The sequence below is a fragment of the Ambystoma mexicanum genome, chromosome 4q, assembly GCF_040938575.1.
Source record: "Ambystoma mexicanum isolate Mex_15411 chromosome 4q, UKY_AmexF1_1, whole genome shotgun sequence".
NCBI lineage: Eukaryota > Metazoa > Chordata > Amphibia > Caudata > Ambystomatidae > Ambystoma > Ambystoma mexicanum.
In genome coordinates this window covers 433,892,355-434,026,703 of record NC_090928.1, presented here as the reverse complement: position 1 = coordinate 434,026,703, position 134,349 = coordinate 433,892,355, and the positions used below count along the sequence as shown (strand labels likewise).

At 38.7% G+C, this 134,349-nt stretch overlaps 28 non-coding genes across 28 annotated transcripts; all 28 read right to left on the bottom strand.

Moving 5' to 3' along the window:
• Positions 1-46,763: 46,763 nt before the first annotated feature.
• TRNAC-GCA (transfer RNA cysteine (anticodon GCA)) lies at positions 46,764-46,836 on the bottom strand. Its single transcript has one exon. It is a non-coding gene; the product is annotated as a tRNA-Cys (tRNA).
• Positions 46,837-52,467: 5,631 nt separating this feature from the next.
• Positions 52,468-52,540, bottom strand: TRNAS-GCU (transfer RNA serine (anticodon GCU)). The gene has a single exon. It is a non-coding gene; the product is annotated as a tRNA-Ser (tRNA).
• Positions 52,541-64,791: 12,251 nt separating this feature from the next.
• TRNAC-GCA (transfer RNA cysteine (anticodon GCA)) lies at positions 64,792-64,863 on the bottom strand. The gene has a single exon. It is a non-coding gene; the product is annotated as a tRNA-Cys (tRNA).
• An 872-nt stretch (positions 64,864-65,735) lies between these two features.
• Positions 65,736-65,807, bottom strand: TRNAC-ACA (transfer RNA cysteine (anticodon ACA)). Its single transcript has one exon. It is a non-coding gene; the product is annotated as a tRNA-Cys (tRNA).
• An 873-nt stretch (positions 65,808-66,680) lies between these two features.
• TRNAC-ACA (transfer RNA cysteine (anticodon ACA)) lies at positions 66,681-66,752 on the bottom strand. The gene has a single exon. It is a non-coding gene; the product is annotated as a tRNA-Cys (tRNA).
• Positions 66,753-68,586: 1,834 nt separating this feature from the next.
• Positions 68,587-68,658, bottom strand: TRNAC-GCA (transfer RNA cysteine (anticodon GCA)). The gene has a single exon. It is a non-coding gene; the product is annotated as a tRNA-Cys (tRNA).
• Positions 68,659-69,541: 883 nt separating this feature from the next.
• Positions 69,542-69,613, bottom strand: TRNAC-GCA (transfer RNA cysteine (anticodon GCA)). The gene has a single exon. It is a non-coding gene; the product is annotated as a tRNA-Cys (tRNA).
• Positions 69,614-71,446: 1,833 nt separating this feature from the next.
• Positions 71,447-71,518, bottom strand: TRNAC-GCA (transfer RNA cysteine (anticodon GCA)). The gene has a single exon. It is a non-coding gene; the product is annotated as a tRNA-Cys (tRNA).
• Positions 71,519-72,391: 873 nt separating this feature from the next.
• Positions 72,392-72,463, bottom strand: TRNAC-ACA (transfer RNA cysteine (anticodon ACA)). Its single transcript has one exon. It is a non-coding gene; the product is annotated as a tRNA-Cys (tRNA).
• Positions 72,464-74,297: 1,834 nt separating this feature from the next.
• Positions 74,298-74,369, bottom strand: TRNAC-GCA (transfer RNA cysteine (anticodon GCA)). The gene has a single exon. It is a non-coding gene; the product is annotated as a tRNA-Cys (tRNA).
• Positions 74,370-75,252: 883 nt separating this feature from the next.
• Positions 75,253-75,324, bottom strand: TRNAC-GCA (transfer RNA cysteine (anticodon GCA)). Its single transcript has one exon. It is a non-coding gene; the product is annotated as a tRNA-Cys (tRNA).
• An 879-nt stretch (positions 75,325-76,203) lies between these two features.
• On the bottom strand, positions 76,204-76,275 carry TRNAC-GCA (transfer RNA cysteine (anticodon GCA)). The gene has a single exon. It is a non-coding gene; the product is annotated as a tRNA-Cys (tRNA).
• An 873-nt stretch (positions 76,276-77,148) lies between these two features.
• On the bottom strand, positions 77,149-77,220 carry TRNAC-ACA (transfer RNA cysteine (anticodon ACA)). The gene has a single exon. It is a non-coding gene; the product is annotated as a tRNA-Cys (tRNA).
• Positions 77,221-79,054: 1,834 nt separating this feature from the next.
• Positions 79,055-79,126, bottom strand: TRNAC-GCA (transfer RNA cysteine (anticodon GCA)). Its single transcript has one exon. It is a non-coding gene; the product is annotated as a tRNA-Cys (tRNA).
• Positions 79,127-80,009: 883 nt separating this feature from the next.
• TRNAC-GCA (transfer RNA cysteine (anticodon GCA)) lies at positions 80,010-80,081 on the bottom strand. The gene has a single exon. It is a non-coding gene; the product is annotated as a tRNA-Cys (tRNA).
• Positions 80,082-81,914: 1,833 nt separating this feature from the next.
• Positions 81,915-81,986, bottom strand: TRNAC-GCA (transfer RNA cysteine (anticodon GCA)). Its single transcript has one exon. It is a non-coding gene; the product is annotated as a tRNA-Cys (tRNA).
• Positions 81,987-82,859: 873 nt separating this feature from the next.
• TRNAC-ACA (transfer RNA cysteine (anticodon ACA)) lies at positions 82,860-82,931 on the bottom strand. Its single transcript has one exon. It is a non-coding gene; the product is annotated as a tRNA-Cys (tRNA).
• Positions 82,932-86,658: 3,727 nt separating this feature from the next.
• TRNAC-GCA (transfer RNA cysteine (anticodon GCA)) lies at positions 86,659-86,730 on the bottom strand. The gene has a single exon. It is a non-coding gene; the product is annotated as a tRNA-Cys (tRNA).
• Positions 86,731-87,602: 872 nt separating this feature from the next.
• TRNAC-ACA (transfer RNA cysteine (anticodon ACA)) lies at positions 87,603-87,674 on the bottom strand. Its single transcript has one exon. It is a non-coding gene; the product is annotated as a tRNA-Cys (tRNA).
• Positions 87,675-88,547: 873 nt separating this feature from the next.
• On the bottom strand, positions 88,548-88,619 carry TRNAC-ACA (transfer RNA cysteine (anticodon ACA)). The gene has a single exon. It is a non-coding gene; the product is annotated as a tRNA-Cys (tRNA).
• A 7,549-nt stretch (positions 88,620-96,168) lies between these two features.
• Positions 96,169-96,240, bottom strand: TRNAC-GCA (transfer RNA cysteine (anticodon GCA)). Its single transcript has one exon. It is a non-coding gene; the product is annotated as a tRNA-Cys (tRNA).
• An 877-nt stretch (positions 96,241-97,117) lies between these two features.
• Positions 97,118-97,189, bottom strand: TRNAC-GCA (transfer RNA cysteine (anticodon GCA)). Its single transcript has one exon. It is a non-coding gene; the product is annotated as a tRNA-Cys (tRNA).
• A 2,789-nt stretch (positions 97,190-99,978) lies between these two features.
• TRNAC-GCA (transfer RNA cysteine (anticodon GCA)) lies at positions 99,979-100,050 on the bottom strand. The gene has a single exon. It is a non-coding gene; the product is annotated as a tRNA-Cys (tRNA).
• Positions 100,051-100,928: 878 nt separating this feature from the next.
• TRNAC-GCA (transfer RNA cysteine (anticodon GCA)) lies at positions 100,929-101,000 on the bottom strand. The gene has a single exon. It is a non-coding gene; the product is annotated as a tRNA-Cys (tRNA).
• A 2,797-nt stretch (positions 101,001-103,797) lies between these two features.
• Positions 103,798-103,869, bottom strand: TRNAC-ACA (transfer RNA cysteine (anticodon ACA)). The gene has a single exon. It is a non-coding gene; the product is annotated as a tRNA-Cys (tRNA).
• Positions 103,870-107,610: 3,741 nt separating this feature from the next.
• On the bottom strand, positions 107,611-107,682 carry TRNAC-GCA (transfer RNA cysteine (anticodon GCA)). Its single transcript has one exon. It is a non-coding gene; the product is annotated as a tRNA-Cys (tRNA).
• Positions 107,683-109,515: 1,833 nt separating this feature from the next.
• On the bottom strand, positions 109,516-109,587 carry TRNAC-ACA (transfer RNA cysteine (anticodon ACA)). Its single transcript has one exon. It is a non-coding gene; the product is annotated as a tRNA-Cys (tRNA).
• Positions 109,588-112,371: 2,784 nt separating this feature from the next.
• On the bottom strand, positions 112,372-112,443 carry TRNAC-GCA (transfer RNA cysteine (anticodon GCA)). The gene has a single exon. It is a non-coding gene; the product is annotated as a tRNA-Cys (tRNA).
• Positions 112,444-134,349: the final 21,906 nt, after the last annotated feature.

Sequence of the window (134,349 nt, the reverse complement as noted above, 5' to 3'; positions counted from 1 at the left end):
CAGTAATATGTACAAAGTGGAAACAACATGCAATCACGATCAAAGCAATGCATTTTCAGCCACCAAACCCTCCTTATAAGTATATGGGGTGTGAAGGATGTCCTTTATTTGCCTTGGTAAAATGAAGTGAGGTTTCCATTGCAAGAATTCATACATTTCGTATCACATGTAGATCTTGGAACATGGAAAAAAAACTTTTGTCAAATGCACAAATTCTGCAAAACGTAACTGCTTCTCTACTGCAGTTTGTTTATTTTGTGCTAAGAGCATAGTTAAACCCAATTGTTCATTGTTTTCTATATGAAATGATGATATATCTTATTGTTTCTTACAGTGCATTGGGTTGAAATTTTTTTTAACATGATCTATTGAAGAGGGTATATGGTTATGAAACAGGTACTTCTTGAACTGCACTCCTACGCTCTACCACTGACATAAACCCTTGAATGCTAAAAACTGCCCTTTTTTAAAAAGTGATAGAGTGGGTGACTGAATGGAACTTGTAGAACTAATGACATCAGTGCACTTCTGGTCAGCTGTACAAATTAATACATTTCATTAAGGGCATATTATTGGTTTCCACCACAGTTTTATAACATTCATATGAGCTTCCAATGGACTATTTCAAACTGATAATATCACCAGTAGAACTTGGGTGAATGTAATACACAACTTGTATCATACAAAGAAATCTGAAACAGCTTAATGGTGTTTACCCTATGTTTCAGGAGATGATCAGGAGTATTTCAAAAGTAGAAATGTGTCGCTCATTACATAAAATGCTAAGATTGTAAATGTTTTCTTCAGGTAAAACAGTTGGACAATGGGGCACCCAGATTTAAACTAGGGACCTCTTGATCTGCAGTCAAATGCTCTACCACTGAGCTATACCCCCCTTTCTGAAATGTTCACCTTTATTTATTCAGTAATATGTATACAGTGGAAGCAACATGCAATCACCATCAAAGCAATGCATTTTCAGCCACCAAACCCTCCTTATAAGTATCAGGGTACAAAAGATTTCCTTTATCTGCCTTGGTAAAATACAGTGAGGTTTCCATTGCAAGAATTCTTACATTTCGTATCACATGTAGATCTTGGAACATGGAAAAAACATCTTTTGTCAAATGCACAAATTCTGCAAAATGTAACTGCTTCTCTACTGCAGTTTGTTTATTTTGTGCTAAGAGCATAGTTAAACCCAATTGTTCATTGTTTTGTATATGAAATGATGATATATCCTATTGTTTCTAACAGTGCATTGGGATGAAAAACATTTTAACATGATCTATTGAAGAGGGTATATGGTTATGAAACAGGGACTTCTTGAACTGCACTCCTATGCTCTACCATTGACATAAACCCTTGAATGTTGAAAACTGCCCTTTTTTAAAAAGGTGATAGAGTGGGTGACTGTATGGAACTTGTAGAACTAATGACATCAGTGCACTTTCTGGTCAGCTGTACAAATTAATACATTTCATTAAGGGCATATTATTGGTTTCCACCACAGTTTTATAACATTCATATCAGCTTCCAATGGACTATTTCAAACTGATAATATCACCAGTAGAACTTGGGTGAATGTAAAACACAGCTTGTATCATGTGAAGAAATCCTAAACAGCTTAATGGTGTTTACCCTATGTTTCAGGAGGTGATCAGGAGTATTTCAAATGTATAAATGTTTTGCTCATTACATAAAATGCTAAGATTGTAAATGTTTTCTTCAATTTATCTAATTAAAAAAATATTTCTACAGGTAAAACAAGTGGGCCCCCAGATTTGAACTAGGGACCTCTTTATTGAAAGTCAAATGCTCTATCATTGAGCTATACCCCCATTCTAAAATGTTTACCTTTATTAATTCAGTAGTATGTACAAAGTGCAAGCAATATGCAATCACCATCAAAGCAGTGCATTTTCAGCCACCAAACCCTCCTTATAAGTATATGGGGTGCGAAAGATGTCCTTTATCTGCCTTGGTAAAATAAAGTGAGGTTTCCATTGCAAGAATTCATACATTTCGTATCACATGTAGATCTTGGAACATGGATAAAAAAACGTTTGTCAAATGCATAAATTCTGCAAAACGTAACTGCTTCTCTACTGCAGTTTGTTGATTTGGTGCTAAGATCATAGTTAAACCCAATTGTTTTTTTGTTTTTTTATATGAAATGATGATATATCCTATTGTTTCTTACAGTGCATTGGGTTGAAAAACATTTTAACAGGATCTATTGAAGATTGTATGTGGTTATGAAACAGCGACTTCTTGAACTGAACTCCTACGCTCTACCACTGAGTTAAACCCTTGAATGCTGAAAACTGACCTTTTTTAAAAAGGTGATAGAGTGGGTGACTGTGTGGAACTTGTAGAACTAATGACATCAGTGAACTTCTGGTCAGCTGTACAAATTAATACATTTCATTAAGGGCATATTATTGGGTTCCACCACAGTTTTATAACATTCATATGAGCTTCCAATGGACTATTTCAAACTGATAATATCACCAGTAGAACTTGGGTGAATGTAAAACACAGCTTGTATCATATGAGGAAATCCTAAACAGCTTAATGGTGTTTATCCTATGTTTCAGGAGATGATCAGGCTTATTTCAAATGTAGAAATGTTTTGCTCATTACATAAAATGCTAAGATTGTAAATGTTTTCTTCAATTTATTTAATTAAAAAAATATTTCTACAGGTAAAACAATTGGACAAGGGGGCACCTAGATTTGAACTAAGGACCTCTTGATCTGCAGTCAAATGCACTACCACTGAGCTATACCCCCAGTTCTGAAATGTTCACCTTTATTTATTCAGTAATATGTACAAAGTGCAAGCAACATGCAATCACCATCAAAGCAATGAATTTTCAGCCACCAAACCCTGCTTATAAGTAGAAGGGGTACAAAAGATGTCCTTCATCTGCCTTGGTAAAATACAGTGAGGTTTCCATTGCAAAAATTCATACATTTCTTATCATATGTAGATCTTGGAACATGGAAAAAAACTTTTGTCAAATGCACAAATTCTGCAAAACGTAACTGCTTCTCTACTGCATTTTGTTGATTTTGTGCTAAGAGCATAGTTAAACCCAATTGTTAATTGTTTTCTATATGAAATGATGATATATTGGATTGTTTCTTACAGTTCATTGGGTTAAAAAATACATTTTAACAGGATCTATTGATGAGGGTATATGGTTATGAAACAGGGACTTCTTGAACTGCACTCCTACGCTCTACCACTGACATAAACCCTTGAATGCTGAAAACTGACCTTTTTTAAAAAGGTGATAGAGTGGGTGACTGTATGGAACTTGTAGAACTAATGACATCAGTTCACTTCTGGTCAGCTGTACAAATTGATACATTTCATTAAGGGCATATTATTGGTTTCCACCACAGTTTTATAACATTCATATGAGCTTCCAATGGACTATTTCAAACTGATAATATCACCAGTAGAACTTGGGTAAATGTAAAACACAGCTTGTATCATACGAAGAAATCATAAACAGCATAATGGTGTTTACCCTATCTTTCAGGAGATGATCAGGAGTATTTCAAATGTAGAAATGTGTTGCTCATTACATAAAATGCTAAGATTGTAAATGTTTTCTTCAATTTATTTAATTAAAAAAATATTTCTACAGGTAAAACAGGTGGACAAGGGGTCACCCAGATTTGAATTAGGGACCTCTTGAGCTGAAGTTAAATGCTCTACCACTGAGCTATACCCCCAGATCTTAAATGTTCACCTGTTTTTATTCAGTAATATGTACAAAGTGGAAATAAGATGCAATCACCATGAAAACAATGCATTTTCAGTCACCAAACCCTCCTTATAAGTATAAGGGGTACACAAGATGTCCTTTATCTGCCTTGGTAAAATACAGTGAGGTTTCCATTGCAAGATTTCATACATTTCGTATCACATGTAGATCTTGGAACATGGAAAAAAAATCTTTTGTCAAATGCACACATTCTGCAAAATGTAACTACTTCTCTACTGCAGTTTGTTGATTTTGTGCTAAGAGCATAGTTAAACCCAATAGTTCATTGTTTTGTATATGAAATGATGATATATCCTATTGTTTCTTACAGTGCATTGGGTTGAAAAACATTTAACATGATCTATTGAAGAGGGTATATGGTTATGAAACAGGGACTTCTTGAACTGCACTCCTACGCTCTACCATTGACATAAACCCTTGAATGTTGAAAACTGCCCTTTTTTAAAAAGGTGATAGAGTGGGTGACTGTATGGAACTTGTAGAACTAATGACATCAGTGCACTTTCTTGTCAGCTGTACAAATTAATACATTTCATTAAGGGCTGTAAGGATATTTGGCGTGTTACAGCACAGAGTACAGCACTACTGCACAGGTAGCATTTTTTTTGATGCAGCACCACCACATGGGTGTGGTGCATTGCTATATGTGTTGCCAGAGTAACATGGACATATAAGTAAAGACAGGCTATTCAGTCAAAGACAATTTTTACATATAAGATGCAAATCTATTTTTACAGTTAAAAGCACACATGTGCACATTCAAAATGCACACTATTTTTCACCTGAAATGCCTGTGTTGCAAGAGACACATTTGAAAATTAATAACTAACCTTATTAATAACTAACCTGACTAATAAAACTTCATTTAACATAACCCATTAATAAAAATGTCTCTCCACTGCAGAATTAGGCCTACTCTGAAAGTGATCTTTTAAACGCACATTCATTTATTTTTCTCTGCTGCTCTGTCCACATAACTACAGGAAGCAAAGAGCTCGAAGGAACAAGAAATCAGTTTGTTACAATTGCCACTGTAGAAGTGAGCCATTGTGTAGTGAGGGAGGAGATGACATGATTGATTCTGATTGGAGCCGCGTCATAGCAAGTATCATGCTAGAGGCTGTGATTAGAACTTTGCTGGAGAAGCTTGAGGAGAGGGGGAGAACAATCGAGATCTGGCAGAGCTGGGAGAAGGATCTTTTACTGGCTGGGGCATTCCTGCTGCAAAAGCTGAGAGTTCCAGGCAATAACCCCGGTTTGAGAACGGCAGACGCTTGTTCTCACTGGGGTTGATTTTCAAGATGAGTGATGAAAACAACTATTTGCAAAATGAAGCAAACAGACTCCTTAAAAAGTGTAAGGACTTAGAACAGCAAATGTGCATTCCCAAGTCCCAGGAGAGGCGGCAGGGTACCACATTCAATGGAGTGGAGGTGAATTCAGTTCTGCCCAACGAGCTAGTGCTCCAGTGACTGGGCCAGTGACTGAACTTGGTTGCTGCGCCCTTGGGGGATTTGATACTCCCATTGGGGGCAGCCACCAATCTCATACACCTGAAAACAGGATTGAATCACAAAGTAGTGCAATTCCATGCATTGCAACAAGTAGCCCCATAAAAATAATGAAATCCAAAAAAGCCCTGATCAAACCATTTAAAAAGGGAGGTGAATGCTGCATTGAGGATCATTTAGAAGAGGTGCATGACATTTTTAAAGCACTCCAGATACCTAAGGAACAGTACAGACAATATTTTCATTTAACTTTAGATGCCCCGACGGCCAGCATCATAAGGGAATTAAATGAACAGCAGAATATGACCTGGGTGGAGTTTGAAAAAGAAATTAGGCGTCATTTTTCTCCTTTTCAGTCATTGCAGGAGGCAAAGAAAGTCGCTTACACAATCACTGCTGGACCTAATACATCCCCTCGCCAATTTTTACAAGACTTAAAAAGAGCATTTTCTCGCTTTGATGTATCTTTTGACCCAAATTCCAATGAGTTTAAAACTGCATACTTCTATGGGCTACAGAAAGACATCATATCCCAATTGGTCCGTGAATTTGACCGTGACAAGTCCCTTGAATGGATTGTACATCAAAGCACAAAACTATATGAGGTACTCTATTGTCAGGGTAGAGAAAGTGATAAAATGAAAGATACTAGACCTAAATCCAAAGAACCCTCAGCCACAGTAATGGAAATCAGGTCAGCCAAAATGTCCCTTGAGTCTGCTCAAAGCCAAGGTAAAAATAATGTGACACCTGAACAAAGGGGTAATCAACAAAGATCGCCATTTCCTGTACCAATGTTCCAATCACATGATCCTAGTAATAGGGAGAGCTAGATCAGCCCTAGTTATTTAAGGGACAGACCCCGGGTAGGATATCGGCCTGATATGGCAGGTATGAACAATAACCAGAGACAAAATCAAGATCAAAGAAATGATGGTCCCTACCAGTCATTGGGGACACAGAGCAGATTTGATCCCAACACCATGATATATGGTAATCAGGATAGACCCCGATATGTGGATCGATTTACTGATAATGGAAATCAACATAGGGGCCAGTACGCACAATCTGAGAGACAGGACATGAGGCAAAACATGAACTACAATCCACGTCAGTACAATGATTCCCCACCAGGGGACTATAATCAAAGGATGGGTGCACCCCGCTCCCCTCCACAAATGAATCAAGAGTTCAGAAACCATCCCAACCGACATCAATCACCTGAGAGGTATCAGAATAGATCCAATCAGGGGGAAAACAACCAATATCGACCTAGGCCACAGAAAGAGGATTCTAGAGAGATGGAAAGGTTCCAGTGCCTTGAGGCCCAAGTGAAAATGTTAGCTGAGCAAATAGGAAAGCTCTATACAGCGCAAAAACAACCTTCCAAAGAGGGGGCTGATGGCCATAGCAATGACCGGGGGGCTTCCGAAAAGTGACTAAGTACTCATGATAACTGCAGTGCCAAAATGACAGATTGCTCTGATATAATTTTGCTTAACGACTCTGAGATGCCTAATGAATTAAAAATGAAAGTGCCAGTAAATGAACATGTGACAGAAAGTGCAAATACTTCTAAAAAAGAGGTACGGTTTAACCTGGAGCTAAATAAAACAGTAAAGATTTGCACAAATGAAAAAGAAACATTAGGAATTCCAAAAGAACAAAGGGACAGATTTAAGAAAAATGACTCATGCATGGGGAATACCAGTGAACAGGGAGTAAGTGGGGATGCTATAGCTCCTTCCCTGGGCAAGCAAAACAATGACCAAACACAGGCAGAAAAAGGGTATACTCAAATGGAGGGTACAAGTCAATCACCTGAAGAATTCTTTGAGCCACATATTTTTGAAGAGGCTGAAAGGGCTGGTATCACACTAAATGATCACAAATGCACAGAATTAAAAAATGACAAATTGCTGAATGATGTTGTTACACATGTTCAGTTGGAAGGTTGTAGTGTGGTCTCTGATGTTACCCAGATGGATGGGCGAACAGTGGCCACACTCCAAAAAACCTCTGATCATGGAGAAATGAATAAAGTCTCTCGCGCAGAAATGGGTAAAAAGGAGGGAAACATGTCTTTCCATTTACCAATGTGCTTAGCCAAAAGTGAAAAAGGCCTGAGAAAGGTGAGCCCTGAAATCAGTAAGAATTCACACTTCTTATGTATATTAGAGGAAGTTGAGCACAAATATTATGCACCCATCACTGTAGAAGAAAAATGCCACACCTTTGCTATGATTGACACTGGCACACAGGCCACAATTATGTCCAAGGAGCTGGTAAAGAGTATCAATGAAGGGAGATCCCCACAGAGTCAGATCACAGTGAAGGAAAATCAAGGTCCAGTGCATAACTTTAATGGGGAGGAGGTGCCCATCATAGGTGTAACTGAGGTTGACATAAAAATAGGAAAGCTCAGAATGAAACAAGAGGTATTGATCACATCTATTTGTGAAATTCCATTTCTGATGGGGACAGGTTGCTTGAAAAGATTGTCTCCTCTCATAGATGGGGTGAATGGAGTGCTGTGGTCCTTAACCAAAAAACCATTGAGGCCTAAGAAACTAAAATCACAAAACAGCAACATAAATGAATGTCACACCGTTGCCAAAACAAATGATGCTGTGGAGGTATATCTCCAGAATAGTTGCATACCTAGTGTCACTGTTATATTAATGTGTCAAGACAAAATGCAGAGCGACAATGAAAAACTACCTGTACAAATATACTTGGACCCAAGGAAAAATTGGCAGACTGCCATAGATGAGCACACATTACGTTTTTATTTAAAAGAGAAAACATGCAAACAGAATATTGTTCCTAAAACAGATTCAGAAAAACACATTACCACTCTGGCAGAAATACACATGGAAGATGAGTAACCATGGGTTCATGTTGGTATAAATGACTATTTTAAGACAATAAAAGGCACTTTAGCGCTTGGACATGAAAGGAGTTTCATTAATGAGAAATTGTTGCAAAAAATAATGGAGAGGGAAGAAATCCCGAAATTTAGGATTAAAAACCAATATGTTTCTGGGTTGGACAGTCCAGACTTTAAAAACCGAATTGCAGGCAGATGCATGCTTAAAATTAGCATTGGGCAGAAAACAATTTACCATAATGTATGGATAGTGAGTGGAGCACAAAATGAATTTTACATGGGCAATGACATCATGCACAGAATGTGTATGGTGTTAGATTTCCTTAATCAAAAAAATGGTCACGCCTAGGTGGTCCGGCACCTGAATTTGAAGACAAAAGAAGGGCTTATCATTGTGCACAACTGGTTTCTTATGCAATCGAATTACAAATGAGGAAAGATACTATTATTCCTGCATTTACAAAACAGTTTGCAATAACACTGAAATGCAAAAATGGAGAGCAGATGAAAGACTCTGATGCATTTGTATGCCTGAATGAATCCATAAAACAGCAAGGCCTGGATTATGAATACATTACATTGGTAGATATTGGTGAAGGATCTGTAAAAATTATGGTAAATAATAAAGGTTGTCAGGATATTCATTTAGAGAAAAACTCCCCATTAGGAATGGCCATACAAAAATCACATTATACGGCAGATTTAAATAACATGGTGATTGGAAATATCCCTGAAAAGTATGTAGATGCCAAGGGTGAGTTGCCAGAACACCTGGACTCTCAGCCCAAAGGAATATTTAAAATTCATTCTGTGTATCCTTATGATTCAAATGAGACAGTGTGCTGCCATCAAGAGGATTGCATAATATTAATTTAAATGAAAATGAAACAGAAAATCAGCCCATTGAAGTGGAAGCTGATATGCCAAAATATTTAAAAGTGGCAGCTTTACAAAAAGACACAGCCACACAGTTAGAGGAAAGCGCCGAGATTCCCTTACCAGAAGATTTTCCAGAATTTTCCAAAATGGTAGAAGAGCAGATCTCCTTAGCAGATGCGTGTGACAGCAATGAGGATAGCGACAATCTGAGGGAGATATTTATGGAGTTTAAGGATGTATTTGCAAAAGATGCTTATGATTGTGGTTTAACTGATATACATGTGGCCACACTACCAGAAGGGTGTAGCAGAAGCCCAGTGTTTGTACGCCAGTATAGACTACCGCTGGCATGTTTAGAATCATTGGCAGAGATTATTAAAAATTTGGAATCGCGGGGAATCATCAGGCCCATTCATAGCACATCCAATACACCTATTTTAGGTGTGTTAAAGCCAAATGGTCAATGGCGGCTATGTGCAGACTTGAGAGAGTTAAATAAAAGAGTACCAGTATCTAGATGGCCACTGCCATTCCTTGATCAGGGCCTAGCTCAGGTACATGGTTCAAAAGTATTTACCACATAAGATCTCACCTCTGGATATTGGTGCGTGCCATTGGCAGAGGAGATACAACATTTATTTTCCTTTACATTTGACAGGACTCAATACGCCTGGCTTAGAGCTCTGTTCGGGTACATCAATAGTGGGAGTGAATTTGGCATATTTTTGAGAAATGCCATGCCAGATGCAGCGGAAAGAGGAACAATAGTTTACGTGGACGATGTCCTGATAAAAAATGAAAGCCTGAAAAGCCATTTTGATGAAATAAGACATGTGCTTGGCTAATTGCAGAAAGCAGGCGCCAAAGTATCTTTGCAAAAAGCACAATGGTGCAAGAAAAAAGTGAACTTTCTAGGGCATGAAGTGACTGAACATGGGCTAAATCCACAAATGAAGAAAATAGAGGCCATACAAAGATTAAAAGATCCTAAAAATGTGAAAGGAGTAAAAGGTTTATTAGGGATGACAGGCTATAACAGAAAGTTCATTGAAAATTATGCAGAAATCACTCAACCATTGACTAAACTGCTTAAACTGAATACTCCCTGTAAATGGGAAAAAGAGCAGTCTGATGCAGTGGCTAAATTAAAGTAATGTCTTGTAAAGGCACCATGTTTGGCATATCCCATAAAGTACAGGGATTTCTTTATATAAATAGGTTTTTCTGAACATTGTATGTCAGCAGTGTTATCACAAAAACACGATTTGAATCACAAAACCATTGCCTATGCAAGTAAGGCATTGTCCCAAGTTGAAATGAAATTTAATGAATGTGAAAAGGCCCTATTAACCACTGTGTGGGCGCTACAACATTTCCGCCCCATTGTTCAGGGAGAAAAGGTGATTATTGAAACAAATCATCAACCTTTGCAATTTTTAGAGAGTAAAAGAATTAGATCAGGTAATCTAGCGCAGTCCAGATTCACTTCATGGACGCTGGCATTACAAGGTTTTCCTGTAGAAGTGAGATATGGACAAAATAAAAAGAACCCAATTGCTCAAGGGTTAGCTGACTTACATGACTGCGCAGCTGAACAAATACCAAATGAAATGGAAGTGGAAACTAGTTTGCAGGAATTTGAACAATCACCACACAAAGCTTTTGATGAAAAAACATGCAAGGATTTGCCAACTGTATATGTGGATGGTTGTGCTTTTCACATTGAAAATGACCGTAATAAACAATTAGTGGCAGGAATAGGAAATGTCTGGTTGAAATGTGAAGGCGTCCCCAGTATAGGGATGAGGATTGGAGATAGGAGCAGTCAGGTGGCGGAATTGGCATCCATTTATAAAGCAATTACTACTGCAGTTGATAAAAAGTTCAGTGAAATTGTCCTGGTGACTGATTCTGACTATGCACGGAATAGCTTTGTGGAGTATTTGCCTGGTTGGAAAGCAAGAGGCATGGTTACATACAACAAAAAGTCACTTAAACATGGAAAAATGATACAAGCCATAGACAAATTGGTGTCAGAGAATAATTTAACAATATACTGGAGAAAAATTCGTGGGCATTTAAAAACACCAGGAGAGGATAAGGAGGGAAATGATAAGGCAGACCACCTGGCTAAGATTGGGGCTGTGATGGGAGAATTGCTACCTATTGATTATTTAATGGGTGGAATAAAAATTGATGCAGTAACACGTTTTAAAGCACCAAAGGAGGTAGATCAACCAGTGGTACAGTGGAGTCATGACACGCCAGACCAAGATTTGATTGAGGCACAAAAGAATGATCGAATTTTGGGAATCTATTATAATCATTTGATAGATCCTGAACAAAATCCTTTAACAGAAAATGATTGTATGGGAAAAGAAGAGTTGAGGGTGCTATTAAAGAACAAAACACGAATCAGATTACAGGATGGACTCATGATTAGAGAGTCCATAACAGGACAAATACAGTGGGTGGTACCCCTTTCATTCAGAGGGCTAATGCTACACCATGCACATGATGCCATAACTGCAGGCCATAGAGGTTCACAAAAAACATTGGAAATACTGAAAGATTATGCTTACTGGCCACATATGTCCCAAGATGTGGAATTATATACTAGAGGATGTCTAGTATGCGCCCAATTTAAAGCTGCTTCACCAATGCATAGAGTCCCATTAATGAAAAGAGGCCTAACTCTTCCATGGTCAGATTTGCAAATAGACTATGTAGGGCCTTTAAAAAGGTCGAGCAGAGGAAACCGTTATATTTTAAGTGTGGTATGTTTGATGTCAAAGTGGATTGAATGCATTCCTGCACCAGATTGTAGTGCGCAAACAGCAGCCACATTGCTGGTGAACCATGTGTTCTCAAGGTTTGGGTTGCCACAAAGAATTGAGTCAGACAGAGGAAGTCATTTCACAAGTATTCTAACGAGTAAGGTATGGCAAATACTGGGTGTGAAAAGAAAACTACATATTGCATATCGGGCGGTCTCTTCAGGTGGAGTTGAACGAAGCAATAGGTCTGTTGTGGATATTTTAAAGAAATTCATGGCAGAAGCAGGTTCCAGCTGGGATTCACGTTTACCGTTGGTTTTGATGGCAATCAGATCAACTCCTGTCAAAGCAACAGGTGTTAGCCCCCATGAGGTCTTGACAGGTAGGAAAATGGTGTTACCACAACACCTACTATACAGAAAACATGAGCAAACACTTGTGAGTGCATCCACAGTTCATGAATATATTGATGAAATGAGGAGGCATTTGAAACATGCATTTGCTTTTGTGCAGAGAAATCTGGAAAGAGCTGCTGACAGTGCAAAGTCTTATTATGATAAAAATACATCAGTAAAGGAATACAGTGTAGGGGATCAGGTGTACAAGTTTCATTTTGGAAAAAGTAAACAGAAAAATTCTAAATTTCTAGCAGCCTGGCAGGGGCCATTTCGAATTATAGATAAGGTCTCTCCTGTGGTTTATAAAATTTTGAAAAATGAAGGTGAAACGGCGATAGAGCAGTTTGTCCATGTAAATCAGATCAAACCATGCCATCCCAGACACGAGATCAGGCGGCTTGAGCATGTAGAAACAGAAAGCCCTGGGGCTACTACCCACTGATGCACACAATACAACATGAAGTCCCTTGAACACAAAAAGAGAAAATAAATGGATATGAAGTGGGAGAATGGAAAAACAGGCTCCCGTCCTTCCCCTCTCGCGCCTGGCCTAAAGGATCACGGCCCAGGCACCCGCCACGAGAAGAGTTTGCCCATCTACCAGACGACCAAATACCCTGGTACAGGAACATACGGATGTGTCCATCTGCCTGCCCAGCAGCACGCCCTGCCCATGCCGACACCTGCGGCACTGATCAACTAGATTAAAACCTACACGTCGTTAGAGATGCCATGACGACCTAGCCAACGGTCAGCACACCTGTGCAAATATACACAATGGACACTCCCGCACCAATCTACACGAAGAATACACTCAGTGCTATGACGTAAGCGACAGACATACTCACGGACGTGCATCTTTATTATTTTTCACATAGGCTCTCAAAATGCAGAAACGCAAGACGCATCATGAACTCATCTAAAAAGCTTGCTTACGCTTCTCCTAAACCCAGGTGCCATAATGAGAAATATAACGAAGACACGATACTGGTTATAAGACAATATGATACTATAACCTAAAGCGCCTGTGCACCAAACGGTTCCACCTATACACCAGGCCTAAGTAGGCCGCAAGCAAGAGCTTCCATGGACGTTAAAAGAACAAGAGTCAGGTTGCTGATCCTGCAGAATGAGCCCGGTGAAAGCAGACAGCCAAGGTCGCAATGTTGCAAACCCACATTCCGAAAGCATACCATCAAGGGCACGATGTTGCAACCTCGCACGCCGCACACCAACGTTAAAGTCACACCTGCAAATTAAACCAGGCACACAGTGGAAAAACAATATTAATTGTGCAGAAGTCTGCCTCAAACACGGTCCCACCTCACGTGACCAAGCTGAACTTGACAGGATGCCAAACCCAGGAGAAAGAAGGCGTCTGGATCCTTCGGTACAAGACACAGGCAGACACACTTAAAAGGCTCAATGGACATCTGCGACAGTGGGAGTAGTCGGCCTTCTCGCTCATGAATAAGTCCTCACATTGTCTGCACGTACTCATAGTGAAACATTGTTGCAAATGACAGGTACACCGAGAGCTGGGAACAGCGATGGTCCCATGCTGGGAAGCTCGCGGGCGCACCAATCAGAACATGGGGCTCTTATCACTGACGCCATTAACATTGACCAATCATCAGGAGTCTTCATGTAACAATTCTCATGTATCTAATTGTAGGGACAACCCAGTATATCACCTGACTAACCCTTGTCCACTAATATTGTTCTCTATACGTATGCTATACTAACCCTACCACTCGAGCAACCAATTAAGAGTGGCGATAGGTTTTTTGCTAACTTTCTAAGGTGACGCAAGTAGCGCGTCATACTAAGGTAAAAAGGGCCTGCGAGCCCCACGATTGTGTGTGTGTCAGGACGGACGCGTACGATCCTTGACCCATCCCTGCCGTTTTTGTTTAATAAACAGCAGAGTCACTTTGCTTCTTGTGTGTGTCTCATACTCTATCTCATCTGGGATATACGGGAGGAGATGGGGCCTCCCTGCCCGGAGGTCTGCGGACGGCCCGGCCGACCCCGGCAGAATTTCCCCCCGACAAGTTGGAGGCACTGCTGAGATCTGTTTAAGATCCGCCTTTTTATTTTTTTACTTTTTCCAGGCACTCCAGTTGCGAGGAGGCGCGGCGGCGCGGCCCCCTCTGCCGTCGCCCCCTTCTGAGGACTACAGGACCATCGCAGAGCTGCGAGAAGACCGGACAGCGCAATCCGGATATTGGCCCTCGGGAGCCGGTTGAGAAGTATCCCGCCCGCGGTTGGCAAGTGTCCAGACGTGGTCCAGACGAGGGGAGGTGACGAGCCGCTTGGAGGGGTGCACGCAGTCGAGCGGCCCCGCATCAAGAGAACTTGGTGAGCATGCCACGCACAACAAGCAATGTGAAATTGTGAGGGAGGGGGGAGGAATTAAATACGGGAGGCGGGAGGTGTTGCAGAGGTGCGCGGCGAAGGTTTGACAACTTAGTGTTGGAAATAGAATGAATGGTAGTCGAACAAGTGCGAGAGCAGTCGACTACGTTACGCGAGAGAGGGGGGCGGAGCACGAAAACATCACGTGCGGCCGCTCGTAGAAACTGATTGGCCTAGGTAGCGACTACGTGCAAGGGTGGGTGTGTGTGGTTTCCTACGATTTGGCATTTATTGATCAATGAGTAGATGAGGATCCCTATTGTTTGAGCAGGAAACCCGATAGATAGATGATGTTTCCCTGTAGGCGGTAGCTAGTTAGTTGCCTAATACGGAAGATAATTGGCTGGTTAAGCCCTCCTGTCGAGGGGCGTATCACACGCGAGGCGACGCAGTGTGCGCAGTCCGATTATATTATTGATTTGATTACCTTGTTCCAGGAGTGACAGGAAGACAGCTGTAGGGTTAACGGGGGTAGATTGCAAGTGTATTTTGAACTTAAAGAATATATAAAGAACTTATCAGTAGCTCGAAGAGATCGGTGACGTCACCAGTAGGGCTTTCATAGGATATCGCGAGCACAAGGAATCTTCGTCTTGAGAGTGGTGGGGAAGAGAACTGTGGTAAGGGAGTGGAAACGGAGATAAACGGTAATGAGTTGATCGGGGAAAGGCGAAACGGGGGACGTGGCTGCGCACGGAGAACGCCGGCCACGGCAAAGTGTAGAAGGGGGAGGAGCACGTGAAAGTAGGACAACTGTATAAGAACGCCATAAAGGGGTACGCAGCCGCAGGGGGCTACGTGCGCCTCGGCCGCAGGGGGCTGTAAGGGTGTTGTATAAAGAAAGAAAGACAGAAGAAAATATACAAATGTAACATACTATATTTTTTATAATTTTCCTTAGCGGACTATCGTAAGTCCCCAATTTACGGGGCCAGGTAACAATATAAGGCTGTATATTGTAAACTACTAGTGAGGTAAATTGCTACCAGATAGGGGAAGGGTAGCAAGTGGAGCGCTACTATGTCATACGGGACAGGATTGGGAGGGTGGGGGAACACCCTCTCAACCCCTTTACAACACATATGCACAACACTGCCACCCCATAGGGAGAAACTGATTAAGTATAGCATAGAATGGACCCAGGGGACGGATAACAAAATGCTAATACCGTGGCCGCCTAATGGTAGCCTCGATCCATATGCCCAACATTCACTATTAAACCATATGCACAATACATATAAAGGGAAGAAGTTGGCAAACCACGTGGAAGTGTTTAACTTATGGAGGATGTTCCAGGGGTCCCGACCAGGACCAAATGGAATGTTCACTATGGGGGAAATACCGGAAGAAAAAGAGATTAAGGAGGAAGGAGAGGATGGGAAACAGGGGAGTGGGGACCCAAAGAACACGAGGAACAGAGGAGAGGGAGGAGAAAAGAATAATAAAACAGATGAGATAAAAAAGGAACCGAGCAACGAGATACCCATAGCAAAGGGAGTGAAAACAGAGTGAGGGGGGTTGTACCCTTTAAGAGAATTAGGAGAAATAGAAAGAGGACAGTTAAGGGCGGCTGAGGGATACTCGAACCCGGCATACAGCCCTCCACCATATGTGGCTCATAGGAAAATGCCAGCAGGGGAGGGGAGGACTTGTAACACTCACCTGATTCCCTCGGAGGCGCGGGTCTTGACTGGGCGGTGAAACCGTCTTCAGCGTTAGGCGTAGGATTCCTTTGGCTCCCGGATTAGGCCCCTTCTTCACTGAAAATTTGACCCGAAGGGTGAGGTGTCTGCAAGTAGAAAATCTAGGTATTAGTGGCTGGAAGGCTGGGAGAAGTTCCAAGCCCCTCTCTCCCTCTCTTCCCGTGGTACTGGGTTGTAGTCGCGCTCACCTTAAATAGGTGAATGCCGGGCTCTCCATCCTGCGTCTTGTGCAGGGGCGCTGGGTCCAGTTACTTCACTGGATTTGAGTTCAGCCTCTTGATTGCAGAGGGTGATTTGAGAGCGATGCCGCCGTTTGCTGCACGAGCGTGACTTGTAAGTATTAAAGTTCTTTTTAGATTGCTCTCTTATAATGTCTATGTCTTTTTCCTTTTCAGTTGCTGCCGATGCCAAAGAAGATGCCCTCCCGGTTCGTGGCAAGGAATAAAGCAAGAAGATGGAGAATAGGATGGCACATAAGAAGAAAGGCTGCTCTAGGGCTGTAGAATACACCTTAATGTCTCTTTTTGTCTTTACAGGTGATGGAATGCGGCGCGAGCAGAGTTGAGGCGAGCGTAATGCAGGTAAGTCGTTTTGCAACTAAGCGTTAGTAACCAATGTTCTTTGTCTTTGCAGGCCCGATGCCGGACGAGAAATGCAGAAAAAACGCCTTGGATGCTGCCGATGGATCGGGTAAGTTGAAGCGCCAACCTTGCTTTTGCCTAACCTGTGCCTTTTGTTTTTGCAGGAGTTGCTGAAGACTGCAGATTGGTTCCAGCAGGTAATTTTCTTATTCACAGGATCCGGAGCTGAAGATTCCCTGGAGCTGACACGGTGAGCGTCCTGCTGCAGATGCAGAATAACGCGAAGCACGTTGCACCAATCGGGTGTGGTTTAAATAGCCCACAGGAGTGCTTAGGTGTCTCCTTCCTCAGCCTCGCCCAGGAAAAAAGAGTTCCTGCTTCCAGAAGGATTCCAGCATCAATGATCCAGGGAGTGGTGCCTGCCCCACCCAGAAGAAAAAGTAGTCCTTGCCAGAAGAGAATGAAACATCATTCTGCTGGTAAGTAAGCAGCATGGTCTGCTGCAGGTAGGTCCACCCAAGCACTTTCACACTTGTTATGAGCCCGGCGCTTCCTGTGCTGGGACTGGTCCATTTTATGAGCCTGGCACCACCGGTGCCAGGACAGGGTCCAAAAGGTCCCCATTGGGACTGGCTGGCGCCGATGGTATATGTTATGAGCCTGCTTCCAAGGGTGTTGGGTTGGTCCTGACTCCTTGGAAGCAGTGGTCATGACAGCACCCCCCCTCAAGGCCCCTCCCAAATTCGTCTTCCCCGGGGGTTTCGGTTTATCAGGAAAATTTTGATGAAACTTCTTAACCAGACGGGGTGCATGAACATGTTCCGACGGTTCCCAAGATCTTTCCTGAGGGCCATAACCTTTCCAGTCAATCAGATAGTATAGTTTTGATTTGGAAATCTTGGAGTCTAGGATGTCTTGTATTTCGAATTCCAGTTCTCCGTCCACAAGAATAGGGTCTGGAGATTTCGTCAAACGGGTTCCAGGTTGCATGGGCTTCAGTAGAGAAACGTGGAAAACTGGATGTATTTTCATATGGGCAGGTAGACCCAATTTAACTGCCACTGGATTTATTATGGCAGTGATTGGGTAAGGTCCCAGGTATCGTGGATTGAAAGTACGCGGTCCTTTGAGAGGTAAATGTTTGGTTGATAGCCAGACTTGATCTCCCACAAGATATTGAGGGGCCTCCTTTCGACGTAGGTCTGCACACTTCTTGTATTGTTCCTTGGCTCGCTTAAGGTGAGACGTGGCCTCTTTAAAGCCTTGAGTGATTGTAGAATGCAGATGATCTACAGCTGGGGTCCCAAGAGTCTGAGGTGGATCAAGATTTGAGGTGCAGGGGTGGATTCCATATAAAAGAAAAAAGGAGTCTTTCCGGTTCCAGCATGGACTGAATTATTATAAGCGTACTCCGCAATCCAGAGAATGTCTTTCCAAGTACTCTCCGATTGTTGTAACATGCAGCGCAAATATTGTTCCAGGGTTTGGTTGGTCCTCTCGGTCTGCCCGTCGGTCTGGGGATGATGGCTGGTTGAAAGTCTTACATCAATTTGGGCTAGGCGACAACAACTCCGCCAGAAGTGGGAAATAAATTGACTTCCTCTGTCTGAGATTAAAACTGAAGGAAAGCCGTGCAACCGAACGATGTTTTCGAGGAACTCTCGGGCCAGAATTGAAGCTGTGGGTAACCCTTTTAATGGGATGAAATGAGCCATTTTCGAGAATAGGTCTACAATTACTAAAATTGTATTAAATCCGGAGCATGGTGGTAAATCCGTGATGAAGTCCCTGGAGAGAGTATGCCACGGGTGTGGAGGAATGTCTAGGGGTTGTAAGAGGCCTGCTGGTTTCTCCTTCTGGCTTTTGCTTTGGGCGCACACACCACAGGAATTTATGAAATCCTTAATGTCCTTTCTCCAAGACGGCCACCAAAAATGCCTTTTTATCTTTTCTGACGTTTTGGCAATACCTGGATGTCCTTCCATTAAGGAGTCATGGCAACATGAGATCACCTTTTTTTGTAAATCGGTACCAGGTAGATATAACCTTCCTCGAAAGTATAGTAAGTTCTTATCCGTAGTGAAGTCTTTTCCCTTGAGTTGCCAGTCTTGCACCTCTGCTGGAGTCAGAAGTTTTTTAACTGTAACTTCAATGTCTTCAATGGATTGTGCATTAACCAAACCCAGGATTCTCTGTTCCGGAATTATGGGCACGGGTTCAGGATTGGTCGTGAGTTCATCTACTCCAATTCGGGAGAGGGCATCAGCTTTACCATTCTTGTTGCCAGGTCGGTAAGTTATCACAAAGTCGAATTCGGCGAAAAATAGTGCCCAGCGAAGTTGTCTAGAGGATTGAGCTTTGGCTGATTTAAGGTACTGTAAATTACGATGATCCGTAATGACGGTGACTGTGTGTCGGGCTCCCAGGAGATAATGCCGCCAGGCTTTAAAGGCGGACTTAATAGCCAAAAGTTCCTTATCTGTAATGGTATAGTTGATTTCGGGAGCCGAAAATTTGCGGGACCAAAATGCCACTGGGTGTAACTGGTTTGTCTCTGGGTCTCTTTGCGAAAGCACTGCTCCCATTGCGAGACTGGAAGCATCGGTCTCAACGATATAGGGGAGTTCCGGACGAGGATGTTTTAAAACCGGAGCCGAGGTGAATTTTGTTTTTAGTTCTTGAAAAGCTTGTTCAGCCTCTGTCGACCACTTGAAACGTTTATTTTTTCTAAGGAGGGCTGTAATGGGTTGGACTACTCGAGAGAAATCTGGAATGAACCTACGATAAAAGTTGGCGAAGCCCAACATGCTTTGAACACCTTTCACAGACGTTGGTGAGGGCACTTAATGATAGCGTCCACTTTCCTTGAGTCCATGTGGACTCCATTAGGTGACAAAATAAATCCTAAAAATTCGACCTCAGTGACATGAAAAACGCATTTCTCCAGCTTTGCAAAAAGTCTGTGTTTACGGAGTCTCTCCAGTACTGCTGTGACATGTTTTCGATGTTCCGCCTCAGAGGACGAGTAGACCAGAATGTCATCTATATAGACAACTACACACACGTCAATGAGCTCTCTGAGGACGTCATTCATAAATACTGAAAGGCAGCCGGTGCGTTGCATAATCCAAAGGGCATTACTTGGTACTCGAACAGTCCATATTTAGTACGAAAGGCCGTCTTCCATTCATCGCCCTCTTTTATTCGCACCAAATGCTAAGCTCCTCTGAGGTCCAGCTTTGTGTAGATACAGGCACTTTTAACTTGGTCAAGAAGTTCAGGGATCAATGGTAACGGATACCTGTTCTTAATCGTAATCTGGTTTAGGGCACGATAATCTATACATGTTCTTAGGTCTCCCTCTTTTTTTGGAAAGAGGAACAGAGCTGAGGAGGCTGGGGACTTGGAAGGACGGATAAATCCATTAGCCAGGTACTGGTCCAAATACTGCCTCAGGTGAAGATTTTCAGGTTCTGTGAGGGCATAAATTCGACTGCACGGAGGAGTGGATCCCGGAATCAAGTCTATCTGGCAGTCGTAGGATCTGTGAGGAGGCAGAGAATTAGCTTGATCTTTCTGAAAGACATCTTGAAATTCCTGGTATTCTAGAGGCAGTTGAGGATTCTCAAAAGTAGTTGCTGCCAGCTTAGTTAGGGGCTGAGGATAACAGGTAGGAGCGCATTCTGGAAACCGGATTGTCCTTGCTCGCCAATCAACTTGAGGATTGTGCTTCTCCAACCAAGGGATTCCCAGGATAACTTGAAACTGCGGAGCCTTGATCACGTCAAACACGATCTTCTCTTGATGTCCATCTTGGCTTATCAATGTCACTTCCATGGTGGTGTGAGTTACTGGTCCGGAAGCTATTTCCGTACCATCCACGGTGGTGATGACGTCTTTCACCGTCTTAGGACAAAGAGATAGATTCATCCTGGCGGCCAATTCACAGTCCACGTAATTGCCGATTGCGCCACTATCAATGTATGCTTTAAGGGCATGCATACGATTAGGTTGTTCTGGACTCACAAGGACCATGGGCATGATGAAATGCGAGGTCAAAGAACTGGTTTTAACGCTCGGCAAGCGGACCTCTACACTTGTCGGGCGAGGTCGTTTTCCGACTCAGAACCTTCGGCACCTTTATCAGAAGCTCCTACTATCTTCTTCCTTGGTTTCACTGGGCAATCTCGAAGAAAGTGTCCAGAGTTTCCGCAATAAAGGCACAATTGCAATTGCCTTCTTCTTTCCCTTTCCTTTTGGGTTAGAGGTCCTTTCACAACCCCAATCTGCATGTGTTCCACGGTATCATTTCCTTTAGCTGAACTCTGTGGTCTAGAAAAAACTCGAGTTTCAAATCTGGAACGATCGGCCTTCCGATTCTGTATTCTATGATACAATTGAACCACCAGGTCGATGTATTCGGAACAGTCTTGTGGAGGATTCACCACCTGAGCCAGAACGTCTTTAAGTTCTCCACGCAGGCCTCTGTAGAAAAGGGTGATTCTCTTGTCCTCAGGCCATCCGGTTTCAACCACTAATCTGTTGAACGATGCAATGTAGGCCAGAAGATCTTGATTGCCATGTCATAGTGAAAGAAGTTCATTGTCCAGGGCCTGTCCCTGCGAGTGTCTTGCAAACAATTTTTCCATACTAGCTTGGAAATCCTGGAAGTTATGAAGAACAGGGGCATCTCGAGTCACTAAAGGAATAGACCAATCTGCGGCGCTGCCACTACGATATGAGAGCACGAAGGCCACCTTAGCCTGGTCCGTTGGGAAAGCGGCGGGTCTGCATAAAAAATGCAAGCGACACTGATTGATGAACACAGCAAATCTTTTCGGATCACCTGAAAAGCGCTCGGGCGGAGCCAAAGGTACATTTCCTGGTAGGTTAATGTGCACCGGATTGGTAGAAGTCGTTGAAGCATGACCCCCACTAGGAGTAGGCAGAGGAGTTTGTCCCGCTTGGGCTTGCAGCAATTGTTTAGCCAAGTCGTCTGTTCGTTCCTTAGAGACCACTAACTCCCTCCTTAAGGCATTCGTTTCCTGGCGTGCTGCGTGTACTTCTGCCCTCAACTCCCCAAGTAACTGGGCCAATTGGTCTGTGTCTGAAGTTTCCATTGCGCCTGGGCGGGAAATATGTGGTAAGGCTTCGCGTTCTGTAACGCTCACCTGATTCCCTCGGAGGCGCGGGTCTTGACTGGGCGGTGAAACCGTCTTCAGCGTTAGGCGTAGGATTCGTTTGGCTCCCGGATTAGGCCCCTTCTTCACTGAAAATTTGACCCGAAGGGTGAGGTGTCTGCAAGTAGAAAATCTAGGTATTAGTGGCTGGAAGGCTGGGAGAAGTTCCAAGCCCCTCTCTCCCTCTCTCCCCGTGGTACTGGGTTGTAGTCGCGCTCACCTTAAATAGGTGAATGCCGGGCTCTCCATCCTGCGTCTTGTGCAGGGGCGCTGGGTCCAGTTACTTCACTGGATTCGAGTTCAGCCTCTTGATTGCAGATGGTGATTTGAGAGCAATGCCGCCGTTTGCTGCACGAGCGTGACTTGTAAGTATTAAAGTTCTTTTTAGATTGCTCTCTTATAATGTCTATGTCTTTTTCCTTTTCAGTTGCTGCCGATGCCAAAGAAGATGCCCTCCCGGTTCGTGGCAAGGAATAAAGCAAGAAGATGGAGAATAGGATGGCACATAAGAAGAAAGGCTGCTCTAGGGCTGTAGAATGCACCTTAATGTCTCTTTTTGTCTTTACAGGTGATGGAATGCGGCGCGAGCAGAGTTGAGGCGAGCGTAATGCAGGTAAGTCGTTTTGCAACCAAGCGTTAGTAACCAATGTTCTTTGTCTTTGCAGGCCCGATGCCGGACGAGAAATGCAGAAAAAACGCCTTGGATGCTGCCGATGGATCGGGTAAGTTGAAGCGCCAACCTTGCTTTTGCCTAACCTGTGCCTTTTGTTTTTGCAGGATTTGCTGAAGACTGCAGATTGGTTCCAGCAGGTAATTTTCTTATTCACAGGATCCGGAGCTGAAGATTCCCTGGAGCTGACACGGTGAGGGTCCTGCTGCAGATGCAGAATAACGCGAAGCACGTTGCACCAATCGGGTGTGGTTTAAATAGCCCACAGGAGTGCTTAGGTGTCTCCTTCCTCAGCCTCGCCCAGGAAAAAAGAGTTCCTGCTTCCAGAAGGATTCCAGCATCAATGATCCAGGGAGTGGTGCCTGCCCCACCCAGAAGAAAAAGTAGTCCCTGCCAGAAGAGAATGAAACATCATTCTGCTGGTAAGTAAGCAGCATGGTCTGCTGCAGGTAGGTCCACCCAAGCACTTTCACACTTGTTATGAGCCCGGCGCTTCCTGTGCCGGGACTGGTCCATTTTATGAGCCTGGCACCACCGGTGCCAGGACAGGGTCCAAAAGGTCCCCATTGGGACTGGCTGGCGCTGATGGTATATGTTATGAGCCTGCTTCCAAGGGTGTTGGGTTGGTCCTGACTCCTTGGAAGCAGTGGTCTTGACAGGACTGGAGAAGACCAGACTGTGGAAATAGGAAATGATGAGTGGGTAGCTGCACAGATATTATTAAAATTACGAGGTTCATTAACAGGAGAAGAGAAGGAGGTAGTAAAGAAAACAGACGAGGATAATGCAAGGGAGAGTGAAATGAGGGGGAATGAGCTGTTACAACAAAAGGGAGAGATTTTGGAGGAACGACTAGCAAAATTAAGGGATGAGCAGAATGAATTGATCAATCAGCTTGAGAGGGAGGAGAGAGAGAGAGCGAGGAAAAGGAAAGAAGGTAAGAACGAATTGGAGAAAATACGGGAACGAACGGAGGAGCAAAGGAGAGAAGCTGAAAGGGTAAAAGCAGCAGCAGAAAGGGTATCAAGAGTAGTACTGCGAGAAAAGAAAAGGGAAGAAGAAGAAAAAGAAAAAGAAATGGCAATGTGGAAGAGGAGGTTACTATCAGAAACAACTAAGAAATACGAAGAAGGGAGGGTGATAGAGAGTATAGTAGAAAGAGAAAGGGTGAAATGGGAAAGGAAGAAGGTGGATGAAAGAATACTAGAACAGATGAGAAGTGAAGTAATGGAGGAATTAAAAAGGAAAAGGGAGGAAAATAGTAGGGAGATGGAGGAGAGAAATGAAGGAGAAAGCGAAGATAGGAGAAGGGAGAGTGGAGCATGGGGGGATGTATATAGAAACACAGAAGTAGCAACAACATCAGCACAAAGGGGAGCGGTTGATAAAGGAGACGCAGGAGAACTGGACCTAATAGACTTACAAACAGTAACGATCAAGGGGAAAAAGACCGAGTGGGGGTTGCCGTTTATGACTGACTTTTGTAGTGAGGAAGAAGAAGGAGTGGAGAAGGAAGGAAGAAACAGTGAAAGGGAAAGTTTAGATAAACTATACATCACCCGGACCAACACAGACTCACCATGGATCAGTAGGAGAAAAGATGAGCTGGAGAGAAGTGAGGAGGGAGAGCGAGGAATAGTGGAAAGACAGACACATGAGGCAGCACCATCCCCATCCCCATCACGCCCTCCCCCATCGCACCCTACATGCTCAACCACCTCACGCTCGTTACGCAAAATAAAACTCGCGCCCTTCACAGATGAACTGACACCCTATGCATGTCGACTTAGAGACCTCCCTAGTCGCAGGCAGGAAAGACGAATACACATGCCCACATTAAATACAGGAAAAGATGGGAGAAGGGGAAAAGATGGAGAAGAAAGGGAAGAGGAGGAAGGGTGTGAGGACTCGATATTATGGAACACAAAGGGTGAAACGAGACATAACTTAATGCCACCTTTAGAGAGAGGAGGGGTTAGACCGCAGTATGTCCCTTGGAAGCATAGCGATAAAGAAAATATAAAATGCAGGCTCCCATCATTAAGTGGAGGTGCGGGTAAGTGGATATATGAAATGGAAAAACACACCGCAGGACAGAAACTGGCAGTAGGAGATGTAAAGGGCCTGTTAATATCAATATTAGGGGATAGAGCGGATGGCATTTGGAAGAGAGCGGGATTCCATGGGGTAACAATAACAAACACATTGCATGATGGGGCACCATTCGCAAACTGCAGACATGCACTATGGCAGGCACTGAGGGTACAGTACCCAGACACATCAGACATTGGAGCAATTACCTCACGCAAGATGCGTGAGAATGAAGACCGTGTTGATTATATCCAGGAGATCCAAGAGAAGTGGCACATGGAAACTAGAGAGCAATGGGATAAAACACCAGCAATATTCTATCATATACTAGTACAAGGGCTCCCAGAAGGAGTTCAGAAACAACTAAAGAAAGTAGTGGGAATGGAAGCAAAACCATGGCCAGAAATACAACTGACTAAAGTGCATCATTGCAGGACATGGCAAGGAAAAATGAAACAAAAGGAAGAGGACAGGAAAACGGAAGAGGCTAAACTAGTACAGAAAAAACTTACTAAATACACAATGGAAGGGGCACTAATAACTACGCCCACAACAATGACCCAAAGCCCCACACAAGTAGTGGCTGCACAAGATTCCGCCCAAATACCACCTTCACAGAATGTAACACAACAGGCGCCGCCAATACAACCATACACGACCAACATGGGAGGAGGACATACAATGGCGGGAGTTGGGTATTATAATTATAACAGGGGGAGAGGAGGATTTATGAGGGGGAGAGGATACGGATATAACACCCAACAACAGGGGGGAGGACTTAGAAATCCCTACCCCACAGGGCAACCAGTATACCAGGACAACACAGGGAGCTTCCCATGGCAGAGTAGGGAACCACCGGTGTGTTGGAGTTGTGGACTATTGGGGCACATGTCACGCACGTGTAGAGTTAGACCAGGAACACCATCATGGAGTGAACAGGGACAACCAAGGACCTCACAGGAACAGCAGGGCCTACAACAACAGCAGCCGTTGCAACAGGGAAATGAAAAACAACAACAAATAACACAACAACAGCCACAGACATATTCACTGCCACAACAACAGGTAGCGATGACACAACACCCCCAAGCACAACAAACACAACTGGGTAGGGTGACGGTCTTGGGACACAACCCTTACACAGGAAATGGCCAATCATTGTACTCTCAATAGGACTGCCCACAGACGGCCTTGGTGTGTCCCATCCTGTCAGTAACACCTAATAGTGCGGAGGAGCCACGCATAGAGGTAACGATAGGTGACAAAAAATTATCATTCCTTGTTGACACCGGGGCAACCCGGTCCTGCATAAGGGAAGGTAAATTTAAGATGTCAGGCGAAGCCATGAACACCCAAGGATTCTCTGGGGCTAGAGGGTTGGTTCCCTTTACTGATAACATTCCCTTATCTATTGGAGATTATGATCTGTCAGTTCCACTTCTATATTATAGTGCCTCACCAGTAAATATACTGGGGAGGGACATAATGAACAGGTTGAATATGACGATATCCTTTACTGAGGACGGCATAATTTGCTCTACTTCAGGGATTAACATGCTCACAGCACGACAGATTATGCAAGCATACTGCGGACAGACAGCGATTAGGGCGGAGCCAATAGATGGCGAACTATTCCAGTATGGAACAGATATGGCAATTGCATGGATGCCAGGGATAGATGGGAAAATATGGAGGAGGCCAGCAGCTTATCTGTTCAGACCAGAAACACCTGTTAATGAACCAGAAGGAAAGGTGGTCCTAATGGACATTGAGAGCATTATTGCAACAGCTGATTACATTGCTGTACATGCCCAAGACAGAGAAGGAAGAGCATGGAGGGCCGTGATAGCATTAGCAGAAGGATGTAGGCTCACCCAGGTGTCAGATGAGGAGCTGTTTTCAGATGAAAAGGAAGAAGGTGAAATGGTGTTTATGATGAGTGTGGAAATATGGCTAAGAGTGGCTTACAAACAAGTAGCACAGAAAATTGCAATGGCACTTGAGGCACCCGCATGCACCCCAGTCCCCTTCTTTAAGGAGGATATGTCAAAGGTACCCAAATCATTGTGGACTACTGGCCCCTCTGACGTGGGGTGCATAAAAAGTATAGGGGGAGTAAGGATAAAATTGAAAAAAGGTGCAATACTCCCCAGAGTAAAACAGTACCCACTGTCAAAAGAGGCAGATGAGGGCATATATGAAACCATAACGGCCCTTATAAATAATGGGATATTGGTCCCCTCGGAATCACCATGTAACACGGCTGTGTACCCTGTGCGCAAGGCTAAAGGGGGGTCTTGGTGCTTCATAAAGGATCTCAGGCCGTTGAACAACATAGTAGAAGCGGAATATCCAGTAGCAGCAAACCCGGCCACGATATTGTGTGGCATTCCAGCAGAGGCAACACGATTTACAGTGATCGACCTTAAAAATGCTTTTTTCTCAATACCATTACACCCAGACTCACAAGATCTGACGAGCTTCACATACAGAAACACAAAGTGGAAGCACAATAGATTGCCACAAGGGTATTGCGAATCACCCTCAATTTTCAACAGAGTAATACAGATGGATTTGGGTAACATTGAAGTGGAAAGCACAGTGTTGCAGTATGTGGATGACATAATAATTTGCAGTACAAGCGAAAGAACATGCAGAGAGGACTCCTTAAAGATGTTGACAATATTGGCTGAAAAAGGCTACAAGGTAGACATGGAAAAGATACAGTACTGTCAAGAACAGGTACTTTACATTGGTCAGTTTATATCCCAACATGGAAGAAAGATTGCACCACAAAGAGCACAGGCCATTTCAAACACTCCAATGCCACAAACTATGAGGGAACTGCAGCAGTTCCTGGGGCTGTGCAACTATTGTAGAGCGTGGGTATTTGATTACAGTTCGTACATAGGACCCCTGCTTGAGGCGTTAAGGGAAGCTAATAAAGGGGAGAAAAAGCTGGGGTGGACGATGGAAATGAAAGAGGCTTTTGATGAATTGAAAGATGCGATATCAACTGCTCCAGTACTGGCATCCCCAGACTATGAGCGACAATTTTTTATATTTTCACATTGCGACTCAGCAGTAATGAAAGCAGTGTTGGCTCAAAAAACAAGCATGGGCTACAAACCAGTAGCATTTTACAGCGGCCACTTAGATCCTGTGATGTTAGGTCACTTCCCTTGCGAACAAGGTCTCGCCGCAGCTGCTTTTGCGGTGGAAAAGGCATCAGCAATCACCAAGGGGTGCCCAACTACACTGTTTGTGAAACATGCACTATTTGCGATATTGAATAAACCTAAGTCCACCCTAACCACGCAGAGGGCATCAGGTTATGAGATCATTTTATCCAGAGCTGAACTATCAATTGTTAGATGTAGCACGGTCAACCCTGCAAGGTTCCTAGCAGAAGTAATTGAGGAGGGAGATTATGCCCATGACTGTACGGAAATAACTGAAATGTACTCATGTACTAGAAAGGTTGAAGAAAACGCACTGGAGGGTGGTGAGCTCTTATTTATTGATGGGTCATCAACTATCGATCAAAGGGATGGTATAAGGAGAACCGGGGCAGCAGTGGTAAAAATGATGGAGGTACCGGTGTGTGTGGCAATGAAATGTGTACAATTACCACAGCATTACTCCGCTCAAGCAGCGGAATTAGTTGTACTGATCTTGGCATTGAAGGAAAGCTTTGACAAACGAGTGACCATATACTCCGACAGCGCATATGTTACATCCACTGTCCACTCAGGGCTGTCGAAATGGAGAAGAAGAGGGTTTAGGAGAGCTGATGGCACCCCAGTGCAACATGCTCTCTTATTGGCTGAACTGATTGAAGTAATAAATGACCCCCAAGAATTAGCTTTAGTAAAATGCACCGCACACACCAATGGTGAAGACCACGTCTCAAAGGGGAATGCAGCAGCAGACGCACATGCGAAGTATGCTGCATACTTTGGTGAGATATGGAACCCCCCAGAGTCACAGAGAGGGAGAGGGAGGGGAATGGCTAAGGAGATGTTGATAAGAGAAGGGTACACCCATCTCCCAGCCACACAGATTATGGAGCTACAAGCGGCTGCACCAATGGCCGAAAAAGAAATATGGGTAAAAAGAGGATGCACAATGTCACCAACTGACGCACTATGGCACCAGGGTGGCACTGGAAAGGTTGTAATACCATTGGCACTTTTGAACACTGCCCTGAGCCAACTACATCATCCAGCCCACACAGGCAAGGAAGTAATTGCAGCACGAATTAGGGAAGACTGGTTCTGCCCCGAGTTAAATTCTCATGTGTCAAATTTTATCAGTAATTGTCTCACATGTCAACAGTTTACGGCCGGCCATACTCTAAAGGTGGTAAGAGGTACTATACCCCGGCCAGAGGGACCTTTCCGGCATCTCCATATTGACTATGTTGATATGATCAACATATGTCAAGGAAATAGGTATATGATTGTAGTAGTATGCCCATTCTCTAGGTGGATTGAAGCAGGGCCCTGTTCACACCCAGATGCATTTAGAGCAGCTAAATTCCTAGTGAGGGAGGTCTTCCCAAGGTGGGGAGTGTGCGAAGTGTTAAGGTCAGACAATGGCCCACATTTCGCAAATGAAATGTTCCAGCACATCACCTCCTTGCTGAACATAAAGCATAAATTTGCATGTGCATACCACCCACAGGCCAACGGTATATGTGAACGCCTGAATGCCCTATTAAAGGAGGCAATTGCAAAGATACAGCAAACAACAAAGAAGAGTTGTTATATTGCCTTCCATTAGCCCTATTTGAGCTAAGGAATAGACCAGGGTCCGACCACCACCTCACCCCACACGAGGTGGTTACCGGACGTCAAATGCGCCTTCCCCTAATGCCAACATCAAGAGCATTTACCGACCACGAAAGCACAGCGAGTGTTCTTGGTGATGAAATGTACCAATATGTGTCTTCTTTGATTACTAGTGTAGTGTTTGTGTCTCAACAGCTCGAGCGCACACGGGGCGGGTCTAACAGCAATCAACAAGAAGACGCGGATAAAGAATTGGAAAAGGAAAGACTGTGTAAAGTTGCTAAAGGTGACCACGTACTACTTCGCAATTTCAATAGGAAATGGAATAGTGCACGATTTACTGGCCCCCATCTGGTAGAGGAGGTATCAACAAGAGCAGTAAAGCTACAGGACAAGCGTGCCTGGAACCACCTACACGATGTAAAGATCTACAAACTCCAGACCCGCCCCAGCACCACCGACAGGTCCATTGGGAGAACAGCAACAACATCACCAACGGAGGAAGAAAGTTCTACCACAGCCAACGACCCAAGTGTTCCCATACCCTGTCAATCCCCAGATTCCCCAGAGACAATAACTGAAGAAGAAAAGAGTGATCCCCATACTGCCCACCCCATGGTCACACGCTCAAAGAGTAAAAATACTTCCGCCATTTGAGCCCAACCCCCCTGCCCATTGACCCCTACCCCCACTACAAGTAATAACTGAACTAAAGGACATTGTGTTGCACAAGTACACATGTAAAAACGTGAATGCTCTCTTTTCTTTTCTCTCGCACATGCAGGAACTGCTTATTATTGTACTGCTAAGAAAATAGATAACTAACAAATTCACTGCCCAGGAGTAGATGGTACCCTCAGACGATAACTACCCAGAAGAATTGTCACACCAATTTGTATATGAAGTAAAAAGGCCAACGTACCTGAAAAGGAGAAGGGTACGTGTCTACTACACAGCATTCCTCTTGGCCATAGAATATTCAATGCCCCACCTCCACCCATACTTGCCTGTCCTAAGAGATAGATCGCTTAGAATAGCGTGGGAACAGCTCTTCGCCTGGGCACTGAATGACTATTTGATAGGGAGAGCTTAAATAACAACAACTAACATTTAATAACCAGCATATTGAGAATTTTCAGGCGGGCAACTTTAACATCGCAAGAATACGCTGCCGGACCACAGCAAGGTAAGAGCAAAATGCCGGTGAAATTAGCAAATGTAATAAAAATAATAGGGATTTTGATGATCACCGGGTTCTTGGCTGCCTCTGTATGGCAGTACAGCTGTGCTATCAATATTATTGCTGTACCCAAACCTAATACACCCCCATCCCCAGCTGCAACAGGTGTTACGTCAGGTGATACTAGTAAAATTACACACAAGCAAAATAGAGTTAAACGCAGCACATACTCAGATAATAAAGGTATTGATAATTATATACAAGATTCAGCACACGTCTCAAACAACATATGGTACCAACACATGACCCGCATCGGTAAGCAGACAACAGAAGACAGCTGCTACGTTTGCTCATTAATACCATATGCCATGAGCGCTCCCCGAACATTTGTTGCCGCAGAAATAGATGAAAAGACAGCACGATGCATAATATACTTGGCACTGTTCCAAACGAAAGGAAGATTTCAAGGGACAGTGGTGCATATGGTGTGGAAAACACGAGACTCATACCCATACGAAAACAACTTCCTCAAGACTTATTTGAGTTACCACAAGAGCAGTTTACAGGCTGAAGCATTCAGATACATAACAAGTGGTCCTGCAAAAGGGGAAACAAAGAAAGTAACACTGCAGTATTTACCATGTGATTGGTACGCCACTGAAGCTCCTGGTAAACTAGGATGCTGGGAGAGGCCACTGGTGACGATAACGGGGAAGGTGTACTTGGACAACAATTGGGAGATAGGAGTGATTGGCAGCAACATGGTAACAAAGGAAACTATCTCAACTATCAAGGCACACAACCACAGATGTTGGACGACTTGGATCAAGTACGTGCCCATGCTCACGTGGATAGAGACGGATGAAGACCCAATAACAATACTGCCGCTGACTGTGTTACTCCCCGGTGAGATGAGTGCGTGGAACCGGGGAGTATCCAAAACCCAGGAAGTTGCTTGAAGAGCTTTGGGTAGGGCCTCTACCCAAGCCTCCTCTCTGTGAGGGAATAAGACCTTCAAAATGATATGACCACTTGCTGTATTTAACCAGACAAGGGGACTGATCACCCAGAAGGGCGGGGAGAAAGCGCACCGCCACAAACCAGGCTGTAAAGGAAGAACAACAAGTGAGTAATACGAAGGTAACAGTTGTCCACTGTAAGCCTTACTAACTGATGGAATACCTGGGCTTTTTCCCCCCGTAGGATAGAAGAACAGCACAATCCGGGAATCACCTAGGAATATAACAAGACTTAGTATCTAACTGGCTTAAACTATGACACAATTCAAGAGGTGGACAGGATCTTACCAGTGGAGAATGAATGGAGGATTTGAGTAGCTTAGAACACAACGACAGGGATAAAATAAGAAAAAGGAAATGTTAGTAGTAGGATGCTAATACCCGGGCGGCACGAGAGTCGCACTGGATTCGGGATGGTGCACAGCTGCAGAGCGTCCTTGAGTGCACGGATTAAACAGGTGCATTCCAAATGTTCCGTTTGTGAAGCAGAAAGTCTTACCACTGATGAACGAAGAATGATGACAACAACCAGTCGGGATGGTAGTTCCAGGGAAGGTAAGTGGAAGGCAGGTAAGGTCTGGCGCGATGCAGAACAACCAGTCGGGATGGCTATTCCTGAGATAGGTAAGTCGAAGGCAGGCAAGGTCTGGTACACTAGCGGACAGGGACTATGGCAAAAGCGCGTAGAAAAGAAGTCCAGCAGAAAATCGGTTTTAGGTACACAGGCAGGCAATAACAAAGACAAATTTTTTCTAGCAGGGTCCGTGAAGCAAAAACAGGTTCGGTACACGGGAAGGCAGTTCAATAAGGGTATTCCAAAAATAGAGGGTCCAGTAAACAGTCCGAGTCGAATCCGTAAGAACAAGGAGGTTTAGCAATTGAAGATGGAACTTCTAAATGCCGGAGTAGCTGTAAACAGAAGCAGCGCCCTGGCTGCCTCCATGGACTACATCAGTGAGAGAGGCGGGACAAGCCAATGCGAGGCTCTACCGGCAAACTACCATACGGAGCCAGGTTTTCTGGGGAATGTAGTTTCCGATTTGCTAACTTCCACGGCAGCTGCCATCGTGCATGAAATGGGGCAGCATAATGCCGAATTCTTTTGGGGAGCGCTACAAATCTCCCCTTCATTCTGGTAGTTGCACTAGGAAGTCGAAGTGCTAGAGGTGCAGGTGGCTGGGTTTTGCACACAGAGGGGGGTGAACGACGACCCATAACAGCATCCGCCCCCAAAGATGGCGGCAACCCATTGCGGGCATGGAAACGATGCAGGAGTACAGGTGAGTGGATGTTACACAAGGGTTCCCAAAACCTATCCTCAGGACCATACCCCTTCCAATCGACCAGATAAAAGGGCCGACCCCTGCAGAGTTGGAAGTCCAATATATCAGCAACCTCATATTCATCTTCGCCATCCACGCGAATAGCGCAAGGTCGCGTAGGTAGGCGCGTGGAAGGAAGGCAAGGCTTGAGGAGACTGACGTGGAAAACAGGATGCAGTTTCCGTGAAGTTGGCAAAGAAAGACGCATTGCCACAGGATTCAAAACCTTCGTAATGGGAAAAGGACCCACAAACTTCGGTAGCAGCATACGTCTGCCAGGAATACGTAGATTACGTGTAGACAGCCAAACCTTCATGCCCACTTTGTATTCAGGAGCTACAGTCCTATGCCGGTCAGTGTATCTTTTCGCTCTCTCCTGCGCAAGTAGAAGATGGGATCGAACTCCCCTACGGACTGAGTCCAATTCTCTTACACAAGCCTGAGCGGCCGGGTTGTCAATGGGGAGTGCCGGATCCAAGGGCAAAGAACGTGGATGGAATCCATACAAGGCAAAAAACGGTGATACACCCGAGGCACAGTGTACCGATTTATTGTAGGCAAATTCGGCAGGGGCGAGCGTCTCTAACCAGTTAGACTGAAATTGGAGACACAGGCATCGGAGGAACTGTTCCAGAGTGGCGTTAGCCCTCTCAGTCTGTCCATCGGTTTGTGGATGGTATGCAGAGCTGAAACGATCGTCAATGTGCAGTGAAGAAGTCAAAGCCCTCCAAAAGCGACTTGTAAACTGAGGGCCGCGGTCCGAAACTATGATAGAGGGAAGTCCAAAGAAGCGAAAGACATGCTTGAGAAACAAAGAAGCCAGGACGGGGGCCGAAGGTAACCCCGAGCAGGGAACAAACAGAGCCATCTTGGAGAAGTAGTCGATGACAACCCAGACGGTATCATAACCGCTTAGAGGAGGCAGATCCACGATGAAATCCATGGAAACCATATACCATGGTTTATGTGGCACCGGAAGGGGTCGCAAAAGGCCCACAGACTTGGATCTCGAGACTTTGCATTGAGCACACACTGAGCAAGAGACACGTAATCGATGATATCCCTGGACATCGACGGCCACCAAGCCCAACGGCGCAGTGCCTCCAACGTCTTTTGCTGCCCCGGATGGGCCGCCATCAAGGAATCGTGTGACCAGGCTAAAGCTCGAAGACGTGCTTCTCCAGGAGGTATAAAGAGACGACCCTGGATATAAGGCAAGCCTTGTACGATGTCGAGATTTAATGATTCACATTCCTCATCATTTGAGGTCACCCAAGATGATATAAGGGCACGGAGCGAAGGCTGAGGAGTGCAGGCACAGACCACCCTTTCAGGTAACAGCAGGGGACGATCAGCCTTAGAAACACAGGAACCGTGGAATAACCTTGAAAGAGCGTCAGCACAGGCATTGAGGCGAGCCGGTCTATATGTGATGACAAAGTTAAACTGGGAAAAGAAAAGATGCCAACGAGCTTGTCGGGCCGTAAGGCACTTCATAGATTTGAAGGCAAGGAGTCTACGATGATCCGAATAAACAGTAACCTGATGACGGGTCCACAACAGATGATGACGCCATTCCGCAAAGGCATCTCTGATGGCTAATAACTCACGTTCTGTGATAGGATAATTGCGTTCATAAGGGGTCAATTTTCTGGAAAAATATGCCACTGGATGGATTTCTCCTGAATCGGGACATTCTTGTGACAACACTGCCCCAACAGCTGAACCGGAGGCGTCTGCCTCCACTAGGAAGGGAAGGAGAGGGTCCGGGTGTTGCAAGACCGGTGCTGTCGAAAAGGCGGTCTTCAGGATTTCAAAGGCCCGCTGTGCCTCCAGATTCCATGCATATGGTTTCTTGGAGCTGGTCAGTGCTGTTAAAGGAGAAGAGATCGATGAGAATGAATGGATGAAACGTCGATAAAAATTGGAGAACCCCAAGAAGGACTGCAGTGCTTTAACTGAAGCAGGAACGGGCCATTCCAGAATCGCTCTAACCTTAGAGTGACTCATACGAATGCCACGACTGGTCAAGTCATAACCAAGAAATTCCACCTCGGCGGAATTAAATACACACTTCTCTGCCTTGACGTACAGGTGGTTCTCCCTCAACCTCTGTAACACAAGACGCACATGTACGCAGTGATCTTTCATAGAGGATGAGTAGATAAGGATATCATCTAGATAAATTACGACAAATTGATCCAGATAGTCATGGAAGATGTCATTCATGAAGGCCTGGAAGGTGGCCGGGGCATTACAAAGTCCAAACGGCATCACTAAGTATTCGAACAAGCCATAACGTGTCTTAAAGGCAGTCTTCCACTCGTCCCCTGCTCTAATCCGAACGAGATTATAGGCCCCCCTGAGGTCAAGTTTAGTGAACATCACTGACGAACCAAGTTGATCTAGAAGCACTGATATCAACGGAAGAGGGTACTGATTTTTTACCGTAACATTATTCAATGCCCTGTAATCTATACAAGGGCGCAGGTCCCCCTCCTTCTTAGGGACAAAGAATAATGGAGATGCCGCTGGGGATTTGGAAGGCCTAATAAAGCCTGTGGCCAAGGCTTTATCTATGTATTCTTTCAGAACCTTGTCTTCTGGTAAGGTAAGGGAATAGACTCTTCCGGCTGGTATCTTGGCCCCAGGTAACAGGTCTGTTGGACAATCATAGGGCCTATGAGGCGGCAATCGATCTGCCCTGCCCTTATCGAACACATCCCGAAAGGATTCGTATTCAGGAGGGATGTCTTTACTAGTGTCACGAACGATGGCACCTATGACAGACAAGGAAGCCACCAGAGCTTGACAGGAAGACTCCGGGCAAACATACGTATCCTGAAAACAGTTTTCATTACACTCCAAAGAAGGGAATCGAACACTTTTCTTTACCCAATCAATAGCAGGGTTGTGGTGTTGCAACCATGGAATACCCAATATGACCTGATATTGAGGAGCTTTGATTAGATCGAATGAAACCGATTCAACATGTCCGTCTTCGGTCTTCATGCTGACAAGGGAAGTATTCTGTGTAACCAAACCGGATACCAAAGTTGTACCGTCCACAGTATGGACCCTCTCGGGTTGAGCCTTTGGTAGAATGGACACTTTGTTTTTTACAGCGTAGTCAAAGTCCTTATAGTTCCCCGTAGCTCCGGAATCTATAATAGCCAAGGAGGGGAACGTAGCGTCTTCGGCCGTGGTAAATAACACAGGAAGACTGACAGGAGCAGACAAAAAACCCTGTGAGTCCAAAGAAGACACTCCCGGTGTAGGGACTCTATCTATCGCCGGGATTTGGCGTTTCCCGTCTTTTTGACCAGTCTTTTGGGACAGTCTTTCAATTGGTGTTCTGAAGAACCACAATACATGCACAAATTATGTGAACGTCGATATTCACGTTGGGCCTGAGTCAAAGGACCCCTCACCGCCCCTATCTGCATGGGTTCTGGAGTCGGAGCAGGAGGAGTAACTACATCTGCTGGAATGGGGGTAAGGATTGATGTTTTACGTTCTCCTCTTCTTTCAGACCTTCGGGCATCTATTTGCAACACCAAGTCTAATAATTCACCGAAGGAGGTCGGAACGACCGGTACTGTGGCTAGGATGTCTTTTAATTTTTCGGACAACCCCTGGTAGAATACGGCTGATTTCTTCTCTTCAGGCCAGTCTGTCTCAGCAGCTAGCTGATTGAATCTGGTTAGATAATAAAAAAGAGAAGAAGAGCCTTGTCGTAGACTCAACAACTCCAGGTCAAATGCTTGAGATTTGTAACGGTTATCAAAAACCTTATTCATGGCCAATATGAGTTCGTCACAGTCATAGAGGACGTAGCTGTTGGACTCAAGTAAAGGGTTGGCCCACGCAGCCGCTGTACCCGCGAGATGGGAAAGAATAAAGGCTGCCTTGGTGGTGGAGTTTGGAAAGGCGGTGGGCCGACACAAAAAATGCAATTTGCATTGATTCATGAAGGTCCGATATTGCTTTGGATCTCCCGTAAAGCGTTCCGGAGGGGCCAACGGGAATTGAGTGGCAATCAAAACCAGGGTCGCAGAAAACCCAGAGGCGGAAGCTGAAGGTAGACCAGAACCTGAAGCGGCCGCACCCGCCATGTCTACCCCGAGTGTCGGGGGGGTTTGAATACTCCGTAAGCTGTCGATCCTTTGATGCATGGCGTCATGAGCTACTGTCATGTCAGATCGTAACTCAGACACCAAACGAAACAAAGCAGCCAAAGGATCAGCTTCATCCATGGCTTCTGTTTTTGTTACTCACCGGTGAGATGAGTGCGTGGAACCGGGGAGTATCTAAAACCCAGGAAGTTGCTTGAAGAGCTTTGGGTAGGGCCTCTACCCAAGCCTCCTCTCTGTGAGGGAATAAGACCTTCAAAATGATATGACCACTTGCTGTATTTAACCAGACAAGGGGACTGATCACCCAGAAGGGCGGGGAGAAAGCGCACCGCCACGAACCAGGCTGTAAAGGAAGAACAACAAGTGAGCAATACGAAGGTAACAGTTGTCCCCTGTAAGCCTTACTAACTGATGGAATACCTGGGCTTTTTCCCCCCGTAGGATAGAAGAACAGCACAATCCGGGAATCACCTAGGAATATAACAAGACTTAGTATTTAACTGGCTTAAACTATGACACAATTCAAGAGGTGGACAGGATCTTACCAGTGGAGAATGAATGGAGGATTTGAGTAGCTTAGAACACAACGACAGGGATAAAATAAGAAAAAGGAAATGTTAGTAGTAGGATGCTAATACCCGGGCGGCACGAGAGTCGCACTGGATTCGGGATGGTGCACAGCTGCAGAGCGTCCTTGAGTGCACAGATTAAACAGGTGCATTCCAAATGTTCCGTTTGTGAAGCAGAAAGTCTTACCACTGATGAACGAAGAATGATGACAACAACCAGTCGGGATGGTAGTTCCAGGGAAGGTAAGTGGAAGGCAGGTAAGGTCTGGTGCGATGCAGAACAACCAGTCGGGATGGCTATTCCTGAGATAGGTAAGTCGAAGGCAGGCAAGGTCTGGTACACTAGCGGACAGGGACTATGGCAAAAGCGCGTAGAAAAGAAGTCCAGCAGAAAATCGGTTTTCGGTACACAGGCAGGCAATAACAAAGACAAACTTTTTCTAGCGGGGTCCGTGAAGCAAAAACAGGTTCGGTACACGGGAAGGCAGTTCAATAAGGGTATTCCAAAAATAGAGGGTCCAGTAAACAGTCCGAGTCGAATCCGTAAGAACAAGGAGGTTTAGCAATTGAAGATGGAACTTCTAAATGCCGGGAGTAGCTGTAAACAGAAGCGGTGCCCTGGCTGTCTCCATGGACTACATCAGTGAGAGAGGCGGGGCAAGCCAATGCGAGGCTCTACCGGCAAACTACCGTACGGAGCCAGGTTTTCTGGGGAATGTAGTTTCCGATTTGCTAACTTCCACGGCAGCTGCCATCGTGCATGAAATGGGGCAGCATAATGCCGAATTCTTTTGGGGAGCGCAACAAATCTCCCCTTCATTCTGGTAGTTGCACTAGGAAGTCGAAGTGCTAGAGGTGCAGGTGGCTGGGTTTTGCACACAGAGGGGGGTGAACGATGACCCATAACAGACTGCGCCTAAGGTATGCTACCAACATAAAGGAAAGGTGGACGTAGGATACAACACCAACTGTGCAAGCGTGATGGAGTTACCTGAGGGGGGAGCAGGAACAGCAGTGATAATGGACCATTACTGGGCTTGTGGAGAAAAGGCATACCACACACTGCCCCCTCTGTGGAATGGTGTGTGCACGATGGTGCACGTCAATGTACCATCACTAGTGGTACCCAAGAAGCATGTGAATGTGGCGAACTTTCCCAAAATGGATGAAGGGGACAAGAGAAAGAAGAGATCTGCACCACCTCAGGTGGAGCAAGGGAACAGGACCAACGGCAATAATACCTTCCTAAATAGAAGGAAAAGACAAGGAGAACCTCTGACTGGAAATTACCTATGGGGAAGGTCGGAAACCGCACTCACTTCAATTCCGCCAGAACACAGACTATTCGGCAGAGCAGCAATGTTCTTCTCCTCAATAATACATCCGGGACTGCAGGCTTACGCAAACGCAAAATGGCTCCAGATAACTAGATGGGAACTAATGATGACCATCAATTCTACAGTAAATGGATTCAACGCAATAAAAGAGGAGCTGCGAGCTGTAAGGATGGTAGCACTCCTGAACAGATATGTATTATACCTCCTCACAGCCATGGAAGGAGGAGTCAGCGCAAAGATAGGACAATCATGCTGCACGTTCATTCCTGCCAACGATGCTGACAATGGTACACTGACAGAAGCAGTTTAACAATTGGCCCAGATGCACTCCAAAATGATGGATGAAAGTAATGGTGTAAAAAAGGATGAGAGCTGGTTTTCGCTATTATGGTCATGGATGCCATCTTGGCTGTCAGATGGACTGAAAATCATAGTTGGTTGTACTATTTTGGCTGGAGCTACACTGATCATAATAAGATTTTGGAAGGCCCGGAAGGCACGCACCACCGACGAGTTGCTTGAAATGGTCGGTATGCACCCCTTGATGCCAGCAGATGACGGCCAACACACAGGCATAATAATACAAGAGAGAGAGAAATTGCTCAACCAGATCATCACCAACCACCTGGACCCACCATCGGTGAAGATCGAGAACCCAAGAAACCCCAGGAGTTACATCGGGAAATGGGTATACTGTACTCCTGGAGGAACATGTGAATATATGTACTGGTCATTTGAAGATCATGTTAACCACTATGGACATTTAGGAGGAATAACTAAAATATGGAGAGTAAGAGGAGATAACGAAAAGGATATGTTTGTGGTCGACAAGTCGACCAGAGGGGGGACTGAAGTGGGAGAATGGAAAAACAGGCTCCCGTCTTTCCCCTCTCACGCCTGGCCTAAAGGATCACGGCCCAGGCACCCGCCACGAGAAGAGTTTGCCCATCTACCAGACGACCAAATACCCTGGTACAGGAACATACGGATGTGTCCATCTGCCTGCCCAGCAGCACGCCCTGCCCATGCCGACACCTGCGGCACGGATCAACTAGATTAAAACCTACACGTCGTTAGAGATGCCATGACGACCTAGCCAACGGTCAGCACACCTGTGCAAATATACACACTGGACACTCCCGCACCAATCTACACGAAGAATACACTCAGTGCTATCACGTAGGCGACAGACATACTCATGGACGTGCATCTTTATTATTTTTCACATAGGCTGTCAAAATGCAGAAACGCAAGACGCATCATGAACTCATCTAAAAAGCTTGCTTACGCTTCTCCTAAACCCAGGTGCCATAATGAGAAATATAACGAAGACACGATACTGGTTATAAGACAATATGATACTATAACCTAAAGCGCCTGTGCACCAAACAGTTCCACCTATACACCAGGCCTAAGTAGGCCGCAAGCAAGAGCTTCCATGGACGTTAAAAGAACAAGAGTCATGTTGCTGATCCTGCAGAATGAGCCCGGTGAAAGCAGACAGCCAAGGTCGCAATGTTGCAAACCCACATTCCGAAAGCAGACCATCAAGGGCACAATGTTGCAACCTCGCACGCCGCGCACCAACGTTAAAGTCACACCTGCAAATTAAACCAGGCACACAGTGGAAAAACAATATTAATTGTGCAGAAGTCTGCCTCAAACACGGTCCCACCTCACGTGACCAAGCTGAACTTGACAGGATGCCAAGCCCAGGAGAAAGAAGGCGTCTGGATCCTTCCGTACAAGACACAGGCAGACACACTTAAAAGGCTCAATGGACATCTGCGACAGTGGGAGTAGTCGGCCTTCTCGCTCATGAATAAGTCCTCACATTGTCTGCACGTACTCATAGTGAAACATTGTTGCAAATGACAGGTACACCGAGAGCTGGGAACAGCGATGGTCCCAGGCTGGGAAGCTTGCGGGCGCCCCAATCAGAACATGGGGCTCTTATCACTGATGCCATTAACATTGACGAATCATCAGGAGTCTTCATGTAATAATTCTCATGTATCTAATTGTAGGGACAACCCAGTATATCACCTGACTAACCCTTGTCCACTAATATTGTTCTCTATACGTATGCTATACTAACCCTACCACTCGAGCAACCAATTAAGAGTGGCGATAGGTTTTTTGCTAACTTTCTAAGGTGACGCAAGTAGCGCGTCATACTAAGGTAAAAAGGGCCTGCGAGCCCCACGATTGTGTGTGTGTCAGGACGGACGCGTACGATCCTTGACCCATCCCTGCCGTTTTTGTTTAATAAACAGCAGAGTCACCTTGCTTCTTGTGTGTGTCTCATACTCTATCTCATCTGGGATATACGGGAGGAGTTGGGGCCTCCCGGCCCGGACGTCTGCGGACGGCCCGGCCGACTCCGGCAGAATTTCCCCCCGACAGATACAATCAGGAGGCAGTGACAGAGAAGTTAAAAAGTTGATTGTTATAATGGCACACAAACACTGTAATATATGTAAAAGTATATAATATAAAATAAGTAAATAAATAAATAAATAAATAAATAAGTAAATAAATAAATAAATAGATAAATAAATATAATCAAAGCTCATGGTTGGTGTGCAGAGAGAAAATGTATTAAATATTGAATGCTGTTTTATATATGCTTGTTTTCTTTTTAACTTGTGTTTAATTTCAGAAAAAAAAAAAAAAAAAAAACGAAATGTTTTTACCAAGCATGTTTTATTTTTGGAAAAAGGGTGAAGTTAGTATTGTGCAATATACTTAATCTGTTTCTTTTCTATTTTGGTTTAGAACATTAACTATTTATACCGGAGGTCACGGGAGACAATGGAGTCCTGGAGCCCACATGGACGGATTCCGGGAAAGCCCCAAAGAGGGGTGAAGACCAAGGCTGTAAAGCGATCAGCATTGAATATGATACCGATGATATGGTTAATGATGATGATATTTGGAGGGATCTTCAAGAATTCAGAAGCACAGGTTGTCATTGAACCTGGACCAGCATCTGGTATCGCGGTGGAAGAGGCACCAGGATTCATCATGAGTGATAGAAGGATGATTTTCCAAAATATCTACATACCATTGAATCCTGAGATTTTGATTGAAAAACATTTGAACAATACCGGAATTAAGATTGAACAGACTAAAGAGTGGCTGGAAATAAGAAAAGAGGACACAAAGCCGTCAATAAGAGATATATTAATGCAGTTGGAGAAAACATTTGTGAATTCAGCAGACATTAAGAAGAGGAGAGGAAAGAGAGGTGCAGTGATGCGCGCGATATCATTGGTAATGTCTATAGTTGGAGCCATAATAGGTACCACAATATCAACAGCCAATTCTATTTCGGTAGGAACACTGAGTACTAAAGCGCAACAACTGAGTATTGACCTATAAATAATACAAAAAACATTAGATGGGATTAGAGGGGGACTGGATGAACAAGTAAGATTCATAAATGAAACTGCAATCATTCTAAATGAACAAGCAGATGTGATGCAACGGGGGACTAAAATAATACTTAAGCATGACAGAACTTTAAATGAAATATTGAACATAATGAGTCCTGTTGATAGACTATTAACGAATTATATGAGAGAAGTTCAAACTGCAGTTTCACAATTGATTCAAGGACATATCCCCTTGTATTTTGTTTCGCGGGATATTATTCGTCAAATGATAGAAAGATTGACCAGGAGGGAAATTGATATAATACAGGTAAAAATTGCATTTGAAATGGGTAATGCAATGCCGTTATACGTGGATTTGGAAAGACTAGAGATCGGATTTTTGCTATGCATCCCATATGTAGCTCCTGAACTTATTTATCAAACGAAGTGGGTACACAACGTGGGATTTTGGCAAGAGGACAAATGTATTAAGATTAAGACTCCAGAAGTGGTGGCATTTCAGTCATGGGAACCTGAAGTTTATTTAATACCAAACCTGGAAACATGTGTCAAATTTAAAGAACAAAATTATATGTGTCCAGGTGAACCGTTTGTTCCTGATGCCACAGATGCTGTTTGTGGTTTGAAATCTGACCAAAGTATATCATAAGGATGTGAAGTGATTATTGGTAATATGGGGAGTGAAGAACTGGCACAGGCTAAGATGGTCAGAGGTAAATGGTTGGTCAGCACCTGTTTAAAGAACATGACGGTAGTACATTTAAACCATGGAACATCAGTGGTTAAACAGGTGAAATATAATGTTTTTTATTTACAGGTTCCAAAGGATACAATTGTGTCAATTGGGGGGTTAACATTGTTTCATGTAACAAATGATGTTTGGGAAAGCCAAGTGGAAAATATCGATTTTTTCAAAGGGATACTTTTCCAATAGATCCGGATGTGGAATATTTATTGAATCACAACAAAAGACATGTTATAAAAATTAATTTGAGAAAAAACAATATTACAATTAGTAATCTGGGGATAATAGAAGTGGAAAGATTTAATTGGGGAACCTGGGGGGAACGCTCAATAGTGGGTTTGGCTGTCCTGGTGCTAATCATGGGTGGATGGTTGATTGTGCTATCAGTAAAAATGAAAATGTTACTGATTTTAGTAGCTACATCAGGAAGAGAAAGATATCCCAATACACATGCATTTTAAAAGAAAAAACAACAAGTTGTTTTTAGGAATTGGCTTGGATCGTAGCCAAGTTCTAAAAACAAAAGGAGGGTATGTAAGGATATTTGGCGTGTTACAGCACAGAGTACAGCACTACTGCACAGGTAGTATTTTTTTTTGATGCAGCACCACCACATGGGTGTGGTGCATTGCTATATGTGTTGCCAGAGTAACATGGACATATAAGTAAAGACAGGCTATTCAGTCAAAAACGATTTTTACATATAAGATGCAAATCTATTTTTACAGTTAAAAGCACACATGTTCACATTCAAAATGCACACTATTTATCACCTGAAATGCCTATGTGGCGAAAGAGACACATTTGAAAATTAATAACTAACCTTATTAATAACTAACTGACTAATAAAACTTCATTTAACATAACCCACTAATAAAAATGTGTCTCCACTGCAGAATTAGGCCTACTCTGAAAGTGAACTTTTAAACGCACATTCATTTTTTTTTCTCGGCTGCTCTGTCCACATAACTACAGGAAGCAAAGAGCTCGAAGGAACAGGAAATCAGTTTGTTACAATTGCCACTGTAGAAGTGAGCCATTGTGTAGTGAGGGAGGAGATGATATGATTGATTCTGATTGGAGCAGCGTCATAGCAAGTATCATGCTAGAGGCTGTGATTAGAACTTTGCTGGAGAAGCTTGAGGAGAGGGGGAGAACAATCGAGATCTGGCAGAGCTGGGAGAAGGGTCTTTTACTGGCTGGGGCATTCCTGCTGCAAAAACTGAGAGTTCCAGGCAATAACCCCGGTTTGAGAACGGCAGACGCTTGTTCTCACTGGGGTTGATTTTCAAGGGAGCCAAATTCAGAAAGAGAATAGCCGGAGAAAACTCATGCTGTACAGATAAGGTAATTATAGAAGCGAGTGGGAGCTGTGCGAAAGTGTGCGAAACTGTTCAGTCAGTGTATTAAAGGGAGTCTCAGTCCAATTGAATATATTCTCGCAGCTCTCTGTTCATTTATCACAAATAATGTTGTACCATTTCATTTATTTCTATAAAAAAAATTAAACTGTGTTTAAAAGAAATTTCTATAATACAAAAATATTTGAAAACAGATAGCTAGTGTGTATTATTTCTCTCTTTCATTTTGCATGGGAAAAGGTTTAAACGTGGGTAGATTTTCAAACAGTGCAATTGTCATTTTAAAACAGATGTGTGCATGATTCTATTCAGTATGGACAGTTGTGAGTGACTGTTTGTAGCATAGCCTGTTGGAGGTACATGAGTCAACGGGAAGAGAGACTCTCTGGACATAGTTCCCTACCATATATAAGGTAGTGGAAATTACCACAAAAATACCACAATAGCCCATGGTGCCACACAACACTAACACTGAAAATGTGGTATCCCTAAAATGTAGGCCTGAGGTCTCTCTAGTGATCAAGAACAATCTAGATAAAAAACAAGGGATGTTGGATATTGGGGCCACAAATAAACCAACCACTTTACCAACCAACCACGCAAACTACCGCGCACATCATCTAAATGGATCTGAATTCTGAAATAATGCAATGTATTATTGTCATGTGTGACCCAATATGAATACAGAGAGTGATTATTGCTAAAGGTATTTTGGCGGTAAGAAAATACAGCAAAGCCCCAAATATCCACAAAATACCCAACAGGGCATATTATTGGTTTCCACCACAGTTTTATAACATTCATATGAGCTTCCAGCGGACTATTTCAAACTGATAATATCACCAGTAGAACTTGGGTAAATGTAAAACACAGCTTGTATCATACGAAGAAGTCACTCACAACTGTCCATACTGAATAGAATCATGCAGCATAATGGTGATTACCCTATGTTTCAGGTGATGATCAGGAGTATTTCAAATGTAGAAATGTTTTGCTCATTACATAAAATGATAAGATTACAAATGTTTTCTTCAATTTAAGGTTGAACAAGGGGGCAGCCAGATTTGAACTAAGGACCGCGTGATCTACAGTCAAGTGCTCTACCACTAGCTATACCCCCAATTCTGAAATGTTCACCTATTTTAATTCAGTAATATGTACAAAGTGGAAGCAACATGCAATCACCATCAAAGCAATACATTTTCAGCCACCAAACATTCCTTATAACTATAAGGGGTACACAAGATGTCCTTTATCTGCCTTGGTAAAATACAGTGAGGTTTCCATTGCAAGAATTCATACATTTCGTAACACATGTAGATCTTGGAACATGGAAAAAAAATCTTTTGTCAAATGCACAAATTCTGCAAAATGTAACTGCTTCTCTACAGCAGTTTGTTGATTTTGTGCTAAGAGCATAGTTAAACCCAATTGTTCATTGTTTTGTATATGAAATGATGATATATCCTATTGTTTCTAACAGTGCATTGGGTTGAAAAACATTTTAACAGGATCTATTGACGAGGGTATATAGTTATGAAACAGGGACTTCTTGAACTGCACTCCTACGCTCTACCACTGAGTTAAACCCTTGAATGCTGAAAACTGCCCTTTTTTAAAAAGGTGATAGAGTGGGTGACTGTATGGAACTTGTAGAACTAATGACATCAGTGCACTTCTGGTCAGCTGTACAAATTAATACATTTCATTTAGGGCATATTATTGGTTTCCACCACAGTTTTATAACATTCATATGAGCTTCCAATGGACTATTTCAAACTGATAATATCACCAGTAGAACTTGGGTGAATGTAAAACACACCTTGTATCATATGAAGAAATCCTAAACAGTTTCATGGTGTTTACCCTATGTTTCAGGAGATGATCAGGAATATTTCAAATGTAGAAATGTGTTGCTCATTACATAAAATGCTAAGATTGTAAATGTTTTCTTCAATTTATTTAATTAAAAACATTTTTCTACAGGTAAAACAGTTGAACAAGGGGGCACCCAGATTTGAACTAGGGGACCGCTTGATCTGCAGTCAAATGCTCTACCACTGAGCTATACCCCCAGTTCTGAAATGTTCACCTTTATTAATTCAGTAATATATACAAAGTGCAAGCAACAGGCAATCACCATCAAAGCAATGCATTTTCAGCACCCAAACCCTCATATAAGTATATGGGGTGCGAAGGATGTCCTTTATCTGCCTTGGTAAAATACAGTGAGGTTTCCATTGCAAAAATTCATGCATTTCGTAACACATGTAGATCTTGGAACATGGAAAAAAAATGTTTTGTCAAATGCACAAATTCTGCAAAATGTAACTGCTTCTCTACTGCAGTTTGTTGATTTTGTGCTAAGAGCATAGTTAAACCCAATTGTTCATTGTTTTGTATATGAAATGATGATATATCCTATTTTTTCTTACAGTGCATTGGGTTGAAAAACATTTTAACAGGATCTATTGACGAGGGTATATGGTTATGAAACAGGGACTTCTTGAACTGCACTCCTACGCTCTACCACTGAAGTAAACCATTGAATGCTGAAAACTGCCCTATTTTAAAAAGGTGATAGAGTGGGTGACTGTATGGAACTTGTAGAACTAATGACATCAGTGCACTTCTGGTCAGCTGTACAAATTAATACATTTCATTAAGAGCAAATTATTGGTTTCCACCACTGTTTTATAACATTCATCTGAGCTTCCAATGGACTATTTCAAACTGATAATATCACCAGTAGAACTTGGGTGAATGTAAAACGCAGCTTGTATCATACGAAGAAATCCTAAACAGTTTCATGGTGTTTACCCTATGTTTCAGGAGATGATCAGGAGTATTTCAAATGTAGAAATGTGTTGCTCATTACATAAAATGCTAAGATTGTAAATGCTTTCTTCAATTTATTTAATTAAAAAAATATTTCTACAGGTAAAACAGTTGGACAAGGGGGCACCCAAATTCGAACTAGGGACCTCTTGAACTGCAATCAAATGCTCTACCACTGAGCTATACCCCTAGTTCTGAAATGTGTACCTTTATTAATTCAGTAATATGTACAAAGTGCAAGCAACATGCAATCACCATCAAAGCAATGCATTTTCAGCCACCAAACCCTCCTTATAAGTATATGGGGTGTGAAGGATGTCCTTTATCTGCCTTGGTAAAATACAGTGAGGTTTCCATTGCAAGAATTCATACATTTCGTATCACATGTAGATCTTGGAACATGGAAAACAAATCTTTTGTCAAATGCACAAATTCTGCAAAATGTAACTGCTTCTCTACTGCAGTTTGTTGATTTTGTGCTAAGAGCATAGTTAAACCCAATTTTTCATTGTTTTGTATATGAAATGATGATATATCCTATTGTTTCTTACAGTGCATTGGGTTGAAAAACATTTTAACAGTATCTATTGACGAGGGTATATGGTTATGAAAAAGCGACTTCTTGAACTGCACTCCTACGCTCTACCACTGAGTTAAACCCTTGAATGCTGAAAACTGCCCTTTTTTAAAAAGGTGATAGAGTGGGTGACTGTATGGAACTTGTAGAACTAATGACATCAGTGCACTTCTGGTCAGCTGTACAAATTAATACATTTCATTTAGGGCATATTATTGGTTTCCACCACAGTTTTATAACATTCACATGAGCTTCCAATGGACTATTTCAAACTGATAATATCACCAGTAGAACTTGGGTAAATGTAAAACACAGCTTGTATCATATGAAGAAATCCTAAACAGTTTCATGGTGTTTACCCTATGTTTCAGGAGATGATCAGGAATATTTCAAATGTAGAAATGTGTTACTCTTTACATAAAATGCTAAGATTGTAAATGTTTTCTTCAATTTATTTAATTAAACACATTTTTCTACAGGTAAAACAGTTGAACAAGCGGGCACCCAGATTTGAACTAGGGTACCACTTGATCTGCAGTCAAATGCTCTACCACTGAGCTATACGCCCAGTTCTGAAATATTCACCTTTATTAATTCAGTAATATATACAAAGTGCAAGCAACAGGCAATCACCATCAAAGCAATGCATTTTCAGCACCCAAACCCTCATATATGTATATGGGGTGCGAAGGATGTCCTTTATCTGCCTTGGTAAAATACAGTGAGGTTTCCATTGCAAGAATTCATACATTTCGTATCACATGTAGATCTTGGAACATGGAAAACAAATCTTTTGTCAAATGCACAAATTCTGCAAAATGTAACTGCTTCTCTACTGCAGTTTGTTGATTTTGTGCTAAGAGCATAGTTAAACCCAATTGTTCATTGTTTTGTATATGAAATGATGATATATCCTATTGTTTCTTACAGTGCATATGGTTGAAAAACATTTTAACAGGATCTATTGACGAGGGTATATGGTTATGAAACAGGGACTTCTTGAACTGCACTCCTACGCTCTACCACTGAGTTAAACCCTTGAATGCTGAAAACTGCTCTCTTTTAAAAAGGTGATAGAGTGGGTGACTGTATGGAACTTGTAGAACTAATGACATCAGTGCACTTCTGGTCAGCTGTACAAATTAATACATTTCATTTAGGGCATATTATTGGTTTCCACCACAGTTTTATAACATTCTTATGAGCTTCCAATGGACTATTTTAATCTGATAATATCACCAGTAGAACTTGGGTGAATGTAAAACACAGCTTGTATCATATGAAGAAATCATAAACAGTTTCATGGTGTTTACCCTATGTTTCAGGAGATGATCAGGAATATTTCAAATGTAGAAATGTGTTGCTCATTACATAAACTGCTAAAATTGTAAATGTTTTCTTCAATTTAAAAAATATTTCTACAGGTAAAACAGTTGAACAAGTGGTCACCCAGATTTGAACTAGGAGACCTCCATGATCTGCAGTCAAATGCTCCACCACTGAGCTATACCCCCAGTTCTGAAATGTTCACTTATATTAATTCAGTAATATGTACAAAGTTGAAGCAACATGCAATCACCATCAAAGCAATGCATTTTCAGCCACCAAACCCTCCTTATAACTATAAGGGGTACACAAGATGTCCTTTATCTGCCTTGGTAAAATACAGTGAGGTTTCCATTGCAAGAATTCATACATTTCGTATCACATGTAGATCTTGGAACATGGAAAAAAAATATTTTGTCAAATGCACAAATTCTGCAAAATGTAACTGCTTTTCTACTGCAGTTTGTTGATTTTGTGCTAAGATCATAGTTAAACCCAATTGTTCATTGTTTTGTATATGAAATGATGATATATCCTATTGTTTCTTACAGTGCATTGGGATGAAAAACATTTTAACAAGATCTATTGAAGAGGGTATATGGTTATGAAACAGGGACTTCTTGAGCTACACTCCTACGCTCTACCACTGACATACACCCTTGAATGTTGAAAACTGCCCTTTTTTAAAAAGGTGAGAGAGTGGGTGACTGTAGGGAACTTGTAGTACAATGACATCAGTGCACTTCTGGTCAGCTGTACAAATTAATACATTTCATTAAGGGCAAATTATTGGTTTCCACCACTGTTTTATAACATTCATATGAGCTTCCAATGGACTATTTCAAACTGATAATATCACCAATAGAACTTGGGTGAATGTAAAACATAGCTTGTATCATATGAAGAAATCCTAAACAGTTTCACGGTGTTTACCCTATGTTTTAGGAGATGATCAGGAGTATTTCAAATGTAGAAATGTGTTGCTCATTACATAAAATGCTAAGATTGTAAATGTTTTCTTCAATTTATTTAATTAAAAAAATATTTCTACAGGTAAAACAGTTGGACAAGGGGGCACCCAGATTTGAACTAGGGACCTCTTGATCTGCAGTCAAATGCTCTACCACTGAGCTATACCACTAGTTCTGAAATGTTTACCTTTATTAATTCAGTAATATGTATAAAGTGCAAGCAACATGCAATCACCATCAAAGCAATGCATTTTCAGCCACCAAACTCTCCTTATAAGTATATGGGGTGCGAAGGATGTCCTTTATCTGCCTTGGTAAAATACAGTGAGGTTTCCATTGCAAGAATTCATACATTTCGTATCACATGTAGATCTTGGAACACTGAAAACAAATCTTTTGTCAAATGCACAAATTCTGCAAAATGTAACTGCTTCTCTACTGCAGTTTGTTGATTTTGTGCTAAGAGCATATTTAAACCCAATTGATCATTGTTTTGTATATGAAATGATGATATATCCTATTGTTTCTTACAGTGCATTGGGTTGAAAAACATTTTAACAGGATCTATTGACGAGGGTATATGGTTATGAAACAGGGACTTCTTGAACTGCACTCCTATGCTCTACCACTGAGTTAAACCCTTGAATGCTGAAAACTGCTCTTTTTTAAAAAGGTGATAGAGTGGGTGACTGTATGGAACTTGTAGAACTAATGACATCAGTGCACTTCTGGTCAGCTGTACAAATTAATACATTTCATTTAGGGCATATTATTGGTTTCCACCACAGTTTTATTACATTCATATGAGCTTCCAATGCACTATTTCAAACTGATAATATCACCAGTAAAACTTGGGTGAATGTAAAACACAGCTTGTATCACATAAAGAAATCATAAACAGTTTCATGGTGTTTACCCTATGTTTCAGGAGATGATCAGGAATATTTCAAATGTAGAAATGTGTTGCTCATTACATAAAATGCTAAGATTGTAAATGTTTTCTTCAATTTAAAAAATATTTCTACAGGTAAAACAGTTGAACAAGGGGGCACCCAGATTTGAACTAGGGGACCTCCTGATCTGCAGTCAAATGCTCCACCACTGAGCTATACCGCCAGTTCTGAAATGTTTACCTTTATTAATTCAGTAATATGTATAAAGTGCAAGCAACATGCAATCACCATCAAAGCAATGCATTTTCAGCCACCAAACCCTCCTTATAAGTATATGGGGTGCGAAGGATGTTCTTTATCTGCCTTGGTAAAATACAGTGAGGTTTCCATTGCAAGAATTCATACATTTCGTATCACATGTAGATCTTTGAACATGGAAAACAAATCTTTTGTCAAATGCACAAATTCTGCAAAATGTAACTGCTTCTCTACTGCAGTTTGTTGATTTGTGCTAAGAGCATAGTTAAACCCAATTGTTCATTGTTTTGTATATGAAATGATGATGTATCCTATTGTTTCTTACAGTGCATTGGGTTGAAAAACATTTTAACAGGATCTATTGACGAAGGTATATGGTTATGAAACAGGGACTTCTTGAACTCCACTCCTACGCTCTACCACTGAGTTAAACCCTTGAATGCTGAAAACTGCCCTTTTTTAAAAAGGTGATAGAGTGGGTGACTGTATGGAACTTGTAGAACTAATGACATCAGTGCACTTCTGGTCAGCTGTACAAATTAATACATTTCATTAAGGGCATATTATTGGTTTCCACCACAGTTTTATAACATTCATATGAGCTTCCAATGGACTCTTTCAAACTGAAATCACCAGTAGAACTTGGGTGAATGTAAAACACAGCTTGTAACATATGAAGAAATCCTGAACAGTTTCATGGTGTTTACCCTATGTTTCAGGAGATGATCAGGAGTATTTCAAATGTAGAAATGTGTTGCTCATTACATAAAATGCTAAGATTGTAAATGTTTTCTTCAATTTATCTAATTTAAAAAATATTTCTACACGTAAAACAGTTGAACAAGGGGGCACCCAGATTTGAACTAGTGGACCTCTTGATCAGCAGTCAAATGCTCTACCACTGAGCTATACCCCCATTTCTGACATGTTCACCTTTATTAATTCAGTAATATGTACAAAGTGCAAGCAACATGCAATCACCATCAAAGCAATGCATTTTCAGCCACCAAACCCTCCTTATAAGTATATGGGGTGCGAAGGATGTCCTTTATCTGCCTTGGTAAAATACAGTGAGTTTTCCATTGCAAGAATTCATACATTTCGTATCACATGTAGATCTTGGAACATGGAAAAAAACTTTTGTCAAATGCACAAATTCTGCAAAACGTAACTGCTTCTCTACTGCAGTTTGTTGATTTTGTGCCAAGATCATAGTTAAACCCAATTGTTCATTGTTTTGTATATGAAATGATGATATATCCTATTGTTTCTTACAGTGCATTGGGTTGAAAAACATTTTAACAGGATCTATTGAAGAGGGTATATGGTTATGAAACAGGGACTTCTTGAGCTACACTCCTACGCTCTACCACTGACATACACCCTTGAATGTTGAAAACTGCCCTTTTTTAAAAAGGTGAGAGAGTGGGTGACTGTAGGGAACTTGTAGTACAATGACATCAGTGCACTTCTGGTCAGCTGTACAAATTAATACATTTCATTAAGGGCAAATTATTGGTTTCCACGACTGTTTTATAACATTCATATGAGCTTCCAATGGACTATTTCAAACTGATAATATCACCAATAGAACTTGGGTGAATGTAAAACACAGCTTGTATCATACGAAGAAATCCTAAACGTTTCATGGTGTTTACCCTATGTTTTAGGAGATGATCAGGAGTATTTCAAATGTAGAAATGTGTTGCTCCTTACATAAAATGCTAAGATTGTAAATGTTTTCTTCAATTAAAAAATATTTCTACAGGTAGAACAGATGGACAAGGGGGCACCCAGATTTGAACTAGGGACCTCTTGATCTGCAGTCAAATGCTCTACCACTGAGCTATACCACTAGTTCTGAAATGTTTACCTTTATTAATTCAGTAATATGTATAAAGTGCAAGCAACATGCAATCACCATCAAAGCAATGCATTTTCAGCCACCAAATCCTCCTTATAAGTATATGGGGTGTGAAGGATGTCCTTTATCTGCCTTGGTAAAATACAGTGAGGTTTCCATTGCAAGAATTCATACATTTCGTATCACATGTAGATCTTGGAACATGGAAAACAAATCTTTTGTCAAATGCACAAATTCTGCAAAATGTAACTGCTTCTCTACTGCATTTTTTGATTTTGTGCTAAGAGCATATTTAAACCCAATTGATCATTGTTTTGTATATAAAATGATGATATATCCTATTGTTTCTTACAGTGCATTGGGTTGAAAAACATTTTAACAGGATCTATTGACGAGGGTGTATGGTTATGAAACAGGGACTTCTTGAACTGCACTCCTATGCTCTACCACTGAGTTAAACCCTTGAATGCTGAAAACTGCTCTTTTTTAAAAAGGTGATAGAGTGGGTGACTGTATGGAACTTGTAGAACTAATGACATCAGTGCACTTCTGGTCAGCTGTACAAATTAATACATTTCATTTAGGGCATATTATTGGTTTCCACCACAGTTTTATTACATTCATATGAGCTTCCAATGGACTATTTCAAACTGATAATATCACCAGTAAAACTTGGGTGAATGTAAAACACAGCTTGTATCATATGAAGAAATCATAAACAGTTTCATGGTGTTTACCCTATGTTTCAGGAGATGATCAGGAATATTTCAAATGTAGAAATGTGTTGCTCATTACATAAAATGCTAAGATTGTAAATGTTTTCTTCAATTTAAAAAATATTTCTACAGGTAAAACAGTTGAACAAGGGGGCACCCAGATTTGAACTAGGGGACCTCCTGATCTGCAGTCAAATCCTCCACCACTGAGCTATACCCCCAGTTCTGAAATGTTTACCTTTATTAATTCAGTAATATGTACAAAGTGCAAGCAACATGCAATCACCATCAAAGCAATGCATTTTCAGCCACCAAACCCTCCTTATAAGTATATGGGGTGCAAAGGATGTCCTTTATCTGCCTTGGTAAAATACAGTGAGGTTTCCATTGCAAGAATTCATACATTTCGTATCACATGTAGATCTTGGAACATGGAAAACAAATCTTTTGTCAAATGCACAAATTCTGCAAAATGTAACTGCTTCTCTACTGCATTTTTTGATTTTGTGCTAAGAGCATATTTAAACCCAATTGATCATTGTTTTGTATATAAATGATGATATATCCTATTGTTTCTTACAGTGCATTGGGTTGAAAAACATTTTAACAGGATCTATTGACGAGGGTGTATGGTTATGAAACAGGGACTTCTTGAACTGCACTCCTATGCTCTACCACTGAGTTAAACCCTTGAATGCTGAAAACTGCTCTTTTTTAAAAAGGTGATAGAGTGGGTGACTGTATGGAACTTGTAGAACTAATGACATCAGTGCACTTCTGGTCAGCTGTACAAATTAATACATTTCATTTAGGGCATATTATTGGTTTCCACCACAGTTTTATTACATTCATATGAGCTTCCAATGGACTATTTCAAACTGATAATATCACCAGTAAAACTTGGGTGAATGTAAAACACAGCTAGTATCATATGAAGAAATCATAAACAGTTTCATGGTGTTTACCCTATGTTTCAGGAGATGATCAGGAATATTTCAAATGTATAAATGTGTTGCTCATTACATAAAATGCTAAGATTGTAAATGTTTTCTTCAATTTAAAAAATATTTCTACAGGTAAAACAGTTGAACAAGGGGGCACCCAGATTTGAACTAGAGGACCTCCTGATCTGCAGTCAAATGCTCCACCACTGAGCTATACCCCCAGTTCTGAAATGTTTACCTTTATTAATTCAGTAATATGTACAAAGTGCAAGCAACATGCAATCACCATCAAAGCAATGCATTTTCAGCCACCAAACCCTCCTTATAAGTATATGGGGTGCGAAGGATGTCCTTTATCTGCCTTGGTAAAATACAGTGACGTTTCCATTGCAAGAATTCATACATTTCGAATCACAAGTAGATCTTTGAACATGGAAAACAAATCTTTTGTCAAATGCACAAATTCTGCAAAATGTAACTGCTTCTCTACTGCAGTTTGTTGATTTGTGCTAAGAACATAGTTAAACCCAATTGTTCATTGTTTTGTATATGAAATGATGATATATCCTATTGTTTCTTACAGTGCATTGGGTTGAAAAACATTTTAACAGGATCTATTGACAAAGGTATATGGTTATGAAACAGGGACTTCTTGAACTCCACTCCTACGCTCTACCACTGAGTTAAAACCTTGAATGCTGAAAACTGCAATTTTTTAAAAAGGTGATAGAGTGGGTGACTGTATGGAACTTGTAGAACTAATGACATCAGTGCACTTCTGGTCAGCTGTACAAATTAATACATTTCATTAAGGGAATATTATTGGTTTCCACCAGAGTTTTATAACATTCATATGAGCTTCCAATGGACTATTTCAAACTGATAATATCACCAGTAGAACTTGGGTGAATGTAAAACACAGCTTGTATCATATGAAGAAATCCTGAACAGTTTCATGGTGTTTACCCTATGTTTCAGGAGATGATCAGGAGTATTTCAAATGTAGAAATGTGTTGCTCATTACATAAAATGCTAAGATTGTAAATGTTTTCTTCAATTTATCTAATTTAAAAAATATTTCTACACGTAAAACAGTTGAACAAGGGGGCACCCAGATTTGAAATAGTGGACCTCTTGATCAGCGTCAAATGCTCTACCACTGAGCTATACCCCCAGTTCTGACATGTTTACCTTTATTAATTCAGTAATATGTACAAAGTGCAAGCAACATGCAATCACCATCAAAGCAATGCATTTTCAGCCACCAAACCCTCCTTATAAGTATATGGGGTGCGAAGGATGTCCTTTATCTGCCTTGGTAAAATACAGTGAGTTTTCCATTGCAAGAATTCATACATTTCGTATCACATGTAGATCTTGGAACATGGAAAAAAACTTTTGTCAAATGCACAAATTCTGCAAAACGTAACTGCTTCTCTACTGCAGTTTGTTGATTTTGTGCTAAGATCATAGTTAAACCCAATTGTTCATTGTTTTGTATATGAAATGATGATATATCCTATTGTTTCTTACAGTGCATTGGGTTGAAAAACATTTTAACAGGATCTATTGAAGAGGGTATATGGTTATGAAACAGGGACTTCTTGAGCTACACTCCTACGCTCTACCACTGACATACACCCTTGAATGTTGAAAACTGCCCTTTTTTAAAAAGGTGAGAGAGTGGGTGACTGTAGGGAACTTGTAGTACAATGACATCAGTGCACTTCTGGTCAGCTGTACAAATTAATACATTTCATTAAGGGCAAATTATTGGTTTCCACCACAGTTTTATAACATTCATATGAGCTTCCAATGGACTATTTCAAACTGATAATATCACCAATAGAACTTGGGTGAATGTAAAACACAGCTTGTATCATACGAAGAAATCCTAAACAGTTTCATGGTGTTTACCCTATGTTTTAGGAGATGATCAGGAGTATTTCAAATGTAGAAATGTGTTGCTCATTACATAAAATGCTAAGATTGTAAATGTTTTCTTCAATTTATTTAATTAAAAAATATTTCTACAGGTAGAACAGATGGACAAGGGGGCACCCAGATTTGAACTAGGGTCCTCTTGACCTGCAGTCAAATGCTCTACCACTGAGCTATACCACTAGTTCTGAAATGTTTACCTTTATTAATTCAGTAATATGTATAAAGTGCAAGCAACATTCAATCACCATCAAAGCAATGCATTTTCAGCCACCAAACCCTCCTTATAAGTATATGGGGAGCGAAGGATGTCCTTTATCTGCCTTGGTAAAATACAGTGAGGTTTCCATTGCAAGAATTCATACATTTCGTATCACATGTAGATCTTGGAACATGGAAAAAAACTTTTGTCAAATGCACAAATTCTGCAAAACGTAACTGCTTCTCTACTGCAGTTTGTTGATTTTGTGCTAAGATCATAGTTAAACCCAATTGTTCATTGTTTTGTATATGAAATGATGATATATCCTATTGTTTCTTACAGTGCATTGGGTTGAAAAACATTTTAACAGGATCTATTGAAGAGGGTATATGGTTATGAAACAGGGACTTCTTGAGCTACACTCCTACGCTCTACCACTGAGTTAAACCCTTGAATGCTGAAAACTGCCCTTTTTTAAAAAGGTGATAGAGTGGGTGACTGTATGGAACTTGTAGAACTAATGACATCAGTTCACTTCTGGTCAGCTGTACAAATTAATACATTTCATTAAGGGAATATTATTGGTTTCCACCAGAGTTTTATAACATTCATATGAGCTTCCAATGGACTATTTCAAACTGATAATATCACCAGTAGAACCTGGGTGAATGTAAAACACAGCTTGTATCATATGAAGAAATCCTAAACAGTTTCATGGTGTTTACCCTATGTTTCAGGAGATGATCAGGAATATTTCAAATGTAGAAATGTGTTGCTCATTACATAAAATGATAAGATTGTAAATGTTTTCTTCGATTTATTTAATTAAAAAAAATGTTCTACAGGTAAAACAGTTGAAAAAGTGGGCACCCAGATTTGATCTAGGAAACTTCTTGATCTGCAGTCAAATGCTCTACCACTGAGCTATACCCCCAGTTCTGAAAGGTTCACCTTTATTTATTCAGTAATATGTACAAAGTGGAAGCAACATGCAATCACCATCAAAGCAATGCATTTTCAGCCACCAAACCCTCCTTATAAGTATAAGGGGTACAACAATGTCAATTATCTGCCTTGGTAAAATACAGTGAGGTTTCCATTGCAAGAATTCATACATTTCGTATCACGTGTAGATCTTGGAATATGGAAAAAAAAACGTTTGTCAAATGCACAAATTCTTCAAAACGTAACTGCTTCTCTACTGCAGTTTGTTGATTTTGTGCTAAGAGTATAGTTAAACCCAATTGTTCATTGTTTTTTATATGAAATGATGATATATCCTATTGTTTCTTACAGTGCATTGGGTTGAAAAACATTTTAACAGGATCTATTGACGAGGGTATATGCTTATGAAACAGGGACTTCTTGAACTGCACTCCTATGCTCTAACACTGAGTTAAACCCTTGAATGCTGAAAACTGCCCTTTTTTAAAAAGGTGATAGAGTGGGTGACTGTATGGAACTTGTAGAACTAATGACATCAGTGCACTTCTGGTCAGCTTTACAAATTAATACATTTCATTAAGGGCATATTATTGGTTTCCACCACAGTTTTATAACATTCATATGAGCTTCCAATGGACTATTTCAAACTGATCATATCACCAGTAGAACTTGGGTGAATGTAAAACACAGCTTGTATCATATGAAGAAATCCTAAACAGTTTCATGTTGTTTACCCTATGTTTCACGAGATGATCAGGAGTATTTCAAATGTAGAAATGTGTTGCTCATTACATAAAATGCTAACATTGTAAATGTTTTCTTCAATTTATTTAATAAAAAAAATATTTCTACAGGTAAAACAGTTGAACAAGGGGCACCCAGAGTGTAACTAGGGACCTCTTCATCTGCAGTCAAATGCTCTACTACTGAGCTATACCCACAGTTCTGAAATGTTCACCTTTATTAATTCAGTAATATGTACAAAGTGCAAGCAACATGCAATCACCATCAAAGCAATGCATTTTCAGCCACCAAACCCTCCTTATAAGTATAAGGGGTACAAAAATGTCCTTTATCTGCCTTGGTAAAATACAGTGAGGTTTCCATTGCAAGAATTCATACATTTCGTATCACATGTAGATCTTGGAACATGGAAAAACAATCTTTTGTCAAATGCACAAATTCTGCAAAATGTAACTGCTTCTCTACTGCAGTTTGTTGATTTTGTGCTAAGAGCATAGTTAAACCCAATTGTTCATTGTTTTGTATATGAAATGATGATATATCTTATTGTTTCTTACTGTGCATTGGGTTGAAAAACATTTTAACAGGATCTATTGAAGAGGGTATATGGTTATGAAACAGGGACTTCTTGAACTACACTCCTACGCTCTACCACTGACATAAACCCTTGAATGTTGAATACTGCCCTTTTTTAAAAAGGTGATAGAGTGGGTGACTGTATGGAACTTGTAGAACTAATGACATCAGTGCACTTCTGGTCAGCTGTACAAATCAATACATTTCATTAAGGGCATATTATTGGTTTCCACCACAGTTTTATAACATTCATATGAGCTTCCAATGGACTATTTCAAACTGATCATATCACCAGTAGAAATTGGGTGAATGTAAAACACAGCTTGTATCATATGAAGAAATCCTAAACAGCTTAATGGTGTTTACCCTATGTTTCAGGTGATGATCAGGAGTATTTCAAATGTAGAAATGTGTTGCTCATTACATAAAATGCTAAGATTGTAAATGTTTACTTCAATTTATTTAATTAAAAAAATATTTCTACAGGTAAAACAGTTGGACAAGGGGGCAACCACATTTGAACTAGGGACATTTTGATCTGCAGTGAAATGCTCTACCCCTGAGCTATACCCCCATTTCTGAAATGTTCACCTTTATTTATTCAGTAATATGTACAAAGTGAAAGCAACATGCAATCACCATCAAAGCAATGCATTTTCAGCCACCAAACCCTCCTTATAAGTATAAGGGGTACAAAAGATGTCCTTTATCTGCCTTGGTAAAATACAGTGAGGTTTCCATTGCAAGAATTCATACATTTCGTATCACATGTACATCTTGGAACATGGAAAAACAATCTTTTGTCAAATGCACAAATTCTGCAAAATGTAACTGCTTCTCTACTGCAGTTTGTTGATTTTTTGCTAACAGTATAGTTAAACCCAATTGTTCATTGTTTTTTATATGAAATGATGATATATCCTATTGTTTCTTACAGTGCATTGGGTTGAAAAACATTTTAACAGGATCTATTGACGAGGGTATATGCTTATGAAACAGGGACTTCTTGAACTGCACTCCTATGCACTACCACTGAGTTAAACCCTTGAATGCTGAAAACTGCCCGTGACTGAATGGAACTTGTAGAACTAATGACATCAGTGCACTTCTGGTCAGCTGTACAAATTAATACATTTCATTAAGGGCATATTATTGGTTTCCACCACAGTTTTATAACATTCATATGAGCTTCCAATGGACTATTTCAAACTGATCATATCACCAGTAGAACTTGGGTGAATGTAAAACACAGCTTGTATCATACGAAGAAATCCTAAACGGCTTAATGGTGTTTACCCTATGTTTCAGGTGATGATCAGGAATATTTCAAATGTAGAAATGTGTTGCTCATTACATAAAATGCTAAGATTGTAAATGTTTACTTCAATTTATTTAATTAAAAAAATATTTCTACAGGTAAAACAGTTGAACAAGGGAGCACCCAGATTTGAACTAGGGACCTCTTGATCTGCAGTCAAATGCTCTACCATGAGCTATACCCCCAGTTCTGAAAAGTTCAGCTTTATTAATTCAGTAATATGTACAAAGTGAAAGCAACATGCAATCACCATCAAAGCAAAGCATTTTCAGCCACCAAACCCTCCTTATAAGTATATGGGGTGCGAAGGATGTCCTTTATCTGCCTTGGTAAAATGCAGTGAGGTTTCCATTGCAAGAATTCATACATTTCGTATCACATGTAGATCTTGGAACATGGAAAAAAAATCTTTTGTCAAATTCATAAATTCTGCAAAATGTAACTGCTTCTCTACTGCAGTTTGTTGATTTTGTGCTAAGAGCATAATTAAACCCAATTGTTCATTGTTTTGTATATGAAATGATGATATATCTTATTGTTTCTTACAGTGTATTGGGTTGAAAAACATTTTAACAGGATCTATTGAAGAGGGTATATGGTTATGAAACAGGGACTTTTTTAACTGCATTCCTACGCTCTACCACTGAGTTCAACCCTTGAATGCTGAAAACTGCCCTTTTCTAAAAAGGTGATAGAGTGGGTGACTGTATGGAACTTGTAGAACTAATGACATCAGTGCACTTCTGGACAGCTGTACAAATTAATACCATTCATTAAGGGCATATTATTGGTTTCCACCACAGTTTTATAACATTCATATGAGCTTCCAATGGACTATTTCAAACTGATAATATCACCAGTAGAACTTGGGTGAATGTAAAACACAGCTTGTATCATATGAAGAAATCCTAAACAGTTTCATGGTGTTTATCCTATGTTTCAGGAGATGATCAGGAGTATTTCAAATGTAGAAAAGTGTTGCTCATTACATAAAATGCTAAGATTGTAAATGTTTTCTTCAATTTATTTAATAAAAAAAATATTTCTACAGGTAAAACAGTTGAACAAGGGGGCACCCAGATTTGAACTAGGAACCTCTTGATCTGCAGTGAAATGCTCTACCCCTGAGCTATACCCCCATTTTTGAAATATTCACCTTTATTTATTCAGTAATATGTACAAAGTGGAAGCAACATGCAATCACCATCAAAGCAATGCATGTTCAGCCACCAAACCCTCCTTATAAGTATAAGGGGTGCGAAGAAAGTCCTTTATCTGCCTTGGTAAAATACAGTGAGGTTTCCATTGCAAGAATTCATACATTTCGTATCACATGTAGATCTTGGAACATGGAAAAAAATCTTTTGTCAAATGCACAAATTCTGCAAAATGTAAATGCTTGTCTACTGCAGTTTGTTGATTTTGTGCTAAGAGCATAGTTAAACCCAATTGTTCATTGTTTTGTATATGAAATTATGATATATCCTATTGTTTCTTACAGTGCATTGGGTTGAAAAATATTTTAACAGGATATATTGACGAGGGTATATGCTTATGAAACAGGGACTTCTTGAACTGCACTCCTATGCTCTACCACTGAGTTAAACCCTTGAATGCTGAAAACTGCCCTTTTTTAAAAAGGTGATAGAGTGGGTGACTGTATGGAACTTGTAGAACTAATGACATCAATGCACTTCTGGTCAGCTGTACAAATTAATTCATTTCATTAAGGGCATATTATTGGTTTCCACCACAGTTTTATAACATTCATATGAGCTTCCAATGGACTATTTCAAACAGATAATATCACCAGTAGAACTTGGGTGAATGTAAAACACAGCTTGTATCATATGAAGAAATCCTAAACAGTTTCATGGTGTTTACCCTATGTTTCATGAGATGATCAGGAGTATTTCAAATGTAGAAATGTGTTGCTCATTACATAAAATGCTAAGATTGTAAATGTTTTTTTCAATTTATTTAATAAAAAAATATTTCTACAGGTAAAACAGTTGAACAAGGGGGCACCCAGATATGAACTAGGGACTGCTTGATCTGCAGTCAAATGCTTTACCACTGAGCTATACCCCCAGTTCTGAAAAGTTCACCTTTATTAATTCAGTTATATGTACAAAGTGCAAGCAACATGCAATCACCATAAAAGCAATGCATTTTCAGCCACCAAACCCTCCTTATAAGTATATGGGGTGTGAAGGATGTCCTTTATCTGCCTTGGTAAAATACAGTGAGGTTTCCATTGCAAGAATTCATACATTTCGTATCACATGTAGATCTTGGAACATGGAAAAAAAATCTTTTGTCAAATGCACAAATTCTGCAAAATGTAACTGCTTCTCTACTGCAGTTTGTTGATTTTGTGCTAAGCGCATAGTTAAACCCAATTGTTCATTGCTTTGTATATGAAATGATGATATATCCTATTGTTTCTTACAGTGCATTGGGTTGAAAAATATTTTAACAGGATCTATTGAAGAGGGTATATGGTTATGAAACAGGGACTTCTTGAACTACACTCCTACGCTCTACCACTGACATAAACCCTTCAATGTTGAAAACTGCCCTTTTTTAAAAAGGTGATAGAGTGGGTGACTGTATGGAACTTGTAGAAGTAATGACATCAGTGCACTTCTGGTCAGCTGTACAAATTAATACAGTTCATTAAGGGCATATTATTGGTTTCCACCACAGTTTTATAACATTCATATGAGCTTCCAATGGACTATTTCAAACAGATAATATCACCAGTAGAACTTGGGTGAATGTAAAACACAGCTTGTATCATATGAAGAAATCCTAAACAGTTTCATGGTGTTTACCCTATGTTTCAGGAGATGATCAGAAGTATTTCAAATGTAGAAATGTGTTGCTCCTTACATAAAATGCTAAGATTGTAAATGTTTTCTTCAATTAAAAAATATTTCTACAGGTAGAACAGATGGACAAGGGGGCACCCAGATTTGAACTAGGGACCTCTTGATCTGCAGTCAAATGCTCTACCACTGAGCTATACCACTAGTTCTGAAATGTTTACCTTTATTAATTCAGTAATATGTATAAAGTGCAAGCAACATGCAATCACCATCAAAGCAATGCATTTTCAGCCACCAAATCCTCCTTATAAGTATATGGGGTGTGAAGGATGTCCTTTATCTGCCTTGGTAAAATACTGTGAGGTTTCCATTGCAAGAATTCATAAATTTCGTATCACATGTAGATCTTGGAACATGGAAAAAAAACGTTTGTCAAATGCACAAATTCTGCAAAACGTAACTGCTTCTCTATTGCAGTTTGTTGATTTTGTGCTAAGAGTATAGTTAAACCCAATTGTTCATTGTTTTTTATATGAAATGATGATATATCCTATTGTTTCTTACAGTGCATTGGGTTGAAAAACATTTTAACAGGATCTATTGACGAGGGTATATGCTTATGAAACAGGGACTTCTTGATCTGCACTCCTATGCTCTACCACTGAGTTAAACCCTTGAATGCTGAAAACTGGCCTTTTTTTAAAAAGGTGATAGAGTGGGTGACTGTATGGAACTTGTAGAACTAATGACATCAGTGCACTTCTGGTCAGCTCTACAAATTAATACATTTCATTAAGGGCATATTATTGGTTTCCACCACAGTTTTATAACATTCATATGAGCTTCCAATGGACTATTTCAAACTGATCATATCACCAGTAGAACTTGGGTGAATGTAAAACACAGCTTGTATCATATGAAGAAATCCTAAACAGCTTAATGGTGTTTACCCTATGTTTCAGGTGATGATCAGGAGTATTTCAAATGTAGAAATGTGTTGCTCATTACATAAAATGGTAACATTGTAAATGTTGTCTTCAATTTATTTAATAAAATAAATATTTCTACAGGTAAAACAGTTGAACAAGGGGACACCCAGATTTGAACTAGGGACCTCTTGATCTGCAGTCAAATGCTCTACCACTGAGCTATACCCCCAGTTCTGAAAAGTTCACCTTTATTAATTCAGTAATATGTACAAAGTGCAAGCAACATGCAATCACCATCAAAGCAAAGCATTTTCAGCCACCAAACCCTCCTTATAAGTATAAGGGGTACAAAAGATGTCCTTTATCTGCCTTGGTAAAATACAGTGAGGTTTCCATTGCAAGAATTCATACATTTCGTATCACATGTAGATCTTGGAACATGGAAAAAAATCTTTTGTCAAATGCACAAATTCTGCAAAATGTTACTGCTTCTCTACTGCAGTTTGTTGATTTTGTGCTAAGAGCATAGTTAAACCCAATTGTCCATTGTTTTGTATATGAAATGATGATATATCCTATTGTTTCTTACAGTGCATTGGGTTGAAAAACATTTTAACAGGATCTATTGAAGAGGGTATATGGTTATGAAACAGGGACTTCTTGAACTACACTCCTATGCTCTACCACTGAGTTAAACCCTTGAATGCTGAAAACTGCCCTTTTTTAAAAAGGTGATAGAGTGGGTGATTGTATGGAACTTGTAGAACTAATGACATCAGTGCACTTCTGGTCAGCTGGACGAATTAATACAGTTCATTAAGGGCATATTATTGGTTTCCACCACAGTTTTATAACATTCATATGAGCTTCCAATGGACTATTTCAAACTGATAATATCACCAGTAGAACTTGGGTGAATGTAAAACACAGCTTGCATCATATGAAGAAATCCTAAACAGTTTCATGGTGTTTACCCTATGTTTCAGGAGATGATCAGGAGTATTTCAAATGTAGAAATGTGTTGCTCATTACATTAAATGCAAAGATTGTAAATGTTTTCTTCAATTTAAAAAATATTTCTACAGGTAAAACAGTTGAACAAGGGGGCACCCAGATTTGAACTAGGGACCTCTTGATTTGTAGTCAAATGCTCTACCACTGAGCTATACCCCCAGTTCTGAAAAATTCACCTTTATTAATTCAGTAATATGTACAAAGTGCAAGCAACATGCAATCACCATCAAAGCAATGCATTTTCAGCCACCAAACCCTCCTTATAAGTATATGGGGTGCGAAGGATGTCCTTTATCTGCCTTGGTAAAATACAGTGAGGTTTCCATTGCAAGAATTCATACATTTCGTATCACATGTAGATCTTGGAACATGGAAAAAAAATCTTTTGTCAAATGCACAAATTCTGCAAAATGTAACTGCTTCTCTACTGCAGTTTGTTGATTTTGTGCTAAGAGCATAGTTAAACCCAATTGTTCATTTTTTTGTATATGAAATGATGATATATCCTATTGTTTCTTACAGTGCGTTGGGTTGAAAAACATTTTAACAGGATCTATTGAAGAGGGTATATGGTTATGAAACAGGGACTTCTTGAACTACACTCCTACGCTCTACCACTGACATAAACCCTTCAATATTGAAAACTGCCCTTTTTTAAAAAGGTGATAGAGTGGGTGACTGTATGGAACTTGTAGAACTAATGACATCAGTGCACTTCTGGTCAGCTGTACAAATTAATACAGTTCATTAAGGGCATATTATTGGTTTCCACCACAGTTTTATAACATTCATATGAGCTTCCAATGGACTATTTCAAACTGATAATATCACCAGTAGAACTTGGGTGAATGTAAAACACAGCTTGCATCATATGAAGAAATCCTAAACAGTTTCATGGTGTTTACCCTATGTTTCAGGAGATGATCAGGAGTGTTTCAAATGTAGAAATGTGTTGCTCATTACATTAAATGCTAAGATTGTAAATGTTTTCATCAATTTAAAAAATATTTCTACAGGTAAAACAGTTGAACAAGGGGGCACCCAGATTTGAACTAGAGACCTCTTGATTTGTAGTCAAATGCTCTACCACTGAGCTATACCCCCAGTTCTGAAAAATTCACCTATATTAATTCAGTAATATGTACAAAGTGCAAGCAACATGCAATCGCCATCAAAGCAATGCATTTTCAGCCACCAAACCCTCCTTATAAGTATAAGGGGTACAAAAGATGTCCTTTATCTGCCTTGGTAAAATACAGTGAGGTTTCCATTGCAAGAATTCATACATTTCGTATCACATGTAGATCTTGGAACATGAAAAAAAAAACGTTTGACAAATGCACAAATTATGCAAAACGTAACTGCTTCTCTACTGCAGTTTGTTGATTTTGTGCTAAGAGTATAATTAAACCCAATGTTCCATTGTTTTTTGTATGAAATGATGATATATCCTATTGTTTCTTACAGTGCATTGGGTTGAAAAACATTTTAACAGGATCTATTGACGAGGGTATATGCTTATGAAACAGGGACTTCTTGAACTGCACTCCTATGCTCTACCACTGAGTTAAACCCTTGAATGCTGAAAACTTCCCTTTTTTAAAAAGGTGATAGAGTGGGTGACTGTATGGAACTTGTAGAACTAATGACATCAGTGCACTTCTGGTCAGCTTTACAAATTAATACATTTCATTAAGGGCATATTATTGGTTTCCACCACAGTTTTATAACATTCATATGAGCTTCCAATGGACTATTTCAAACTGATCATATCACCAGTAGAACTTGGGTGAATGTAAAACACAGCTTGTATCATATGAAGAAATCCTAAACAGTTTCATGTTGTTTACCCTATGTTTCACGAGATGATCAGGAGTATTTCAAATGTAGAAATGTGTTGCTCATTACATAAAATGCTAACATTGTAAATGTTTTCTTCAATTTATTTAATAAAAAAAATATTTCTACAGGTAAAACAGTTCAACAAGGAGCACCCAGAGTTGAACTAGGGACTTCTTGATCTGCAGTCAAATGCTCTACTACTGAGCTATACACACAGTTCTGAAAAGTTCTCCTTTATTAATTCAGTAATATGTACAAAGTGCAAGCAACATGCAATCACCATCAAAGCAATGCATTTTCAGCCACCAAACCCTCCTTATAAGTATAAGGGGTACAAAAATGTCCTTTATCTGCCTTGGTAAAATACAGTGAGGTTTCCATTGCAAGAATTCATACATTTCGTATCACATGTAGATCTTGGAACATGGAAAAAAAATATTTTGTCAAATGCACAAATTCTGCAAAATGTAACTGCTTCTCTACTGCAGTTTGTTGATTTTGTGCTAAGAGTATAGTTAAACCCAATTGTTCATTGTTTTGTATATGAAATGATGATATATTTTATTGTTTCTTACAGTGCATTGGGTTGAAAAACATTTTAACAGGATCTATTGAAGAGGGTATATGGTTATGAAACAGTGACTTCTTGAACTGCATCCCTACGCTCTACCACTGAGTTAAACCCTTGAATGCTGAAAACTGCCCTTTTTTAAAAAGGTGATAGAGTGGGTGACTGTATGGAACTTGTACAGCTAATGACATCAGTGCACTTCTGGTCAGCTGTACAAATTAATACAGTTCATTAAGGGCATATTATTGGTTTCCACCACAGTTTTATCACATTCATATGAGCTTCCAATGGACTATTTCAAACTGATAATATCACCAATAGAACTTGGGTGAATGTAAAACACAGCTTGTATCATATGAAGAAATCCTAAACAGTTTCATGGTGTTTACCCTATGTTTCATGAGATGATCAGGAGTATTTCAAATGTAGAAATGTGTTGCTCATTACATAAAATGCTAAGATTGTAAATGTTTTCTTCAATTTATTTAATTAAAAAAATATTTGTACAGGTAAAACAGTTGAACAAGGGGGCACCCAGATTTGAACTAGGGACCTCTTGATCTGCAGTCAAATGCTCTACCACTGAGCTATACCCCCAGTTCTGAAAAATTCACCTTTATTAATTCAGTAATATGTACAAAGTGCAAGCAACATGCAATCACCATCAAAGCAATGCATTTTCAGCCACCAAACCCTCCTTATAAGTATATGGGGTGCGAAGGATGTCCTTTATCTGCCTTGGTAAAATACAGTGAGGTTTCCATTGCAAGAATTCATACATTTCGTATCACATGTAGATCTTGGAACATGGAAAAAAAATCTTTTGTCAAATGCACAAATTCTGCAAAATGTAACTGCTTCTCTACTGCAGTTTGTTGATTTTGTGCTAAGAGTATAGTTAAACCCAATTGTTCATTGTTTTGTATATGAAATGATGATATATTTTATTGTTTCTTACAGTGCATTGGGTTGAAAAACATTTTAACAGGATCTATTAAAGAGGGTATATGGTTATGAAACAGTGATTTCTTGAACTGCATCCCTACGCTCTACCACCGAGTTAAACCCTTAAATGCTGAAAGCTGCCCTTTTTTTAAAAAGGTGATAGAGTGGGTGACTGTATGGAACTTGTACAACTAATGACATCAGTGCACTTCTGGTCAGCTGTACAAATTAATACAGTTCATTAAGGGCATATTATTGGTTTCCACCACAGTTTTATAACATTCATATGAGCTTCCAATGGACTATTTCAAACTGATAATATCACCAGTAGAACTTGGGTGAATGTAAAACACAGCTTGTATCATATGAAGAAATCCTAAACAGTTTCATGGTGTTTACCCTATGTTTCATGAGATGATCAGGAGTATTTCAAATGTAGAAATGTGTTGCTCATTACATAAAATGCTAAGATTGTAAATGTTTTCTTCAATTTATTTAATTAAAAAAATATTTGTACAGGTAAAACAGTTGAACAAGGGGGCACCCAGATTTGAACTAGGGACCTCTTGATCTGCAGTCAAATGCTCTACCACTGAGCTATACCCCCAGTTCTGAAAAACTCACCTTCATTAATTCAGTAATATGTACAAAGTGCAAGCAACATGCAATCACCATCAAAGCAATGCATTTTCATCCACCAAACCCTCCTTATAAGTATATGGGGTGTGAAGGATGTCCTTTATCTGCCTTGGTAAAATACAGTGAGGTTTCCATTGCAAGAATTCATACATTTCGTATCACATGTAGATCTTGGAACATGGAAAAAAAATCTTTTGTCAAATGCACACATTCTGCAAAATGTAACTGCTTCTCTACTGCAGTTTGTTGATTTTGTGCTAAGCGCATAGTTAAACCCAATTGTTCATTGTTTTGTATATGAAATGATGATATATCCTATTGTTTCTTACAGTGCATTGGGTTGAAAAATATTTTAACAGGATCTATTGAAGAGGGTATATGGTTATGAAACAGGGACTTCTTGAACTACACTCCTACGCTCTACCACTGACATAAACCCTTCAATGTTGAAAACTGCCCTTTTTTAAAAACGTGATAGAGTGGGTGACTGTATGGAACTTGTAGAAGTAATGACATCAGTGCACTTCTGGTCAGCTGTACAAATTAATACAGTTCATTAAGGGCATATTATTGGTTTCCACCACAGTTTTATAACATTCATATGAGCTTCCAATGGACTATTTCAAACAGATAATATCACCAGTAGAACTTGGGTGAATGTAAAACACAGCTTGTATCATATGAAGAAATCCTAAACAGTTTCATGGTGTTTACCCTATGTTTCAGGAGATGATCAGAAGTATTTCAAATGTAGAAATGTGTTGCTCATTACATAAAATGGTAACATTGTAAATGTTTTCTTCAATTTATTTAATAAAATAAATATTTCTACAGGTAAAACAGTTGAACAAGGGGCACCCAGAGTTGAACTAGGGACCTCTTGATCTACATTCAAATGCTCTACTACTGAGCTATACCCCCAGTTCTGAAAAGCTCGCCTTTATTAATTCAGTAATATGTACAAAATGCAAGCAACATGCAATCACCATCAAAGCAATGCATTTTCGGCCACCAAACCCTCCTTATAAGTATAAGGGGTACAAAAATGTCCTTTATCTGCCTTGGTAAAATACTGTGAGGTTTCCATTGCAAGAATTCATACATTTCGTATCACATGTAGATCTTGGAACATGGAAAAAAAACGTTTGTCAAATGCACAAATTCTGCAAAACGTAACTGCTTCTCTATTGCAGTTTGCTGATTTTGTGCTAAGAGTATAGTTAAACCCAATTGTTCATTGTTTTTTATATGAAATGATGATATATCCTATTGTTTCTTACAGTGCATTGGGTTGAAAAACATTTTAACAGGATCTATTGACGAGGGTATATGCTTATGAAACAGGGACTTCTTGAACTGCACTCCTATGCTCTACCACTGAGTTAAACCCTTGAATGCTGAAAACTGCCCTTTTTTAAAAAGGTGATAGAGTGGGTGACTGTATGGAACTTGTAGAACTAATGACATCAGTGCACTTCTGGTCAGCTTTACAAATTAATACATTTCATTAAGGGCATATTATTGGTTTCCACCACAGTTTTATAACATTCATATGAGCTTCCAATGGACTATTTCAAACTGATCATATCACCAGTAGAACTTGGGTGAATGTAAAACACAGCTTGTATCATATGAAGAAATCCTAAACAGCTTAATGGTGTTTACCCTATGTTTCAGGTGATGATCAGGAGTATTTCAAATGTAGAAATTTGTTGCTCATTACATAAAATGGTAACATTGTAAATGTTTTCTTCAATTTATTTAATAAATTAAATATTTCTACAGGTAAAACAGTTGAACAAGGGGACACCCAGATTTGAACTAGGGACCTCTTGATCTGCAGTCAAATGCTCTACCACTGAGCTATACCCCCAGTTCTGAAAAATTCACCTTTATTAATTCAGTAATATGTACAAAGTGCAAGCAACATGCAATCACCATCAAAGCAATGCATTTTCAGCCACCAAACCCTCCTTATAAGTATATGGGGTGCGAAGGATGTCCTTTATCTGCCTTGGTAAAATACAGTGAGGTTTCCATTGCAAGAATTCATACATTTCGTATCACATGTAGATCTTGGAACATGGAAAAAAAATCTTTTGTCAAATGCACAAATTCTGCAAAATGTAACTGCTTCTCTACTGCAGTTTGTTGATTTTGTGCTAAGAGCATAGTTAAACCCAATTGTTCATTTTTTTGTATATGAAATGATGATATATCCTATTGTTTCTTACAGTGCGTTGGGTTGAAAAACATTTTAACAGGATCTATTGAAGAGGGTATATGGTTATGAAACAGGGACTTCTTGAACTACACTCCTACGCTCTACCACTGACATAAACCCTTCAATATTGAAAACTGCCCTTTTTTAAAAAGGTGATAGAGTGGGTGACTGTATGGAACTTGTAGAACTAATGACATCAGTGCACTTCTGGTCAGCTGTACAAATTAATACAGTTCATTAAGGGCATATTATTGGTTTCCACCACAGTTTTATAACATTCATATGAGCTTCCAATGGACTATTTCAAACTGATAATATCACCAGTAGAACTTGGGTGAATGTAAAACACAGCTTGCATCATATGAAGAAATCCTAAACAGTTTCATGGTGTTTACCCTATGTTTCAGGAGATGATCAGGAGTGTTTCAAATGTAGAAATGTGTTGCTCATTACATTAAATGCTAAGATTGTAAATGTTTTCTTCAATTTAAAAAATATTTCTACAGGTAAAACAGTTGAACAAGGGGGCACCCAGATTTGAACTAGAGACCTCTTGATTTGTAGTCAAATGCTCTACCACTGAGCTATACCCCCAGTTCTGAAAAATTCACCTATATTAATTCAGTAATATGTACAAAGTGCAAGCAACATGCAATCACCATCAAAGCAATGCATTTTCAGCCACCAAACCCTCCTTATAAGTATAAGGGGTACAAAAGATGTCCTTTATCTGCCTTGGTAAAATACAGTGAGGTTTCCATTGCAAGAATTCATACATTTCGTATCACATGTAGATCTTGGAACATGAAAAAAAAAACGTTTGACAAATGCACAAATTCTGCAAAACGTAACTGCTTCTCTACTGCAGTTTGTTGATTTTGTGCTAAGAGTATAATTAAACCCAATGTTCCATTGTTTTTTGTATGAAATGATGATATATCCTATTGTTTCTTACAGTGCATTGGGTTGAAAAACATTTTAACAGGATCTATTGACGAGGGTATATGCTTATGAAACAGGGACTTCTTGAACTGCACTCCTATGCTCTACCACTGAGTTAAACCCTTGAATGCTGAAAACTTCCCTTTTTTAAAAAGGTGATAGAGTGGGTGACTGTATGGAACTTGTAGAACTAATGACATCAGTGCACTTCTGGTCAGCTTTACAAATTAATACATTTCATTAAGGGCATATTATTGGTTTCCACCACAGTTTTATAACATTCATATGAGCTTCCAATGGACTATTTCAAACTGATCATATCACCAGTAGAACTTGGGTGAATGTAAAACACAGCTTGTATCATATGAAGAAATCCTAAACAGTTTCATGTTGTTTACCCTATGTTTCACGAGATGATCAGGAGTATTTCAAATGTAGAAATGTGTTGCTCATTACATAAAATGCTAACATTGTAAATGTTTTCTTCAATTTATTTAATAAAAAAAATATTTCTACAGGTAAAACAGTTCAACAAGGAGCACCCAGAGTTGAACTAGGGACTTCTTGATCTGCAGTCAAATGCTCTACTACTGAGCTATACCCACAGTTCTGAAAAGTTCTCCTTTATTAATTCAGTAATATGTACAAAGTGCAAGCAACATGCAATCACCATCAAAGCAATGCATTTTCAGCCACCAAACCCTCCTTATAAGTATAAGGGGTACAAAAATGTCCTTTATCTGCCTTGGTAAAATACAGTGAGGTTTCCATTGCAAGAATTCATACATTTCGTATCACATGTAGATCTTGGAACATGGAAAAAAAATATTTTGTCAAATGCACAAATTCTGCAAAATGTAACTGCTTCTCTACTGCAGTTTGTTGATTTTGTGCTAAGAGTATAGTTAAACCCAATTGTTCATTGTTTTGTATATGAAATGATGATATATTTTATTGTTTCTTACAGTGCATTGGGTTGAAAAACATTTTAACAGGATCTATTGAAGAGGGTATATGGTTATGAAACAGTGACTTCTTGAACTGCATCCCTACGCTCTACCACTGAGTTAAACCCTTGAATGCTGAAAACTGCCCTTTTTTAAAAAGGTGATAGAGTGGGTGACTGTATGGAACTTGTACAGCTAATGACATCAGTGCACTTCTGGTCAGCTGTACAAATTAATACAGTTCATTAAGGGCATATTATTGGTTTCCACCACAGTTTTATCACATTCATATGAGCTTCCAATGGACTATTTCAAACTGATAATATCACCAATAGAACTTGGGTGAATGTAAAACACAGCTTGTATCATATGAAGAAATCCTAAACAGTTTCATGGTGTTTACCCTATGTTTCATGAGATGATCAGGAGTATTTCAAATGTAGAAATGTGTTGCTCATTACATAAAATGCTAAGATTGTAAATGTTTTCTTCAATTTATTTAATTAAAAAAATATTTGTACAGGTAAAACAGTTGAACAAGGGGGCACCCAGATTTGAACTAGGGACCTCTTGATCTGCAGTCAAATGCTCTACCACTGAGCTATACCCCCAGTTCTGAAAAATTCACCTTTATTAATTCAGTAATATGTACAAAGTGCAAGCAACATGCAATCACCATCAAAGCAATGCATTTTCAGCCACCAAACCCTCCTTATAAGTATATGGGGTGCGAAGGATGTCCTTTATCTGCCTTGGTAAAATACAGTGAGGTTTCCATTGCAAGAATTCATACATTTCGTATCACATGTAGATCTTGGAACATGGAAAAAAAATCTTTTGTCAAATGCACAAATTCTGCAAAATGTAACTGCTTCTCTACTGCAGTTTGTTGATTTTGTGCTAAGAGTATAGTTAAACCCAATTGTTCATTGTTTTGTATATGAAATGATGATATATTTTATTGTTTCTTACAGTGCATTGGGTTGAAAAACATTTTAACAGGATCTATTAAAGAGGGTATATGGTTATGAAACAGTGATTTCTTGAACTGCATCCCTACGCTCTACCACCGAGTTAAACCCTTAAATGCTGAAAGCTGCCCTTTTTTTAAAAAGGTGATAGAGTGGGTGACTGTATGGAACTTGTACAACTAATGACATCAGTGCACTTCTGGTCAGCTGTACAAATTAATACAGTTCATTAAGGGCATATTATTGGTTTCCACCACAGTTTTATAACATTCATATGAGCTTCCAATGGACTATTTCAAACTGATAATATCACCAGTAGAACTTGGGTGAATGTAAAACACAGCTTGTATCATATGAAGAAATCCTAAACAGTTTCATGGTGTTTACCCTATGTTTCATGAGATGTTCAGGAGTATTTCAAATGTAGAAATGTGTTGCTCATTACATAAAATGCTAAGATTGTAAATGTTTTCTTCAATTTATTTAATTAAAAAAATATTTGTACAGGTAAAACAGTTGAACAAGGGGGCACCCAGATTTGAACTAGGGACCTCTTGATCTGCAGTCAAATGCTCTACCACTGAGCTATACCCCCAGTTCTGAAAAACCACCTTTATTAATTCAGTAATATGTACAAAGTGCAAGCAACATGCAATCACCATCAAAGCAATGCATTTTCATCCACCAAACCCTCCTTATAAGTATAAGGGGTACAAAAATGTCCTTTATCTGCCTTGGTAAAATACTGTGAGGTTTCCATTGCAAGAATTCATAAATTTCGTATCACATGTAGATCTTGGAACATGGAAAAAAAACGTTTGTCAAATGCACAAATTCTGCAAAACGTAACTGCTTCTCTATTGCAGTTTGCTGATTTTGTGCTAAGAGTATAGTTAAACCCAATTGTTCATTGTTTTTTATATGAAATGATGATATATCCTATTGTTTCTTACAGTGCATTGGGTTGAAAAACATTTTAACAGGATCTATTGACGAGGGTATATGCTTATGAAACAGGGACTTCTTGAACTGCACTCCTATGCTCTACCACTGAGTTAAACCCTTGAATGCTGAAAACTGCCCTTTTTTAAAAAGGTGATAGAGTGGGTGACTGTATGGAACTTGTAGAACTAATGACATCAGTGCACTTCTGGTCAGCTTTACAAATTAATACATTTCATTAAGGGCATATTATTGGTTTCCACCACAGTTTTATAACATTCATATGAGCTTCCAATGGACTATTTCAAACTGATCATATCACCAGTAGAACTTGGGTGAATGTAAAACACAGCTTGTATCATATGAAGAAATCCTAAACAGCTTAATGGTGTTTACCCTATGTTTCAGGTGATGATCAGGAGTATTTCAAATGTAGAAATGTGTTGCTCATTACATAAAATGGTAACATTGTAAATGTTTTCTTCAATTTATTTAATAAATTAAATATTTCTACAGGTAAAACAGTTGAACAAGGGGACACCCAGATTTGAACTAGGGACCTCTTGATCTGCAGTCAAATGCTCTACCACTGAGCTATACCCCCAGTTCTGAAAAATTCACCTTTATTAATTCAGTAATATGTACAAAGTGCAAGCAACATGCAATCACCATCAAAGCAATGCATTTTCAGCCACCAAACCCTCCTTATAAGTATATGGGGTGCGAAGGATGTCCTTTATCTGCCTTGGTAAAATACAGTGAGGTTTCCATTGCAAGAATTCATACATTTCGTATCACATGTAGATCTTGGAACATGGAAAAAAAATCTTTTGTCAAATGCACAAATTCTGCAAAATGTAACTGCTTCTCTACTGCAGTTTGTTGATTTTGTGCTAAGAGCATAGTTAAACCCAATTGTTCATTTTTTTGTATATGAAATGATGATATATCCTATTGTTTCTTACAGTGCGTTGGGTTGAAAAACATTTTAACAGGATCTATTGAAGAGGGTATATGGTTATGAAACAGGGACTTCTTGAACTACACTCCTACGCTCTACCACTGACATAAACCCTTCAATATTGAAAACTGCCCTTTTTTAAAAAGGTGATAGAGTGGGTGACTGTATGGAACTTGTAGAACTAATGACATCAGTGCACTTCTGGTCAGCTGTACAAATTAATACAGTTCATTAAGGGCATATTATTGGTTTCCACCACAGTTTTATAACATTCATATGAGCTTCCAATGGACTATTTCAAACTGATAATATCACCAGTAGAACTTGGGTGAATGTAAAACACAGCTTGCATCATATGAAGAAATCCTAAACAGTTTCATGGTGTTTACCCTATGTTTCAGGAGATGATCAGGAGTGTTTCAAATGTAGAAATGTGTTGCTCATTACATTAAATGCTAAGATTGTAAATGTTTTCTTCAATTTAAAAAATATTTCTACAGGTAAAACAGTTGAACAAGGGGGCACCCAGATTTGAACTAGAGACCTCTTGATTTGTAGTCAAATGCTCTACCACTGAGCTATACCCCCAGTTCTGAAAAATTCACCTATATTAATTCAGTAATATGTACAAAGTGCAAGCAACATGCAATCACCATCAAAGCAATGCATTTTCAGCCACCAAACCCTCCTTATAAGTATAAGGGGTACAAAAGATGTCCTTTATCTGCCTTGGTAAAATACAGTGAGGTTTCCATTGCAAGAATTCATACATTTCGTATCACATGTAGATCTTGGAACATGAAAAAAAAAACGTTTGACAAATGCACAAATTCTGCAAAACGTAACTGCTTCTCTACTGCAGTTTGTTGATTTTGTGCTAAGAGTATAATTAAACCCAATGTTCCATTGTTTTTTGTATGAAATGATGATATATCCTATTGTTTCTTACAGTGCATTGGGTTGAAAAACATTTTAACAGGATCTATTGACGAGGGTATATGCTTATGAAACAGGGACTTCTTGAACTGCACTCCTATGCTCTACCACTGAGTTAAACCCTTGAATGCTGAAAACTTCCCTTTTTTAAAAAGGTGATAGAGTGGGTGACTGTATGGAACTTGTAGAACTAATGACATCAGTGCACTTCTGGTCAGCTTTACAAATTAATACATTTCATTAAGGGCATATTATTGGTTTCCACCACAGTTTTATAACATTCATATGAGCTTCCAATGGACTATTTCAAACTGATCATATCACCAGTAGAACTTGGGTGAATGTAAAACACAGCTTGTATCATATGAAGAAATCCTAAACAGTTTCATGTTGTTTACCCTATGTTTCACGAGATGATCAGGAGTATTTCAAATGTAGAAATGTGTTGCTCATTACATAAAATGCTAACATTGTAAATGTTTTCTTCAATTTATTTAATAAAAAAAATATTTCTACAGGTAAAACAGTTCAACAAGGAGCACCCAGAGTTGAACTAGGGACTTCTTGATCTGCAGTCAAATGCTCTACTACTGAGCTATACCCACAGTTCTGAAAAGTTCTCCTTTATTAATTCAGTAATATGTACAAAGTGCAAGCAACATGCAATCACCATCAAAGCAATGCATTTTCAGCCACCAAACCCTCCTTATAAGTATAAGGGGTACAAAAATGTCCTTTATCTGCCTTGGTAAAATACAGTGAGGTTTCCATTGCAAGAATTCATACATTTCGTATCACATGTAGATCTTGGAACATGGAAAAAAAATATTTTGTCAAATGCACAAATTCTGCAAAATGTAACTGCTTCTCTACTGCAGTTTGTTGATTTTGTGCTAAGAGTATAGTTAAACCCAATTGTTCATTGTTTTGTATATGAAATGATGATATATTTTATTGTTTCTTACAGTGCATTGGGTTGAAAAACATTTTAACAGGATCTATTGAAGAGGGTATATGGTTATGAAACAGTGACTTCTTGAACTGCATCCCTACGCTCTACCACTGAGTTAAAACCTTGAATGCTGAAAACTGCCCTTTTTTAAAAAGGTGATAGAGTGGGTGACTGTATGGAACTTGTACAGCTAATGACATCAGTGCACTTCTGGTCAGCTGTACAAATTAATACAGTTCATTAAGGGCATATTATTGGTTTCCACCACAGTTTTATCACATTCATATGAGCTTCCAATGGACTATTTCAAACTGATAATATCACCAATAGAACTTGGGTGAATGTAAAACACAGCTTGTATCATATGAAGAAATCCTAAACAGTTTCATGGTGTTTACCCTATGTTTCATGAGATGATCAGGAGTATTTCAAATGTAGAAATGTGTTGCTCATTACATAAAATGCTAAGATTGTAAATGTTTTCTTCAATTTATTTAATTAAAAAAATATTTGTACAGGTAAAACAGTTGAACAAGGGGGCACCCAGATTCGAACTAGGGACCTCTTGATCTGCAGTCAAATGCTCTACCACTGAGCTATACCCCCAGTTCTGAAAAATTCACCTTTATTAATTCAGTAATATGTACAAAGTGCAAGCAACATGCAATCACCATCAAAGCAATGCATTTTCAGCCACCAAACCCTCCTTATAAGTATATGGGGTGCGAAGGATGTCCTTTATCTGCCTTGGTAAAATACAGTGAGGTTTCCATTGCAAGAATTCATACATTTCGTATCACATGTAGATCTTGGAACATGGAAAAAAAATCTTTTGTCAAATGCACAAATTCTGCAAAATGTAACTGCTTCTCTACTGCAGTTTGTTGATTTTGTGCTAAGAGTATAGTTAAACCCAATTGTTCATTGTTTTGTATATGAAATGATGATATATTTTATTGTTTCTTACAGTGCATTGGGTTGAAAAACATTTTAACAGGATCTATTAAAGAGGGTATATGGTTATGAAACAGTGATTTCTTGAACTGCATCCCTACGCTCTACCACCGAGTTAAACCCTTAAATGCTGAAAGCTGCCCTTTTTTTAAAAAGGTGATAGAGTGGGTGACTGTATGGAACTTGTACAACTAATGACATCAGTGCACTTCTGGTCAGCTGTACAAATTAATACAGTTCATTAAGGGCATATTATTGGTTTCCACCACAGTTTTATAACATTCATATGAGCTTCCAATGGACTATTTCAAACTGATAATATCACCAGTAGAACTTGGGTGAATGTAAAACACAGCTTGTATCATATGAAGAAATCCTAAACAGTTTCATGGTGTTTACCCTATGTTTCATGAGATGATCAGGAGTATTTCAAATGTAGAAATGTGTTGCTCATTACATAAAATGCTAAGATTGTAAATGTTTTCTTCAATTTATTTAATTAAAAAAATATTTGTACAGGTAAAACAGTTGAACAAGGGGGCACCCAGATTTGAACTAGGGACCTCTTGATCTGCAGTCAAATGCTCTACCACTGAGCTATACCCCCAGTTCTGAAAAACTCACCTTTATTAATTCAGTAATATGTACAAAGTGCAAGCAACATGCAATCACCATCAAAGCAATGCATTTTCATCCACCAAACCCTCCTTATAAGTATATGGGGTGTGAAGGATGTCCTTTATCTGCCTTGGTAAAATACAGTGAGGTTTCCATTGCAAGAATTCATACATTTCGTATCACATGTAGATCTTGGAACATGGAAAAAAAATCTTTTGTCAAATGCACACATTCTGCAAAATGTAACTGCTTCTCTACTGCAGTTTGTTGATTTTGTGCTAAGCACATAGTTAAACCCAATTGTTCATTGTTTTGTATATGAAATGATGATATATCCTATTGTTTCTTACAGTGCATTGGGTTGAAAAATATTTTAACAGGATCTATTGAAGAGGGTATATGGTTATGAAACAGGGACTTCTTGAACTACACTCCTACGCTCTACCACTGACATAAACCCTTCAATGTTGAAAACTGCCCTTTTTTAAAAACGTGATAGAGTGGGTGACTGTATGGAACTTGTAGAAGTAATGACATCAGTGCACTTCTGGTCAGCTGTACAAATTAATACAGTTCATTAAGGGCATATTATTGGTTTCCACCACAGTTTTATAACATTCATATGAGCTTCCAATGGACTATTTCAAACAGATAATATCACCAGTAGAACTTGGGTGAATGTAAAACACAGCTTGTATCATATGAAGAAATCCTAAACAGTTTCATGGTGTTTACCCTATGTTTCAGGAGATGATCAGAAGTATTTCAAATGTAGAAATTTGTTGCTCATTACATAAAATGGTAACATTGTAAATGTTTTCTTCAATTTATTTAATAAAATAAATATTTCTACAGGTAAAACAGTTGAACAAGGGGCACCCAGAGTTGAACTAGGGACCTCTTGATCTACATTCAAATGCTCTACTACTGAGCTATACCCCCAGTTCTGAAAAGCTCGCCTTTATTAATTCAGTAATATGTACAAAATGCAAGCAACATGCAATCACCATCAAAGCAATGCATTTTCGGCCACCAAACCCTCCTTATAAGTATAAGGGGTACAAAAATGTCCTTTATCTGCCTTGGTAAAATACTGTGAGGTTTCCATTGCAAGAATTCATAAATTTCGTATCACATGTAGATCTTGGAACATGGAAAAAAAACGTTTGTCAAATGCACAAATTCTGCAAAACGTAACTGCTTCTCTATTGCAGTTTGCTGATTTTGTGCTAAGAGTATAGTTAAACCCAATTGTTCATTGTTTTTTATATGAAATGATGATATATCCTATTGTTTCTTACAGTGCATTGGGTTGAAAAACATTTTAACAGGATCTATTGACGAGGGTATATGCTTATGAAACAGGGACTTCTTGAACTGCACTCCTATGCTCTACCACTGAGTTAAACCCTTGAATGCTGAAAACTGCCCTTTTTTAAAAAGGTGATAGAGTGGGTGACTGTATGGAACTTGTAGAACTAATGACATCAGTGCACTTCTGGTCAGCTTTACAAATTAATACATTTCATTAAGGGCATATTATTGGTTTCCACCACAGTTTTATAACATTCATATGAGCTTCCAATGGACTATTTCAAACTGATCATATCACCAGTAGAACTTGGGTGAATGTAAAACACAGCTTGTATCATATGAAGAAATCCTAAACAGCTTAATGGTGTTTACCCTATGTTTCAGGTGATGATCAGGAGTATTTCAAATGTAGAAATTTGTTGCTCATTACATAAAATGGTAACATTGTAAATGTTTTCTTCAATTTATTTAATAAATTAAATATTTCTACAGGTAAAACAGTTGAACAAGGGGACACCCAGATTTGAACTAGGGACCTCTTGATCTGCAGTCAAATGCTCTACCACTGAGCTATACCCCCAGTTCTGAAAAGTTCGCCTTTATTAATTCAGTAATATGTACAAAGTGCAAGCAACATGCAATCACCATCAAAGCAATGCATTTTCACCCACCAAACCCTCCTTATAAGTATATGGGGTGCGAAGGATGTCCTTTATCTGCCTTGGTAAAATACAGTGAGGTTTCCATGGCAAGAATTCATACATTTCGTATCACATGTAGATCTTGGAACATGGAAAAAAAATCTTTTGTCAAATGCACAAATTCTGCAAAATGTAACTGCTTCTCTACTGCAGTTTGTTGATTTTGTGCTAAGAGCATAGTTAAACCCAATTGTTCATTTTTTTGTATATGAAATGATGATATATCCTATTGTTTCTTACAGTGCGTTGGGTTGAAAAACATTTTAACAGGATCTATTGAAGAGGGTATATGGTTATGAAACAGGGACTTCTTGAACTACACTCCTACGCTCTACCACTGACATAAACCCTTCAATATTGAAAACTGCCCTTTTTTAAAAAGGTGATAGAGTGGGTGACTGTATGGAACTTGTAGAACTAATGACATCAGTGCACTTCTGGTCAGCTGTACAAATTAATACAGTTCATTAAGGGCATATTATTGGTTTCCACCACAGTTTTATAACATTCATATGAGCTTCCAATGGACTATTTCAAACTGATAATGTCACCAGTAGAACTTGGGTGAATGTAAAACACAGCTTGCATCATATGAAGAAATCCTAAACAGTTTCATGGTGTTTACCCTATGTTTCAGGAGATGATCAGGAGTATTTCAAATGTAGAAATGTGTTGCTCATTACATTAAATGCTAAGATTGTAAATGTTTTCTTCAATTTAAAAAATATTTCTACAGGTAAAACAGTTGAACAAGGGGGCACCCAGATTTAAACTAGGGACCTCTTGATTTGTAGTCAAATGCTCTACCACTGAGCTATACCCCCAGTTCTGAAAAATTCACCTATATTAATTCAGTAATATGTACAAAGTGCAAGCAACATGCAATCACCATCAAAGCAATGCATTTTCAGCCACCAAACCCTCCTTATAAGTATAAGGGGTACAAAAGATGTCCTTTATCTGCCTTGGTAAAATACAGTGAGGTTTCCATTGCAAGAATTCATACATTTCGTATCACATGTAGATCTTGGAACATGAAAAAAAAAAGTTTGACAAATGCACAAATTCTGCAAAACGTAACTGCTTCTCTACTGCAGTTTGTTGATTTTGTGCTAAGAGTATAATTAAACCCAATGTTCCATTGTTTTTTGTATGAAATGATGATATATCCTATTGTTTCTTACAGTGCATTGGGTTGAAAAACATTTTAACAGGATCTATTGACGAGGGTATATGCTTATGAAACAGGGACTTCTTGAACTGCACTCCTATGCTCTACCACTGAGTTAAACCCTTGAATGCTGAAAACTGCCCTTTTTTAAAAAGGTGATAGAGTGGGTGACTGTATGGAACTTGTAGAACTAATGACATCAGTGCACTTCTGGTCAGCTTTACAAATTAATACATTTCATTAAGGGCATATTATTGGTTTCCACCACAGTTTTATAACATTCATATGAGCTTCCAATGGACTATTTCAAACTGATCATATCACCAGTAGAACTTGGGTGAATGTAAAACACAGCTTGTATCATATGAAGAAATCCTAAACAGTTTCATGTTGTTTACCCTATGTTTCACGAGATGATCAGGAGTATTTCAAATGTAGAAATGTGTTGCTCATTACATAAAATGCTAACATTGTAAATGTTTTCTTCAATTTATTTAATAAAAAAAATATTTCTACAGGTAAAACAGTTGAACAAGGGGCACCCAGAGTTGAACTAGGGACTTCTTGATCTGCAGTCAAATGCTCTACTACTGAGCTATACCCACAGTTCACCTTTATTAATTCAGTAATATGTACAAAGTGCAAGCAACATGCAATCACCATCAAAGCAATGCATTTTCATCCACCAAACCTTCTTATAAGTATATGGGGTGTGAAGGATGTCCTTCATCTGCCTTGGTAAAATACAGTGAGGTTTCCATTGCAAGAATTCATACATTTCGTATCACATGTAGATCTTGGAACATGGAAAAAAAATCTTTTGTCAAATGCACAAATTCTGCAAAATGTAAATGCTTGTCTACTGCAGTTTGTTGATTTTGTGCTAAGAGCATAGTTAAACCCAATTGTTCATTGTTTTGTATATGAAATGATGATATATCCTATTGTTTCTTACAGTGCATTGGGTTGAAAAATATTTTAACAGGATATATTGATGAGGGTATATGCTTATGAAACAGGGACTTCTTGAACTGCACTCCTATGCTCTACCACTGAGTTAAACCCTTGAATGCTGAAAACTGCCCTTTTTTTAAAAAGGTGATAGAGTGGGTGACTGTATGGAACTTGTAGAACTAATGACATCAATGCACTTCTGGTCAGCTGTACAAATTAATTCATTTCATTAAGGGCATATTATTGGTTTCCACCACAGTTTTATAACATTCATATGAGCTTCCAATGGACTATTTCAAACTGGTCATATCACCAGTAGAACCTGGGTGAATGTAAAACACAGCTTGTATCATATGAAGAAATCCTAAACAGTTTCATGGTGTTTACCCTATGTTTCAGGAGATGATCAGGAGTATTTCAAATGTAGAAATGTGTTGCTCATTACATAAAATGCTACGATTGTAAATGTTTTTTTCAATTTATTTAATAAAAAAATATTTCTACAGGTAAAACAGTTGAACAAGGGGGCACCCAGATATGAACTAGGGACCGCTTGATCTGCAGTCAAATGCTTTACCCCTGAGCTATACCCACAGTTTGGAAAAGTTCACCTTTATTAATTCAGTAATATGTACAAAGTGCAAGCAACATGCAATCACCATCAAAGCAATGCATTTTCAGCCACCAAACCCTCCTTATAAGTATATGGGGTGCAAAGGATGTCTTTATCTGCCTTGGTAAAATACAGTGAGGTTTCCATTGCAAGAATTCATACATTTCGTATCACATGTAGATCTTGGAACATGGAAAAAAAATCTTTTGTCAAATGCACAAATTCTGCAAAATGTAACTGCTTCTCTACTGCAGTTTGTTGATTTTGTGCTAAGCGCATAGTTAAACCCAATTGTTCATTGTTTTGTATATGAAATGATGATATATCCTATTGTTTCTTACAGTGCATTGGGTTGAAAAACATTTTAACAGGATCTATTGACGAGGGTATATGCTTATGAAACAGGGACTTCTTGAACTACACTCCTACGCTCTACCACTGACATAAACCCTTCAATGTTGAAAACTGCCCTTTTTTAAAAAGGTGATAGAGTGGGTGACTGTATGGAACTTGTAGAAGTAATGACATCAGTGCACTTCTGGTCAGCTGTACAAATTAATACAGTTCATTAAGGGCATATTATTGGTTTCCACCACAGTTTTATAACATTCATATGAGCTTCCAATGGACTATTTCAAACAGCTAATATCACCAGTAGAACTTGGGTGAATGTAAAACACAGCTTGTATCATATGAAGAAATCCTAAACAGTTTCATGGTGTTTACCCTATGTTTCAGGAGATGATCAGAAGTATTTCAAATGTAGAAATTTGTTTCTCATTACATAAAATGGTAACATTGTAAATGTTTTCTTCAATTTATTTAATAAAATAAATATTTCTACAGGTAAAACAGTTGAACAAGGGGCACCCAGAGTTGAACTAGGGACCTCTTGATCTACATTCAAATGCTCTACTACTGAGCTATACCCCCAGTTCTGAAAAGCTCGCCTTTATTAATTCAGTAATATGTACAAAATGCAAGCAACATGCAATCACCATCAAAGCAATGCATTTTCGGCCACCAAACCCTCCTTATAAGTATAAGGGGTACAAAAATGTCCTTTATCTGCCTTGGTAAAATACTGTGAGGTTTCCATTGCAAGAATTCATAAATTTCGTATCACATGTAGATCTTGGAACATGGAAAAAAAACGTTTGTCAAATGCACAAATTCTGCAAAACGTAACTGCTTCTCTATTGCAGTTTGCTGATTTTGTGCTAAGAGTATAGTTAAACCCAATTGTTCATTGTTTTTTATATGAAATGATGATATATCCTATTGTTTCTTACAGTGCATTGGGTTGAAAAACATTTTAACAGGATCTATTGACGAGGGTATATGCTTATGAAACAGGGACTTCTTGAACTGCACTCCTATGCTCTACCACTGAGTTAAACCCTTGAATGCTGAAAACTGCCCTTTTTTAAAAAGGTGATAGAGTGGGTGACTGTATGGAACTTGTAGAACTAATGACATCAGTGCACTTCTGGTCAGCTTTACAAATTAATACATTTCATTAAGGGCATATTATTGGTTTCCACCACAGTTTTATAACATTCATATGAGCTTCCAATGGACTATTTCAAACTGATCATATCACCAGTAGAACTTGGGTGAATGTAAAACACAGCTTGTATCATATGAAGAAATCCTAAACAGCTTAATGGTGTTTACCCTATGTTTCAGGTGATGATCAGGAGTATTTCAAATGTAGAAATTTGTTGCTCATTACATAAAATGGTAACATTGTAAATGTTTTCTTCAATTTATTTAATAAAATAAATATTTCTACAGGTAAAACAGTTGAACAAGGGGACACCCAGATTTGAACTAGGGACCTCTTGATCTGCAGTCAAATGCTCTACCACTGAGCTATACCCCCAGTTCTGAAAAGTTCGCCTTTATTAATTCAGTAATATGTACAAAGTGCAAGCAACATGCAATCACCATCAAAGCAAAGTATTTTCAGCCACCAAACCCTCCTTATAAGTATAAGGGGTACAAAAGATGTCCTTTATCTGCCTTGGTAAAATACAGTGAGGTTTCCATTGCAAGAATTCATACATTTCGTATCACATGTAGATCTTGGAACATGGAAAAAAATCTTTTGTCAAATGCACAAATTCTGCAAAATGTTACTGCTTCTCTACTGCAGTTTGTTGATTTTGTGCTAAGAGCATAGTTAAACCCAATTGTTCATTGTTTTGTATATGCAATGATGATATATCCTATTGTTTCTTACAGTGCATTGGGTTGAAAAACATTTTAACAGGATCTATTGAAGAGGGTATATGGTTATGAAACAGGGACTTCTTGAACTACACTCCTATGCTCTACCACTGAGTTAAACCCTTGAATGCTGAAAACTGCCCTTTTTTAAAAAGGTGATAGAGTGGGTGACTGTATGGAACTTGTAGAACTAATGACATCAGTGCACTTCTGGTCAGCTGGACAAATTAATACAGTTCATTAAGGGCATATTATTGGTTTCCACCACAGTTTTATAACATTCATATGAGCTTCCAATGGACTATTTCAAACTGATAATATCACCAGTAGAACTTGGGTGAATGTAAAACACAGCATGCATCATATGAAAAAATCCTAAACAGTTTCATGGTGTTTACCCTATGTTTCAGGAGATGATCAGGAGTATTTCAAATGTAGAAATGTGTTGCTCATTACATTAAATGCTAAGATTGTAAATGTTTTCTTCAATTTAAAAAATATTTCTACAGGTAAAACAGTTGAACAAGGGGGCACCCAGATTTGAACTAGGGACCTCTTGATTTGTAGTCAAATGCTCTACCACTGAGCTATACCCCCAGTTCTGAAAAATTCACCTTTATTAATTCAGTAATATGTACAAAGTGCAAGCAACATGCAATCACCATCAAAGCAATGCATTTTCACCCACCAAACCCTCCTTATAAGTATATGGGGTGCGAAGGATGTCCTTTATCTGCCTTGGTAAAATACAGTGAGGTTTCCATGGCAAGAATTCATAAATTTCGTATCACATGTAGATCTTGGAACATGGAAAAAAAATCTTTTGTCAAATGCACAAATTCTGCAAAATGTAACTGCTTCTCTACTGCAGTTTGTTGATTTTGTGCTAAGAGCATAGTTAAACCCAATTGTTCATTTTTTTGTATATGAAATGATGATATATCCTATTGTTTCTTACAGTGCGTTGGGTTGAAAAACATTTTAACAGGATCTATTGAAGAGGGTATATGGTTATGAAACAGGGACTTCTTGAACTACACTCCTACGCTCTACCACTGACATAAACCCTTCAATATTGAAAACTGCCCTTTTTTAAAAAGGTGATAGAGTGGGTGACTGTATGGAACTTGTAGAACTAATGACATCAGTGCACTTCTGGTCAGCTGTACAAATTAATACAGTTCATTAAGGGCATATTATTGGTTTCCACCACAGTTTTATAACATTCATATGAGCTTCCAATGGACTATTTCAAACTGATAATATCACCAGTAGAACTTGGGTGAATGTAAAACACAGCTTGCATCATATGAAGAAATCCTAAACAGTTTCATGGTGTTTACCCTATGTTTCAGGAGATGATCAGGAGTATTTCAAATGTAGAAATGTGTTGCTCATTACATTAAATGCTAAGATTGTAAATGTTTTCTTCAATTTAAAAAATATTTCTACAGGTAAAACAGTTGAACAAGGGGGCACCCAGATTTAAACTAGGGACCTCTTGATTTGTAGTCAAATGCTCTACCACTGAGCTATACCCCCAGTTCTGAAAAATTCACCTATATTAATTCAGTAATATGTACAAAGTGCAAGCAACATGCAATCACCATCAAAGCAATGCATTTTCAGCCACCAAACCCTCCTTATAAGTATAAGGGGTACAAAAGATGTCCTTTATCTGCCTTGGTAAAATACAGTGAGGTTTCCATTGCAAGAATTCATACATTTCGTATCACATGTAGATCTTGGAACATGAAAAAAAAAAGTTTGACAAATGCACAAATTCTGCAAAACGTAACTGCTTCTCTACTGCAGTTTGTTGATTTTGTGCTAAGAGTATAATTAAACCCAATGTTCCATTGTTTTTTGTATGAAATGATGATATATCCTATTGTTTCTTACAGTGCATTGGGTTGAAAAACATTTTAACAGGATCTATTGACGAGGGTATATGCTTATGAAACAGGGACTTCTTGAACTGCACTCCTATGCTCTACCACTGAGTTAAACCCTTGAATGCTGAAAACTGCCCTTTTTTAAAAAGGTGATAGAGTGGGTGACTGTATGGAACTTGTAGAACTAATGACATCAGTGCACTTCTGGTCAGCTTTACAAATTAATACATTTCATTAAGGGCATATTATTGGTTTCCACCACAGTTTTATAACATTCATATGAGCTTCCAATGGACTATTTCAAACTGATCATATCACCAGTAGAACTTGGGTGAATGTAAAACACAGCTTGTATCATATGAAGAAATCCTAAACAGTTTCATGTTGTTTACCCTATGTTTCACGAGATGATCAGGAGTATTTCAAATGTAGAAATGTGTTGCTCATTACATAAAATGCTAACATTGTAAATGTTTTCTTCAATTTATTTAATAAAAAAAATATTTCTACAGGTAAAACAGTTGAACAAGGGGCACCCAGAGTTGAACTAGGGACTTCTTGATCTGCAGTCAAATGCTCTACTACTGAGCTATACCCACAGTTCTGAACAGTTCACCTTTATTAATTCAGTAATATGTACAAAGTGCAAGCAACATGCAATCACCATCAAAGCAATGCATTTTCATCCACCAAACCTTCTTATAAGTATATGGGGTATGAAGGATGTCCTTTATCTGCCTTGGTAAAATACAGTGAGGTTTCCATTGCAAGAATTCATACATTTCGTATCACATGTAGATCTTGGAACATGGAAAAAAAATCTTTTGTCAAATGCACAAATTCTGCAAAATGTAAATGCTTGTCTACTGCAGTTTGTTGATTTTGTGCTAAGAGCATAGTTAAACCCAATTGTTCATTGTTTTGTATATGAAATGATGATATATCCTATTGTTTCTTACAGTGCATTGGGTTGAAAAATATTTTAACAGGATATATTGATGAGGGTATATGCTTATGAAACAGGGACTTCTTGAACTGCACTCCTATGCTCTACCACTGAGTTAAACCCTTGAATGCTGAAAACTGCCCTTTTTTAAAAAGGTGATAGAGTGGGTGACTGTATGGAACTTGTAGAACTAATGACATCAATGCACTTCTGGTCAGCTGTACAAATTAATTCATTTCATTAAGGGCATATTATTGGTTTCCACCACAGTTTTATAACATTCATATGAGCTTCCAATGGACTATTTCAAACTGGTCATATCACCAGTAGAACCTGGGTGAATGTAAAACACAGCTTGTATCATATGAAGAAATCCTAAACAGTTTCATGGTGTTTACCCTATGTTTCAGGAGATGATCAGGAGTATTTCAAATGTAGAAATGTGTTGCTCATTACATAAAATGCTACGATTGTAAATGTTTTTTTCAATTTATTTAATAAAAAAATATTTCTACAGGTAAAACAGTTGAACAAGGGGGCACCCAGATATGAACTAGGGACCGCTTGATCTGCAGTCAAATGCTTTACCACTGAGCTATACCCCCAGTTTGGAAAAGTTCACCTTTATTAATTCAGTAATATGTACAAAGTGCAAGCAACATGCAATCACCATCAAAGCAATGCATTTTCAGCCACCAAACCCTCCTTATAAGTATATGGGGTGCAAAGGATGTCTTTATCTGACTTGGTAAAATACAGTGAGGTTTCCATTGCAATAATTCATACATTTCGTATCACATGTAGATCTTGGAACATGGAAAAAAAATCTTTTGTCAAATGCACAAATTCTGCAAAATGTAACTGCTTCTCTACTGCAGTTTGTTGATTTTGTGCTAAGCGCATAGTTAAACCCAATTGTTCATTGTTTTGTATATGAAATGATGATATATCCTATTGTTTCTTACAGTGCATTGGGTTGAAAAACATTTTAACAGGATCTATTGAAGAGGGTATATGGTTATGAAACAGGGACTTCTTGAACTACACTCCTACGCTCTACCACTGACATAAACCCTTCAATGTTGAAAACTGCCCTTTTTTAAAAAGGTGATAGAGTGGGTGACTGTATGGAACTTGTAGAAGTAATGACATCAGTGCACTTCTGGTCAGCTGTACAAATTAATACAGTTCATTAAGGGCATATTATTGGTTTCCACCACAGTTTTATAACATTCATATGAGCTTCCAATGGACTATTTCAAACTGATAATATCACCAGTAGAACTTGGGTGAATGTAAAACACAGCTTGTATCATATGAAGAAATCCTAAACAGCTTAATGGTGTTTACCCTATGTTTCAGGAGATGATCAGGAGTATTTCAAATGTAGAAATTTGTTGCTCATTACATAAAATGGTAACATTGTAAATGTTTTCTTCAATTTATTTAATAAAATAAATATTTCTACAGGTAAAACAGTTGAACAAGGGGACACCCAGATTTGACCTAGGGACCTCTTGAGCTGCAGGCAAATGCTCTACCACTGAGCTATACCCCCAGTTCTGAAAAGTTCACCTTTATTAATTCAGTAATATGTACAAAGTGCAAGCAACATGCAATCACCATCAAAGCAAAGCATTTTCAGCCACCAAACCCTCCTTATAAGTATAAGGGGTACAAAAGATGTCCTTTATCTGCCTTGGTAAAATACAGCGAGGTTTCCATTGCAAGAATTCATACATTTCATATCACATGTAGATCTTGGAACATGGAAAAAAAATATTTTGTCAAATGCACAAATTCTGCAAAATGTAACTGCTTCTCTACTGCAGTTTGTTGATTTTGTGCTAAGAGTATAGTTAAACCCAATTGTTCATTGTTTTTTATATGAAATGATGATATATCCTATTGTTTCTTACAGTGCATTGGGTTGAAAAACATTTTAACAGGATCTATTGACGAGGGTATATGGTTATGAAACAGGGACTTCTTCAACTGCACTCCTATGCTCTAACACTGAGTTAAACCCTTGAATGCTGAAAACTGCCCTTTTTTAAAAAGGTGATAGAGTGGGTGACTGTATGGAACTTGTAGAACTAATGACATCAGTGCACTTCTGGTCAGCTGTACAAATTAATACATTTCATTAAGGGCATATTATTGGTTTCCACCACAGTTTTATAACATTCATATGAGCTTCCAATGGACTATTTCAAACTGATAATATCACCAGTAGAACTTGGGTGAATGTAAAACACAGCTTGTATCATATGAAGAAATCCTAAACAGTTTCATGGTGTTTACCCTATGTTTCAGGAGATGATCAGGAGTATTTCAAATGTAGAAATGTGTTGCTCATTACATAAAATGCTGAGATTGTAAATGTTTTCTTCAATTTATTTAATTAAAAAAATATTTCTACAGGTAAAACAGTTGAACAAGGGGCACCCAGAGTTGAACTAGGGACCTCTTAATCTGCAGTCAAATGCTCTACTACTGAGCTATACCCCCAGTTCTGAAAAGTTCATCTTTATTAATTCAGTAATATGTACAAAATGCAAGCAACATGCAATCACCATCAAAGCAATGCATTTTCGGCCACCAAACCCTCCTTATAAGTATAAGGGGTACAAAAATGTCCTTTATCTGCCTTGGTAAAATACTGTGAGGTTTCCATTGCAAGAATTCATAAATTTCGTATCACATGTAGATCTTGGAACATGGAAAAAAAACGTTTGTCAAATGCACAAATTCTGCAAAACGTAACTGCTTCTCTATTGCAATTTGTTGATTTTGTGCTAAGAGTATAGTTAAACCCAATTGTTCATTGTTTTTTATATGAAATTATGATATATCCTATTGTTTCTTACAGTGCATTGGGTTGAAAAACATTTTAACAGGATCTATTGACGAGGGTATATGCTTATGAAACAGGGACTTCTTGAACTGCACTCCTATGCTCTACCACTGAGTTAAACCCTTGAATGCTGAAAACTGCCCTTTTTTAAAAAGGTGATAGAGTGGGTGACTGTATGGAACTTGTAGAACTAATGACATCAATGCACTTCTGGTCAGCTGTACAAATTAATTCATTTCATTAAGGGCATATTATTGGTTTCCACCACAGTTTTATAACATTCATATGAGCTTCCAATGGACTATTTCAAACTGGTCATATCACCAGTAGAACCTGGGTGAATGTAAAACACAGCTTGTATCATATGAAGAAATCCTAAACAGTTTCATGGTGTTTACCCTATGTTTCAGGAGATGATCAGGAGTATTTCAAATGTAGAAATGTGTTGCTCATTACATAAAATGCTACGATTGTAAATGTTTTTTTCAATTTATTTAATAAAAAAATATTTCTACAGGTAAAACAGTTGAACAAGGGGGCACCCAGATATGAACTAAGGACCGCTTGATCTGCAGTCAAATGCTTTACCACTGAGCTATACCCCCAGTTTGGAAAAGTTCACCTTTATTAATTCAGTAATATGTACAAAGTGCAAGCAACATGCAATCACCATCAAAGCAATGCATTTTCAGCCACCAAACCCTCCTTATAAGTATATGGGGTGCAAAGGATGTCTTTATCTGCCTTGGTAAAATACAGTGAGGTTTCCATTGCAATAATTCATACATTTCGTATCACATGTAGATCTTGGAACATGGAAAAAAAATCTTTTGTCAAATGCACAAATTCTGCAAAATGTAACTGCTTCTCTACTGCAGTTTGTTGATTTTGTGCTAAGCGCATAGTTAAACCCAATTGTTCATTGTTTTGTATATGAAATGATGATATATCCTATTGTTTCTTACAGTGCATTGGGTTGAAAAACATTTTAACAGGATCTATTGAAGAGGGTATATGGTTATGAAACAGGGACTTCTTGAACTACACTCCTACGCTCTACCACTGACATAAACCCTTCAATGTTGAAAACTGCCCTTTTTTAAAAAGGTGATAGAGTGGGTGACTGTATGGAACTTGTAGAAGTAATGACATCAGTGCACTTCTGGTCAGCTGTACAAATTTATACAGTTCATTAAGGGCATATTATTGGTTTCCACCACAGTTTTATAACATTCATATGAGCTTCCAATGGACTATTTCAAACTGATAATATCACCAGTAGAACTTGGGTGAATGTAAAACACAGCTTGTATCATATGAAGAAATCCTAAACAGCTTAATGGTGTTTACCCTATGTTTCAGGAGATGATCAGGAGTATTTCAAATGTAGAAATTTGTTGCTCATTACATAAAATGGTAACATTGTAAATGTTTTCTTCAATTTATTTAATAAAATAAATATTTCTACAGGTAAAACAGTTGAACAAGGGGACACCCAGATTTGAACTAGGGACCTCTTGAGCTGCAGGTAAATGCTCTACCACTGAGCTATACCCCCAGTTCTGAAAAGTTCACCTTTATTAATTCAGTAATATGTACAAAGTGCAAGCAACATGCAATCACCATCAAAGCAAAGCATTTTCAGCCACCAAACCCTCCTTATAAGTATAAGGGGTACAAAAGATGTCCTTTATCTGCCTTGGTAAAATACAGCGAGGTTTCCATTGCAAGAATTCATACATTTCATATCACATGTAGATCTTGGAACATGGAAAAAAAATATTTTGTCAAATGCACAAATTCTGCAAAATGTAACTGCTTCTCTACTGCAGTTTGTTGATTTTGTGCTAAGAGTATAGTTAAACCCAATTGTTCATTGTTTTTTATATGAAATGATGATATATCCTATTGTTTCTTACAGTGCATTGGGTTGAAAAACATTTTAACAGGATCTATTGACGAGGGTATATGGTTATGAAACAGGGACTTCTTCAACTGCACTCCTATGCTCTAACACTGAGTTAAACCCTTGAATGCTGAAAACTGCCCTTTTTTAAAAAGGTGATAGAGTGGGTGACTTTATGGAACTTGTAGAAATAATGACATCAGTGCACTTCTGGTCAGCTGTACAAATTAATACATTTCATTAAGGGCATATTATTGGTTTCCACCACAGTTTTATAACATTCATATGAGCTTCCAATGGACTATTTCAAACTGATAATATCACCAGTAGAACTTGGGTGAATGTAAAACACAGCTTGTATCATATGAAGAAATCCTAAACAGTTTCATGGTGTTTACCCTATGTTTCAGGAGATGATCAGGAGTATTTCAAATGTAGAAATGTGTTGCTCATTACATAAAATGCTGAGATTGTAAATGTTTTCTTCAATTTATTTAATTAAAAAAATATTTCTACAGGTAAAACAGTTGAACAAGGGGCACCCAGAGTTGAACTAGGGACCTCTTAATCTGCAGTCAAATGCTCTACTACTGAGCTATACCCCCAGTTCTGAAAAGTTCATCTTTATTAATTCAGTAATATGTACAAAATGCAAGCAACATGCAATCACCATCAAAGCAATGCATTTTCGGCCACCAAACCCTCCTTATAAGTATAAGGGGTACAAAAATGTCCTTTATCTGCCTTGGTAAAATACTGTGAGGTTTCCATTGCAAGAATTCATAAATTTCGTATCACATGTAGATCTTGGAACATGGAAAAAAAATGTTTGTCAAATGCACAAATTCTGCAAAACGTAACTGCTTCTCTATTGCAGTTTGTTGATTTTGTGCTAAGAGTATAGTTAAACCCAATTGTTCATTGTTTTTTATATGAAATGATGATATATCCTACTGTTTCTTACAGTGCATTGGGTTGAAAAACATTTTAACAGGATCTATTGACGAGGGTATATGCTTATGAAACAGGGACTTCTTGAACTGCACTCCTATGCTCTACCACTGAGTTAAACCCTTGAATGCTGAAAACTGCCCTTTTTTTTAAAAAGGTGATAGAGTGGGTGACTGTATGGAACTTGTAGAACTAATGACATCAGTGCACTTCTGGTCAGCTCTACAAATTAATACATTTCATTAAGGGCATATTATTGGTTTCCACCACAGTTTTATAACATTCATATGAGCTTCCAATGGACTATTTCAAACTGATCATATCACCAGTACAACTTGGGTGAATGTAAAACACAGCTTGTATCATATGAAGAAATCCTAAACAGCTTAATGGTGTTTACCCTATGTTTCAGGTGATGATCAGGAGTATTTCAAATGTAGAAATTTGTTGCTCATTACATAAAATGGTAACATTGTAAATGTTTTCTTCAATTTATTTAATAAAATAAATATTTCTACAGGTAAAACAGTTGAACAAGGGGACACCCAGATTTGAACTAGGGACCTCTTGAGCTGCAGTCAAACGCTCTACCACTGAGCTATACCCCCAGTTCTGAAAAATTCTCCTTTATTAATTCAGTAATATGTACAAAGTGCAAGCAACATGCAATCACCATCAAAGCAATGCATTTTCAGCCATCAAACCCTCCTTATCAGTATATGAGGTGCAAATGATGTCCTTTATCTGCCTTGGTAAAACACAGTGAGTTTTCCATTGCAAGAATTCATACATTTCGTATCACATGTAGATCTTGGAACATGGAAAAAAAATCTTTTGCCAAATGCACAAAGTCTGCAAAATGTAACTGCTTCTCTACTGCAGTTTGTTGATTTTGTGCTAAGAGCATAGTTAAACCCAATGTTCATTGTTTTGTATATGAAATGATGATATAGCCTATTGTTTCTTACAGTGCATTGGGTTGAAAAACATTTTAACAGGATCTATTGAAGAGGGTATATGGTTATGAAACAGGGACTTCTTGAACTACACTCCTACGCTCTACCACTGACATAAACCCTTGAATGTTGAAAACTGCCCTTTTTAAAAAAGATGATAGAGTGGGTGACTCTATGGAACTTGTAGAACTAATGACATCAGTGCACATCTGGTCAGCTGTACAAATTAATACATTTCATTAAGGGCATATTATTGGTTTCCACCACAGTTTTATAACATTCATATGAGCTTCCAATGGACTATTTCAAACTAATAATATCACCAGTAGAACTTGGGTGAATGTAAAACACAGCTTGTATCATATGAAGAAATCCTAAACAGTTTCATGGTGTTTACCCTATATTTCAGGAGATGATCAGGAGTATTTCAAATGTAGAAATGTGTTGCTCATTACATAAAATGCTAAGATTGTAAATGTTTTATTCAATTTATTTAAAAAAATATTTCTACAGGTAAAACAGCTGAACAAGGGGGCACCCAGATTTGAACTAGGGACCTCTTGATCTGCAGTCAAATGCTCTACCACTGAGCGATACCCCCAATTCTGAAAAGTTCACCTTTATTAATTCAGTAATATGTACAAAGTGCAAGCAACATGCAATCACCATCAAAGCAATGCATTTCCAGCCACCAAACTCTCCTTATAAGTATATGGGGTGCGAAGGATGTCCTTTATCTGACTTGGTAAAATACAGTGAGGTTTCCATTGCAAGAATTCATACATTTCGTATCACATGTAGATCTTGGAACATGGAAAAAAAACTTTTGACAAATGCACACATTCTGCAAAACGTAACTGTTTCTCTACTGCATTTTGTTGATGTTGTGCTAAGAGCATAGTTAAACCCAATTGTTCATTGTTTTGTATATGAAATGATGATATATCTTATTGTTTCTTACAGTGCATTGGGTTAAAACATACATTTTAACAGGATCTATTGAAGAGGGTATATGGTTATGAAACATGAACTTCTTGAAAAGCCCTCCTACGCTCTACCACTGACATAAACAATTGAATGCTGAAAACTGCCCTTTTTTAAAAAGGTGATAGAGTGGGTGACTGTATGGAACTTGTAGAACTAATGACATCAGTGCACTTCTGGTCAGCTGTACAAATTAATACATTTCATTAAGGGCATATTATTGGTTTCCACCACAGTTTTATAACATTCATATGAGCTTCCAATGGACTATTTCAAACTAATCATATCACCAGTAGAACTTGGGTGAATGTAAAACACACTGTGTATCATATGAAGAAATCCTAAACAGTTTAATGGTGTTTACCCTATGTTTCAGGTGATGATCAGGAGTATTTCAAATGTAGAAATGTTTTGCTCATTACATAACATGCTAAGATTGTAAATGTTTACTTCAATTTATTTAATTAAAAACATATTTCTAGAGGTAAAACAGGTGGACAAGGGGGAACCCAGATATGAACTAGGATCCTTTTGATCTGCAGTGAAATGCTCTACCCCTGAGCTATATACCACCATTTCTGAAACATTCACCTTTATTTATTCAGTAATATGTACAAAGTGGAAGCAACATGCAATCACCATCAAAGCAAAGCATTTTCAGCCACCAAACCCTCCTTATAAGTATATGGGTTGCGAAGGATGTCCTTTATCTGCCTTGGTAAAATACAGTGAGGTTTCCATTGCAAGAATTCATACATTTCGTATCACATGTAGATCTTGGAACATGGAAAAAAAATCTTTTGTCAAATGCACAAATTCTGCAAAATGTAACTGCTTCTCTATTGCAGTTTGTTGATTTTGTGCTAAGAGCATAGTTAAACCCAATTGTTCATTCTTTTGTATATGAAATGATTATATATCTTATTGTTTCTTACCATGCATTGGGTAGAAAAACATTTTAACAGGATCTATTGAAGAGGGTATATGGTTATGAAACGGGGACTTCTTGAACTGCATTCCTACGCTCTACCACTGAGTTAAACCCTCGAATGCTGAAAACTGCCCTTTTTTAAAAAGGTGATAGAGTGGGTGACTGTATGGAACTTGTAGAACTAATGACATCAGTGCACTTCTGGTCAGCTCTACAAATTAATACATTTCATTAAGGGCATATTATCGGTTTCCACCACAGTTTTATAACATTCATATGAGCTTCCAATGGACTATTTCAAACTGATCATATCACCAGTACAACTTGGGTGAATGTAAAACACAGCTTGTATCATATGAAGAAATCCTAAACAGCTTAATGGTGTTTACCCTATGTTTCAGGTGATGATCAGGAGTATTTCAAATGTAGAAATTTGTTGCTCATTACAGAAAATGGTAACATTGTAAATGTTTTCTTCAATTTATTTAATAAAATAAATATTTCTACAGGTAAAACAGTTGAACAAGGGGACACCCAGATTTGAGCTAGGGACCTCTTGAGCTGCAGGCAAATGCTCTACCACTGAGCTATACCCCCAGTTCTGAAAAGTTCACTTTTATTAATTCAGTAATATGTACAAAGTGGAAGCAACATGCTATCACCATCAAAGCAAAGCATTTTCAGCCACCAAACCCTCCTTATAAGTATAAGGGGTACAAAAGATGTCCTTTATCTGCCTTGGTAAAATACAGTGAGGTTTCCATTGCAAGAATTCATACATTTCGTATCACATGTAGATCTTGGAACATGGAACAAAAATCTTTTGGCAAATGCACAAATTCTGCAAAATGTAACTGCTTCTCTACTGCAGTTTGTTGATTTTGTGCTAAGAGCATAGTTAAACCCAATGTTCATTGTTTTGTATATGAAATGATGATATAGCCTATTGTTTCTTACAGTGCATTGGGTTGAAAAACATTTTAACAGGATCTATTGAAGAGGGTATATGGTTATGAAACAGGGACTTCTTGAACTACACTCCTACGCTCTACCACTGACATAAACCCTTGAATGTTGAAAACTGCCCTTTTTAAAAAAGATGATAGAGTGGGTGACTCTATGGAACTTGTAGAACTAATGACATCAGTGCACTTCTGGTCAGCTGTACAAATTAATACATTTCATTAAGGGCATATTATTGGTTTCCACCACAGTTTTATAACATTCATATGAGCTTCCAATGGACTATTTCAAACTAATAATATCACCAGTAGAACTTGGGTGAATGTAAAACACAGCTTGTATCATATGAAGAAATCCTAAACAGTTTCATGGTGTTTACCCTATATTTCAGGAGATGATCAGGAGTATTTCAAATGTAGAAATGTGTTGCTCATTACATAAAATGCTAAGATTGTAAATGTTTTATTCAATTTATTTTAAAAAAATATTTCTACAGGTAAAACAGCTGAACAAGGGGGCACCCAGATTTGAACTAGGGACCTCTTGATCTGCAGTCAAATGCTCTACCACTGAGCGATACCCCCAATTCTGAAAAGTTCACCTTTATTAATTCAGTAATATGTACAAAGTGCAAGCAACATGCAATCACCATCAAAGCAATGCATTTCCAGCCACCAAACTCTCCTTATAAGTATATGGGGTGCGAAGGATGTCCTTTATCTGACTTGGTAAAATACAGTGAGGTTTCCATTGCAAGAATTCATACATTTCGTATCACATGTAGATCTTGGAACATGGAAAAAAAACTTTTGACAAATGCACACATTCTGCAAAACGTAACTGTTTCTCTACTGCATTTTGTTGATGTTGTGCTAAGAGCATAGTTAAACCCAATTGTTCATTGTTTTGTATATGAAATGATGATATATCTTATTGTTTCTTACAGTGCATTGGGTTGAAAAACATTTTAACAGGATCTATTGAAGAGGGTATATGGTTATGAAACAGGGACTTCTTGAACTACACTCCTACGCTCTACCACTGACATAAACCCTTGAATGTTGAAAACTGCCCTTTTTAAAAAAGATGATAGAGTGGGTGACTCTATGGAACTTGTAGAACTAATGACATCAGTGCACTTCTGGTCAGCTGTACAAATTAATACATTTCATTAAGGGCATATTATTGGTTTCCACCACAGTTTTATAACATTCATATGAGCTTCCAATGGACTATTTCAAACTAATAATATCACCAGTAGAACTTGGGTGAATGTAAAACACAGCTTGTATCATATGAAGAAATCCTAAACAGTTTCATGGTGTTTACCCTATATTTCAGGAGATGATCAGGAGTATTTCAAATGTAGAAATGTGTTGCTCATTACATAAAATGCTAAGATTGTAAATGTTTTATTCAATTTATTTTAAAAAAATATTTCTACAGGTAAAACAGCTGAACAAGGGGGCACCCAGATTTGAACTAGGGACCTCTTGATCTGCAGTCAAATGCTCTACCACTGAGCGATACCCCCAATTCTGAAAAGTTCACCTTTATTAATTCAGTAATATGTACAAAGTGCAAGCAACATGCAATCACCATCAAAGCAATGCATTTCCAGCCACCAAACTCTCCTTATAAGTATATAGGGTGCGAAGGATGTCCTTTATCTGACTTGGTAAAATACAGTGAGGTTTCCATTGCAAGAATTCATACATTTCGTATCACATGTAGATCTTGGAACATGGAAAAAAAACTTTTGACAAATGCACACATTCTGCAAAACGTAACTGTTTCTCTACTGCATTTTGTTGATGTTGTGCTAAGAGCATAGTTAAACCCAATTGTTCATTGTTTTGTATATGAAATGATGATATATCTTATTGTTTCTTACAGTGCATTGGGTTAAAACATACATTGTAACAGGATCTATTGAAGAGGGTATATGGTTATGAAACATGAACTTCTTGAAAAGCCCTCCTACGCTCTACCACTGACATAAACAATTGAATGCTGAAAACTGCCCTTTTTTAAAAAGGTGATAGAGTGGGTGACTGTATGGAACTTGTAGAACTAATGACATCAGTGCACTTCTGGTCAGCTGTACAAATTAATACATTTCATTAAGGGCATATTATTGGTTTCCACCACAGTTTTATAACATTCATATGAGCTTCCAATGGACTATTTCAAACTAATCATATCACCAGTAGAACTTGGGTGAATGTAAAACACACTGTGTATCATATGAAGAAATCCTAAACAGTTTAATGGTGTTTACCCTATGTTTCAGGTGATGATCAGGAGTATTTCAAATGTAGAAATGTTTTGCTCATTACATAAAATGCTAAGATTGTAAATGTTTACTTCAATTTATTTAATTAAAAACGTATTTCTAGAGGTAAAACAGTTGGACAAGGGGGAACCCAGATATGAACTAGGATCCTTTTGATCTGCAGTGAAATGCTCTACCCCTGAGCTATATACCACCATTTCTGAAACATTCACCTTTATTTATTCAGTAATATGTACAAAGTGGAAGCAACATGCAATCACCATCAAAGCAAAGCATTTTCATCCACCAAACCCTCCTTATAAGTATATGGGTTGCGAAGGATGTCCTTTATCTGCCTTGGTAAAATACAGTGAGGTTTCCATTGCAAGAATTCATACATTTCGTATCACATGTAGATCTTGGAACATGGAAAAAAAATCTTTTGTCAAATGCACAAATTCTACAAAATGTAACTGCTTCTCTATTGCAGTTTGTTGATTTTGTGCTAAGAGCATAGTTAAACCCAATTGTTCATTCTTTTGTATATGAAATTATTATATATCTTATTGTTTCTTACCATGCATTGGGTTGAAAAACATTTTAACAGGATCTATTGAAGAGGGTATATGGTTATGAAACGGGGACTTCTTGAACTGCATTCCTACGCTCTACCACTGAGTTAAACCCTCGAATGCTGAAAACTGCCCTTTTTTAAAAAGGTGATAGAGTGGGTGACTGTATGGAACTTGTAGAACTAATGACATCAGTGCACTTCTGGTCAGCTGTACAAATTAATACATTTTATTAAGGGCATATTATTGGTTTCCACCACAGTTTTTATAACATTCATATGAGCTTCCAATGGAATATTTCAAACTGATAATATCACCAGTAGAACTTGGGTGAATGTAAAACACAGCTTGTATCATACGAAGAAATCCGAAACAGTTTCATGGTGTTTACCCTATGTTTCAGGAGATGATCAGGAGTATTTCAAATGTAGAAATGTGTTGCTCATTACATAAAATGCTAAGATTGTAAATGTTTACTACAATTTATTTAATTAAAAAAATATTTCTACAGGTAAAACAGTTGGACAAGGGGGCACCCAGATTTGAACCAGGGACCTTTTGATCTGCAGTGAAATGCTCTACCCCTGAGCTATACCCCCATTTCTGAAATGTTCACCTTTATTTATTCAGTAATATGTACAAAGTGCAAGCAACATGCAATCACCATCAAAGCAATGCATTTTCAGCCACCAAACCCTCCTTATAAGTATAAGGGGTACAAAAGATGTCCTTTATCTGCCTTGGTAAAATACAGTGAGGTTTCCATTGCAAGAATTCATACATTTCGTATCACATGTAGATCTTGGAACATGGAAAAAAAATATTTTGTCAAATGCACAAATTCTGCAAAATGTAACTGCTTCTCTACTGCAGTTTGTTGATTTTGTGCTAAGAGGATAGTTAAACCCAATTGTTCATTGTTTTGTATATGAAATGATGATATATCTTATTGTTTCTTACAGTGCATTCGGTTAAAAAATACATTTTAACAGGATCTATTGAAGAGGGTATATGGTTATGAAACAGGAACTTCTTGAAAAGCCCTCCTACACTCTACCACTTACATAAACCCTTGAATGCTGAAAACTGCCCTTTTTTAAAAAGGTGATAGAGTGGGTGACTGTATGGAACTTGTAGAACTAATGACATCAGTGCACTTCTGGTCAGCTGTACAAATTAATACATTTCATTAAGGGCATATTATTGGTTTCCACCACAGTTTTATAACATTCATATGAGCTTCCAATGGACTATTTCAAACTGATAATATCACCAGTAGAACTTGGGTGAATGTAAAACACAGCTTGTATCATATGAAGAAATCCTAAAAGGTTTCATGGTGTTTACCCTATGTTTCAGGAGATGATCAGGATTATGTCAAATGTAGAAATGTGTTGCTCATTACATAAAATGCTAAGATTGTAAATGTTTTCTTTAATTTATTTAATAAAAAAACATATTTCTACAGGTAAAACAGTTGAACAAGGGGGCACCCAGATTTGAACTAGGGACCTCTTGATCTGTAGTCAAATGCTTTACCACTGAGCTATACCGCCAGTTCTGAAAAGTTCACATTTATTAATTCAGTAATATGTACAAAGTGCAAACAACATGGAATCACCATCAAAACAATGCATTTTCAGCCACCAAACCCTCCTTATAAGTATATGGGGTGCGAAGGATGTCCTTTATCTGCCTTGGTAAAATACAGTGAGGTTTCCACTGCAAGAATTCATACATTTCGTATCACATGTAGATCTTGGAACATGGAAAAAAAACGTTTGTCAAATGCACAAATTCTGCAAAACGTAACTGCTTCTCTACTGCATTTTGTTGATTTTGTGCTAAGAGCATAGTTAAACCCAATTGTTCATTGTTTTTTATATGAAATGATGATATATCCTATTGTTTCTTACAGTGCATTGGGTTGAAAAACATTTTATCAGGATCTATTGAAGAGGGTATATGGTTATGAACCAGGGACTTCTTGAAAAGCACTTCTACGCTCTACCACTGACATAAACCCTTACATGCTGAAAACTGCCCTTTTTTAAAAAGGTGATAGAGTGGGTGACTGTATGGAACTTGTAGATCTAATGACATCGGTGCACTTCTGGTCAGCTGTACAAATTAATACATTTCATTAAGGGCATATTATTGGTTTCCACCACAGTTTTATAACATTCATATGAACTTCCAATGGACTATTTCAAACTGATAATATCACCAGTAGAACTTGGGTGAATGTAAAACACAGCTTGTATCATATGAAGAAATCCTAAACAGTTTCATGGTGTTTACCCTATGTTTCAGGAGATAATCAGGAGTATTTCTAATGTAGAAATGTGTTGCTCATTACATAAAATGCTAAGATTGTAAATGTTTTCTTCAATTTATTTAATTAGAAAAATATTTCTACAGGTAAAACAGTTGAACAAGGGGGCACCCAGTTTTGAACTAGGGAACTCTTGATCTGCAGTGAAATGCACTACCACTGAGCTATACCCCAGTTCTGAAAAGTTCGCCTTTATTAATTCAGTAATATGTACAAAGTACAAGCAACATGCAATCACCATCAAAGCAATGCATTTTCAGCTACAAAACCCTCCTTATAAGTGTATGGGGTGCGAAGGATGACCTTTATCTGCCTTGTTAAAATACAGTGAGGTTTCCATTGCAAGACTTCATACATTTCTTATCACATGTAGATCTTGGAACATGGAAAAAAAATCTTTTGTCAAATGCACAAATTCTGCAAAATGTAACTGCTTCTCTACTGCAGTTTGTTGATTGTGTGCTAAGAGCATATTTAAACCCAATTGTTCATTGTTTTGTATATGAAATGATGATATATCCGATTGTTTGTTACAGTGCATTGGGTTGAAAAACATTTTAACAGGATCTATTGAAGAGGGTATATGGTTATGAAACAGGGACTTCTTGAAAAGCACTTCTACGCTCTACCACTGACATAAACCCTTACATGCTGAAAACTGCCCTTTTTTAAAAAGGTGATAGAGTGGGTGACTGTATGGAACTTGTAGATCTAATGACATCGGTGCACTTCTGGTCAGCTGTACAAATTAATACATTTCATTAAGGGCATATTATTGGTTTCCACCACAGTTTTATAACATTCATATGAACTTCCAATGGACTATTTCAAACTGATAATATCACCAGTAGAACTTGGGTGAATGTAAAACACAGCTTGTATCATATGAAGAAATCCTAAACAGTTTCATGGTGTTTACCCTATGTTTCAGGAGATAATCAGGAGTATTTCTAATGTAGAAATGTGTTGCTCATTACATAAAATGCTAAGATTGTAAATGTTTTCTTCAATTTATTTAATTAGAAAAATATTTCTACAGGTAAAACAGTTGCACAAGGGGGCACCCAGTTTTGAACTAGGGAACTCTTGATCTGCAGTGAAATGCACTACCACTGAGCTATACCCCAGTTCTGAAAAGTTCGCCTTTATTAATTCAGTAATATGTACAAAGTACAAGCAACATGCAATCACCATCAAAGCAATGCATTTTCAGCCTCAAAACCCTCCTTATAAGTGTATGGGGTGCGAAGGATGTCCTTTATCTGCCTTGTTAAAATACAGTGAGGTTTCCATTGCAAGACTTCATACATTTCTTATCACATGTAGATCTTGGAACATGGAAAAAAAATCTTTTGTCAAATGCACAAATTCTGCAAAATGTAACTGCTTCTCTACTGCAGTTTGTTGATTGTGTGCTAAGAGCATATTTAAACCCAATTGTTCATTGTTTTGTATATGAAATGATGATATATCCGATTGTTTGTTACAGTGCATTGGGTTGAAAAACATTTTAACAGGATCTATTGAAGAGGGTATATGGTTATGAAACAGGGACTTCTTGAAAAGCACTTCTACTCTCTACCACTGACATAAACCCTTACATGCTGAAAACTGCCCTTTTTTAAAAAGGTGATAGAGTGGGTGACTGTATGGAACTTGTAGATCTAATGACATCGGTGCACTTCTGGTCAGCTGTACAAATTAATACATTTCATTAAGGGCATATTATTGGTTTCCACCACAGTTTTATAACATTCATATGAACTTCCAATGGACTATTTCAAACTGATAATATCACCAGTAGAACTTGGGTGAATGTAAAACACAGCTTGTATCATATGAAGAAATCCTAAACAGTTTCATGGTGTTTACCCTATGTTTCAGGAGATAATCAGGAGTATTTCTAATGTAGAAATGTGTTGCTCATTACATAAAATGCTAAGATTGTAAATGTTTTCTTCAATTTATTTAATTAGAAAAATATTTCTACAATTAAAACAGTTGCACAAGGGGGCACCCAGTTTTGAACTAGGGAACTCTTGATCTGCAGTGAAATGCACTACCACTGAGCTATACCCCAGTTCTGAAAAGTTCGCCTTTATTAATTCAGTAATATGTACAAAGTACAAGCAACATGCAATCACCATCAAAGCAATGCATTTTCAGCCTCAAAACCCTCCTTATAAGTGTATGGGGTGCGAAGGATGTCCTTTATCTGCCTTGTTAAAATACAGTGAGGTTTCCATTGCAAGACTTCATACATTTCTTATCACATGTAGATCTTGGAACATGGAAAAAAAATCTTTTGTCAAATGCACAAATTCTGCAAAATGTAACTGCTTCTCTACTGCAGTTTGTTGATTGTGTGCTAAGAGCATATTTAAACCCAATTGTTCATTGTTTTGTATATGAAATGATGATATATCCGATTGTTTGTTACAGTGCATTGGGTTGAAAAACATTTTAACAGGATCTATTGAAGAGGGTATATGGTTATGAAACAGGGACTTCTTGAACTACACTCCTACGCTCTACCACTCACATAAACCCTTGAATGTTGAAAACTGCCCTTTTTTTAAAAAGGTGATAGAGTGGGTGACTCTATGGAACTTGTAGAACTAATGGCATCAGTGCACTTCTGGTCAGCTGTACAAATTAATACATTTCATTAAGGGCATATTATTGGTTTCCACCACAGTTTTATAACATTCATAAGAGCTTCCAATGGACTATTTCAAACTGATCATATCACCAGTAGAACTTGGGTGAATGTAAAACACAGCTTGTATCATATGAAGAAATCCTAAACAGCTTAATGGTGTTTACCCTATGTTTCAGGTGATGATCAGGAGTATTTCAAATGTAGAAATGTGTTGTTCATTACATAAAATGCTAAAATTGTAAATGTTTACTTCAATTTATTTAATTAAAAACATATTTCTACAGGTAAAACAGTTGGACAAGGGGGCACCCAGATTTGAACTAGGGACCTTTTCATCTGCAGTGAAATGCTCTACCCCTGAGCTATACCCCCATTTCTGAAATGTTCACCTTTATTTATTCAGTAATATGTACAAAGTGGAAGCAACATGCAATCACCATCAAAGCAATGCATTTTCAGCCACCAAACCCTCCTTATAAGTATAAGGGGTGCGAAGGATGTCCTTTATCTGCCTTGTTAAAATACAGTGAGGTTTCCACTGCAAGAATTCATACATTTCGTATCACATGTAGATCTTGGAACATGGAAAAAAAACGTTTGTCAAATGCACAAATTCTGCAAAACGTAACTGCTTCTCTATTGCATTTTGTTGATTTTGTGCTAAGAGCATAGTTAAACCCAATTGTTCATTGTTTTTTATATGAAATGATGATATATCCTATTGTTTCTTACAGTGCATTGGGTTGAAAAACATTTTAACAGGATCTATTGAAGAGGGTATATGGTTATGAACCAGGGACTTCTTGAAAAGCACTTCTACGCTCTACCACTGACATAAACCCTTACATGCTGAAAACTGCCCTTTTTTAAAAAGGTGATAGAGTGGGTGACTGTATGGAACTTGTAGATCTAATGACATCGGTGCACTTCTGGTCAGCTGTACAAATTAATACATTTCATTAAGGGCATATTATTGGTTTCCACCACAGTTTTATAACATTCATATGAACTTCCAATGGACTATTTCAAACTGATAATATCACCAGTAGAACTTGGGTGAATGTAAAACACAGCTTGTATCATATGAAGAAATCCTAAACAGTTTCATGGTGTTTACCCTATGTTTCAGGAGATAATCAGGAGTATTTCTAATGTAGAAATGTGTTGCTCATTACATAAAATGCTAAGATTGTAAATGTTTTCTTCAATTTATTTAATTAGAAAAATATTTCTACAGGTAAAACAGTTGAACAAGGGGGCACCCAGTTTTGAACTAGGGAACTCTTGATCTGCAGTGAAATGCACTACCACTGAGCTATACCCCAGTTCTGAAAAGTTTGCCTTTATTAATTCAGTAATATGTACAAAGTACAAGCAACATGCAATCACCATCAAAGCAATGCATTTTCAGCCACAAAACCCTCCTTATAAGTGTATGGGGTGCGAAGGATGTCCTTTATCTGCCTTGTTAAAATACAGTGAGGTTTCCATTGCAAGACTTCATACATTTCTTATCACATGTAGATCTTGGAACATGGAAAAAAAATCTTTTGTCAAATGCACAAATTCTGCAAAATGTAACTGCTTCTCTACTGCAGTTTGTTGATTTTGTGCTAAGAGCATAGTTAAACCCAATTGTTCATTGTTTTTTATATGAAATGATGATATATCCTATTCTTTCTTACAGTGCATTGGGTTGAAAAACATTTTAACAGGAGTATTGAAGAGGGTATATGGTTATGAAACAGGGACTTCTTGAAAAGCACTCCTACGCTCTACCACTGACATAAACCCTTGAATGCTGAAAACTGCCCTTTTTGAAAAAGGTGATAGAGTGGGTGACTGTATGGAACTTGTAGAACTAATGACATCAGTGCACTTCTGGTCAGCTGTACAAATTAATACATTTCATTAAGGGCATATTATTGGTTTCCACCACAGTTTTATAACATTCATATGAGCTTCCAATGGACTATTTCAAACTGATAATATCACCAGTAGAAACTGGGTGAATGTAAAACACAGCTTGTATCATATGAAGAAATCCTAAACAGTTTCATGGTGTTTACCCTATGTTTCAGGAGATGATCAGGAGTATTTCTAATGTAGAAATGTGTTGCTCATTACATAACATGCTAAGATTGTAAATGTTTTCTTCAATTTATTTAATTATAACAATATTTCTACAGGTAAAACAGTTGAAAAATTGGGCACCCAGATTTGAACTAGGGACCTCTTGATTTGTAGTCAAATGCTCTACCACTGAGCTATACCCAAGTTCTGCAAAGTTCACCTTTATTAGTTCAGTAATATGTACAAAGTACAAGCAAAATGCAATCACCATCAAAGCAATGCATTTTCAGCCACCAAACACTCCTTATAAGTGTATGGGGTGTGAAGGATATCCTTTATCTGCCTTGGTAAAATACAGTGAGGTTTCCATTGCAAGAATTCATACATTTGGTATCACATGTAGATCTTGGAACATGGAAAAAAAATCTTTTGTCAAATGCACAAATTCTGCAAAATGTAACTGCTTCTCTACTGCAGTTTGTTGATTTTGTGCTAAGAGCATAGTTAAACCCAATTGTTCATTGTTTTGTATATGAAATGATGATATATCCTATTGTTTCTTACAGTGCATTGAGTTGAAAAACATTTTAACAGGATCTATTGACGAGGGTATATGGTTATGAAACAGGGACTTCTTGAACTGCACTCCTACGCTCGACCACTGAGTTAAACCCTTGAATGCTGAAAACTGCCCTTTTTTAAAAAAGTGATAGAGTGGGTGACTGTATGGAACTTGTAGAACTAATGACATCAGTGCACTTCTGGTCAGCTGTACAAATTAATACATTTCATTAAGGGCATATTATTGGTTTCCACCACAGTTTTATAACATTCATATGAGCTTCCAATGGACTATTTCAAACTGATAATATCACCAGTAGAACTTGGGTGAATGTGAAACACAGCTTGTATCATATGAAGAAATCCTAAACAGTTTCATGGTGTTTACCCTATGTTTCAGGAGATAATCAGGAGTATTTCTAATGTAGAAATGTGTTGCTCATTACATAAAATGCTAAAATTGTAAATGTTTTCTTCAATTTATTTAATTAGAAAAATATTTCTACAGGTAAAACAGTTGAACAAGGGGGCACCCAGTTTTGAACTAGGGAACTCTTGATCTGCAGTGAAATGCTCTACCACTGAGCTATACCCCAGTTCTGAAAAGTTCACCTTTATTAATTCAGTAATATGTACAAAGTACAAGCAACATGCAATCACCATCAAAGCAATGCATTTTCAGCCTCAAAACCCTCCTTATAAGTGTATGGGGTGCGAAGGATGTCCTTTATCTGCCTTGGTAAAATACAGTGAGGTTTCCATTGCAAGACTTCATACATTTCTTATGACATGTAGATCTTGGAACATGGAAAAAAAATCTTTTGTCAAATGCACAAATTCTGCAAAATGTAACTGCTTCTCTACTGCAGTTTGTTGATTTTGTGCTAAGAGCATAGTTAAACCCAATTGTTCATTGTGTTGTATATGAAATGATGATATATCCGATTGTTTCTTACAGTGCATTAGGTTGAAAAACATTTTAACAGGATCTATTGAAGAGGGTATATGGTTATGAAACAGGGACTTCTTGAACTACACTCCTACGCTCTACCACTGACATAAACCGTTGAATGTTGAAAACTGCCCTTTATTAAAAAGGTGATAGAGTGGGTGACTCTATCGAACTTGTAGAACTAATGACATCAGTGCACTTCTGGTCAGCTGTACAAATTAATACATTTCATTAAGGGCATATTATTGGTTTCCACCACAGTTTTATAACATTCATATGAGCTTCCAATGGATTTTTTCAAACTGATAATATCACCAGTAGAACTTGGGTGAATGTAAAATACAGCTTGTATCATAGAAAGAAATCCAAAACAGGTTAATGGTGTTTACCCTATGTTTCAGGAGATGATCAGGAGTCTTTCACATGTAGAAATGTGTTGCTCATTACATAAAATGCTAAGATTGTAAATGTTTTCTTCAATTTATTTAAAAAAATATTTCTACAGTAAAACAGTTGAACAAGGGGGCACCCAGATTTGAACTAGGGACCTCTTGATCTGCAGTCAAATGCTCTAAAACTGAGCTATACCCCCAATTCTGAAATGTACACCTTTATTAATTCAGTAATATGTACAAAGTGGAAGCAACATGCAATCACCATCAATTCAATGCATTTTCAGCCACCAAACCCTCCTTATAAGTAAATGGGGTGCGAAGGATGTCCTTTATCTGCCTTGGTAAAATAGAGTGAGGTTTCCATTGCAAGAATTCATACATTTTGTATCACATGTAGATCTTGGAACATGGAAAAAAAATCTTTTGTCAAATGCACAAATTCGGCAAAATGTAACTGCTTCTCTACTGCAGTTTGTTGATTTTGTGCTAAGAGCATAGTTAAACCCAATTGTTCATTGTTTTGTATATTAAATGATGATATATCTTATATTTTCTTACAGTGCATTGGGTTGAAAAATACATTTTAACAGGATCTATTGAAGAGGGTATATGATTATGAAACAGGGACTTGTTGAACTGCACTCCTACGCTCTACCACTGACATAAACCCTTGAATGCTGAAAACTGCCCTTTTTAAAAAGGTGATAGAGTGGGTGACTGTATGGAACTTGTAGAACTAATGACATCAGTTCACGTATGGTCAGCTGTACAAATTAATACATTTCATTAAGGGCATATTATTGGTTTCCACCACAGTTTTATAACATTCATATTAGCTTCCAATGGACTATTTCAAACTGATAATATCACCTGTAGAAGTTGGGTGAATGTAAAACACAGCTTGTATCATACGAAGAAATCCTAAACAGTTTCATGGTGTTTACCCTATGTTTCAGGAGATGATCAGGAGTATTTGAAATGTAGAAATGTGTTGCTCATTACATAAAATGCTATGATTGTAAATGTGTTCTTCAATTTATTTAAATAACAAAATATTTCTACAGGTAAAACAGTTGGACAAGGGAACACCCAGATTTGAACTAGGGATCTCTTGATCTGCAGTCAAATGCTCTACCACTGAGCTATACCCCCAGTTCTGAAATGTACACCTTTATTAATTCAGTAATATGTACAAAGTGCAAGCAATATGCAATCACCATAAAAGCAATGCATTTTCAACCACCAAACCCTCCTTATAAGTAAATGGGGTGCAAAGGATGTCCTTTATCTGCCTTGGTAAAATACAGTGAGGTTTCCATTGCAAGAATTCATACATTTTGTATCACATGTAGATCTTGGAACATGGAAAAAAAATCTTTTGTCAAATTCACAAATTCTGCAAAATGTAACTGCTTCTCTATTGCAGTTTGTTGATTTTGTGCTAAGAGCATAGTTAAACCCAATTGTTCATTGTTTTGTATATGAAATGATGATATATCCTATTGTTTCTTACAGTGCATTGGGTTGAAAAACATTAGAACATGATCTGTTGAAGAGGGTATATGGGTATGAAACAGGGACTTCTTGAACTACACTCCTACGCTCTACCACTGACATAAACCCTTGAATGTTGAAAACTGCCCTTTTTTAAAAAGGTGATAGAGTGGGTGACTGTATGGAACTTGTAGAACTAATGACATCAGTGCACTTCTGGTCAGCTGTACAAATTAATACATTTCATTAAGGGCATATTATTGGTTTCCACCACAGTTTTATAACATTCGTATGAGCTTCCAATGGACTATTTCAAACTGATAATATCACCAGTAGAACTTGGGTGAATGTAAAACACAGCTTGTATCATACTAAGAAATCCTAACAGCTTAATGGTGTTTACCCTATGTTTCAGGTGATGATCAGGAGTATTTCAAATGTAGAAATGTGTTTCTCATTACATAAAATGCTAAGATTGTAAATGTTTTCTTCAATTTATTTAAAAAAATATTTCTACAGGTAAATCAGTTGGACAAGGGGGCACCCAGATTTGAACTAGGGACCTTTTGATCTGCAGTGAAATGCTCTACCCCTGAGCTACAGCCCCATTTCTGAAATGTTGACCTTTATTTATTCAGTAATATGTACAAAGTGGAAGCAACATGCAATCACCATCAAAGCAATGCATTTTCAGCCACCCAACCCTCCTTATAACTATAATGGGTACACAAGATGTCCTTTATCTGCCTTGGTAAAATACAGTGACGTTTCCATTGCAAGAATTCATACATTTCTTATCACATGTAGATCTTGGAACATGGAAAGAAAACTTTTGTCAAATGCACAAATTCTGCAAAACCTAACTGCTTCTCTACTGCAGTTTGTTGATTTTGTGCTAAGAGCATAGTTAAACCCAATTGTTCATTGTTTTTTTATATGAAATGATGATATATCATATTTTTACTTACAGTGCATTGGGTTGAAAAACATTTTAACAGGATCTATTGAAGAGGGTATATGGTTATGAAACAGGGACTTCTTGAACTGCACTCCTACGCTCTACCACTGAGTTAAACCCTTGAATGCTTAAAACTGCCCTTTTTAAAAAAGGTGATAGAGTGGGTGACTGTATGGAACTTGTAGAACTAATGACATCAGTGCACTTCTGGTCAGCTCTACAAATTAATACATTTCATTAAGGGCATATTTCCACCACAGTTTTATAACATTCATATGAGCTTCCAATGGACTATTTGAAACTGATAATATCACCAATAGAACTTGGGTGAATGTAAAACACAGCTTGTATCATATGAAGAAATCCTAAACAGCTTAATGGTGTTTGTTTACCCTATGTTTCAGGTGATGATCAGGAGTATTTGAAATGTAGAAATGTGTTGCTCATTACATAAAATGCTAAGATTGTAAATGTTTACTTCAATTTATTTAATTAAATAATATTTCTACATGTAAAACAGTTGGGCAAAGGGGCACCCAGATTTGAACTAGGGATGTCACGATATTGATTTTTTGACGGTATGATAACCTTCATTTGAAATGACGGTATACCGCGGTTATCGCAGTATAGCGCGCACGTGTGTATAAGCATTGTCTTAAATATTATTTTGACAGGAAGAGTCACATTTTCAACAAGACACCATACACAAACAAGAAAACATCACCAAGAAGTTGCCTTAGTTCTTCTTACAAACATTTATTTTAGTTTTAACTCAACGGAGCAGGAGGTCCTATTTAACTTTGTAAACCAATACAACCTTTTTAGAAGTTTAATTAAAGAAGGAGGATGCCAAGACATGTATGACACTAGGGTCTCAAAGTAGGATAGCTGGAAGGTTTTAAAAGTCAATCAACTGCAGGCATAGCTCTGGGCAATCACCCAGACCAGACTATCGTTTTTCAAGATCTACCTGCCATCACAAAAGGAAGAACGCCCAATTGCAAATTCAATATGTTTTGTTCCTTCTGAACAATGATGGCCAGAGAAGGGGTGCCCAGGGGTTATGCCAAAACTTTTGGTTTGCTGAATTATGTTTTAGCTACACTACCAAGGTAAAACTGTCAAAAAGATCATATATCTGCTTACTCAAAGTCTGAAAAGATTCTAGGTATTAGAACGCAAGTCTGAGTGACCAGCAAACAAACCACTTTCGTTTTAGAAAAATAAAAAAAAATCACAAATTATGATGCAGAAATACCAGCATGTTTACATGCTCTGTAGATAGTCTGCTCCTAAAAGGAGATAATATGTAGCCACTGCTACTGAATACACGTTCAGAAGGAACACTAGTTGCTGGGATGCATAGGTATTTTTGGGCTAAGTGTGACAGAATGGGTAATTCCTTTTGATGTTGTTTCCACCAAATGAGCGGATCCTCATTTCCCGGAAGGATTGGCAGAGCTTTGTAGTGTTTGACTTGAGCAATGATTGCTGCTTCTGGTTCAGAGTCTGCTGCCATAGAAGTGGACTGTTTCACACTTTCTGAGTTTTCCCACAGTAAATCATGTAGACCTTTTCTGGGATTAACATCAACTGTTTTTTTGCTTGCTACTACTGGAGTTGGTGATGGAACTCCGAGGCTTTGCAGCTGCTGCTCACTCTGTTGTTCTTCACTACCTTGGGGGGTCCCATTTCTTGTGATGGTGGCAGTGGTAAAATCTGATTCCCGATCCTCACCTTCTTCCAGGCTGTGTTTTTCTTGTAAAGCATTTTCTTTTATTGCTTCTGTTGTATCAGACACATTACTGAGGAAGTGTTCTTTGAACCTTGGATCCAGGAATGAACAGATGTCAAGCAACAATCGTGTTTCAGGTGCCTCGTATCTACTGCTCAGGTCTGCTGCAATAGTTTCTTTCATTTCTCTCGCTAGTGGACGATCAGTGGGAGCACAAACCAGAACATTATTCAATAAATGATTTAATATTGGTCTGATTGCTGATGCGGTGACACGTGTGGCACTAGCAAGGGAATCTGTGAACATGTGGACTGATCCAAGTACTAATGAAATGTCCTCAAGGTTCGTCATGTCATTTTGTTTTGGCATCAAATGCCAGAGATTTCTATCTGCCGCAAGAACTGCACACACCGCTTGCTGCTGCTCAGTGAAGCGCTCTATCATGTCGTATGTTGAGCCCCACCTTGTGACTACATCGTGAATCAGGGAATGTTTAGGAACGTTGAGATCAGTTTGTTTTAAGGTTAGCTCTCGTCTTTTCTTCCAGCTGCGGCTGAATGACTCAACCAGCCGTCTGCAACTTTTCACTGCTGTGTCAACGCGCTGAATTTTTAAACACTTTTGAATGCCTAAATTTAAGTTGTGGCCAAAGCAGCTTAAGTGTGGTACTTTAAGTACCTGTTGAAATGCTTTCTTCATGTTTGAGGCGTTATCTGTGCCAATACATGTAAGTCTATTAATGTCTACCTGCCATTGTTGTAACATGCCTTCAAATATTTCAGCTATGTGTTCTGCAGTATGGTCTTTGGGCACATACAGTGTCTCCAAGCAGTGAGACTGCATGACCCACTCTGATGAGATGTGGTGGAGTGTCAGGCTAATGTATGGCTCCCCTTTGCCACCATTGCTTGTCCAAAGATCTGTAGTTGCTGCAAACCACCTGGCTCTGCCAACAGCTTCCTGCACTTCATTTCTCAAAGCTGAATACAATTTTGGGATTTCTTTTCCAGAAAAAAATGTTCGCGATGGAAGTTCGTATTTAGGGTTCAGCTGGTTTACTAAATGCTTGAAACCTGGTCTTTCTACTATGTAATAGGGAACCATATCTTTTGCAATGAAGAAAGCAACAGCAGCATTCATTTGTTTTCCAGATTTAGAGGTACGGTCATATTTCTTTTGCTTCTCAAACATTTTTTCCATTGTATATTGAGTGAGGTTTTCTGGGGATTGGCGGCACCACTGCAAATGCAAATGCAAAAAAATTAACTCAAAAGTAAACTAAGGTAGGTAAGTTAAATTCATCTACATGTGGACAGCCCCACACACCAGCGCCAAGGCAGCAGCACCTCACCAGTTCAAGCTGGGCCTGTGTGATGCAGTGCACTGCACTAGTGCGCAATGCACATGTTAAGCTCCTAATCATGATGATTTTATTTGGTGATGAACGTTAAGTTTAAAACTAAAAATACCTTTGTACTGGATGATGCTTCTGTGGAGTCTGCTGCAGTAGTGAAAGTGGCAGGATGAGCAAGTTGTTTCCTTTTGATGGACGGCTGGGTTTCTAGAAAAAGGGCTGGATGATGCTCTCGAAGATGCGTAAACATATTAGATGTGTTTCCACCCTTAGCTGAAATTTTTTTGGCACAGGCACGGCAAATGGGAAAGCCATCTTCTTTTATTTCTCCTCTGATTTTAGCGTAGCCAAAGTAGTTCCACACTGCTGAAGTTCTACGTTTCATGGGAGGGTACAGCAGCATTTCCTCACATGATGGGCCGGCGGTGTCGGTAGTGTCATGGTGTTCATCTACCTCTTCCATCATTGTTGGATTTGGTTGCTTTCACTACTTCGCCTAACAGTTGCTCTAGCTGCACTTGTATAAATCTGCCTCACTATTTGACCCTGAAATTGGAAATAAAATAGCCTTATTGACTTTTGATTCAGTCTGTGGCAGTGATTGTACAGTTACAGTACTATTCAACATCAACAAGTCACTAACTCTGATAGATTCAAGTTATTAGTCTAACTGTGAGGTCAATCCCCTCTCCTTTTAAGTAGAACCGTACAAGTGCTTTTAGACTGACACACACCTCATGTGATGTCTGATGTGACATTTTACTTTACATGTCACAGACAGGAAATGGAATACATAAGGGTGAGACAAAGAAATACATACAGGTGGGTGGGCCCGGGCCGCCGATTGAAGGCTCTTAAATAATCTGTGGCTACTGGCTATAATATAACGAGCCCCACCCACCAGCTGTATTTCTTTTGTCTCCATTATAATGTAAAAAAGAAAAGTGGAGATCCTTTTTTTGTTCCATTATAATGTCTACTCTACTCCAACAGGTGCGTGCCTCTGAATGCCATAGTGAGTCTAGTGACAAAGAAGGATTGGGAATTGGGATAGGCAAATGTGCATTTAGTGTTTCAGATCCCTGCTGGATATCCATCTTGTGTCTTGAATCAAGAGTCAAAAGAGATGGCCACCCAGCATGGATGTGAAACACTACATGCCCAATTACCGATGGCCTGCGAAATGCCGTAGCTAAGAAATGGCTGGAACAGATGATTGTTAAGCCAATGACTGAGGTGATAATACAGGAGGAAACTGACAGCCGCAGGGATCAAGCAAAGTCTGCAAACACAGCTATAAGTCGACTCCCAGAATGCAAAATAATGTCGACCTGAAAAATCTATTTAAGACCACTATACTTTCAGTGATTTGAAGAGATGTAATAAAATAAGTTGTGTAATAACAAACAGATATGCAGATTCTTTGCAACAAACCTCTACTATTTGGTGCATGTATACGATCATACGAGGTTAGGTTTTTAATTATTCACATATGACCCGTGAGGTAACTCGCTCACAAAGATCTTTTGTAGGACAGACTCATTTGGATGGGTAGTGGCATAGTAGTGCTGCACCAAACTTACCTTCTAGCCACAATGTTAAATCATACCAGTTGGTAAGCCTGCAAGGGTCTTGGACCCTCGCAGATGTTAACACAGGGCAACAGGCCCAATCACAGAGTGTGGTTGGGGAACAAGGGGGGCAAATTGAAGGCAGGGGTGGACTGGACCAAAAGGGGCCCTGGAAATAATTTTCAAAGTGGCCCCATATTACACATTTTCAACAAGCCCAACCCTTTTCCCATGAGAAAATGTGGAAATAAAATAGGTTATCACACAAAAGAGGCCCAGAGTGCAGAGGCCTACTGGAAAATCTCCAGAGTTCTCTATAGGCCAGTACACCCCTGATTGAAGGTACTGGGAATGAGTTGGAGGTTGGAATAGGAGTGAGTCTGCAAGTGCTAGAAGCGCGTTTGCAACGACAACAAAAAGTAGCCTACTTGTCCGGCATATAGTGGCAACACAATCAATAGGCCCACACAAGGCCCTTCTCCCGCTAGCAGTAGTCAGCTCATTTCTTCCTCTCTGCCCCACACATCTTACCTCAATTGTAACATGAGATGCGGAAGGCGGCGGCGCTCTGCTTTCCTACAGGCTCTCAGCCAATGCACTCTCCCCTCTGATGTACTACAAGAGGAAAATTAAATTCTTTCACCAAGGCTAGAAAAGAACAAATAGGCAGAATACATTTTAGACCTTGCCCAATGAGTGTGTCCTGGTCCTTAAAACCTTCCCCTCCCAAACATGTTCCCTTCCCTCACTGCAATCTTGACATGTGGAGGACCCTTTTTTAAAATACTGGCTGGGCCCATCACTATACAGTCACACACGCATATCAGATTTCATTCTTTTATTGAATAGTACTGGTGTATTCATACATTACTGTAGCTGTAAATCAGTTCATGATATTGGAGTTTATATTTTAATCATCTAACAGAGGTAAAGTGCATACTTGCACCATTTAGTAATATACACGTGCATAATATATACCAACCAATTAATGATGCATGGGTGTATGCATAACGCGGTTCATATGCAAGTGTATGTATGTCGGTTCAAATGATATAGTTGCAACTATTCACACCAGGGTGCATGATATAGCAATCAAGAATATCTCCTGGATGAATTGTAGGGTGTATGCAAATATCAATTAGTAAGATCAGGGGGTTGCATACGAGGAGGTAAGTATATATTCTGTCCTTGTATCCAGAAGACTTGCCTGGTGCAAACATGCAGGTTTGGTTCATGTTTTGCTGTGCACCAACCCCCCTGCACAGAACTGTCGTGCACTCACTTGTGTATCGCTGGATTATATGCGGGCGAGGGCATTTCATCGAAAAAGAGCTAGGCCACCGGTTGAATAGCGCGCTCCCATTTACAACTGGCAGCTTCTCCATTTTTGTGCAATTTGCATTTTTAAAATGCAGAATATGTACATTTTCTAAGGAAAACAGTTCCTTCGTATTCAGTCCATAATAATGTGTTTGTGTGTGTGAGGGTTGCATCCTTTAATTAACGAATGGACGCTCCGAGGGGCTAAATCAAGGATGTGCAGTAGAAGCAGGCTCACTACCACAAACCTACTCGAACAATCTTTCACATAGTGTCCCCCATCCATGACTAAGAAAATAAAGGAAAGTCTGCTGTGTGCAAATCATTTCAACATTCAACGTCGACTGGCATATATATATATACTGTAATATATACTATATTTCTTCCAGAAGCGATGGCAACTGATAAGAAAAGATAATTGTTTAATTAGATAAGAGAGACCTACATGTTTCCGCCTGGCATTGCGATTAGCAGAAAGCTAATTATGGGCGTTTTGTGATTAGAGGGATTATAAATTAGATATTAATCTGACTCCGGATTGATCCATTCATAGTTTCATCTTTTAGGAAAACACTTAATTGGAAGGCTGCTTGCGCCAGCAGGCGGAAGGTGCATTAATTAACCCCCATTTTGATCTGCTTGAGGTACAATGAAATACATTTCAAATGCGTTAGTTCAAATCAGCTGGTCATTGTTCCTTTGGTACTTCATCCAACTGCTAGGATCACAGTCAGAAAAGAGCAATATATTTGCAGTGAATTCTCACCCTAAGAGCAAATGTAACTTGCAATGTTAAAGTGTACAACCTTTGTATGTGTGCAGGGGCCACAATTGAAGCACTCGTGTTTACACCGTATTGCATGGAGCAACAGTAAACACAAGACGTGATGACGCTCCTTTCCCGTATAATGCGTTTAAACTGCATTTAGTGACCCGAACACATAATTTGAAGCAGAGAGAAGTCTCCACTATCAGATAGTAGGCCCCTAGAACTCCTGGTAGTGGTGTGGGCATAATGTGGCATGAAGGGCAAGGTGCGGGCGCCAGGGGCCAACTTGTTGCTCTTGCAATGGCTCTGCTTTGTTCAGAGCTGGTCCTGACAACTTATCATGACAGCGCACATTTCCCTGCTTGATGCACACAAACGGGTTCAATTGTTTAAAAATATAGAGCTTCAAATTTTATGCATAAAAAACGCAATGCCCGTGTCAAAAAATAGCTACAAGCATTTGACTCTCACACAGTCTCTTCATGTCTCCTCTCCATCTTGTAAGTAGTACACTTCATTGGGCAGGAAATTAAGTTGTCCCTTATTAGGAGTGAAATAATCAAGCACTCTTAACTTTTAGGCTCATATCATACTACATTCTCGACATATTGGCCTTTATTTATAAACTGTACAAGAATGGAACATGATCTATTTCAGCACATTTGTATGAAACAAGAGTGTGATGCAGTAGTTGGGTGAAGTAAGTGGGCACTGCAGTCGGTTGTCTGCAATGCTGGCTTTCCGATTCCCACACTCAGCAGTGATTCTGGATGCAGAATGCTCATGTGCACCAGAAGAAAAAACTTCTAGCTATGTGTGTCTGTATGGAACGTATATAGTACGATCCAAACCAGCACTCAATGGAGCATTGTGTAACAAAAGAAAATACAGAGAGAGAACGCTGGAAAGAACTGGGGAGGGCAGCCAGGGCAAGTAAGACGGTTTTGCCCCTGGTTCCAGTTTCACATGTAGGATCTTTCTGGAAAGTTAACTGCATGCACATGATTGATTGGTTTGAGGTTTTATAGTGTGCAACCTGTAAAGGTACTACATAATTATGAATAATACGTATGGCAGGCAGTGCTCACCTACTGTGTACTTAGGTATTGTAATGCATTGGACGTGACGCACGTATACAAATGCATTTCATAACAACCTTAGCACGATGCATGTTCCATATTTACCCACACCTACACATTCAAACGTGTGCGTTTTTACCTACACAAATGCTCTGCGCACGTGCCCATGAATGGCATGTATGCGTTGAGTTCTTCCCCATGGGGGGTGGGTTGCAGAGGGTGTGAGATCTGTGTTGGAGAGTTTGGAGACTCTCAGCCTCCGAACGCCTGGCTGTGAGAGTGGAAGTGGCAGAAGTGAGCGAGGCGCATGCTATCGGGATCTGGAGAGCTTTAAAAGCACAGCGAGTGAGATTCAGTTTCGATTTCAATAAAGGATATATTGTGAATGCTAAGTGGGTATTTGTAAACGACTGGAGAGCTTTTAAAAGCACAGAGAGTGAGTGGGGTGCAGTTTCGATTTCAATAAAGGATATATTGTGAATGTGAATGCTAAGTGGGTATTTGTAAACGAGTGATTCCGTAATAGGTTACAAACACTTTTGTTTATAGGCGCGTTATAAATGCCATACCATATCATGCGCTCAGTAGCATTTCACCCTCATCTGCCAACAGGTAGATTATCGCGCACCATGCACATTCATTCAGGCTCACAATAACACAGAGAATAAAAACACATTTAATTTGCACTAACACGTGTTAAGGGCACATTCATCACTTGGGCCTAGATTTCAACAAAGGGGGAGAAGCAGGAAAGAAGGCCATGAGACGGGAGGGAAGAAAAAGAGGATAGAGGACCTGGTGTGGGGGCTGCTTACCTTCTTGGAACCTTTGAAATCTGGCACAGCACATAGCTTTCGGAAGTGTGACAGCAGGGTTTATATGGAGCATAAACGGAGCCTCAACTGTCTCTGACAGTGACACGTGCATTGATTCCGGAATGTTCCAGCCCAGGAAAACTCCACCTCCTCCAGGCTCACTGGAGCCAGCCCAGCCCAGCCTTGGCCCGGGCCCGGGCAAACTCCACCTCCTCCAGGCTCACTGTTGCCAGCCCAGCCTGGGCAAACTCCACCTCCTCTACTCCCAGGCTTGCTGAAGCCAGCCCAGCCTAGCCTAGCCTGGGCCCGGGCCTGGGCAAACTCCACCTCCTCCAGGCTCACTGTTGCCAGCCCAGCATGGGCAAACTTCACCTCCTCCACTCCCAGGCTTGATGAAGCCAGCCCAGCCGAGCCTGGGCCTGGACAAACTCCACCTCCTCCAGATTCACTGTGAACAACACAGCCAGCCCAGCCCTATATGCAATTTGCAATGCATCAGCCGAGCCAAGCCTGGGCCTGGGCAAACTCCACCTCCTCCAGGTTCACTGTGAACAACACAGCCAGCCCAGCCCTATATGCAATTTGCAATGCATTCATTGAAGTGCAGACTTGCAAAACAAAAACAACAGTTCAATCGGTTTACCGTTACAAACAAGGTAACGGTTATTTACACAAAATGAAATTGACAACGGTTTTTGTACCGGTATACCGTTACAACCCTAATTTGAACTAGGGACCTCTTGATCTGCAGTGAAATGCTCTACCCCTGAGCTATAGCCCCATTTCTGAAATGTTCACCTTTATTTATTCAGTAATATGTACAAAGTGGAAGCAACATGCAATCACCATCAAAGCAATGCATTTTCAGCCACCAAACCCTCCTTATAAGTATAAGGGGTACAAATGATGACCTTAATCTGCCTTGGTAAAATACAGTGAGGTTTCCATTGCAAGAATTCATACATTTTGTATCACATGTAGATCTTGGAACATGGAAAAAAAACTTTTGTCAAATGCACAAATTCTGCAAAACGTAACTGCTTCTCTACAGCAGTTTGTTGATTTTGTGCTAAGAGCATAGTTAAACCCAATTGTTCATTGTTTTGTATATGAAATGATGATATATCCTATTGTTTCTTACAGTGCATTGGGTTGAAAAACATTAGAACATGATCTGTTGAAGAGGGTATATGGGTATGAAACAGGGACTTCTTGAACTACACTCCTACGCTCTACCACTGACATAAACCCTTGAATGTTGAAAACTGCCCTTTTTTAAAAAGGTGATAGAGTGGGTGACTGTATGGAACTTGTAGAACTAATGACATCAGTGCACTTCTGGTCAGCTGTACAAATTAATACATTTCATTAAGGGCATATTATTGGTTTCCACCACAGTTTTATAACATTCATATGAGCTTCCAATGGACTATTTCAAACTGATAATATCACCAGTAGAACTTGGGTGAATGTAAAACACAGCTTGTATCATACTAAGAAATCCTAACAGCTTAATGGTGTTTACCCTATGTTTCAGGTGATGATCAGGAGTATTTCAAATGTAGAAATGTGTTTCTCATTACATAAAATGCTAAGATTGTAAATGTTTTCTTCAATTTACAGTTGGACAAGGAGGCACCCAGATTTGAACGAGGGACCTCTTGATTTACAGTCAAATGCTCTACCACGGAACTATACCCCCAATTCTGAAATGTTCACGTATTTTAATTCAGTAATATGTACAAAGTGGAAGCAACATGCAATCACCATCAAAGCAATGCATTTTCAGCCACCAAACCCTCCTTATAACTGTAAGGGGTACACAAGATGTCCTGTATCTGCCTTGGTAAAATACAGTGAGGTTTCCATTGCAAGAATTCATACATTTCTTATCACATGTAGATCTTGGAACATGGAAAAACAACTTTTGTCAAATGCACAAATTCTGCAAAACCTAACTGCTTCTCTACTGCAGTTTGTTGATTTTGTGCTAAGAGCATAGTTAAACCCAATTGTTCATTGTTTTTTATATATGAAATGATGATATATCCTATTTTTACTTACAGTGCATTGGGTTGAAAAACATTTTAACAGGATCTATTGAAGAGGGTATATGGTTATGAAACAGGGACTTCTTGAACTGCACTCCTACCCTCTACCACTTACATAAACCCTTGAATGCTGAAAACTGCCCTTTTTTAAAAAAGTGATAGAGTGGGTGACTGTATGGAACTTGTCGAACTAATGACATCAGTGAACTTCTGCTCAGCTGTACAAATTAATACATTTCATTAAGGGCATATTATTGGTTTCCACCACAGTTTTATAACATTCATATGAGCTTCCAATGGACTATTTCAAACTGATAATATCACCAGTAGAACTTGGGTGAATGTAATACACAACTTGTATCATACAGAGAAATCTGAAACAGCTTAATGGTGTTTACCCTATGCTTCAGGAGTATTTCAAATGTAGAAATGTGTTGCTCATTACGTAAAATGCTAAGATTGTAAATGTTTTCTTCAATCGATTTAATTAAAAAAATATTTCTACAGGTAAAAGGGCTGGACAAAGGGGCACCCAGATTTGAGCTAGAGACCTTTTAATCTGCAGTCAAATGCTCTACCACTGAGCTATACCCCCAGCTCTGAAACATTTACCTTTATTTATTCAGTAATATGTACAAAGTGGAAGCAACATGCAATCACCATCAAAGCAATGCATTTTCAGACGCCACCAAACCCTTCTTATAAGTATAAGGGGTACAAAAGATGTCCTTTATCTGCCTTGGTAAAATACAGTGAGGTTTCCATTGCAAGAATTCATAGATTTCGTATCACATGTAGATCTTGGAACATGGAAAAAAACTTTTGTCAAATGCACACATTCTGCAAAACGTAACTGCTTCTCTACTGCAGTTTTTTGATTTTGTGCTAAGAGCATAGTTAAACCCAATTGTTCATTGTTTTGTATATGAAATGATGATATATCTTATTGTTTCTTACAGTGCATTGGGTTGAAAAACATTTTAACATGATCTATTGAAGAGGGTATATGGTTATGAAACAGGGACTTCTTGAAATGCACTCCTACGCTCTAACACTGAGTTAAACCCTTGAATGCTGAAAACTGCCCTTTTTAAAAAAGGTGATAGAGTGGGTGACTGTATGGAACTTGTAGAACTAATGACATCAGTGCACTTCTGGTCAGCTCTACAAATTAATACATTTCATTAAGGGCATATTATTGGTTTCCACCACAGTTTTATAACATTCATATGAGCTTCCATTGGACTATTTCAAACTGATAATATCACCAGTAGAACTTGAGTGAATGTAATACACAGCTTGTATCATACGAAGAAATCCGAAACAGCTTAATGGTGTTTACACTATGTTTCAGGAGATGATCAGGAGTTTTTCAAATGTAGAAATGTGTTGCTCATTACATAAAATGCTAAGATTGTAAATGTTTTCTTCAATTTATCTCTACAGGTAAAACAGATGGACAAGGGGGCACCCAGATTTGAACTACGGACCTCTTGATCTGCAGTCAAACGCAGTACCACTGAGCTATACCCCCAGTTCTGAAATGTTCACCTTTATTTATTCAGTAATATGTACAAAGTGGAACAACATGCAATCACCATCAAAGCAATGTTTTTTCAGCCACCAAAACCTCCTTATAAGTATAAGGGGTACAAAATATGTCCTTTATCTGCCTTGGTAAAATACAGTGAGGTTTCCATTGCAAGAATTCATACATTTCGTATCACATGAAGATCTTGGAACATGGAAAAAAAACGTTTGTCAAATGCACAAATTCTGCAAAACGTCACTGCTTCTCTACTGCATTTTGTTGTTTTTGTGCTAAGAGCATAGTTAAACCCAATTGTTCATTGTTTTGTATATGAACTGATGATATATCCTATTGTTTCTTACAGTGCATTGGGTTGAAAAACATTAGAACATGATCTATTGAAGAGGGTATATGGGTATGAAACAGGGACTTCTTGAACTACACTCCTACGCTCTACCACTGACATAAACCCTTTAATGTTGAAAACTGCCCTTTTTTAAAAAGGTGATAGAGTGGGTGACTGTATGGAACTTGTAGAACTAATGACATCAGTGCACTTCTGGTCAGCTGTACAAATTAATACATTTCATTAAGGGCATATTATTGGTTTCCACCACAGTTTTATAACATTCATATGAGCTTCCAATAGACTATTTCAAACTGATAATATCACCAGTAGAACTTGGGTGAATGTAAAACACAGCTTGTATCATACTAAGAAATCCTAAACAGCTTAATGGTGTTTACCCTATGTTTCAGGTGATGATCAGGAGTATTTCAAATGTAGAAATGTGTTTCTCATTACATAAAATGCTAAGATTGTAAATGTTTTCTTCAATTTATTTAAAAAAATATTTCTACAGGTAAATCAGTTGGACAAGGGGGCACCCAGATTTGAACTAAGGACCTCTTGATCTGCAGTGAAATGCTCTACCCCTGAGCTACAGCCCCATTTCTGAAATGTTCACCTTTATTTATTCAGTAATATGTACAAAGTGGAAGCAACATGCAATCACCATCAAAGCAATGCATTTTCAGCCACCAAACCCTACTTATAACTATAAGGGGTACACAAGATGTCCTTTATCTGCCTTGGTAAAATACATTGACGTTTCCATTGCAAGAATTCATACATTTCTTATCACATGTAGATCTTGGAACATGGAAAGAAAACTTTTGTCAAATGCACAAATTCTGCAAAACCTAACTGCTTCTCTACTGCAGTTTGTTGATTTTGTGCTAAGAGCATAGTTAAACCCAATTGTTCATTGTTTTTTATATGAAATGATGATATATCATATTTTTACTTACAGTGCATTGGGTTGAAAAACATTTTAACAGGATCTATTGAAGAGGGTATATGGTTATGAAACAGGGACTTCTTGAACTGCACTCCTACGCTCTACCACTGAGTTAAACCCTTGAATGCTGAAAACTGCCCTTTTTAAAAAAGGTGATAGAGTGGGTGACTGTATGGAATTTGTAGAACTAATGACATCAGTGCACTTCTGGTCAGCTCTACAAATTAATACATTTCATTAAGGGCATATTATTGGTTTCCACCACAGTTTTATAACATTCATATGAGCTTCCAATGGACTATTTCAAACTGATAATATCACCAGTAGAACTTGAGTGAATGTAATACACAGCTTGTATCATACGAAGAAATCCTAAACAGCTTAATGGTGTTTACACTATGTTTCAGGAGATGATCAGGAGTTTTTCAAATGTAGAAATGTGTTGCTCATTACATAAAATGCTAAGATTGTAAATGTTTTCTTCAATTTATTTCTACAGGTAAAACAGTTGGACAAGGGGGCACCGAGATTTGAACTAAGGACCTCTTGATCTGCAGTCAAATGCACTACCACTGAGCTATACACCCAGTTCTGAAATGTTCACCTTTATTTATTCAGTAATATGTGCAAAGTGGAAACAACATGCAATCACCATCAAAGCAATGCATTTTCAGCCACCAAACCCTCCTTATAAGTATAAGGGGTACAAAATATGTCCTTTATCTGCCTTGGTAAAATACAGTGAGGTTTCCATTGCAAGAATTCATACATTTCGTATCACATGAAGATCTTGGAACATGGAAAAAAAACGTTTGTCAAATGCACAAATTCTGCAAAACGTCACTGCTTCTCTACTGCATTTTGTTGATTTTGTGCTAAGAGCATAGCTAAACCCAATTGTTCATTGTTTTGTATATTAAATGATGATATATCTTATATTTTCTTACAGTGCATTGGGTTGAAAAAACATTTTAACAGGATCTATTGAAGAGGGTATATGGTTATGAAACAGGGACTTCTTGAACTTCTTCCTACCCTCTACCACTGACATAAACCCTTGAATGCTGAAAACTGCCCTTTTTTAAAAAAGGGATAGAACTTGCAGAACTAATGACATCAGTGCACTTCTGGTCAGCTGTACAAATTAATACATTTAATTAAGGGCATATTATTGGTTTCCACCACAGTTTTATAACATTCATATGAGCTTCCAATGGACTATTTCAAACTGATAATATCACCAGTAGAACTTGGGTGAATGTAAAACACAGCTTGTATCATATGCAGAAATCCTAAACAGCTTAATGGTGTTTACCCTATGTTTCAGGTGATGATCAGGAGTATTTGAAATGTAGAAATGTGTTGCTCATTACATAAAATGCTAAGATTGTGAATGTTTACTTCAAATTATTTAATTAAAAAATATTTCTACATGTAAAACAGTTGGGCAAAGAGGCACCCAGATTTGAACTAGGGACCTCTTGATCTGCAGTGAAATGCTCTACCCCTGAGCTATAGCCCCATTTCTGAAATGTTCACCTTTATTTATTCAGTAATATGTACAAAGTGGAAGCAACATGCAATGCATTTTCAGCCACCAAACCCTCCTTATAAGTATAAGGGGTACAAATGATGACCTTTATCTGCCTTGGTAAAATACAGTGAGGTTTCCATTGCAAGAATTCATTGATTTTGTATCACATGTAGATCTTGGAACATGGAAAAAAACGTTTGTCAAATGCACAAATTCTGCAAAACGTAACTGCTTCTCTACAGCAGTTTGTTGATTTTGTGCTACGAGCATAGTTAAACCCAATTGTTCATTGTTTTGTATATGAAATGATGATATATCTTATAGTTTCTTACAGTGCATTGGGTTAAAACACATTTTAACAGGATCTATTGAAGAGGGTATATGGTTATGAAACAGGGACTTCTTGAACTGCACTCCTACGCTCTACCACTGACATAAACCCTTGAGTGCTGAAAACTGCCCTTTTTTAAAAAAGTGATAGAGTGGGTTACTGTATGGAACTTGTAGAACTAATGACATCAGTGCACTTCTGGGCAGCTGTACAAATTAATACATTTCATTCAGGGCATATTATTGGTTTCCACCACAGTTTTATAACATTCATATGAGCTTCCAATGAACTATTTCAAACTAATAATATCACCAGTAGAACTTGGGTGAATGTAAAACACAGCTTGTGTCAGACAAAGAAATCCTAAACAGTTTCATGGTGTTTACCCTTTGTTTCATGAGATGATCAGGAGTATTTCAAATGTAGAACTGTGTTGCTCATTACATAATATGCTAAGATTGTAAATGTTTTCTTCAATTTACAGTTGGACAAGGGGGCACCCAGGTTTGAACGAGGGACCTCTTGATTTACAGTCAAATGCTCTACCACAGAACTATACCCCCAATTCTGAAATGTTCACGTATTTTAATTCAGTAATATGTACAAAGTGGAGGCAACATGCAATCACCATCAAAGCAATGCATTTTCAGCCACCAAACCCTCCTTATAGCTGTAAGGGGTACACAAGATGTCCTTTATCTGCCTTGGTAAAATACAGTGAGGTTTCCATTGCAAAAATTCATACATTTCTTATCACATGTAGATCTTGGAACATGGAAAAACAACTTTTGTCAAATGCACAAATTCTGCAAAACCTAATTGCTTCTCTACTGCAGTTTGTTGATTTTGTGCTAAGAGCATAGTTAAACCCAATTGTTCATTGTTTTTTTATATGAAATGATGATATATCCTATTGTTACTTACAGTGCATTGGGTTGAAAAACATTTTAACAGGATCTATTGAAGAGGGTATATGGTTATGAAACAGGGACTTGTTGAACTGCACTCCTACGCTCTACCACTGAGTTAAACCCTTGAATGTTGAAAACTGCCCTTTTTTTAAAAGGTGATAGAGTGGGTGACTGTATGGAACTTGTAGAACTAATGACATCAATGCGATTCTGGTCAGCTGTACAAATTAATACATTTCATTAAGGGCATATTATTGGTTTCCACCACAGTTTTATAACATTCATATGAGCTTCCAATGGACTATTTCAAACTGATAATATCACCAGTAGAACTTGGGTGAATGTAAAACACAGCTTGTATCATACTAAGAAATCCTAAACAGCTTAATGGTGTTTACCCTATGTTTCAGGTGATGATCAGGAGTATTTCAAATGTAGAAATGTGTTGCTCATTACATAAAATGCTAAGATTGTAAATGTTTTCTTCAATTTATTTAAACAAACATTTCTACAGGTAAATCAGTTGGACAAGGGGGCACCCAGATTTGAACTAAGGACCTCTTGCTCTGCAGTGAAATGCTCTACCCCTGAGCTATAGCCCCATTTCTGAAATGTTCACCTTTATTTATTCAGTAATATGTACAAAGTGGAAGCAACATGCAATCACCATCAAAGCAATGCATTTTCAGCCACCAAACCCTCCTTATAACTATAAGGCGTACACAAGATGTCCTTTATCTGCCTTGTTAAAATACAGTGAGGTTTCCATTGCAAGAATTCATACATTTATTATCACATGTAGATCTTGGAATATGGAAAGAAAACTTTTGTCAAATGCACAAATTCTGCAAAACCTAACTGCTTCTCTACTGCAGTTTGTTGATTTTGTGCTAAGAGCATAGTTAAACCCAATTGTTCATTGTTTTTTATATGAAATGATGATATATCATATTGTTACTTACAGTGCATTGGGTTGAAAAACATTTTAACAGGATCTATTGAAGAGGGTATATGGTTATGAAACAGGGACTTCTTGAACTGCACTCCTACGCTCTACCACTGAGTTAAACCCTTGAATGCTGAAAACTGCCCTCTTTTTTAAAAAGGTGATAGAGTGGGTGACTGTATGGAACTTGTAGAACTAATGACATCAGTGCACTTCTGGTCAGCTGTACAAATTAATACATCTCATTAAGGGCATATTATTGGTTTCCACCACAGTTTTATAACATTCATATGAGCTTCCAATGGACTATTTCAAACTGATCATATCACCAGTAGAACTTGGGTGAATGTAAAACACAGCTTGTTTCATATGAAGAAATCCTAAACAGCTTAATGGTGTATACCCTATGTTTAAGGTGATGATCAGGAGCATTTCAAATGTAGAAATGTGTTGCTCATTACATAAAATGCTAAGATTGCAAATATTTTCTTCAATTTATTTAATTAAAAAAATATTTCTACAGGTAAAAGAGTTGATCAAGGGGGCACCCAGATTTGAACTAGGGGACCTCTTGATCTGCAGTCAAATGCTCTACCACTGAGTTATGCCCCCAGTTCGGATATGTTCACCTTTATTAATTCAGTAATATGTACAAAGTGCAAGCAACATGTAATCACCATCAAAGCAATGCATTTTCAGCCACCAAACCCTCATTATACGTATATGGGGTGCGAAGGATATCCTTTATCTGCCTTGGTAAAATACAGTGAGGTTTCCATTGCAAGAATTCACACATTTCGTATCACATGTAAATCTTGGAACATGGAAAAAAAATCTTTTGTCAAATGCACAAATTCTGCAAAATGTAACTGCTTCTCGACTGCAGTTTGTTGATTTTGTGCTAAGATCATAGTTAAACCCAATTGTTCATTGTTTTGTATGTGAAATGAGGATATATCCTATTGTTTCTTACAATGCATTGGGTTGCAAAACATTTTAACAGGATCTATTGAAGAGGGTATATGGTTATGAAACAGGGACTTCTTGAACTACACTCCTACGCTCTACCGGTGACATACACCCTTGAATGTTGAAAACTGCCCTTTTTTAAAAAGGTGATAGAGTGGGTGACCATAGGGAACTTGTAGAACTAATGACATCAGTGCACTTGTGGTCAGCTGTACAAATTAATACATTTCATTAAGGGCATATTATTGGTTTCCACCACAGTTTTATAACATTCATATGAGCTTCCAATGGACTATTCCAAACTGATCATATCACCAGTAGAACTTGGGTGAATGTAAAACACAGCTTGTATCATATGAAGAAATCCTAAACAGCTTAATGGTGTTTACCCTATGTTTCAGGTGATGATCAGGAGTATTTCAAATGTAGAAATGTGTTGCTCGTTACATAAAATGCTAAGATTGCAAATGTTTTCTTCAATTTATTTAATTAAAAAAATATTTCTACAGGTAAAACAGTTGAACAAGGGTCACCCAGATTTGAACAAGGGGACCTCATGATCTGCAGTGAAATGCTCTACCACAGAGCTATACCCCAGATTCTGAAATGTGCACCTATATTAATTCAGTAATATGTACAAAGTGGAAGCAAAATGCAATCACCATCAAAGCAATGCATTTTCAGCCACCAAACCCTCCTTATAACAATAAGGGGTAAACAAGATGTCCTTTATCTGCCTTGGTAAAATACAGTGAGGTTTCCATTGCAATAATTCATACATTTCGTATCACAGGTAGATCTTGGAACATGGAAAAAAAAACTTTTGTCAAATGCACAAATTCTGCAAAACGTTACTGCTTCTCTACTGCAGTTTGTTGATTTTGTGCTAAGAGCATAGTTAAATCCAATTGTTCATTGTTTTTTATATGAAATGATGATATATCCTATTGTTTCTTACAGTGCATTGGGTTGAAAAACATTTTAACAGGATCTATTGAAGAGGGTATACGGTTATGAAACAGGGACTTCTTGAACTACACTCCTAGGCTCTACCACTGAGTTAAACCATTGAATGCTGAAAACTGCACTTTTTTAAAAAGGTGATAGAGTGGGTGACTGTGTGGAACTTTTAGAACTAATGACATCAGTGCACTTCTGGTCAGCTGTACAAATTAATACATTTCATTAAGGGCACACTATTGGTTTCCACCACAGTTTTATAACATTCATATGAGCTTCCAATGGACTATTTCAAACTGATCATATCACCAGTAGAACTTGGGTGAATGTAAAACACAGCTTGTATCATACGATGAAATCCTAAACAGTTTCATGGTGTTTACCCTATGTTCAGGAGATGATCAGGAGTATTTCAAATGTACAAATGTGTTGCTCATTACATAAAATGCTAAGATTGTAAATGTTTTCTTCAATTTATTTAAAAAAATATTTCTACAGTTAAAGCAGTTGGACAAGGGGGCACCCCGATTTGAACTAGGGACCTCTTCATATGCAGTGAAATTCTCTACCACCGAGCTATACCCCCAATTCACAAATGTTCACTTATATTAATTCAGTAATATGTACAAAGTGGAAGCAACATGCAATCACCATCAAAGCAATGCATTTTCAGCCACCAAACCCTCCTTATAACTATAAGGGGTACACAAGATGTCCTTTATCGGCCTTGGAAAAATACAGTGAGGTTTCCATTGCAAGAATTCATACATTTCGTATCACATGTAGATCTTGGAACATGGAAAAAAAACTTTTGTTAAATGCACAAATTCTGCAAAATGTCACTGCTTCTCTACTGCAGTTTGTTGATTTTGTGCTAAGAGCATAGTTAAACCCAATTGTTCATTGTTTTGTATATGAAATGATGATATATCTTATTGTTTCTTACAGTGCATTGGGTTGAAAAACATTTTAACAGGATCTATTGACAGGGGTATATGGTTATGAAACCGGGACTTCTTGAACTGCACTCCTACGCTCTACCACTGAGTTAAACCCTTGAATGCTGACAAGTGCCCTTTTTTGAAAAGGTGATAGAGTGGGTGACTGTATGGAAATTGTAGAAATAATGACATCAGTGCACTTCTGGTCAGCTGTACAAATTAATACATTTCATTTAGGGCATATTATTGGTTTCCACCACAGTTTTATAACATTCATATGAGCTTCCAATGGACTATTTCAAACTGATAATATCACCAGTAGAACTTGGGTGAATGTAAAACACAGCTTGTATCATATGAAGAAATCCTAAACAGTTTCATGGTGTTTACCCTATGTTTCAGGAGATGATCAGGAGTATTTCAAATGTAGAAATGTATTGCTCATTACATAAAATGCTAACATTGTAAATGTTTTCTTCAATTTATTT